The sequence below is a fragment of the Zosterops lateralis genome, assembly GCF_965231275.1.
Source record: "Zosterops lateralis genome assembly, chromosome: 32".
Lineage (NCBI taxonomy): Eukaryota > Metazoa > Chordata > Aves > Passeriformes > Zosteropidae > Zosterops > Zosterops lateralis.
In genome coordinates this window covers 345,321-487,236 of record NC_139792.1, presented here as the reverse complement: position 1 = coordinate 487,236, position 141,916 = coordinate 345,321, and the positions used below count along the sequence as shown (strand labels likewise).

General features: G+C 34.3%; 6 protein-coding genes and 2 long non-coding RNA genes across 11 annotated transcripts; 2 read left to right on the top strand and 6 right to left on the bottom strand.

The window, feature by feature from the left end:
• Positions 1-10,466: 10,466 nt before the first annotated feature.
• Positions 10,467-18,011, bottom strand: HOXC4 (homeobox C4; the record flags this gene model as incomplete). Its single annotated transcript, XM_083880972.1, has 3 exons — positions 17,397-18,011; positions 15,113-15,449; positions 10,467-10,891 (listed from the first exon to the last, which is right to left on the bottom strand). Exons 1-3 carry the CDS (start codon positions 17,910-17,912, stop codon positions 10,467-10,469), a joined length of 1,278 nt encoding a protein of 425 aa, XP_083737098.1. The 5' UTR covers positions 17,913-18,011.
• Positions 18,012-24,373: 6,362 nt separating this feature from the next.
• On the bottom strand, positions 24,374-26,820 carry LOC310921085. Its single transcript, XR_014592084.1, has 2 exons — positions 25,923-26,820; positions 24,374-25,891 (listed from the first exon to the last, which is right to left on the bottom strand). It is a non-coding gene; the product is annotated as an uncharacterized lncRNA (long non-coding RNA).
• An 11,092-nt stretch (positions 26,821-37,912) lies between these two features.
• Positions 37,913-67,615, bottom strand: HOXC6 (homeobox C6). 2 transcript variants are annotated; one of them, XM_083881134.1, is made up of 3 exons: positions 67,567-67,615; positions 47,839-49,471; positions 37,913-41,842 (listed from the first exon to the last, which is right to left on the bottom strand). In XM_083881134.1, exons 2-3 carry the CDS (start codon positions 48,239-48,241, stop codon positions 41,493-41,495), a joined length of 753 nt encoding a protein of 250 aa, XP_083737260.1. In that variant the 5' UTR covers positions 48,242-49,471; positions 67,567-67,615; the 3' UTR covers positions 37,913-41,492. The 2 variants fall into 2 exon arrangements, with proteins under 2 accessions (XP_083737260.1, XP_083737259.1); XM_083881133.1 differs by lacking the exon at positions 67,567-67,615 and having other exon boundaries at positions 47,839-50,657.
• LOC310921037 (uncharacterized protein) lies at positions 51,033-103,973 on the top strand. Of its 2 annotated transcripts, XM_083881128.1 has the most exons (3): positions 51,033-59,196; positions 59,380-61,344; positions 103,560-103,973. In XM_083881128.1, exons 2-3 carry the CDS (start codon positions 60,494-60,496, stop codon positions 103,732-103,734), a joined length of 1,026 nt encoding a protein of 341 aa, XP_083737254.1. In that variant the 5' UTR covers positions 51,033-59,196; positions 59,380-60,493; the 3' UTR covers positions 103,735-103,973. The 2 variants fall into 2 exon arrangements, with proteins under 2 accessions (XP_083737254.1, XP_083737253.1); XM_083881127.1 differs by having other exon boundaries at positions 51,033-61,344.
• HOXC8 (homeobox C8) lies at positions 76,487-89,427 on the bottom strand. The gene is made up of 2 exons (XM_083881132.1): positions 88,469-89,427; positions 76,487-80,335 (listed from the first exon to the last, which is right to left on the bottom strand). Exons 1-2 carry the CDS (start codon positions 88,941-88,943, stop codon positions 80,037-80,039), a joined length of 774 nt encoding a protein of 257 aa, XP_083737258.1. The 5' UTR covers positions 88,944-89,427; the 3' UTR covers positions 76,487-80,036.
• A 140-nt stretch (positions 103,974-104,113) lies between the features above and the next one.
• HOXC9 (homeobox C9) lies at positions 104,114-110,418 on the bottom strand. The gene is made up of 2 exons (XM_083881131.1): positions 109,755-110,418; positions 104,114-105,215 (listed from the first exon to the last, which is right to left on the bottom strand). Exons 1-2 carry the CDS (start codon positions 110,293-110,295, stop codon positions 104,971-104,973), a joined length of 786 nt encoding a protein of 261 aa, XP_083737257.1. The 5' UTR covers positions 110,296-110,418; the 3' UTR covers positions 104,114-104,970.
• A 4,123-nt stretch (positions 110,419-114,541) lies between these two features.
• On the top strand, positions 114,542-124,240 carry LOC310921036. The gene is made up of 2 exons (XR_014592077.1): positions 114,542-116,418; positions 121,301-124,240. It is a non-coding gene; the product is annotated as an uncharacterized lncRNA (long non-coding RNA).
• Positions 124,241-128,197: 3,957 nt separating this feature from the next.
• Positions 128,198-139,892, bottom strand: HOXC10 (homeobox C10). Of its 2 annotated transcripts, none has more exons than XM_083880937.1 (2): positions 137,948-139,892; positions 128,198-130,652 (listed from the first exon to the last, which is right to left on the bottom strand). In XM_083880937.1, exons 1-2 carry the CDS (start codon positions 138,702-138,704, stop codon positions 130,357-130,359), a joined length of 1,053 nt encoding a protein of 350 aa, XP_083737063.1. In that variant the 5' UTR covers positions 138,705-139,892; the 3' UTR covers positions 128,198-130,356. The 2 variants fall into 2 exon arrangements, 1 of the variants encoding a protein (XP_083737063.1); XR_014592058.1 differs by lacking the exon at positions 128,198-130,652 and adding an exon at positions 131,521-131,566 and having other exon boundaries at positions 137,948-138,049.
• Between the last annotated feature and the right edge of the window lie 2,024 nt (positions 139,893-141,916).

The following is a 141,916-nucleotide window of genomic DNA, read 5'->3' as shown; positions in this document are numbered from 1 at the left end:
GGGATGAAGGGGTTTGGGGGTTTTTTGGGGCTGGAAAAGGAGGGTCAGGGAAGGGAGGGGCTGTGAGGAGGATGAGGAGGGTGAGGAAGGTGAGGAGGATGAGGAGGGAATTGATCCCTTTTGGGGTGAAATTAGGGCGTTTCACCCCCAGGGAGGGTTTGGGGGTGAAAAAGGGGGTCAGGGAAGGGACGAGGAGGAGGAGGATGATGAGGATGGGATGAAGATGAGGAGGATGAGGAAGATGAGGATGAGGAAGATGAGGATGAGGAGGATCCGGCGGGGGAGGAAGGACGGACGGGAACCGATGGCGGCCGGTGACGGATCCTCGGGAGCGGCACCGAACCGGGACCCAAACGGGACACACGGACACGGACAGAGGGACAGAGGGACAGAGAAAAATGGGGACGGGGACAGGGACAGACAGACACGTCCATGGGGACAGGGACAGACGGACAGAAGGACAGAAGGACAAGGACAGACAGACAGACACGGACAGACGGACAGGGACAGACGGACAGAGGGATAGAAGGACAGACGGACATCTCCATGGGGACAGACGGACACGGACAGGGACAGACAGGCAAGGACAGGGACAGACAGGCAAGGACAGGGACAGACGGACAGACGGACAGAGGGACAAGGACAGGGAGACAGACGGACAAACGGACAGAGGGACAGAGACGGGAACATGGACAGACGGACAGACGGACAGAGGGACAGAAGGACAAGGACAGGGACAGACAGACACGTCCATAGGGACAGACGGACACGGACACGGACAGACGGACAGGGACATACAGACACGTCCATGGGGACAAGGACAGACGGACAGACGGACAGAGGGACAGAAGGACGCGGACAGGGACAGACAGACACGTCCATGGGGACAAGGACAGACGGACAGACGGACAGAGGGACAGACAGGCACCTCCATGTAAATATTTTTCTCTCAAATCTCTCTTTTCTGTTTCTGGATTCTCTGTTTTATTCCTCACTGTGCGTCATGAATGATATTTTTATTATAAATCCTAAATTATTTATTGTATTAATGGTGTTGAATGATGGGTTATTTATCGGAGATTGTTTTCTGGTTGAGCCCTCATTAAACGGGATTGATTCGCTATTAATTTATTCCCTATTAATTAATAAGGTTATTTTATTACATAAAAAGGTTATGAAATATTTGAGAGTAAAGATTGTTAAATATTGTTTAATTGAGTGTTTTTATTATATATACAATATATATTATATTATATTATATATTATATATTATATATTATATATTATGTGTTATATATTTTTATATTATATATATTAAAATTATATATTGTATGTTATATAATATTTATTTTATACATTATATTATATGTATAATATATAATATTATATTATATATTATATAAAATGTATTCTATAAAATACATATATTTATATAGTATATATTATGTGTTATATGTTTATTATATTATATATATTAAAATTGTATATGGTATGTTATATATTATATATTATATATTATATATTATACATTATATATTATGGATTATTTATTATATATTATACATTATCTATTCTCTATTATCTATTATTATATATCTTGTATTAAATAGTATTTTAATAAATATTATTATAGAATAAATATTATAAATATTTAAATGTTATTATAGATTATAACTACAGATATATTATTATTTATTATGAATGTATATAATTATATTTATTAATATATGTTAAATATAATATATAATATAAAATATACATAATATATAAAATATATAAAAATATTTTTAATATATAAATATATAAAATATATTTTTAATATATAAATATATATAAATATATATTTATATATTAAAAATATATAAATATATATAAATATATATAAAATATAAATATTATAAAAATAATAAAATATTATTTTCTCACACCCCCCTTCTATTAAACATTATTTATCAGCTATTAATTGATAATTTCTGTAATTCCGTGGCCTCCGGTACTGATGGTTCTTCTCTTTATTCATCGCCCTTTATTAATTTATTATTATTTATTCATTAATCATCTCCTGCTTTTAGCATTGAGTCATGAGAAATAATAGTATTAATATTTAATAATATTTTATTAATTTTTTTCCAGCCCTTAATTGTAAAATCTTTATTATTTAGCCCCTTTTATTGGGTTTGCATTTCCCATTTTATTATTATTTTTATTATTATTCCTGTTTTATTATTATTTAATTTTTGCTGCTGCTCTCGTTGGTTACTTGGTATTTATTATTATTATTATTATTATTATTATTATTATTATTGAGAATTTCCTCGTTCTTGTGGTAATAATAATAATTGTGGTGATCAATATTATTGGAAATTTTCTTATTATCAATATTAATGTTGTTGTTCTTATCCTTGTTTTGTTATTAAATTTTAATAATTATTATATTGTATTATTATATTATTTATTATATTATTACATTGTATTATTATATTATATTATTCTATTGTATTATTATATTATTCTATTGCTTTTATTTCTAATTTATAATTAATTTTTATTATTATTTTATTTTTTTAATATTATTTTATCATTATTTTATGTCGCCATTATTAATTATTAATTTTAATTTTTTCCATTTATTTCCTCTAAAATTTCCTTATTAAAACTTCCCACGATTCCTTTTATTGTTATTAATTATTATTTTTTAATTTTATTAATCTTTTTTATTTCATTATATTTATTAATATAATAAAATATATTAAATATATTTTATATATTTATATTTAATTAATATTAATAAAATAAATAAGATAAATTAATTTAAATTAAAATTTAATTTAATTAAAATTTACTTTTATTTATTTATGTAATTATTTTTATTAATAATAAGGATTATTATTTTATTTTAATTTTTACTAATACTTCTATTATTTTAATATTATTATTATTATTAAGAGAACGAGGCCAATAAATCCCGAATTTATTTTTATTTTATTATTTTTATTTATTTATTACCCATTTGGGGACGGATCAGGGAATTCCCGGGACAATAAATTAAATAAAATAAATCAAAGGCCTCGTTGAACTCTGGACTTTTAATTCCAATTAAAAACAATCCCTGGGAGGAGGAGGAGGGAAAAATGGGGGGAAAAAAGTGAAAATGGGAAAAAAAAATCTGGAATAATGAAGGGAAAAATGTGGGGAAAGGGAGGAAAAAATGGGGGGAAAGGGAGAAAAAAATGGGGGAAAAAACCTAAAAATAAATTTAAAAAAAAATTAAAATGAGGGGAAAAAATATAGAAAAAAAAAACCAGTAAAAAATGGAGAAAAAAGACCCAAAAATGGAGGGGGAAAAGCACCAAAAATGGAGAAAATAACAGTAAAAACAGATTTTTAAAGCCACTCTAAAATGGAGAAAACACATTGAAATAAATGGGAGAAAATCACCCAAAAATGGGTCAAAAAAAGGTCAAAAGGTGGAGAGAAAAAACACAAAAAATGGACAAAAAAGGCTCAGAATGGAGGCAAAAAAACACCAAAAAATGGGTTAAAATGTCAAGGGATGGAGGAAAAATAACCCAAAAAATTGATAAAATAAACTGAAAAAATGGACAAAATCGACCAAAAAATGGGCAGAAACCACCAGAAAATGGACAAAACCACTCCCAAATTGGGTAAAAACCAGCAAAAAATGGGAAATAAAACCCTAAAAAAATTGGAAAAAACCCCCAAAACCCCTCAAAAAACTGCACAGAAAACAACCAAAATCAGCTCAAAAAAACACCCCAAAAATCACAAAAAAACACCAAAAATTACCAAAAAAACAGCAAAAAATGGACAAAAAAACCACCCAAAAATGAACAAAAAAAACCACAAAAAATGGACAAAAAACCACCAAAAAATTACCAAAAAAACACCAAAAAATGGACGAAAAAAATTAATTTTTAGGGTGGTTCAAAAGTTCTGCTTCAGAGTGGTTTTTTTTCAAATTTTTTCCTGTTTTTTCCCCATTTTTCCCCAATTTTCCTGCCTTTTGGGCATCTCTGGGAGCGGAATTTCAGGAGTTCCCATCCCAGCCCTGGGAACACAAAGAATTCCCGGATTTTTATTGCCCTTCAAAGGGTTTCAGGGAGATAAAAAAGGCCCCAAAATGACCCAAAATCGAGGAAGGGGAGGAGAAAAAAAACTTCCTGAGGATCCTCAAAGCAAAGGGGAGATAAAAGGGGAGAGAAAATCCTCTGATCTTTGGGGTTTATGGGGCAATAACGGGGAAACGGGAAATTCCCCAAATTCCCGGCCCTGGGAATGGGCCCAGAGCCCCTGGAGGGGATCCATGGGATCAATGGGATCAATGGGATCAATGGGAATGGGATCAATGGGAATGGGAATGGGAATGGGAATGGAGAATGGGGAATGGGATCAATGGGAATGGGGAATGGGAATGGGAATGGGATCAATGGGAATGGGAATGGGAATGGGAATGGAGAATGGGGAATGGGATCAATGGGAATGGGGAATGGGAATGGGAATGGGGAATGGGGAATGGGATCAATGGGAATGGGAATGGGAATGGGATCAATGGGATCCATGGGATCAATGGGAATGGGGAATGGGATCAATGGGAATGGGGAATGGGGAATGGGGAATGGGGAATGGGAATGGGGAATGGGAATGGGGAATGGGGAATGGAATGGGGATGGAAATGGGAATGGGGAATGGGGAATGGGAATGGGGAATGGGGAATGGGAAATGGGAATGGGGATGGAAATGGGAATGGGGAATGGGGAGTGGGATCAATGGCATCAATGGGAATGGGGGATGGGATCAATGGGATGGGGATGAGGCACCTCTGATGTCCCAGGACAGAATTTCCATCCCCGAATCCATCCCTGGATCCTTCCCTGGGTATTTCTGTCCATTCTTGGATCCGTCCCTGAACCCCTCCCCAAATTCATCCCTGGATTTGCTGTTCCATCCCTGGATCCCTCTGTCCATCCCGATCCATCCCTGGATCCATCACAGGATCTGATCCAGGATCTGCTCTTCCACCCCTTGATCCACCTCGAAATTCATCCCTGGATCCCTGAGTTCATCCCTGGACCCGTCCCTGGATCCTTCCCTGGATCTTTCCATCCGCTCTTGGATCCCTCCCTGGATCTGTCCCTGAGCTCATCCCTGGATCTGTTCTTCCACCCCTTGATCCACCTCGAAATTCACCCCTGGATCCCTGACCCCACCCCTGGATCCTTCCCTGGGTCTGTCCCAGGATATTTCCATCCACTCTTGAACCTGTCCCTGGATCCGTCCCTGAATCCCTCCCCAAATCCATCCCTGGATCCCTCTGTCCAATCTAATCCATCCCTGGATCCCTCTGTCCAATCTGATCCATCCCTGGATCCCTCCCTGGGTCTGTCCCGGGATATTTCCGTCCACTCTTGGATCTGTCCCTGGATCCATCCCTGAATCCCTCCCCAAATCCATCCCTGGATCCCTCTGTCCAATCTAATCCATCCCTGGATCCCTCTGTCCAATCTGACCCATCCCTGGATCCCTCCCTGGGTCTGTCCCTGGGTTTGTCCCTGGGTCCATCCCTGGATCTGCTCTTCTACCCCTCGATCCATCTTGAAATTTGACCCTGGGTCCCTCCTTGGGTCCATTGCTGGGTCTGTCCCTGGGTTTACCCAAGTCCATCCCTGAGTTCACCCCTGGATCCTTCCATCCCCTCTTGGGTCCATCCCTGTCCTGGCTCCCTCCCTGGATCCGTCCCTGAGTCCATCCCTGGATCTGCTCTTCCACCCCTTGATCCACCTCGAAATTCATCCCTGGATCCCTGACCGCACCCCTGGATCCTTCGCTGGATCTGTCCCTTCATCCTGGATCTGTCCTTGGGTCTGTCCCCCCATCCCTCAGTCCATCACTGGATTTGCCCCTGAGCCCATCCCTGGATCCCTCTGGGATGAGCCCATCCTGGATCTGTCCCGTCATCCTGGATCCCTCCTTGGATCCATCCCTGGATCCCTCTGTCCATCCCTGGATCTGTCCCTGAGTCTGTCCCTGAGCCCGTCCCTGGATTTGCTCTTCCACTCCTTCATCCACCTCGAAATTCATCCCTGAATCCCTCCCTGGATCCCTGGATCCGTCCCTGGATCTGTCCCTGGACCTGTCCCTGGATCTGTTCCTGAGTCCTGAGTCCCTGGATCTGCTCTTCCACTCCCTTGATCCACCTCGAAATGCATCCCTGGATCCCTGAATCCATCCTGGATCCCTGAGTTCATCCCTGAATCCATCCCTGGATTCTTCCCTGGATCCCTCTGTCCTGGACGGATCCACCCCTGGATCTGTTCCCCCCTCCTGGATCCCTCCGGGGATCATTTCCCACCTCCCCTGAACCCCTGTCCCCCTTCCCTCCTTCCCTTTTCCCTTTCCCCTTTTCCCTTTTCCCTTTTCCCTTTCCCCTTTTCCCTTTCCCCTTTTCCCTTTTCCCTTTTCCCTTTTCCCTTTTCCCTTTCCCTTTCCCTTTTCCCAATTTCCCCTTTCCCCTTTCCCCTTTTCCCAATTTCCCCTTTTCCCTTCCCCTTTTCCCTCTGGATTAAAATCCCAATCCCCTCCCAAACCTCCCTCATTTCACATTTTAAACCTCCCCATAAATCCCCAATTCCGCTTATTTTTTTTCCCTTTAAAACAACCCCAAAAAAAACCCACAACCACTTGAATTATTTTTAATTTTTCCCACCTTTTTTATCCCCTGGCGTCGGATCCCTGGGGAATCCCCAACTCCGGCCGTTGGTTTTTCTCCTTTTTCTCCTTTTTCTCCTCATTTTGGCCCCTCAAAGGCACAAAGAGCTGCCCCCAAACCCCCCCCGAGCCATTTTTTTTCCTTTTTTCCATCCAAATCCCAAAAACCCCCCAAAGGTCCCCGGGGGGACTCGGGGCCGTGTCGGGGTCGGGGGTCGCGGGGTCAGCGACACAAAACCTGCCCCGGCCCCGACCCTGAACAGCCAAATTGCCTTTTTTTCATCCTTTTTTCACCCTTTTTTCACCTTTTTTTCACCCTTTTTTCACCTCTTTTTCACCTTTTTTTCCACCCTTTTTTCACCCTTTTTATTCACCTTTTATTCACCCTTTTTTCACCTTTTTTCACCTTTTTTCACCCTTTTTCCACCCTTTTTTCACCTTTTTTTCACCTCTTTTTCACCCTTTTTTCACCTCTTTTTCACCTTTTTCACTTCTTTTTTCACCCTTTTTTCACCTTTTTTTCACATTTTTTCTACCTTTTTCCACCCTTTTTTTCACCCCTTTTCCACCTTTTATTTCACATTTTATTCACTTTTTCTCACATTTTTTTCACCTTCTTTTTACCTTTTTTCACCGGTTTTTCACCTTAGTTTTAACCGTTTTTTCACCTTTTTTTCAAGGTTTTTTCAGGTTTTTTTTTCACCTTTTTTTCACCTTTTATTCACCTTTTTTTTACCTTTTTTTCCCAGTTCTTTTCATCTTTTTTTCGCCCTTTTCCCACCTTCTTTTCACTCTTTTTTCACCTTTTATTCACCTTCAGAAAAGGTCAAAAATCAGCAGGAGGGGAAATAATGCCAATTAATAATAATAATTATAATAATAATTATAATTATAATTATGATGATTTAAAACCCTCCAGAGGAGCCAAATCCGGGGAATTTTCCACCGGGGCTGGAAAAGGATCCAAAAAAAATCCCCAAAATCTTTTTTTTTTTTTCCCAAAAAAAATTTTAACCCCTGAAATTCCAAATTTTTTTTCATAGTTTTAACCCCTAAAATCCTAAATTTCTTTTTTTTTTCAATATTTTAACCCCTGAAATCCCCAAAATTCATTTTTTTCCCTCATATTTCAACCCCTAAACCCCCAAAATTCCCATTTTTTAAATATTTTAACCTCTAAAATCCAAAAATTCCCATTTTTTCAATATTTTCACCCCCCAAAATCCCCTAAAATCCACTTTTTTTCCCACCAAATTTTCCCCCAATATTTCAAAGCCATTAAAAAAAAAAATCCGAATTTTTGAGACCAATTTTAATCTTTAAAACAACTCAGGGGGGGAATAATTAATCCTTATTATTATTAATATTAATAATTAATAATTAATATTAATAATTATTAATTTTAGGGATTTTTTAGGGTTTTTTGGGGGGGATTTTCAAATAAAAACACCAGAGACAAATAAAAAATAAACCAAATTCACACATTTTTTGGTTTTTATTTATTGACCACTGGGACCGTCACAGAAACGCACTAAAAACTCCTTTATTTTTATTTTATTAATAATAATAATAATTATTATTTTATTGCCACTTTACAACGAGCAGGAGGAAAAGAGGAAGAGAAAAAAAAATTTAAATTATTTTGGTTTTTTATTTTTGGCACAAAAAAACCCCTCCCCAAACCCCCCCCAGGAGTGACTTTTTGGGGGAAAAATTTGAATTTTCGCCCTTTTTTTTTCGCTCCTTTTTGGGGTTTTATTTTTTTATTCTTTTCCCCAAAAATCGCGATTTTTTCGGGCTTTTTTTTTCCCCCCTTTTTGGCCGAAATTTGTGCGTTTGGAAAAGGGGGAAAAATCGCGATAATTTGAATTTTTTTTTAATTTATTTTTGTGTTTTTTGCCCTCCCCGGTTCAACCCAAACCCCCCCCCCAATTTCCCACCCCCCAAAATAAATAAAAATAAATTAAAATAAATATAAAAGAAATAAAAATAAATAATAAAACCCCGGGAATGGGGTGAAAAACCCGTTTTTTGGAAAGTTTTTTTTTGTTTCTTTTCTTCTTCAAGAGCGGCTCATGCAGCGAAAAATGGGGGATTAATTAAATAATATTAATAATTATTAATTAATAATTAATGGGAACGGGGACGGGTTTTAAAGGGGGTGAGTTTGGGGATGGATAAATAATAATTATGATTAAAAAATAATAATTAAAATATTAAAATAATGGGAATAATCGGGAGGGTTTGAAAAGAGTTTGGACACGCAATTATAATAATTATTAAAATAATATTATTAGTCATGAAATAATAAAATAATAATGGAATAATAATATTAAAATTTACAATTAAAAAAAATAAAAATAAAAATAAGGAAGATTTTAAAGTTTTGACTCGCACAGGGGAATTAATAAAACTATATTGTTATTAAAAATAATAAAATAATTAATAATAGAATAATAATAATAATAATAATAATAATAATAATGGGGAGGATTTAAAAATTTTGACCCTCACAGGGGCATTAACAAAATATTATTATTATTATTAAAATAAAAATAATTTTAAAATAATAAAAATAATAAACATAAATAAAATAAATAATAAAATGATAAAATAATAATAATAATTTAAAAATAACAGGGAAAATTCTAAAAAGAGGCGGATTTTTGACACCCGCCGGAGGTTCAATAAAATAATAATATCAATAATATTAATAATAATAATAATAAAAAAAAAAAACCCAACAACAAAGGGAAATTTCCTCTCACCCCACGACAAAAAACTCCTAAAAAAACCGAAGAAAAAACCCCAAAATTCAGATTTTTTTTATCTTTAAATCTCCAAACGGATTTTTGGGGTGGGAAATTCCAATTTTTCCTTCAAAACCGGGCGGGAAAATCTCAGAAAACCCGAATTTTTGCCATAACCCTTGCAGAAAAATCCGAATTTTTGTGCTAACTAAGTCAGAAAAATCCTATTTTTTTTCCATAACTCGGCCAGAAAAATCCGATTTTCACAGACCTCCCTCACTCCCATTACAACCCGGTCACAAACCCAAATTTGGGGCATTTTTTCCTCTCTCCCGTTATAACCTGGTGAGAAAAATCCGAATTTTCACCATAACCGGGTCAGAAAAACCCAATTTCTCACAGACCTCCCTCTCTCCCATTTACAACCCGGTCACAAATTCAGATTTCCTGTTACATCCTGGTCAGAAAAATCTGATTTTTGCCATAACGGGGTCAGAAAAACCCGATTTTTTGCCATAACGGGGCCAAAACCTCAGAATTTCCATCCCAACCCTTGCAGAAACTCAGATTTCTGCCCCACCCCGGCCACAAACCCAAATTTGGGACATTTTTTCTTCTCTCCCATTATAACCCGGTCAGAAATTCAGATTTCCCATCCCAACCCAGCCAGAAAATCCGAATTTTTGTCCCAACCCGGCCAGAAAACCCGATTTTTTACCATAACAGGGCCAGAAAAATCCGAATTTTCACCATAACAGGGCCAGAAAAATCTGAATTTTCACCATAACAGGGCCAGAAAAATCCGAATTTTTGTCCCAACCCGGCCAGAAAAATCCGATTTTTTACTATAACAGGGCCAGAAAAACCCGAATTTCTGTCCCAACCAAGTCTGAAAAATCCGATTTTTTTGTCCCAACCCTTCCAGACACCCAGATTTCTGCCCCACCCGGTGCCAACCCCAAAATTTAGGATTATTTTTATTTTCCCCCGCTATAAGCGGGTGATGTCCTCGGGCCGGGGCGGCTCCGGGGGGGGATCCGGGCCCTGACCCTGGGCCTGGGCCTGGGCCGGAATCGAACCCGCGGCCTGAGCCGAACCCGGGCCCTGAGCCTGACCCGGTACCGCGGCCTGACCCTGACCCAGGCCCTGAACGGGCCCCGGGGCCTGGCCCTGAGCCGGGGCCGGGCGGGTTTTGGTGTTGGGCAGCCGATGATCCTTTTTCCATTTCATTCTCCTGTTCTGGAACCAGATCTTGATCTGGCGCTCGCTGAGGCTCAGGGAATGCGCGATCTCGATGCGGCGCCGCCGGGTCAGGTACCGGTTAAAGTGGAATTCCTTCTCCAGCTCCAGCACCTGCTGGCGGGTGTAGGCCGTGCGGGAGCGCTTCGGCTCCGAGCCGGGAAACGCCGCGTTTACTGCGGGAAATAGGGGGGAAATAGGGGGAAAATAAGGGGGAAATAGGGGGGAAAAAGGGGGGGAAAGGGGGGAAAAAAGGGGGAAAAATGGGGGAGAAAAGGGGGGAAAAGGGGGGGGGGAAATAAGGGGGAAGAAAGGGGGAAAAATGGGGGAGAAAAGGGGGAGGAAAGGGGAAAAAAGGGGGGAAAATGGGGGGAAAAAAGGGGGGAAAATGGGGGGGAAAAAGGGGGGAAAATGGGGGGAAAAAAGGGAGAAAAGGGGGGAGAAAAAAGCAGGGGAAAGGGGGGGGAAGGGGGAAAAAGGGGGGAGAAAAGAGGGAAAAAGGGGAAATAAGGGGGAAGAAAGAGGGAAAATGGGGGAGAAAAGGGGGAGAAAAGGGGGAGGAAAGGGGAGAAAAAGGGGGAGAAAAGAGGGAAAAAGGTGGAGAAAATAGCAGGGGGAAAGGGGGGGGAAGGAGGAAAAAAGGAGGGAAAGGAGGAAAAAGGGGGAAGAAAAGGGGAAAAAAGGGGAGAAAAGGAAAAGAAAAAGGGGAAAAAGGAGGAGAAAGGGGGAGAAAAGAGGGGAAAAGGGGGGAAATAAGGGAGGGAAATGGGGGGAAAGAGGGGGAAATAAGGGGGAGAAAAAAGGGGAAAAAAAAGGGGGGGAAAGAGGAAAAAAGGGGAAAAATGGGGAAAAGGGAAAAAAGGGGGAAAGGGGAAAAAATAAGGGGAAGAAAGGGGGGGAAAAGGGGGAGAAAGGAAAATAAAATGGGGGAGAAAAGGAGAAAAAAGGGGAGGAAAGGGGGAATAAAATGAGGGAGAAAAGGGGAAAAAGGGGGGAATAAAAGGGGGAAAATGGGGGAGTAAAAGGGGAAAAAAAGGGGGATAAAAGGGAAAAAAGGGGGAAAAAAAGGGGGGAAAAGGGAGAGAAAAGGGGGAGAGAAAGGAGGAGAAGGGGAAAAATAAAGGGGAAAAAAAGGGGAATAAAAAGAGAAATAAAGGGGGGGAAATAAGGGGAAAATAAGGAGGGGAAGGGGAAAAGGGGGAGAGAAATGGAGAAAAAGGGAAAAAAAGAGTAAAAAGTCAGGACACCAGAAATCAAATTTAAACAAAAATAAATCAGGTTTATATTTTTAAAAATCCAGTGGAAATTCAGGTTATTTGGGGAAAGAAATGCAAAAGAAATTCGGGTTAACAGAAAAATAACAGGAAAAAAAAATATAAAAAGAGGTTTAGGGGAAAGAAAGAAGAGAAAAAAGAGTCAAATTAATAGAAAATAAAATAGGGGAAAAACCAGTTCAGGTAACAGGAAAAAAAAAGGTGGAAAAATGAGGGAAATGTGAATAAAAATAGGAAAAAAATTAAAAATAAAAAGGGTAACAGGGGAATAAATCTGGGAAAAAACGAGGTTAAGAGGGAAAAATATAGAAAAAATAAATGAGGTTAAAAGGGGAAAAAATAGGAAAAGAAATGAGGTTAAACATGGGCAAAAATGCAAAAAATTCAAGTAAAGAGAGAAAAAAAGGGGAAAAAATCAGGTTAAGACCAAAAAAAAACCGAAAAAAAAATCAGGTTAATGGAAAAAATGTGGGAAAATAAATAAATTTATTAATAAATGAAGTAAACAGGGAAAAAAAATTTAAAAATGGAAATAACAGGAAAAAATCACAGTAAAAATCAAATAAAGAGAAAAAAGCGGCAGAGAATTAAATTAATGAAAATAAAGGTCGAGAAAAGTCAAATAAGCAAAAAGAAATCAAATAAAGGGAAAAAAATTAAAAATACAGAAAAATAATCAAGTGAAGAGAGAAAAACACACCGAGGGAAGAAAAAAAAAGTGAAAAAAAATCCAAGAAAATATAAAATAAACAAAAAAGAGGAAAAGAAAAAAAAGTCAAGAAAACTTCCCTGGGGGGGAAAAAATAAAGGAAGGAAACAAAAAAATAAATCAAACACACATAAAAAAAATTAAATAAATAAAGGAATGAAAGGAGGAGAAGAAGAAAACTCAACATACCAAAAAAAGCGGAAAAAATTAAATTAAATTTTAAAAAATATAAAGGAATGAAAGGAGCAGGAGAAGAAAACTCAAAGGAAGAAAAATAAAAATAAAATAAAATAAAATAAAATAAAATAAAGAAGGGAAAGGAAAGAGATGGAGAAGAAAAGTGAACGGACACAACAAAGCAGAAAATATTAAATTAAATAAAAAATAAAAAATAAAAAATAAAATAAAAAATAAAAAATAAAAAAAGGAAAGAAAGGAGATGAAGAAGAAAACGCAATGGCCAAAAAAAAAAAAAGTTGAAAAATATGAATTTAAAAATAAATAAATACTAAAAATAAATAAATAAATAAGTGAAGGAAAGGAGCCGAAGAAAACTAAAATTAAAATACCTAAAATAAATAAGATAAAAATAATAAATAAAGGAAGGGGAAGGAGATGAAGATGAAAAACTCTACGACCCCAAAACCCAGAAAAAATAAATTTTAAAAATATATAAATAAAGGAAGGAAAAGGAGATGGAAAAAAAACTTCACGGCAAAAAAAAAGGGGAAATATTAAAAAAAAAATAAGGAAAGGAGATGGAGAAGAAAACTCTACGACCCAAAAACTCGGGAAAAAAAATTAAATTAAAAATATATAAATAAAGGAAGGAAAAGGAGACAGAAAACGAAACTCCGCGACCAAAAATAAACCGGGGGAAAAAAAAGAAAAAAACCACCAAATTAAAAATAAAATTTAAAAACCAACCAAAATCCAGCAGGAAAAACCAACTCGGACATGACAAAAAACCGGCGGAGAAATAAAAACCACCCAAAATAAACAATTAAATAAAAAAACCCCAAATAAACCCCAAAATGAAACGACCCAAAACAAAAAATAAAAAAACCAAATAATCCCCAAAATCACCTCAAAAAAAAAAAAAAAAAAATTAAAACAACCAAAAAACCAACCAAGAAATGAAATGACCTAAAACAAACAATTAAATAAAAAACCCAAATAAACCCCAAAATGAAATTACCCAAAACAAATAATAAAAAACCCAACTAACCCCAAAATCACCTCAAAAATAAAATAAAATAAAATAAAACAAAACCCAGCAGGAAAAACCAACTCGGACCAGACAAAACCCGACCTAGAAACGAAACGACCCAAAACAAAAAATTAAATAAAAAACCCCAAATAAACCCCAAAACAAAACGACCCAAACCAAATTATTAAAAAATCCAAATAACCCCAAAAAAATAAATAAAATAAAATAAAATAAACCAAAACCCAGCAGGAAAAACCAACTCGGACACACCAAAAAACAGCTGAGGAATAAAAAACACCCAAAACAAAGAATTAAATAAAAAAACTCAAATAAACCCCAAAATAAAACCACCCAAAACAAATAATAAAAAACCCAAATAACCCCAAAATCACCTCAAAAAAATAATATAATAAAATAAAATAAAATAAAATAAAACAAAACCCAGCAGGAAAAACCAACTCGGACACAACTCAAACCAGCTGAGAAATAAAAAACCACCCAAAACAAACAATAAAAAAAACTCAAATAACCCTAAAACAAAACGACCCAAAACAAAAAATAAAAAACCCCAACTAACCCCAAAATCACCTCAAAAAATGATAAAATAAAATAAAACAAAACCCGGCAGGAAAAACCAACTGGGACACAACTCAAACATCTGAGGAATAAAAACCACCCAAAACAAACAATTAAAAAATCCAAATAACCCCAAAATCACCTCAAAAAAAATAAAATAAATAAAATAAAACAAAACCCAGCAAGAAAAACCAACTCGGACAGAACTCAAACCAGCTGAGAAATAAAAACCACCCAAACCAAACAATAAAAACCCCAAAAAAGCCCCAAAACAAATAATAAAAAACCCCAAATAACCCCAAAATCACCTAAAAAAATAAATAAAATAAAATAAAACAAAACCCAGCAGGAAAAACCAACTCGGACACAACAAAAACCAGCTGAGAAATAAAAAAACCACCCAAAACAAACAATTAAAAAACCCAAATAACCCTTAAATCACCTTAAAAAAAAAATAAAAATCCCAGGCCAGGGTTTCCCCGGCCGTAAAATAAAATAATAATAAAAAAAAAGTGAATTATTGCTGAGGAATCCCAGAACATCCACAGGCTCCGGCTGGAGAGAGAGAGAGAGAAGAATAATAATAATAAAAAAAAAGAGCAATAAAATTGATGGGGGGTGTAATTACCCGCCGGAGCCGTAAATCCCCGCGATTGTTGCTCGGGCAGGAAGGGAAAAAAAAAAAATAAAATAAATAAAATAAAATTGGAGTTCCCGGCGAGACGGAGCCCAGAGAGAGGACGGGGGTGGACCCGGAAAAATGGGATTTTATAGTGGGGATGGGGGAAAAAAGTGAGGGGAAATGGGGGAAAAAAGGGGAAATAAAGTGAATTTTTAATCAGGGATGGGGGGAAAAAAGTGAGGGGAAATGGGGGAAAAAAGGGGAAATAAATTGAATTTTTAATCAGGGATGGGGGGAAAAGGGTGAGGGGAAATGGGGGAGAAATTGGAAATAAAGTGAATTTTTAATCAGGGATGGGGTGAAATGGGTGAGGAGAAATAGGGGGAAAAAAGGGGAAATAAAGTGGATTTTTAATCAGGGATGGGGTGAAATGGGTGAGGAGAAATAGGGGGAAAAAAGGGGAAATAAAGTGGATTTTTAATCAGGGATGGGGGAAAAGGGTGAGGGGAAATAAGGGAGAAATTGGAAATAAAGTGGATTTTTAACAGGGAGAGGATGGAGAGGATGAGGAGGGAAAAGAGGGAGAGAGGTGGAAATAAATTGAATTTTTAATCAGGGATGGGGTGAAAAGGGTGAGGGGAAATAGGGGAGAAATTGGAAATAAAGTGGATTTTTTACTAGAGAATGGGGTGAAAAGAGTGAGGGGAAAAGAGGGAGAAAGGGGGAAATAAAGTGAATTTTTAGAAGAGAAGAGAGTGAGGATGGTGAGGGAAAAGAGGGAAAAAGGAGAAAATAAAGTGGATTTTTTAGCAGGGATGGGGTGAGGGGAAAGAGTTAAGAAGGAGGGAAAAAAGTGAATTTTTAACAGTGAGGACAGTGAGGGGAAAGAGGCACAAAGGTGGAAATAAAGTGAATTTTTAGGAAAGAAGAAAGTGAGGATGGTGAGGGGAAAAGAGGGAGAAACATGGAAATAAAGTGAATTTTTAGAAGAGAAGAGAGTGGAAATGGTGAGGGGAAAAGAGGCAAGAAGATGAAAATAAAGTGAATTTTTTAACAGTGAGGATGAAGAGGGGAAAGAGGCACAAAGGTGGAAATAAAGTGAATTTTCAGCAGAGAAAACAGTGGAAATGCTGAGGGGAAACAGCCACAGAGAGGAAAATAAAGTGAATTTTTATCGGGGGCAGAGCGAGGATGAGGAGGGGAAAGGACAGAGGAGGAGGAGAAATAAAGTTATTTTTTAACAGAGAAAAGAGCGGAAATGGGAAGTGAAGAAGAGGCAAAAATAAAGTGAATTTCAGCAGAGAAAAGAGTGAGGGGAATCGGGCACAGAGGGGAAAATAAAGTGAATTTTTGGCAGAGAAAAGAGTGAGAAAAAGGAGGCAAAGAGGGGAAAATAAAGTGAATTTCAGCAGAGAAAAGAGTGAGGGGAATCAGGCTCAGAGGAGGAGGAGGAGGAGGGGAAATAAAGTGAATTTTTAACTGGGAGAGAACAGAGAGAGGAGGAGGAGGAGGGAAAAGAAACTCTGAGGGGGAAAAAAATAAAGTTAATTTTTACCAGAGGACAGAGAGAGGACGGGGAGGGGAATTGGGCAAAGAGGAGGAGAAAATAAAGTTATTTTTAAACAGAGAAAAGAGTGGAGGTGGAGAGGGAAAAGAGGCTCAGAGGAGGGGAAAATAAAGTGATTTTTAGCAGAGAACAGAGGGAAAAATGGGGGAAATGAGGCACAGAGGTGAAAATAAAGTGAATTTTTACCGGAGTGAGGATGGGGCAGGAAAAGAGACACAGAGACCAAAAATAAAGTTAATTTTTTACCAGAGAAGAGAGTGAAGATGGGGCAGGAAATCAGGCACAGAGGAAGCAGAAATAAAGTGAATTTTTAGCAGAGAAGAGAGAAAAAAATGAGGGGAATCAGGTACAGAGGCGAAAATAAAGTTATTTTTCAACAGAGAAGAGAGTGAGGATGGTGAGGGAAAAGAGGCTCAGAAGAGGCAAAAATAAAGTGAATTTTTACCAGAGAACAGAGTGAGGACAGTGCAGGAAATCAGACGCAGAGAAAGCAGAAATAAAGTGAATTTTTACAGGAGAACAAAGTGAAAAATGTGGAGAAATCAGGCAGAGAGGCGAAAATAAAGTTATTTTCCAACAGAAACACCAAGAACCGAGCGAGGATGACGACACGGGAGGCGGTAAAAACAAACTTTTCTCTTTAACTTTTTTTTTCCCCAAATTTTCCCCCTAATAATTTTTAATATTTTTTTTTTAAATTTTAAATATTAATTAATTTTTTTTTAATTCAATCCTACCGGTGCTGACGTGTATTTTTTTCATCCAGGGGTAAACCACGGGCGCCTTGAGCTCCTGGCGGCTCTCGCAGGTCGCCGTCTCCACCTCGCAGAGCCGCGGCTTCTCCGCCAGGTGCTGCCTCCCTCCTCCTCCTCCTCCTCCTCTTCCTCCTCCACCATCATCATCCTCATCCTCATCATCATCTCCTCTTCCTGCTGGTCCCCCCTGGAGCCCCCCGCAGCCGAAGGGGCGCTCGGGGAAGGCGCTGCGGGGCGGTGGGAACAGCTCCTGGTGCTGATGTTGGTGCTGTTGGTGCTGTTGGTGTTGGTGATGAGGATGGTGAGGATGATGATGGTGATGAGGATGATGATGATGCTGCTGCTGTTGGAATCCCGTCTCCCTCGCCCGCCCGTAGAACTCGGGGCTGTGCTCGGGGATGTAATTACCCTGCGAATATTCCTCGCATGGAGGGAACTTGGGATCGATGTAGCTCGAGTCCATCAAATAAGAGCTCATGATCATTAATTTCTGGAGCGGAAAAATAATTTTTCTCGCGCCTTGGCGTTTTTCTGCTCCATAAAGTCCCTCCTACCCCCCGTCGGCGGCCGCCCCCCGCTAAAGTTTGGGCCGCCATGTGATGAGCGCGGCCAATCGGCGCCGCTCGGCGAGGCCCGGATCAGGAACCCCAAAGACACGCTGGGTTAACCCAAAAATGGGGGAAAATGGGAGGGGGGACTGTGGGAGGGATGGGGACCCGGATTGGGGTGAGGAAGAGTAGAAAAAATCACCCAGATTGAGATGGGAGGGCTTGGGCCAATGATAACGGAGCGAAAATCCCATAAAATTCACAAAATTGGGGTGGGAGAGCAAAGGGTTAACCCAGGCCGTGGAGGAGGGAGTGAAAATCCCATAAAATTCACCCAAATCCTGATGGGAGAGCAAGGGGTTAACCCAGGCCGTGGATAACGGAGGGAAAATCCCATAAAATTCACAAAATTGGGGTGGGAGAGCAAGGGGTTAACTCAGGCCATGGATAATGGAGTGAGAATTCCATAAAATTCACCCAAATCCTGATGGGGAACAGTGGGACATGGATTTGGGGTCAAGGGAGAACTCGGGACACAGATAAGGGAGTAAAAATCCCATAAAATTCACCCAAACTGAGATGGGGAACAGTGGGAGGCAGATTTGGGGTGAGGGCAGAGGTGGAGCCCCGGATCAGGAACCCCAAAGACACGCTGCCTGCACCCAGAAATGGGGGGAAATGGGAGGGGGGGGCTGTGGGAGGGACGGGGACCCGGATTGGGGTGAGGGAGAGCGGAAAAAATCATCCAGATTGAGATGGGAGGGATGGGAGGGCAAAGGGTTAACCCAGGCCGTGGAGGAGGGAGCAAAAATCCCACTAAATTCACCCAGATTGGGATGGGAGGGATGGGAGGGCAAGTGGATGACCCAGGTCATGGATAATGGAGTGAAAATCCCATAAAATTCACCCAAATTCTGATGGGAGAGCAAGGGGTTAACCCAGGCCGTGGAGGAGGGAGTGAGAGTTCCATGTAATTCACCCAAACTGAGATGGAGAACAGTGGGAGGGGGATTTGGGGTGAGGGGTCAGCCCAAAACATGGATAAGGGAGTAAAAATACCATAAAATCCACCCAAATTGAGATGGGAAGGGAAGGGGTTAACCCAAGCCATGGATAAAACAGCAAAAATCCCATAAAATTCACCTAAACCCTGATGGGGAACAGTGAGAGGGGGATTTGGGGTCAGGGACCAGCCCAGGCTGGAGATAAAAGACCAAAAGTGTCGTAAAATTCACCCAAATTGGGATGGAGAAAAGCAGAGGGTGATGGGATAACCCAAACTGTGGATAAGGGACCAAAAGTGTCGTAAAATTCACCCAGATTGGGATGGGGAACAGTGGGAGGGGGATTTGGGGTCAGGGGCCAGTCCAGGCCATGGATAAGAGAGAAAAAATTCCAGAATTTCCACATTGAGATGGGGAGGAGTGGGAGAGCAAAGGGTTAACCCAGGCCATGGATAAAGAAGCAAAAATCCCATAAAATTCACCCAAATCCTGATGGGGAACAGTGGGAGGGGGATTTGGGGTGAGGGGAGGGCTCAGGCCTTGGATAAAGGAGGAAAAATCCCATAAAATTCACCCAAATTGGGATGGGAGCGATGGGAGGGTGATGGGATAACGCAGGCCGTGGATAAAAGAGGAAGAATCCCATAAAATTCCCCCAAAATGAGATGGGAAAGATGGGAGGGGACTTTGGGGTGAGGGGATTTATTTATTTGGGGTGAGAGGATTTATTTATTTGGGGTGAGGGGATTTATTTATTTGGGGTGGAAGAGCCTTGGGGGCTGGGACACCATGGGGGATCCCTTTGGGGGGCTGTGGGTGGATTTGGGGTGATTTGGGACAGTTTGGGATGGTTTGGGGTAAGTTTTGAGTGGTTTGGGGTGGATTCGGGGTTTGGGGTGGTTTGGGGTGAGTTTGGGGTGGTTTTGTGTGGGTTTGGATGGTTTTGGGGATGGTTTGGGATGGATTTAGGGTGATTTGGGGTGGTTTGGGGGGCTGTGGGTGGGTTTGGGGTGATTTAGGATGGTTTGGGGTGGATTTGTGTGGGTTTGGATGGTTTGGGGATGGTTTTGGGTGGATTTAGGGTGATTTGGGGTGCTGTGGGTGGTTATGGGGTGGATTTGGGGTGATTTGGGGCAGTTTGGGGTGGATTTGGGATGGTTTGGGGTGAGTTTGGGATGGTGGGTGAATTCAGGGTGGATTGGGGTGCTGTGGGTGGTTTGGGATGAGTTTGGGGTGGATTTCTGATGCTCTTCTGAGGTTTGGGGTGAGCTTGGGGCAGTTTGGGATGAGTTTGGGGTGAATTTGGGATGGCTTGGGGTGAGTTTGAGGCGAGTTTCAAGTAGTTTGGGATGGATTCGGGGTAGTTTGGGATGGATTCGGGGTGGTTTGGGGCGAGTTTGGGGTGGTTTTGTGTGGGTTTGGATGGTTTGGGGTAAGTTTGGGGTGAGTTTTGAGTGGTTTGGGATGGATTTGGGGTTTATTTGGGATGGATTTGGGATGCTTTGGGGTGGGTTTGGGGTATTTGGGGTCCATTTACAGCAGATTTGGGATGGTTTGGGTGAACTTTGGGTGCACTTATGAATTTTAGGTCAACTTTTGCCTATTTTTGGGTCATTTGAGGACATTTTAGGGCAATTTGGGGCTATTTTTGGGTCACTTGGGTCTATTTTTGGGTCATTTGGGGCCATTTTTGGGTCATTTTGGGCCATTTTGGGGCACTTTTGGTCATTTTGGGACCTTTTTAGGACCACCCCCCACCCCACTGACCTCAACTCCGAGGTCACGACCCCAAAAAAAAAACCCCAAAAACTCTTTTCCCCAAAAAACTCCAATTTTCCACCATTTTCCACCCAAAAATTCCAAACCCCCTTGGAACTAAAACTATTTTTTTTGAAGAAAAAGTGAAATTTTTAGGGGTTTTTTGGGTGGTTTTTAGGGGTGTTTTTTAGTTGGTTTTTTTCCCCCAAACCCCTGGAACTAAAATATTTTTTTTTTTTTAGGAAAAAGTGATTTTTTTAGGAATTTTTGGGGGTGGTTTTTTTTTTTTCAAACCCCTGTAACTAAAACAATTTTTTTTTGAGGAAAAAGTGAATTTTTTAGGGGTTTTTGGGGTGTTTTTTTGGGGTTATTTTTTCCCAACCGCCCTGAAACTAAAACTTTATTATTTTTTTGAGGAAAAAGCAATTTTTTTAGGATTTTTTGAGGATTTTTTTCCCCAAACCCCCCGTAACTAAACCAATTTTTTTTTGAGAAAAAAACCAAATTTTTTAGGATTTTTTTAGCATTATTTTAATTTTTTTTTTTCCTTTTTTTCCACCCCCGGAAACAATTATCCAGCGAAAGCCTCTCCTGGCCCGGCGGCGTTTTCCCCATATTTTATGGGCTTAACAATAAAAGTGACACATAAAGTTAAACTGTTTATGTTTTATTTATTAGCCCTAAACGTGGCTGGAGGACTTTGGGGCCGCTTTTATGGGGCCGTAAAAAGTCATAAATCACCCCCGGGAAAAGCTCCTTTTGTGCTTCTCCCGCCTCCAGTTCCTATGGAAATAAAAAATAATAAATTAAAATTAAAATAGGAATTTTTTTTAATTTTATTCAGATTTTTTTCCAGATTTTTTTTAAATTTTTTCAGATTTTTTTTTTGTCGTCGTTCGTGGATTTTTTTATTTTTTTAATTAAAATTAAATCAGGATTTTATTGAGATTTTTCTCGCCTTTTTTTTTTTTTTTTTTTCCTCCTCGTTATTTAGATTTATTTCTGATTTATTTTATTTTTTATTAACCAGGCGGGCAGGGATTATTAATTGGGGAGAGACGCAATTAAATAAAATAAATCAAAAGGGAAAAAAAAGAGGGAAATTCCCAAGGATTTTCCCTCCCCAAGGGAAGAATTTGGGGACAAAAATTTGGGGCTGGAGGGATCAAACCCCAAATGTGGATTTGGGGATTTTTTCCTGAATTTGGGATATTTTTTCCACTTGAATTTGGGGATTTTTCTGTGAATTTGGGGCTTTTCTTCCCCTGGATTTGGGATTTATTTTCCACCTGAATTTGGGGATTTTTTTCCCCCTGATTTAAGGAATTTTTTCCCTGGATTTGGGATTTTTTCCTGGTGGATTTGGGAAATTTTTCTCCTGAATTTGGGGATTTTTACCCCCCTGAATTTGAGGATTTTTCCACTTGAATTTGGGGTTTTTTCCACCTGAATTTGGGTTTTTCTCCCCCTGAATTTGGGGATTTTTCCACCTGAATTTGGGTTTTTCTCCCCCTGAATTTGGGGATTTTTCCACCTGAATTTGGAGATTTTTTTCTCCTGAATTTGGGGATTTTTACCCCCCTGAATTTGGGGATTTTTCCACTTGAATTTGAGGTTTTTTCCACCTGGATTTGGGGATATTTTCCCCCTGAATTTGGGGTTTTTCCCCGCCCTGGATTTGGAGAATTTTCTGTGAATTTGGGGCTTTTTTCCCATCTGAATTTAGGGATTTTTCCCCTCTGGATTTGGGGATTTTTCCATGGATTTCAGGATTTTTTTTCCCCTGAATTTGGGATTTTTCTCCCTTGGATTTGGGATTTTCCCTCCTGGATTTGGGGATTTTTCCACCCCTAAATTTGGGATTTTCCCCTCCATTATTTAGAGTTTTCCCCTTGGATTTGGGGCCTTTTTTTTCTCTGAATTTTGGATTTCCCCTCCTGAATTTGGGGCCTTTTTTTTCCCTCTGAATTTGGATTTTTTTCCCACTGAATCTGGATTTTTTCCCACTGAATTTGGATTTTTTCCCCCTGGATTTGGGGATATTTTTTGCCTGAATTTGGGGATTTTTTTGTTTGTTTTATTATAATTATTTTGGTGTGGATTCTCCCAGATCATCTCAAACCCCCAAAACTCCAAATCCCAAAATCCCGGACAAGGATTGGGGGAAAATCCTGGAGATTTTTGGGATCCAAATACAGACAGGGAGGAGAAAAAAAAAATTTAAAATAATAATAAAAAATTTAATTTAAATCCTCCCAACTCCCCAAAAAACCGGATTTTCACCCCAATAAATTTATTTTTTTATAAATCCCACAAACCCCATAAATAAATCTCAATAACCAAACAAACACCCAGAAATAAATTCCCATAAATAAATAAATAAATATCCAGAACTAAACAAATATTCATAAATAAATATCCAGAAATAAAGAAATAAATATTTTTCCCCTTTTTTCTTAATTTTTCCTCCTTTTTATCCCTTTTAATCCCATTTTTCCCTCCCCAACCCCCCTCAGTTCACAAACCCCCCCAAATTCGCCCCTTTTCTCCCCAAAACCCCCAAAAAAGGGGAAAAAAAAATCAAATTTTCCCCAAAGGATCCGAATTTCCCGGGATAAAAAAGGGGTAAAAAAATCAATTTATCCCAAGGATCGGAATTTCCCGGGATTTGGGGGTGGGGAGGGTTTTTTTGAGGACAAAGCGAATTTTTTGTTGTTTTTTTGGTCCCAGGATTGGCTTTGTCCGGCGGGTTCGTTCCCAGCGTGACCCGAAAATGACCCGCAAAGGGAAATTCCAGAAAAAATGGATTTTCAATCCAAACCCGAGGCGCCCGCGGACAGGAGTGAAAGGAGAAAAATTAAAATAAAATAAAATAAAATATAACATAAAATAAAACAAAAAATAAAATAAAAAATAAAATAAAATAAAACCAAATAAAAATAAAATAAAATATAAAATATAAAATATAAAATATAAAATATAAAATATAAAATAATACAACAAAATAGAATAAAATAAAATAAAACCAAATAAATAAAAAAATAAATAAATAAAATAAAATAAAATAAAATAAAATAAAATAAAATAAAATAAAATGCAACAAAATAAAATACAACAAAATAAAATAAAATAAAGTAAAACAAAATAAAATAAAACAAAAAACACACCCCAAAACAAAATAAAATAAAACAAAACAAAATAAAATAAAATAAAATAAAATAAATTACAATAAAAATAAAAATAAAATAAAAATGAAAATAATCCTTGGGATCATTTCCCAGCGTTTATCCCGCCCCAAAAAAGCAAAAAAATAAAAAATAAATTGAATTTTGAAGGGTTTTTTAAGCCCTTGGGGTGTCCCCACCTCGGGCAGTGACGAGTCATTAATTTCATTTATTTTCCTTTTTTTAAGGCTTTTTTTTGCCGAAATTTCCTCCTTTTTTTTGTCCTTTTTTCCCATTTTTTAAATAATTTTTCCCATTTTTTGTCCCCTTTTTTTTGATCCCTTCCCCCCTTTTTAAATCCATTTTTGTCCCTTTTTTCCCCATTTTTTGTCCCTTTTTCTTGTCCTTTTTCCCCTTTTTTATCCCTTTTCCCCCTTCCCACTTTTTATTTCCTTTTCCCCTTTTTTCTCCATTTTTCCCTCAATTTTTTGTTCTTTTCCCTTTTTTTTTTTTTTTGTCTTTTTTTCTCCATTTTTTGCCCTTTTTTTTCCTTTTTTTCTCCATTTTTCCTCTCCTGCCCCAGCCCCGGTTCCCATCGATTTCCCAACCCAAAAATGCAAATTTTTTAATCGATTTTTTCCCTTTTTTTTCTTTCTTTCCTCCCCCCTCTCCCTGTCAGGGAAATGAATCGCCCCAAATTCTGATTTTTTAAATTTATTTTCATTTTTAACCCAACAAAATCGCCCCGAAATTACCCAAATTTCTCCTTTTTTTAGAAAAATTCTTCTCGTTGAAGCTGAAAAAATAAATCTGAAATAATAAAAAAAATATCTGAGGAGCGACTGATAAAAAATCACTAAAAAAAAGACTAAAAACTCACTAAAAACCACTAAAAAGTCACTAAAAACCCACTAAAACCACCCAAAAATTCCCAATAAAACCCACTAAAAACACCCACAAAAAACCTCACAAAAACCCACTAAAAACCCACAAAAAAACCCCAAAAATCCCCCCCCAAAACCCCAAAAAATCTCACAAAAAAACCACAAAAAAACCCACTAAAAACTCACATAAATCCCAATAAAACCCACTAAAACCCCCCAAAAATCCCACTAAAAACCCACTAAAAAACCCACAAAAAAATCACTAAAATTACCTAAAAAATCCAAATAAAACCCACTAAAACCCCCCAAAAATCCCAATAAAAACCCCCAAAAATCCCATTAAAAACCCACTAAAAAACCCACCAAAAAATCACTAAAACCCCCCAAAAAATCCCAATAAAACCCACTAAAATCACCCCAAAAATCCCAATAAAACCCCAAAAAATCCCTTTCCACCCCAACCCCTTTTCCCTCCTCCCCCTCATTATTTTCCCTTTTTTTTCTCCCTTTTTTCCTTTTCCAGGGATTGAAAAATGAGAAAAAAAAGCGAATTTTTCTCTGCGGGAGCGACGAGCTGACCCCGAATTCACCTCCCGTTATTGATGGGAAATTCCCCTCCCGGCGGCCCCAAAACTCCACAAAAAACACCCAAAAAAATAAAATTAAATCATCATTTTCATCAATTTAAAATTTTTAATTTTTTCCCATTTTTTTTCCTTTTTTTCCCCATTTTTTTCCTTTTTTCCCCATTTTTTTTCTTTTTTTTTTTTTTAGGATTTTTTTGTGATTTTTTGGGGGTTTTTTGAGGTGAAAAAAATGAGAATAAATTGATTTTTTTTTTGGTGTTTTGTGTGAAGGGTCAAGCTCGGGGCGGGGAGGGGAGGGGGGTTTGAATTTTGATTATTTTTGGTGTTTCTTGGGGTTTTTTTCGCTGTTTTTTCTTTTCTTCCCCCATTTCTTTATTCTTTTATATATTAGAAAAAAAATCTTATTTTTTCTCACTCTTTATTTTGATTTTTTTTCCTCTTATTTTTCTTTTTTTTTCCTTTATTTTTCCTTCTTTTTTCTCCCTCTCCTTTCACCCCCATTTTGACCTTTTTTTCACCTTTTTTTTCCCATTTTGACCTTTTTTTCACCTTTTTTTGCCCCATTTTTGACCTTTATCCCCTTTAAAAAACCCTTTTAAAACCCTTTAAAATCCCTAAAAAAACCACTTTAAAATCCCTTTAAAAACCTTCTAAAAATCCTTTAAAAACCCTTTTAAAACCCCTTTAAAATCCCTTTAAAAAAACCTTAAAAACCCCTAATAACCCCTTTAAAAACCCTTTAAAATCCCTAAAAAAACCCTTTTAAAATCCCTTAAAAATCCCAAAAAACCCTTTTAAAAGCCCATTAAAAACCCCCAAAAAAATCACTTTAAAAACCCTTAAAAATCTCCTAAAAATCCTTTTTAAACCCTTTAAAAACGCTTAAAAAAAACCCTTAAAACCCCCTTTTAAATCCCCTAAAAAAACCTTTTAAAACCCCTTTAAAAACCCTTAAAAATCCCTAAAAAAAATCCTTTTAAAAACCCCTTAAAAATCTCTTAAAACCCCCTTTAAAATCCCTTAAAAACGCTTTAAAATCCCTAAAAAATCCCTTTAAAATCCCTAAAAAATCCCTTTAAAAATCCCTAAAAACCCCTTTAAAAATAAAAAAAAAAACCCTAAAAAACCCATTTTAAACCCATTTTTTAACCCCCAAGGATTTTGTGAGGAACCAAAGCCCCCCCCGCTAATTAACTCCTAATTAATTAGCGGCTAATAATACTAATAATAATCATTAATAATCATTAATAAGGCGGGAAGCCTCGTCAGGGGGGAGGAAATTCAGGATTTCAGGGGCAGGAAAAGCTCCTTTTCTCAAGGGTAATTTGGCTTTTATTTATATTTTCTATTTATTTTTATTTATTTTTATTTTTATTTTTCCCCCCTCTCTCTCTTTCCGCTCGGTTTAATCTCCGCCAGAATAATAATAATAAATAATATAATAATAATATAAATAAAATGTTCCCAAAGAGGATCCTGGGGGCGAATCCATAAAAAAATCCTTTTAATAAAAAAATTCTTTTTATTTTTATTTTCTGGGTTATTTTTGCTCGGGGCTTTTCCAGCAGAGGAGGAGAAGAGGAAAAAAAAAAGGCAAAAAATTGAATTTTTGGGGGTTTAAATGGGTTTTTTTGGGGAATTTTGGGGGGTTTTAATGGGGTTTTTGGGGGGATTTGGGTTTTTTGGGGGGAGATTTTGGGGGTTTTTTGGGGGGAAATTTGGATTTTTCCAGGTTTTCCGGGTTTTTTTGGGGTCATTGTGGATTCCAGAGGCAATGGGGCAAAAAATGGGGAAAAGGGAGGAAAAACAGGGGGGAAAGTGGATAAAATTAGGCGAAAATGGGGAAAAAAAAGAAGGAAAAGTGGGGTGGGAATGAGAAAAAAATAAAAGGGAAAAAATGGGGGAAAGGGCAAAATAACGAGGGGAAAATAAGGGAGGGAAAAGGGTAAAAATGGGGCGAAAATGGGGAAAAAAGGGGGGGAAAATCAATAAATACTGATATTATCCCTATAAAATCTGTATTTGCCCATATAAATTCCATATTTCTCCATATAAATCCCCAATTAACCTCCCAGAGACCCCCTAGAGACCCCCCAGAGACCCCAAAAACCGCACAGGGACCCCAAAACACACAGAAATTACCCCAAAAACCAGCCGGGGACCCCCCAAAAAATCCACACAGAGACCCCCAGGGCTCACAGAGACCCCAAAACCACAACGAGACCCCAAAACCACCCAATGGGACCCCAAAAACCCACCCAGGGACCCCCCAAAAGACACAGAGACCCCCAAACCACCCAATGGGACCCCCCAGGACTCACAGGGAGACCCCAAAACTCACAGAGACCCCCCAAAAAAACCCTCAGCCCCCACCAGGATTCAGAGAGACCCCAAAAATCAGACAAGGGACCCCAAAAACCCGCCCAGAGACCCCCAAAAAACTACAGAGAGACCCCAAAAACCACCCCCAGAGCCCCCAGGACTGACAGAGAGACCCCAAAACCCACAAAGAGACCCCAAAAACCCACCCAGGGACTCCCAAAAAAACTACAGAGAGACCCCAAAAACCACCCCCAGAGCCCCCCCAGGACTCACAGAGACCCCAAAAGTTCCCAGGGACCCCCAAAAACCCACCCAGAGCCCCCCCAAAAACCACACTGGGACCACTTTGGGACCCCCCAGAGCATATTTGGGACCCCCAGAGACCCCCCAGAACTTACAGAGACCCCAAAAATCCATCCAGAGACCCCAAAAATACCCAGGGACCCCCCCCACAGAGCACAGAGAGACCCCCAAAAAAATGCACCCAGAGACCCCAAAACCACCCAGGGACCCCTGGGGAACCCCCAGGAACACAAAAAGAGACCCCAAAACTCACAGAGACCCCCCCAGAACCACCCAGAGACCCCAAAAAACTCACAGACTCCCCCCCCCAGGACTCCCAAAGGGACCCCAAAACAGCCAGCTACCCCAAAACCACCCAGGGACCCCCAAAAAACTCAAGAGAGACCCCCAAAAAACACCCCCCAGAGCCCCCCCAGGACTCACAGAGACCCCAAAACACCCAGAGCTCCCCCAGGACTCCCAAAGGGACCCCAAAAAAGCCACAGAGAGACCCCCCAGAATTCACAAAGACCCCCAAAAGTTCCCAGGGACCACCCCCAGAGCACAAAGAGACCCCAAAAACATCCAGGGACCCCCCGGGGCATCCCCAGAGCCCCCTCAGAACTCACAGAGAGACCCCAAAAACACCCAGGGACCCCCAAAACCCACATAGAGACCCCAAAATACCCCCCAGAGCCCCCCCAGAGCAAAAAAGAGACCCCAAAAAACCACCCAGAGACCCCAAAAACACCCAGGGGACCCCAAAATACCCCACAGAGACCCCCAAAACCCCATAGGGACCCCCAAAAAACTACATAGAGACCCCAAAATACCCCACAGAGACCCCAAAAACACCCAGGGACCCCCTTCCCAAAAACTCACAGAGACCCCAGATCCCCCCAAAAATAAAGGGGGATTAAAAAAGGAGAAAAAATAGGGAAAAAATGGGAAAAGCTGGAAGAAAAGTGAGAAAAAAAGTGAGAAAAAATGGGGGGAAATGAGGGGGGGGAAGGGAAAAAATGTTGGTAGAAAAGTGATGGAAAAAGGGAATAAAAGGGAGAAATATTGGAAGAAAAGTGAGAAAAAGGTGGGAAAAAATGGGAATAAAAGGGAAAAAAGCTGGAAGAAATGTCAGAAAAAAGTGAGGAAAAATGGGAAAATGGGGGAAAATGGGGGAAAAAGGAGGAAAGGGAATAAAAGGGAAAAAAAGCTGGAAGAAAAGTGAGAAAAAAGTGGGAAAAAATGAGAAAAATGGGGAAAATAATGGAAAAAATGTCAGAAAAAAAGTGGGGAAAAACTGGGAAAAATGGGAAAAAATCGGGAAAAAAAGGAAAAGTTGGGAAAAATGGAAAAAAAAGGAGAAAAAAACTCACAGGCAGCAGCTCCGGGCTCTCTCTGCTCCCACCCGGCCCCGGCCCGGATTTAAATGGGAATTTCTGGGGGAATTTATGGACTTTGGGGTCAGGAGGGTCCTGATCCCATAAAATTCCCTTTGACGCCTCCGAGACAATAAAAACCTGCCCAGACACACAAAAAAACATGAAAAAATAAGATAAAAGAGGATTTTTTGGGGAAAAAAGAGGATTTTTTTGGGATTTTTCCAATGAAATTTGGTGTTTTAATTGTTGGAGTGAATTGGGAATAAAAAATCAAAGGGGATTAAAGGAGGAGGAGAAAAGGGCAGGAAATTGGGGCCTCTTTTTGTCAAAAGGAAAATCTCGTAAAGTTTTATTGGGGTTTTTATTGGGGTTGGTGGGAAAAGGCCCGGAGGGGACACGTGGGGAAAAAGGGGAAAAAACTGGGGAAAAATGGGAAAAAATTGGGGAAAATGTGGAATAAAATGGGGGGGAAATGGGGAAAAACTGGAAAAAATGGGGAAAGAAAAGGGGAGAAAAAATGGGGCAAAAATGGGAGAAAATGTGGAAAAAATGGGGGGAAAAAATAAGGTGAAATGGGGAAAAAATTGGGAAAAAATGGGGAAAAAATGGGGACAAAAATGGCGGGGGAAAGGGGAAAATAATGCGGGAGAAATGGGGAAAATTTTAGAGAAAAAAGGGGAGGGGAAACCTGGAAAAATGGGAAGAATTTGGGAAAAATTTGGGGAAAAAATGGGGAAAAAATGGGGGGAAAATGGGGGGGAAAATATGAAAAAAATGTGAGGGAATCAGGAAAAAAATAGGGAGAAAAATGGGAAAAATTTGGGAAAAAATGTGGAAAAAATGTGAAAAATGGGCTTGGCCTTTATGCAAATCCCAAACTGGGATTGGGGAGGCCCCAAATGGGATTTGGGATATCAGGGATGGAAAATCCCCAAAATTCTCCCTCCCACCCCAAAAACGAGGCCCAGAGAGGGAAAAAAATCTCAATTTTCCCCCAAATTAACTCAAAATTCCACCTGGGAAACGCAGCCGGTTCCTCACCCCATAAAAATCCATTTTTTCCACCATTTTTTCCAATTTTTCACCATTTTCCATCTGATTTTTTTAACATTTTCTGTCCATTTTTAATATTTTTCACCCTTTTCACCATTTTTTCACCATTTTTCACCATTTTTCCACCATTTTTTCACAATTTTCCCACCATTTCCACCTTTTTTTTTTACAATTTCCCACCATTTCCACCATTTTTCCACTTTTTTCAACTTTTTTTTCCACCGTTTTCCACCGTTTTCCAACGTTTTCACCATTCCCACCATTTTCTACCATTTTTCACCATTTTCCACCATTTTTCACCATTTTCCCACTTTTTTCAACCTTTTTTTCACAATTTTTCGCCGTTTCCCAACGTTTTCTCCATTCCCACCATTTTCCCACTTATTTCAACATTTTTTACCATTTTCCATCATTTTTCCACCATTTTTTCACCATTTCTCCACTTTTTTCCACCTTTTTTTAAACCATTTTCCAACATTTTCCAACCTTTTCACCGTTCTCACAACTTTCCACCTTTTTTCACCTTTTTTCCACCATTTCCCACCATTTCTACCAGTTTTTTTCACCATTTTCACCGTTCCCGCCATTTCCCAAAATTTCCCGCCATTTTCCACAATTTCCCGCCATTTCCCAAAATTTCCCGCCATTTTCCACAATTTCCCGCCATTTTTCAAATTTTTTTTTCCACTTTTTTCAACCTTTTTTTCACCATTTTTCATCATTTTCCACCTTTTTATCATCATTTTACACCCCCTTTTCACCTTTTTTCACCTTTTTTCACCATTTCCACTCTTTTTTTCAGGATTTTTTCCCAATTATTTTGGGTTTTGAGGAGTTTCTTTCTCAATATTTTGATTTTTCGATGTTTTTTTCCCCAAATATTTTTATTTTGAGGCTTTTTTCCCTCAATATTTTTATTTTTTGAGGTGGTTTTTCCCCCAATATTTTGATTTTTTTCCCCCCCAATAGAAATAAATACAGAAAATAGAGAAATAAATAAAAATCATTTTGTTTATAATAAAAAAATAAAGCGACTATGGAAAAAAAATTGGAAAACGATGAATAAAAATAAAAAAAATGTATCTGAAAGAGGAAAAAAGCAAAGGACAAAGCAACAAAAAAATGTAAATTATTAAAAAAATATAAAAGAAATCAGATTTAAATTAATTTTTATTTTTTTTTTAATCTTAAAACGAGGCGGTTCCGAAGAGAAAACGGCGCTGAAATAAAAGGAAATAAAGCAAACAGATTTAAATTGATTTTTATTGGTATTTTTTTAAAAAATAAAGTTACAAAAGTCGAGATTTTTACAGAATTTTATTTTGTTTTTCATCCCCCAAATTCAAACTCCCCCCGAAGATCAAAGAAACGCAAATGAGACCCGAGAATTCCACTTTTTCCATGGGAAAAATCCAAAAAAAATTCCCATTTTTCGTAGAAAAAACAGGGGAAAAATCTCTTTTTCCCTGGGAAAAAAAATTCCCAGTTTTCATGGGAAAAATCAGAAAAAAATTCCCATTTTCCAGGGGAAAAAATCAGGAAAAAAAAATCCCATTTTCCATAGAAAAAACAGGGGAAAAAAATCTCATTTTCCTTGGAGAAAAATCTCGAAAAAACCTTTTTTCCCTGGGAAAAACAGGCAAAAAATCCCATTTTCCGTGAAAAAAAAAATCCTATTTTTAATCCAATATCCCCCTTTTCCTCCTTATTTCCCTCCCCCAAAAAATCCCCCCAAAAATCCCATTTTCCTGGGAAAAATCAGAGGAAAAATAAATCCCATTTTCTATGGAAAAATCCTATTTTCCCTGGGAAAAAAATCCCATTTTCCATCGAAAAAATAATAATTTAAAAAATCCCATTTTCCCTGGGAAAAACCAGGAAAAAAACTCCCATTTTCAATGGAAAAAATCCCCCCCAAAAAATCCCTTTTTCCCTGGGAAAAATCAGGGAAAAAAATCCCATTTTCCCTGTTAAAAAACAGAGGAAAAAAATCCCATTTTTCCACGGGAAAAATCAGAAAAAAAAATTTTCCATTTTCTTTGGGAAGAAAACTGGGAAAAAATCCCCCCCAAAATCCCATTTTCCCTGGGAAAAAACCCAGAAAAAAAAAAATCCCATTTTCCCTATGAAAAAATCCCAAAAAAAATCCCATTTTCCCTGGGAAAAATCAGGGAAAAAAATCCCATTTTCCCTGTGAAAAACCAGGAAAAAATTCCCATTTTTCTTGGAAAAAACCCCCATTTTCCATGGGAAAATCCCCCAAAAAAATCCCATTTTCCATGGAAAAAAACAGAAAAAAATCCCATTTTCCATGTGAAAAAATCCCATTTTTAACCCAAATTCCCCCCCCTAAAAAAAAAATCCCCGCCATTATTTTAATTTTAATTTTTAATTTTAATTTAATTCTCCATTTTTCGTTGTTTTTAACCCGGAATTCCCTTTTTAAAAGGAGATAAAAAAAGGGAATTTGGCTGATTTTGTGGCCGGGAGTTTTTAGGGCGCCATAAATTGGGATTTTTACAATCCCGGAGCTTTTTCCCGACGCTTTGACGAGCCTTTGATGCTCCCCCGGAAAAATCAGAATTTACAACCTCCCAGGGGATTTATTTGGGTTTTTTTATTTATTTTATTTTATTTTTATTTTTGGTGTTTCCCATTTTATTTTTTTATTGTTGGTTTTTATGGCTGGTCGTGTTGGGTCTGGGGAAAGGGGGGAGGAAAAATGGGAATAAAAAGGGAGAAAAAAGGGGAATAAAAGGGGGAAAAAAACGGGAAAAAAGAGGAATAAAAGGAGGAAAAAGGGGGGGAATAAAATGGGGGAAAGAGAGAAAAAAGGGGAATAAAAGGGGGAAAAAAAGGAGAGAAAAAAGGGGAAAAGGGGGGGGGAAGGAGGAATAAAAGGGGGAAAAAAGGGGAAAAAAGGAGAATAAAAGGGGGAGAAAAAGGAGAAAAAAGGGGAATAAAAGAGGGATAAAAGGGGGATAAAAGGGGGAAAAAAGGAGAAAAAAGGGGAAAAATTGGGGGGAGGAAAGGGGAAATAAATGAGGGGGAAAAAGGGGAATGAAAGGGGAGAAAAAGGGAAATAAAGGGGGAATAAAATGAGGGGGAAAGGAGAAAAAAGGGGAGAAAAAAGGGGGGAAAAGGAGAAAAAAAGGGGAATAAAAGGGGGGGAAAGGGGGGGAAATGGGAGAATAAAAGGGGGGAATAAAAGGGGGGAAGGGAAATAAAAAGGGGAACAAAAGGAGAAAAAAGGGGGAATAAAAGGGAAAAAAAGGAGAAAAAAAGGGGGGGAAAGGGGGAAAAAATGGGGAAAAAAGGGAGTAAAAGGGGGAATAAAAGGGAGGGAAAAAGGAGAATAAAAGGGGGAAAAAAGAGGAAAAAAAAGGGGGAAAGGGGGAATAAAAAGGGGAATTAAAAAGGAGAATAAAAGGGGAAAAAAAGGGAGGGGAAAGGGAGGAAAAAAGGGGAAATGAGAGAATAAAAAGGGGGAAAAGGGAGGAAAAATGAGAATAAAATGGGGAAAAGGAGGAAAAAAAGGGGGAGATAAAGGGAATTAAAGGGGAATAAATGAGGGAAAGAAATGGGGGGAAAATGGGGAAAAAATAGGGAAAATGCGGAGAAAATTCGGGGGAAAATGGGAGAAAAACGGGGTTTTTTTTAAGAAAGGGGAAGAGTTGGGGGAAAAGGGAAAAAATGGAGAAAAAAGGGAAAAAAGGGGAATAAAGGGAGGGAAAATGTGGGAAAAAAAGGGGGAATAAAGGGGAAATTAAGGAGGAAAAGGGAGAAAAAAGGGAAGAAAAATGGAGAAAAAAGGGAGGAAAAATGGGAATTACAGAGACAGAGGGGAAAGGAGAAGAAATGAGGGAAAAATCCGAGAAAATGGGGGAAAAAATCGTAAAAAATTCCAAAAAACCCCGAAAAATCGCGCTAAAAACAAGAAAAACCCGTGAAAAAACACGAGAAAAATGGGGGGAAAGGGAAAAAAAAGGAAAAAATAATTTTTTTATCTCCCAGAGGATAAAAAAAATTATTTTTAATTTTTTTTTACCATGTTTGAGGTGCTGTTTGCTGATCCCGGGGGGGAAATCCGGAGCTGCGGCTGCGGCGAATCCCAAAAAAAATTGAATTTTTTGGGGTTTTTCCTGCCCGGGGCAGCCCCGGGAGGAGCCGCAGGAAAAAAAGGAGGAGAAAAAAAGGAGGAGAAAAAAAAAAAAAAAAAGGAGGAGGAATCGCCTCCCCCAAAGAAATTCCTGGATTTTTAAAAGGAAAAAAAAAATGGGATTTTTGGGGGGAAAAAAAAGGGGGGGGAGGGTCCGGGGGGGGAGGGGGGGAGGAAAAATATTTTAAAATTTTATAATTTAAATTAAAAATTAAATTAAAAAAGAGGGAGGGGGAAAGGGGATTTTTCTTCGGGTTTAAATCTCTGATTTTTCCTTTATTTAATCTCTTTTTTTTCTTCTTTTTAAGGTCTTTTTTTCTTTCTTTTTAGGTCTTTTTTTCCTTCTTTTTAATTTCGTTTTTTTTCCTTCTTTTTTAGCTCCTTTTTCTCCTTTTTAAGCTCCTTTTTCCTTTTTTTTTTCAAGCTCCTTTTTGCTTCTTTTTACTCTTTTTTTCTTCTTCTTTTTAGCTCCTTTTTCCTTATTTTAATCTCCTTTTTTTCCTTCTTTTTTAGTCCTTTTTTCTTTCTTTTTAATCTCCTTTTTCCTTCTTTTAAATCTTTATTTTCCCTTTTTTTCAGCTCCTTTTTCCTTCATTTTCAGCTCCTTTTACCTATTTTTAATCTTTTTTTTTTTCTTATTTTTCAGCTCCTTTTTCCTCTTTTCTCTCTCCTTTATCTCCTTTTTCCTCCTTTTAAATTCCCTTTTTTTTCCTATTTTTAGCTCCTTTTTAATCTCCTTTTTCCTCTTTTTGTCTCCTTTTCTCTTCTTTTTTTAATCTCTTTTTTCCTTCTCTTTTTAATCCCCTTTTTTTCCTTATTTTTAATTTCTTTTTTCCTCTTTTTTATCTCCCTTTTCCCCCCTTTTTTCCTCCCCTTTTATTCCTTTTTTAATTTTCCTTTTTTTCCTCCTTTATTTTCCTTTTTTTTCTTCTTTATTTCCCATTTTTTCCTCTTTTTTTTCTCTCATTATTTTTATTTTTTCCCTTTTTTTATTTTTCCCAAACCCTCTGTAACCCTTGACCGATTCCTGACCTTTTTCCCTGGAGGAAATTAAATATTTTTAAAATAAAATTCGCTTTTTTCTTTTAAAAAAAACCTTTAAAAAGCTAAAAAAACTTAAAAATTAAATATATTAATTTTAAAAATTAAAAATAAAAAGAGAAAGATATGAAGGAAGATCCAACAAAAATTTTCCACGATTTTTTTGATGCCAAAAATTGAGATTTTTATATTTTTTTCTATATTTTTCTCTTTTTTTTTTTTTTTTTTTTTTTTTGGGCCTTTTTTATATTTTTTTTAATTTATTTTATTATTTTAAAGGTTTTTTTGTCTCTTTTTCTGCGGGACGAGGCGGCAGCGGCCCCTAGTGCTGGTTCCACTCATTTTTTCCTTTTATTTTAAATTATTTTTGGATTTTTTCAAAGTTATTTCTTCATTTTTTAATTATTTAAAAAATCATTTTTAAATTTTAATTTTTTTTCTTATTTTCTACAATTATTTCCTAATTTTTTAAAATTATTTATTGACATTTTAAAGTTATTTTTTGATTTTTTAAAGTTATTTCTGGATTTTCTAAAATTATTTTTTGTTTTTTTTTTTTTTTTAAAGTTATTTTTTGATTTTTTAAAATTATTTCTTAATTTCTGAACTTTTTTATTGTTTTTTTGGGGGGTTGGGGGGCTTTTTGGTATTTTTTAAAATTTTTTTCTTGATTTTTAAATATTATTTCTTGATTTTTTAATTAAAATAATTATTTCGAATTATTGGGGTTTGTTCCAAGGGGATTTTTCTTGCCTGGGGGAATAATTTAAATAAAAATCAGGGGTTTTTCCCTTTTTTTCCTTTTTTTTATTCCTTTTTTTTCCTTTTTTTTATTCCTTTTTTTTCCTTTTTTTTCCTTTTTTTTCCCCTTTTTTCCCCTTTTTTTTTTACTCTAAAACAAAAAAACACCCAAAAAAACCCACAAAAAAAATTAAAAATAAATTAATTAAATTTATTTTATTTAAATTATTTAAATTATTTATTTAAATTTTCCCTTCCTACAACTTTATTTTTATTTCTTTTTAATTTATTTTTTTCTCCGCCTTTCTTTGGGGTTTTTTTTGGGTTATTTTTTTCCTTTTTTATTTTATTTTTTCACCTTTTTTCCTACAATTTATTTCCTACAAAGGAGCGCCAGGAAGGGAGAAAAAAAAAGGGAAAAAAATCAGAATTTCCAGGGATTTTCTGGCCTCAATTTCTGATTTTTTTGGGAGTTTTATTCAGGTTTTTTGGGGGGTTTTATTCACGTTTTTTGAGGGGTTTATTCTGGTTTTGGGGGGTTTTTATTCTGTTTTTTGGGGGGGTTTTATCCATTTTTTTGGGGGGGTTTTATCCACATTTTTTGGGATTTTTTTCCCCCGGTTTTTGGGGTTTTTTTATCTCAGTTTTGGGTTTTTTTAATCCCATTTTGGGGGGTTTATCCTGTTTTTTGGGGAGTTTTATCCCGGATTTTTGGGGGGTTTTTATCTCGATTTTTGGGGGGTTTTATCTCAGTTTTTGGGGGGTTTTATCCCAATTTTTGGGTTTTTTTCGTTTTTTGGGGGGGATTTTTTGAGGTTTTGGGGGGGGTTCTATCCTGGATTTTTTGGAGATTTTTATCCCAATTTTGGGGGTTTTTTTTCCCTTTTTTTTTTATTTTTATCCCAATTTTAAGGGGTTTTTATCCCGTTTTTGGGAGGGTTTTACCCCCTTTTTTTCTTGGGTTTTATCCCAGTTTTGGGGGGATTTTTGGGGTTTTGGGGGGATTTTATCCCATTTTTTAAAGTTTTATCCCAGTTTTTTGGGGTTTTTTAATCCCAATTTTTGGGGGGATTTTTTGGGTGAGTTTTATCCCGATTTGGGGGGATTTTATCCCAGTTTTTTGGGTTTTTTTGGGGGGTTTTGGGTGTTTTTTTCCCTTTTTTTGGTTTTTTTTTTGGGGGAGGAATTCAGGATTTTCCCCTCCCTCTTTCCAGCTTTTCCTTCCCGGAGTTTTTTGGGATTTTTTTTCCTCTTTTTCTTCAGTTTTTTTATTGATTTTTTAAACACAAATTCCAGTCCGGACACGAGCAAAGGATCAAAAGGGGGGGAAAATCCTTTTTTTAGGATTAATTTCCCTTTTTTTGGTGATTATTTCCTATTTTTTGACCATTATTTCCCTTTTTTTACAATTATTTCCCATTTTTTTACTCTTATTTCCCATTTTTTACAATTATTTCCCAAATTTTAAGGATTATTTTCCTTTTTTGGTGATTATTTCCCAATTTTTTACAATTATTTCCTATTTTTTACTATTTTTTCCCAATTTTTAAGGATTATTTCCCTTTCTTTTGTGATTTTTTACGATTATTTCCCCCTTTTTACGATTATTTCTCTTTTTATTGCGCCAATTTCCGGTTTTTTTACGACCGTTCCCGTTTCTCAACGAGAATTTCCTTTTTAAAACCCACAATTGCCTTTTTTTTATGATCGTTTCCTCTTTTTTGTGCCTTTTTTTTTGTTTTCTTTGAGTCATTTCGGTGCCAAATCCTTTTCCTTTAAAATATTTAAATAAATCCTGCAGGGCCCCTTTTTTTTATTTGTATTTATTTCTATTTATTTCTATTTATTTCTATTTATTTGTACTTATTTTTATTTATTTCTATTTATTTCTATTTAATTTTTATGTATATTTATTTATATTTATTTCCAATTATTTCCAATTATTTTCTTTTTCTTTTCTTTTAATTTATTTTTTAATTTTCATTTATTTTTGTTAATTTATTTTCATTTATTTTTATTTATTTCTGTTTATTTTTGTTTATTTTTCTATTTTATTTATTTTTGATTTTTTTAATTTTATTTATTTATTTATTTTTTAATTTATTATTGATTATTTATTTATTTATTTTTAATTTATTATTTATTTGTTATTTATTTATTATTATTTATTTATTTGTAATTATTATTTATTATTTATTTTGTTTGTTTTTCCCCCAGGAATTTCTCATTCCTTGACCCTCCCTTTGAATTCCCAGAAAAAAAATCTCCCAAATATAAAAAATATTATTAAAATTCAGCTTTTTTAATCAATTTTTTTCCCTTTTTTGGTGTTAAATCAACAATTTCCCATCTCTAAAAGGATGAGGTTTTGCATTAAAAATGATAAAATTTATTAAAAATTATAAAAAATGATAAAAAGTGAGTAAAAAGTTATTTTAAAATTATTTTTAAATGATAAAAAATTATAAAAAATAACAATTTTTCCCTTTTTTTCTCCTTTTTTCCCCCTTTTTTTCCCCTCCCACTTTATTTTTTCCCTTTTTTTTTTGGGAAGGCGCAGGAAAGACGAGACCAGACAAAGGAAAAACAGGATTTTTTAGGGGAAAAAAACCACAAAATGAAATAAAATAAAACAAAACAAAATAAAATAAAATAAAATTAAATTAAAATAAAATAAAACAAAACAAAATAAAATAAAATAAAATAAAATAAAATAAAATAAAATAAAAATAAAACAAAATAAAATAATAAAAGTAAAATAAAATAAAATAAAATATAACATAAAATAAAATAAATAAAAATAACATAAAATAAAATAAAATAACATAAAATAAAATAAAATATTTTTCCACTGAACTCAGAGGCCGCCGGGGGCAAATTTCAAAAAAATAATTTTCGGATTTTATTTGGTTCATTTTTTAAATAATCGACAAGAAAAGTCCTCGAGGACTCGGGGGGGACTTTGTACAGCACGAGGGAAACACGAAATTTTATTTTTTTTCTTCAATTTCATTGATTTTCTTTCACTTTTTTTAAATTTTTTTATTATTATTTTATTTAATTTTTTTCTCTCTTTTTTTTTTCTACCTCTAGGAATTCCATTCACTTTTTTTTTTTCTTTTATTTTTTTCTCATTTTATTTATTTTTTTCTCCTTTTTTTTTCTTTTTTCTCCTTTTTTTCCTCCTTTTTTTCTCCCTCTTTTTCCACCTTTTTTTTCTCCTTTTTTTCATCTTTTTTTCTCCTTTTTTTAACTTTTTTTTCCACCTTTTTTTTCTCCTTTTTTTCACCTTTTTTTTTTTTCACCTTTTTTTTTCCTCGATTTTTTTTTCTCCTTTTTTTTCTCTCTTTTTTTTTCTCCCTTTTTTTTTTTCCTCTTTTTTTTTTCACCTTTATTTTTTTCCCCTTTTTTTTTCCACCTTTTTTTTCCTCCTTTTTTTTTTCCTCTCTTTATTTTTTTCCCCTTTTTTTTTTCTCCTTTTTTTTCACCTTTTTTTTCTCCTTTTTTTCACCTTTTTTTTTTTCACCTTTTTTTTTCCTCGATTTTTTTTTCCTTTTATTTTTTCTCCTTTTTTTTTCTCCTTTTTTTTTTCTCTTTTTTTTTCTCCCTTTTTTTTCACCTTTTTTTCTCTCTCTTTTTTTTCACCTTTTTTTCACCTTTTTTTTAAATTCAATTTTTATTTATTATTTATTATTTTTTTTACCATTACAGCGCTAAACCATAAATATAAATACAATAAACCCACAAACACAGAGGGAAAAATCTCGACACAGAAAAAACCAAAAAACCGTCACAGTTTTTGTGGCTCGCGGGAAATGAGGAGGAAAAAAACCCGAATTTTGGGGCAGAAAAAAACCGCTTTTTTTGGGAAATTCCCACCGAAAAATTCCGATTTTTTTCTCACCGGGTGGAGGAAAAATCAGTGAAATTTTTGGGCGAATTTTGCCCAATTTTGCCCCAAATTTTTCCCCATTTTTGGGGGGGATTTGAGGATTTCTGGCGTTAATTTCTCCTCCTCAATTAATTCCTCCTCGTTAATTAATTATTTCATGAGTTCATTCATTTCCCACTTTTCGCTTTTCCACCTTTTATTTCTCCACAGTTTTTTTTTTTTCATTTATTTGTCCTTTTTTTATTAATATTTGTCCATTTTTTGTGTCCATTTTTTTGTCCATTTTTGTGTCCATTTTTTTCACTTCTTCCTTTTTTCATTTGTCCTTTTTTTTATTATTTATTTGTCCATTTTTTTTTCCATTTCTCTGGGGATTTTTCATTTCCCCACTTCTTCATTTCTCCAGTTTTTTCATTCGTCCATTTTTTCATTCGTCCATTTTTTCATTTGTCCATTTTTTCATTTGTCCATTTTTTTCCATTTTTCCACTTTTTCCACTTCTCCTTTTTTTACATATAATTTCTCCACTTCTTCCAGTCCTTTTTTTTAATATTTTCTCCATTTTTTAAACGATTTTCTCTTTTTTTTTCAGTTTTTCTCCATTTTTTCCATTTCTCCTTCTCCCATTTTTCCTCCCTTTCACCCTCCCCTCCAACACCATTATTTTCCCCTCCCATATATATAGATATATTTAAAAAATCCTTTTTTAATTCTTTTTTTTTTCTCCAGCCATAAATACCAGGGGAAAAAAATAAAATTAAAAAAAAAAAGGGGGGCGGGGGGGGGGATGAGGAATAAAATAAAATAAAATGGAATGAGGAATAAAATAAAATAAGATAAAATAAAATTAAATTAAAATAAAATAAAATAAAATAAAATAAAATAAAATAAAATAAAATGGGGATAGGATAGGATAGGATAGGATAGGATAGAATAGAATAGAATAGAATAGAATAGAATAGAATAGAATAGAATAGAATAGATGGGGAATAGATTAAAATAAATGGGGAATAGAATAAAAATTAAAGTAAAATAAAATAGAATAAAATAAAATAAATGGGGAACAGAACAGAATAAAAATAAAATAAAATAGGAATAAAATACAATAAAAAATAAAATAAAATAAAATAAAATAAAATAAAATAAAAATAAAATAAAAATTCAGGGAAGGAAAATAAAGGAAAAAAAAGAAAAAAAAAAGTAAAAAAAATTAAAAATAGACTAAATATTGGCAGCTGGAGCCGGAGCTGTCAGTCCTTCTTCTCATCCTCGGGCTCGTCCCGTTTCTCGTCCTTGGCCAAAGAGTCGGCGGGTCCCGCCCCTCCCCCCCCTCCCCCTCCCCCTCCCCCTCCGCCCGCCCCTCCCCCCGCCCCTCCCCCGCCCAGGCTGGAGCTGAGATTTGTCTCCTTTTTCCATTTCATCCTCCTGTTCTGGAACCAGATCTTGATCTGGCGCTCGGTGAGGCAAAGCGCGTTGGCGATTTCGATCCGCCTCCGCCGGGTCAGGTACCGGTTAAAGTGGAATTCCTTCTCCAGCTCCAGGGTCTGGTACCGGGAATAGATCTGCCGGCCCCGCCGCCGGTCTGCGCCATAACCCACCCCTGGGGGGGAAAAATATAAATATAAATACAGAAATAAATACAGAAATTATAGATCTGCCGGCCCCGGCGGCGGTCCGCCCCATAGCCAACACCTGGGGGGAGAAAATATAAATATAAATACAGAAATTATAGATCTGCCGGCCCCGGCGGCGGTCTGCCCCATAGCCTACCCCTGGGGGGGAAAAATATAAATATAAATACAGAAATTATAGATCTGCCGGCCCCGGCGGCGGTCTGCCCCATAGCCCACCCCTGGGGATAGAGAAAATACAGATAAATATACAGATAAATACAGATAAACACAGAAATTATAGATCTGCCGGCCCCGCCGCCGGTCCGCCCCATAGCCCACCCCTGAGACAGGGAAAATACACAAATAAATATAAATAAATACAGAAATTATAGATCTGCCGGCCCCGCCGCCGGTCTGCGCCATAGCCAACACCTGAGACAGAAATAAATATAGATAAATATACAGATAAATACAGATAAATACAGAAATTATAGATCTGCCGGCCCCGGCGGCGGTCCGCCCCATAGCCCACACCTGAGACAGGGAAAAATACAGAAATAAATACAAATAAATACAAATAAACACAAATAAACACAAGGAAAATAGAGAAATGATCATTTCCCCAGTAAACCCTATGGTCCGCGCCACAGCCCACCCCTGGGGGACAGAAAAATGCAAATAAATACAAAGAAAATATAGAAATTATATTAAAAAAATTTTAAAAAATTCCTCCCTAGTTAGAAAAAAAAAAGAAAAAAAAAAGATAGAAGAGACAAACGGGCTGTTAAAAATAAAAAAAAAAAAAAAAAAGACAAAGACAAAACATAAATTAAAAAAAATATTCGCCCCTAGTCAGGAAATAAATAAATAAAGGAGGGGAGACAAAAGGGGCTGTAAAAAAAAAAAAAAGAAATAAAGACAAAGACAAAATATAAATTAAATTTAAAAAAAAAAATTCGCCCCAGGCAGGGTAAAAAAAAAAAAAAAAGGCGAGACAAAATGGGCTTAAAAAAAACAAGACTAAATATAAATTTTTAAAAAAATTCCCTAGTTAGAAGAAAAAAATAATAATCCAGAACAAGACAAAACATAAATTAAAAAATAAAAAAAATCCCCTCAGCCAAAAAAAGAAAAAAATCACAAATAAAAACCACAAAAAAAAAAAAAAAAAAAAGGCGGCGAGACAAAACGGGCTTTAAAAAAAGAAATAAAGACAAAGACAAAACATAAATTTTAAAAAAAAAAAATCCCCCCTAGTCGGGAAATAAATAATTAAATAAAAGAGGCGAGACAAAACGGGCTGTAAAAGAAAAAAAAAAAACAGAACAAGACAAAACAAAACATAAATTTAAAAAAAAGAGAGAGAGAAAAGGAGGCGAGACAAAACGGGCTTTTTGAAAAAGAGAAAAAAAAAAACAAGACAAAGACAAAACATAAATTTAAAATAAAAAAAAAAAAAAAAAAGAAAATCCCCCCAGTCAGGAAATAAATAAATAAATAAATAAATAAAGCAATAAAGGAGGCGAGACAAAATGGGCTGTAAAAAAAAAAAAGGGGAACAAGACAAAACAAAACATAAATTAAAAAAAAAAAAAAAGAGACAGAAAAAAAAAAAAAAAAAGAGAGAGAGGAAAAAAAAGAGAAAAAAAAAAAAAGGAGGCGAGACAAAACGGGCTTAAAAAAAAAAAAGGAACAAAACATAAATTTAAAAAAAAAAGGGAGAAAAGTCTTCCCAGTGAGAAAAAAAAAAAAAAAAAAAAAAAAAAAAGAAGAAGCCGAGATAAAAAGAGCTTAAAAAACAAAATACAAAACAAAACACACAAAACAAAAATGAAATAAAAAAAAATTAAAAGGGGGAAAAAAAATCCCCACAGTCAGGAAAAAAAACCAGCAAAAAAAAATCCACCAAAAACCACTTAAAACCCACAAAAAAACTACAAAAAAACCCACAAAAACCTCCCCAAGCGGCGCCTCGTCCTCCCCCTGCCGGGGTCGGTGTCAGGGAGAAAATAAATAAATCAAAAATCAAAATTCCAACGTTTCTTTTCCACCAGAGGGGGGAAAGGGGGGAGGGGGGAGCTCAGAGCGCTCAGAATTCAATTTAAAAGGGAATTTAAAGGGTTTGGAATTAAATTTAAAAGGTTTAGGGTTAAATTTAAAAGTTTTGGGGTTAAATTTAAAAGTTTTAGGGTTAAATTTAAAGGTTTTAGGGTTAAAATTTAAGGAGTTTAGGCCGGGTTTGGGTGGATTTTCTGGGGTTTTAACCAGAAAACTTTCTGGTTTAATTTTATGGGGTTTTAAAGGGGTTTTTTAAGGGTTTTTTGATGGATTTTGAGGGGTTTTGGTTGGATTTTATGGGGGTTTTGTTGGTTTGTTTTTATGGGGTTTTAGGCCGGGTTTTGGTTAAATTTTCTGGGGTTTCTGTTGGATTTTATGGGTTTTTTGTTGGATTTTCTGGGGTTTTAAACTGAGTTTTGAGAGGTTTTTGTTGGATTTTAAGGGGTTTGGGGTGGATTTTATGGGGTTTTTATTGGATTTTTATGGGTTTTTTATTGGATTTTATGGGGGTTTTGTTGGATTTTCTGAGGTTTTAGGGCGGGTTTTGAAGAGTTTGGCGTTGATTTTATGGGGTTTTTTTTATATTTTCTGGGGGTTTGTTGGATTTTCTGGGGTTCTGGTTGGATTTAGGGGGTTTTGTTGGATTTTTTGGGGTTTTAGGGCAAGTTTTGGGGTTTTATTCCGAATTTTCTGGGGTTTTAGCCCAGGGTTTTCAGGCCAGACCTGGCACAAAATAAGGCCAGGGGGGTTTGGGGAGATAAATCAGATTTTATTGAGTTTTAGGCCAGATTTGAGAGGGTTTAACCCAAATTTTATGGGGTTTTTGGGCGGGTTTTATGAGGGTTTTTTGGCAAGATTTTATGGGGTTTTATCCCAGATTTTATGAAGTTTTTGGCTGGATTTTATGGGGTTTTTAAACCCAGATTTCATGGGGGGTTTAGGCCAGATTTTGCAGTTTTGGCCCAGATTTTTTTGGCTTTTATCTCAGATTTTGAAGGGGTTTAGCCCAGATTATTTTTGGGGTTTAGCCCAGGTTTTTGAGGGGTTTTAGCCCAGATTTTTTGGGATTTTAGCCCAGTTTTGTCCCGGATTTTGAGGCTTTTTAGCCCAGATTTTGGGGAGTTTTAGCCCAGGTTTTGTGGGGAGTTTTAGCCCAGATTTGGGGGAGTTTTATCCTGGATTTGGGGTATTTTTAGCCCAGGTTTTGAGGCTTTTTAGCCCAGATTTTGGGCAGTTTTAGCCCAGATTTTTTTTGAATTTTATCCCAGATTTTTGTGAGTTTTAGCCCAGATTTTTTGGGGGATTTTAACTCAGATTTTGAGCAGTTTTATCCCAGATTTCCCCTGAATTCCCTGGATTTGCCACAACCCAGACACAGCGAGGAAGGCGCATCTTCCCCTGGGCCCAAACCCTTAAAAAAAACCCAAAAAAAACCCAAAACCCCCCAAAAAAACCCCAAAAAATCCCAATTTCACCAACCCCCTTCTGGCATTTCCCCTCCTCTCCAAACCCTGAGGAGGCAAAACCGGCCGAGCTCTTTTTTTATTTTCCCTTTTTTATTTTCCCTTTTTTTTTTCCTTTTTTTATTTTCCCTTTTTTCCCCTTTTTTTTCCCCCTTTTTTTTCCCCTGTTTTATTTTCCCTTTTTTTTCCCCTGTTTTATTTCCCCTTTTTTTTCCCTGTTTTTATTTTCCCTGTTTTCATTTTCCTTTTTTTTCCCCCTTTTTTTTTTCCCTTTTTTATTTCCCCTTTTTTTATTTTCCCTTTTTTATTTTATTTCCCTTTTTTATTTTCACTTTTTTTTTTCCCCTGTTTTTATTTTCCCTTTTTATTTTCCCCTGTTTTTATTTCCCTTGTTTTATTCCCCCAGTTTAATGGGATTTTACGAGCGCTCGTATTTCACCGCCGGGAGCCGAAAGCTTTTAATTAGGAGCGACTTTAACAAGGCGAGAGGCCCAATCATAAAAAAATAAAATAAAATAAAATAAAATCCAGGAGAAGGAGGAGGAGGGAGGGAAGGAGCCCGAAATTATTGTTTTTATGGCCCCATAAAACCCGGGAGCGCCGGGGGAAAGGGGAGGGAAAAGCTCGTAAAATTTAAGGAGGAAAAAAAAAAAAAAAGGAAACACACACGGTGAAAAAATCCTCGGAAAAAACCCAAATAAATCAAATAAAAAAGGCAAAAAACCCAAATAAAAAAGGCAAAAAAAAAAAAACCACCAAATTAAAAAAACCCAAAAAAACAATTAAAAACTCAAACTCCCCCCAAAAAAATAACCAAAATAACACAAATAAAAAAACCACAAAATAATCAGAGAGTTTTTGTTTAATTTATTTTCCTTCCCCAAAAAAATAACCCCCCCAAAAAAACCCGCCAAAAATGAGGGAGATTATTTAATTCATTTCCCTGACGAAAAAACCTAATTAAAAAAATAAAAAAAAATATAAAAATAAATAAACAGCTCACCACAAAGAAACTATTAAAAAACCATTTAAAAAGCCCGTCAAAAATAGAAAAAAAAAATATAAATAAACAACTTACCACAAAGAAAAAGGATATTAACAAAACCAACTTTAAAAATCCCAACAAAAGTATTAAAAAATCTATTAAAATATGAAAACATATGGACATATAAAAATCATGTAAAAATATAAATAAAAATACGTAGAAATGTATAAATATATAGAAAATATGGAAAATATATAGAAAAATATTATAATATGTAGAAAATGTATAGAAAATATATAAAAATACATAAAATATATAGAAATATATAGAAAATATGTAGAAAATACGGAAAATACGTAGAAAATAAGGAAAATATATAGAAAAATATTATAATATCTAGAAAATACATAGAAATACATAAAATATATAGAAATATATAGAAAATATGTAGGAAAATATAAAAATGCATAGAAAATACATAGAAATATAGAAAATATATAGAAAAAATATAAGAAATATATAGAAACACATATTTAAAAATAAAAAATATATGTAAACACACAAAAACACATTTAAAAAGAAAATACATATATAGACACATAAAAACACATTTAAAAATATAACATAGATATGTAAACATATAAAAGCACATTTAAAGAGATAAAAATTATATATAAACACATAAAAACTCATTTAAAAATATAAAAAAATATATAAACGCATAAAAATAAATTTAAAAATATAAAATATACATAAAAATACGTTAAAAATATAAAAAATATATAAAAATACATTTAAAAATAAAAAAAACATAAAAACACATAAAAACACATTTTAAAATATAATATATATATATGAAAAATACGTTAAAAATATAAGAAATATATAAATACATTTAAAAATATAAAATATCTATATAAACACATAAAAACACATTTAAAAATATAAAATACCTATATAAACACATAAAAACACTTTAAAAATATAAAATACCTATATAAACACACAAAAACCCATTTAAAAATATTTTTAAAAAGTATAAACACATAAAACCCCATTTTAAAATATAAAATATATATAAAAATACATTTAAAAATTAAAAAAATATAGAAACACACAAAAACACATTTTAAACTATAATATATATATTAAAAAAAACGTTAAAAAATATAAAAAAATATATTAAAAAATACATTTAAAAATCAAAAAATATATATAAACACACAAAAACCCCTTAAAAATATTTTTTTAAAAAAAACGTATAAACGCATAAAAACGCATTTAAAAACATAAAATATCGATATAAACACATTAAAAACGCATTTAAAAATATAAAATATCGATATAAACACATCAAAGCGCATTTAAAAATATAAAATATCGATATAAACACATTAAAAATAAATTTTAAAAAACCCACATTAAATATATATATATATATATAAAAAAAATAATAAAAATAAGAAGCGGCACTCACCGCTGTGCGAGTTCATCCTCTGCATCCAGGGGTAGATCTGGATCCCCGCTTTGTGCTCGGGCGCGGCCGGGGCGCGGCTCTGCTCGCTGGGGAACTCCTGGGTGATGGACCCCCCTGCGGCCCCCGGCCCCGCGCTCTGGCGGCAGCTGCTCAGCCCCTCCTTGTCGGGGTAGAAGGAGGCCGGGTACTCGTAGGGCGGGCGGGCCTGGCCGAAGAGCACGGCGCCCTCCTGGGCCGGGTAGAAGGGCGCGGAGTAGAGGCGGTTCTGCACCGCGGGGCCGTAGCCCGAGAAGGGCCGAACCGCCTCGTACGAGCCCGAGTTCAGCCCCACGTTGGGCAGAACCTCCTGGCCCGGCCCGCCCAGGTGGCACGGCAGGGATGCGTTCGTGAAGTACGAGTTCATTCTTTTTTATTATTGTTATTCTGATTTTATGTCCTTTTTTTGGGATTTTTTTGGGATTTTTTTCTGATTTTTTTCTGATTTTTTTTCTGATTTTTTTTCTGATTTTTTTCTGATTTTTTTTCTGATTTTTTTTCTGATTTTTTTCTGATTTTTTTTTTCTCCGGATTTTTTTTTTTTTTTTCTGAATTTTTTTTTTTTTTCCGGTGGGGTTTTTTTTGTTTTGTTTTGTTTTTGGTTTTTTGTGGTTTTTTGTTGGGTTTTTTTTCTTCTCCTTCTTTCTTCTTTTTTTTTTTTTTTTTTTTTTTTTTTTTTTTTGGAGGATTTTTAAAAGGATTCTTCAAGGATTTTTCTCCGTATTTTTTTCCTTAATTGTTAGGATTTTTTCCCGACTTTTTTCCTTAGTTTTTAGGATTTTTCCCGGATATTTTTCTTTAATTTTTAGGATTTTTACCGGATTTTTTTCCTTAATTGTTAGGACTTTTCCCGGACTTTTTTCCTTAGTCTTTAGGATTTTTTTACCGGATTTTTTTCCTTAATTTTTAGGATTTTTTCAGGATTTTTAAAGGATTTTTTCCGGATTTTTTAAAGGATTTTTAAAGGATATTTCAGGGATTTTTCCGGGGTTTTTTCCGATTTTTTTTCTGATTTTTCCGGATTTTTTTCTGGTTTTTCCTTATTTTTCCTTATTTTTTTCTTCTTTTCCTTCCTTATTTTCCTCTTATATTTCCCTTATTTTTCCTTGTTTTCCTCTTATATTTCCTTCTTTTTCTTCCTTATTTTTTCCTCTTGTATTTCCCTTATTTTTTCTTCTCTTTTCCTTATTTTTCCTTCTTTTTCTTCCTTATTTTTCCCTTATTTTTTCTTCTCCTTTTCCTTTTTCTTTCCTTATATTTCCCTTATTTTTTCTGGATTTTTTCTTCTCTTTTCTTTATTTTTCCTCTTGTATTTCCCTTCTTTTTTCCTTATTTTTTGTTCTTTTTTCCTTATTTTCCTCTTATGTTTCCCTTATTTTTGTTCTGTTTCTTTTTCTTCTTTTTCCTTATTTTTCCTTATTTTTCTTCTTCTTTTCTTCTTCTTTTTCTTCTTATTTTTTCCTTAATTTTCCCTTACTTTTCCCCGCAACTTTTTCTTCTTCTTTTCGTAGTTTTCTTGTAATTTTTCACGATTTTTCTTGAATTTTTGGGGTAGTTTTTAGGGTGTTTTCTGATGATTTATGAGTTTTTTCCTCTTCTGGAATTTTTATTATTATTATAATAATTTCCTGGCTTTTCTCTCTTTTTCCCTCTATTTCCTCATTTATTTTCCCTCTATTTCCTCATTATTCCCTCATCAATTTCCTCATCTCCATCCTCATCTCTTTCCTCATTTATTTCCTCATTTATTATTTCCCAAACTATTTTTTGATCCGTTTCCTCATCTGTTTCCTCCCCTCTTTATTTCCTCATTTGTTTTCTGCTTTTCCCCTCTGTGTGACCCCTCCACTTCTTCCCCTCGATTTTCCCTGTTTTTTCCTCTATTTTTCCTTCAATTTCCTCTATTTTTCTCTTAAAAATTCCCTTAATTTTTCCTCTATTTCCTCTATTTTTCTCCTCAATTTTTCCTCTATTTCTTCTATTTTCCCCTCAATTTTTCCCTTTATTTCTCCTCTATTTCCTCTATTTTTCCTCTATTTTTCCCTCTATTTTTCTCTATTTTTCCCCTCTCTATTCCCCTTCTCTCTCTTTCCCTTCCACTTCTTTTTTCTATTATTTTTCCCCCTCTATTTCTCCCTCTCTCTATTTCCCCCTCCTCCAATATCTCAATTTTCCCCCTTCCCCTCAATATTTTCAATTTCCCCCCTCTCCAATAACCACTAATAAAAAAAATCAAATTACAACCCTATTCCCCCCCCCAAAAAAAAACCCCAAAAAATCCAAATAAAATCAGAATAAAATCCAAATAAAATCAGAATAAAATCCAAATAAAATCCAAATAAAATCAGAATAAAATCAGAATAAAATCAGAATAAAATCAGAATAAAATCAGAATAAAATCCAAATAAAATCCAAATAAAATCCAAATAAAATTAAAAAAATCACCTTTCTTTGCTCTTATTTTTTTTCCTGTCTCTGTCTCCTCTTTTCCCTGTGTATATTTATATTTTCCTGTCCGGCCGCGGTGTCCGAGGCGGGTTTTGTGTGTTTCGGTGGGATTGGGGTAGAGGATTGTTATAGGGAAGGCTCCGCTCCAGGACGGACAGAGCGACACCATCAGCTGACCCGGGGGGAGCCAATGGCGAGCGCCGCTTCCCCACCAAAAAAATTCATTTTCTGCGGCTTTTTTTTTACACCAGGAGTCCCCCCTTGGAGTTGGGAAGGGAAAAGGGATGGGGAGTTCATGGCAGTTAAAAAAAATATATATATGGATATGTTTATATATATATCCCCTCTACCCCCTGTCCTCAGCACGCAAAAAAATAAAATTAAATTTAAATTAAAAAGTTAAAAGTGAAGTGGGGATGGGGAATTAATCTGATTTTATATATATATATATATTTTATTATTATTATTATTTTTAATACATATATCCCCCCCTCTCTGTCCTCAGCACAGAAAATAATAAAATTAAATTTAAATTTAAAAAGTTAAAAGTGAAGTGGGGATGGGGAGTTAATCTGATTTAAAATAATAATAGTAATAATAATAATCAATAAATATATATAGATATATATTTTTATATATCCCCCCCTCTCTGTCCTCAGCACACACAAAAAAATAAAATTTAATTTAAATTAAAAAGTTAAAAGTGAGTGGGGATGGGGAGTTAATCTGATTTAAAATATTATTACTATTAATAATAATAATAATAAAAAAATATATTTATTTATAGATATCCCCCCTCCTTCTCTGTGCTCAGCACACAAAACAATTAAATTAAAATTAAAAAGTTAAAATTGAAGTGGGGATGGGGAGTAAGTCAGGTAAAAAAAATTAATAAAATAAATAAATATATTTTTATATATTTATATAAATTTATATCCCCTCTCTGTGTCCTCAACCTCGACCTCATAATAAATAAAAAAATTAAATTAAAAAATTAAAAGTAAAGTGGGGATGGGAAGTAAGTCAAGTAAAAAAATATAATAAAATAAATATATATATATTTATATATATTTCCCACCACCCCCCTCTCTCTGTCCTCACCACACCAAAAATAAAATTAAATTAAAATTTTTAAAAAAATTAAAATTAAATTTAATTCCCAGCCCTGGTTGCTCCTGGGGGGGAAAAGGGGGGAGACAAAATCCTAAAAAAAAAAATAATCCGAATTTTTGTGAACTTTTCCCCATTTCCCCCTTTCCCTCCTCCCCTTTGGCTTCGCGCCACCTTTTTCCTCCTTGATTTTTATTTTTATTTTGATTTTTTCCTCCTTTTCCTTCTTCTTTTTAACCGCCATTTTTTTCCTCTCTTTTATTCCACTTATTTTATATTTTATTTTTAACCAGAAATTTAAATATTTCCGAATTTCTCCGCCTTTAAATTATCTCCCAATAAATGAAATAAAAAATCCAAAGCCGGAGCTCCCAATTCCCAGCAATAAATCTCGGCGCGTCCACAGAATATTTAAGTCATAAATTATCCCCTTTTTTTTTGTTTTCTTTTCTTTTCTTTAAACCTTTTTATTTTTTCTTTTTAATTTATTTTTATTTTTTTATTTTAAAAAAATTATAATTTTTTGTGAATATTTAAAGCGTTTTAAACCCGATTGAGGATTTAAAAATAAATAAAATAATTTGATTTTTAAAGGAAAAAATAAATAAAAATAAAGGAGGAGGCGGGATAAACATGGCGACTCCTTAACGCGGCACAAGGAGATTAAAACTCCTTAAAAAACGCAAAAATTTGGGGGAAAAAATCAAATTTTCCAGATAAAAATCCCCCCAAATCCTTCGCTGGGAAATTGGGATTTTTTTCTCCATTTTTGGGTCATTTTTCCTCCAATTTTGGGGTTTTTTTTGAGGTTCCCAAACGACAAAAAGAGGGAAAAAAAAAAAGATTTAAATCAAATTATTTATAAATAAAAAGGATTTTTGGGCCCGGGAGGAAATTCCGAGTTTTAATAAATAATAAACTTTTTCCCAAAGTTTTTATTTTATTCGGGAATTTTTCAGGGAGGAGGAAAAACCCTCAACTTTTACTTTGTTTTTTCCCTTTAAAAAATCCCTTAAATAAAATAAAATAAAATAAAATAAAATAAAATAAAATAAAATAAAACAAAATAAAATAAAATAAAATAAACCCCAAAATTCCGCTTTTACCTGAATAATTTTATTTTTTTCAGCATCTTCGGAGCTCCGAAAAAATAAAAAAAAATCCGATTATTGAAAGGGGAAAACTCGGCTCTTCCTCCTCGGTGCTTTTGTTGTAAAATCTCTTTTTTTTCTGCTTTTTTTTGTTTAAAAAACTCCCAATTTACGGCGAGGGGGGAGGAGGATTTGTGGATTTGTTGTTTCCGCTGGAGCCAAAAAAAAAAAATCTGATTTTTTTTTATTTTTCCTTAATTATTTAAGGAAAAAAAATCTGATTTTTTATCATTTTTTTCCAATTATTTTGTTAAAAAAAATCCGATTTTAATATTTTTTTTCTTGATAAATTAAAACTCGTATTTTTTTTTAATTATTTTTATTTTTTTAAAGAGAAGAAGGAGGAGGAAATATTTGTCCCCCTTCGGGCACCGGATGCCAAAGGATTTTTATGTTCTTTTTCCTCTGGGCAAACAAAGCAAACTCATCAATGGGCGCAATAAAACCATAAACTGGGAAAAAAAACCCTTAAAACCTAAAAAAAACCCTTAAAAACCCCCTTAAAACCTTTAAAAAAATCCTAAAAATCCCCCCTAAAACTTAAAAAAAAAAATAAATTAAAAAGCACCAAAAACACCCCAAAAATATCATCAAAAATTCAGATTTTTTACCCCCCAAAAAAAGGATTTTTCCACCTTGGGGGAGAATTTTTTAACTTTTTTTTCCTCCAAAAATTCTCTTTTTTTTCTCCTTCTCGTTGTTAAAAATAATAATTTTAAAAATCGCCCAAAAGTTTTTGGGGGAGAAAGAAAAAAATAATGAAAAAAATCGGATTTTTTGGGAGGATTTTGATGCTTTTTTTGTTTATTTTTCCCCTTCCCAAAAAAGGGGATTTTTTTGGTGAAAAATCCCCAAAATTTGGGATTTTTTTTGGGATTTTTAAAATATCCCAAAGGTCGGGAAAGGTTTTGAGGGAGGAATTTATTATTAAAAAATCTGATTTTTTATTGGGGCCAAAACTTTGGGGAAACTTTTCATTTTTTCAGACGCTCCTTTTCCCTTTAATTTGAATTTTTCCGGTGTTTTTTTCCTCCTTTTTTTTTCCTGAATCTCCTTCATTTATTAATTTCTTTTTTATTGATTTTATTTTTCCCTTTTGCCTTTTTATTTTTGCTTTTTTTCTCTCTTTTTTCCCCATTTTTCCCACTTTTATTTCTCTTTTTTTCCACTTTTCTTTCTCTTTTTTTTCCATTTTTATTCCTCTTTTTTTCCGCTTTTATTCTTCTTTTTTCCCCCATTTTTCCGCTTTTTATTTTGCTTTTTTCGCTCCTTTTTGCCCTTTTAAAAAATCCCTTTTATTTTTGTTATTAATTATTAATTATTTATATTCTTATTTTTATTTGTATTTCTATTTTATTTTTAATATTATTTTTAATTTTTGTTTTTATTTTTATTTTGGAATTTTTTTCCTCTTTATTTTTGATTTTTTCCCTATTTTTGACTTTGTTTTTAACCCATTTTTATTTTTATTTTTATTTTTATTCCAATTTTTATTTTTATTCCAATTTTTATTCCAACTTTTATCCTAATTTTATTCTAATTTTTCTATTTATTTTGGGATTTTTTTTTTCTCTTTTATTTTATTTTTAAATTTTTTTTTTCCAGGAAGGGAAAATAAAACCAGAGACCTCGAGGAAGTTTTTTTTTTATTCCCTTTAATTGTTTTACGACCCAGAAAGTGCCGCCATAAAATCCAAATAAAACCCAAAAAACCCAAAAAACACAAAAAACACAAACCTGGGGCCGCTTTGGGGCTGAAAAACCCCAAAAAAATAAAGATAAAAAATAAAAAAATAATTAAAAATTAAAATATGGATTAAAAAAGCACAAAAAACCCCATTAAAAATAAAGAAAAAGAAGAAAAAAATTAAATAAAAATTAAAATGTGGATTAAAAATCATGAAAAAACCTTAAAAAATAAAGAAAAAGAAGGAAAAAAATTAATTTAAAAATTAAAATGCGGATTTAAAAAAAGCAAAAAAAAAAAAAAGAAAATAAAAGGAGGAATATTTTAATTAAAAAATAAATAGAGGAATTTTAATTAAATGATAAAAGGGGAAAAATAAAGAAAAAGAGGGAAAATTTAATTAAAAATAAAATATGGATAAAAAAAATCACAAAAAACCCCATAAAAAAATAAAGGAAAAAAGGGAATTTTTAATTAAATAATAAATGGGAGGGAATTTAATTAAATTATAAATGGGGAGAAATAAAGAAAAAGAGGGAAAATTAAATTAAAAATTAAAATGCGGATTTAAAAAAGCACCAAAAAAAAAATTTAAAAATAAAGGAAAAAATGGGAAAATTAAATTAAAAATAAAAGGCGGATTAAAAAAACGATTAAAAAATAAAGAAAAAAAGGGAAAAATTAATTTAAAAATAAATACAGGAAATTTAATTAAATAATAAACAAGGAAAAATGAATAAAAAGAAGAAAATTTAAATAAAAAATAAAATACAAATTAAAAAATCACTGAAATCCTCCAAAAACCCGAATTTTAAATCGGATTTTTTGATTTTTTTTTTCTAAAAGCGGATTTTTTTTTTTAGGGAACTTTTCACCCCCATTAAAACCAATTTTATTTTGATTTATTTTTAATTTTTGAGGTGAAAATTCCGATTTTGGGGCTGCAAATAATTAAAAGGAAAAACAAGAGCAGATGTTGGGTTGGAAAAAAACGCCGCTTTTGTTCCCAAAAAAAAATCAAAATAAAACCCAAAAAAATTAAAAATAAAAAATATTTCCCCTTTCCCACCTTTATATTAATTTTTTTAGTAAAAAAATCTGATTTTTTTTTGGTTAAAAAGGGCGGAAAAATGAAATAAAAAGGAGAAAAAAATGAAAATAAATTGAATTTTCACTCGGCGCTTTAATTGGGGTTGATGAGGTGATTTAAGAGGAGAAATTAAATAAAATCAGGTTTTAAAATAAAAATAAAATTAAAATTTGGGGATTTAAAAACCCCAAAAATCCGCCGGAATTGGGAGGAAAATCCCGGCCCCAAATGGCCCCAAAAAAATCCCATTTTTTAAAATTATTTTTGGGGTTTTTAAAGTTATTTTTTGGGATTTTCTCATTTTATTTCTGTCAACTAAAAATGGGGAGTTTTTCCTTTAAAAATCAGATTTTTCAGGAGGATTTTGGGGTGAAAAAAGTGGAAAAAAAGTGAATTTTGGGGGGTTTTTTTGGGAGGAGATTTTGGTCTTTAAAACCTTAAATTTATCCCAAATTTTCCCTTTTATTTTTTATTTTTCCTTCTTTTTTTCCCTTTTTATTTATTTTTAATTTTTTTCTCCTCTTTTTATTTTTATTTTTCTTAATTTTTTCTTTATTTTGAGCCTTTAATTTATAATTTATTGATTTTTTCCCCTTTTCCTGCAGAAAAATTTCAGTTTTATTTAATTTTTTAGGCTGAAAATCCTTTTTTTTTATTTTTAATTTTTATTATTATTAATAAAAGGTTTGGGTAAATCTTCAGGAATTAACGGGGGGAAATAAATCAATTTTTGGTCAAAAATTTGGATTTTTTGGAAAAAATTTAAAATTTTATTCCTGGGGAAAATCTGGCCTTGGTTGGGCCAATACAAATCTCATTTTTTACCCCAAAAATTAAATTATTTCATTAAAAAAAACCATTTTTCCCACCAAAATTCTCATTTATTCCCCTCCCGCCGCTTTAATTTTATTTATTTTGAATTTCCAGCCCCTTTGAGGAGAAAAAATTGAATTTTTGGGGCATTTTCTTGTTGATTTTTCCAATTTTTTCCCCATTTTTTGATTTTATTTCATTTTTCCGCGCGGATTTTGATAAAAGTTTTGGGACTTTTGGCTGAAAAATGGATTTTTTATTATAATTATAAATATTGGGTGGAAAAAAAGGAAAAAAGTCGGGGTTTTTTTATTGTTTAAATCCCTCAGAGGGTGGAAAAATTATCAAAAAATTGGAAAAAAAGGTGGAAAAATGAGAAAATAAAAATAATAAAAATAACTAAAAAGGAAAATTTGGTAATTGGAAAAATAAATCCAGGAGAGAGAGAAAAAAATACCGAATTTTCTTGGTTTTATCCAGAATTTTGTTGTTTTTATCCCGAATTTTGTTGGTTTTATCCCGAGGCTCCAAAGGGATTTTTTTAGGGAATTAAATGGAATTTTTTGGGATTTTTTTAATGGTTTTTAATTGATGAATTTTCCCTTTAATTGGGGCCAGAGGGGGAAATTATTTATTTCCTGATTTATTTATTTCCTGATTTATTTTATTTTATTCTTTTATTTTATTTTAATTCATTTTATTTTATTTTATTCTATTTTATTTTATTTTAATTTTATTTTTATTTTATTTTATTTTATTTTATTTTATTTTATTTTATTTTATTTTATTTTTTGGCTCCTGCTCGGAGAAAAGGCAGAGAAGGGAAAGGAGAAAAATAAAATATAAAATATTTAAAAATTCAAATTTAAAATGAGAAAATAATAATAATAAAATAAAATATTTAAAGTAATAATAGTAATAATAATAGTAATAATAATAGCAATAATAATAGTAATAATAAAATAAAATAAAATAAAATAATAATAATAATAATAATAATAATAATAATAATATTCTCCCCCAAATAATTCAAAGTTTAAAACCAAAAAAACCCCAATTTTTTTCATTTAATTCAATTTTTTCAAGGACAGCCTCTTAAAAATCAAATTAATTGAATTTCTTGATTAAAAAACATCAAAAAAAGAGGAAAAATAATGAAGAAAATTGGGATTTTCGGGGTAAAAATGGGCGGATTTGGGGTTTGTTTATAAGGGACGGGGAAGGTCAAATTTGGGGTAAATTTGGGGTTTTTTGGTTCATTTTTCTCCGGGAAAATCCCGATTTTTGGGCTCGGAGGGAAAAGGGAAGAATTTCCGAGGAAATAAATTCATTTTGGCTGCTGGGAAATCATTTATTTTAAAATAAATGAGTTTTTTGGGGGAAAATATTCCCGAAAATTCCCCCAAAAATGAGAATTTTTTCCCGTTTTCCCAAAGGAGCCGCTGAGGGGAAAGAATTAAAAATCTGCCCTAAAATTGAGGCTTTGGGGGGAATTTTAGGGGTGAAAAATCGACGTTATTAAAAAAAAATCAGGTTTATTTTTATTATTTTTATTGGTTTTATTGTTTAATTTATTGTTATTGTTATTTCTATTTATTATTTATTTTCCTAATATTATTATTATTATTTTATTTTTATTCTTTTTTATTTTATTTTTATTTTTATTTCTATTTTTATTCTTATTTTTATTTCTATTTTATCTTTATTTCTATTTTTATTCTTATTCTTATTTCTTTTTTATTTTTATTTTTATTTTAATTATTTTTATTTCTATTTTTTCTTTCTATTTTTATTCCTATTTCTATTTTTATTATTATTATTATTTCTATTTTTTTCTTACCTTTATATTTATTTTTATTAATTTTATTTTATATTTTTGTTTTCTTATTTTTATTTCTTATTCTTATTTCTTTTTATTTTTATTTTAATTATTTTTCTTTCTATTTTTTCTTTCTATTTTCAATCTTATTTTTTAATCTTATTTTTATTTTTTTTTCTATTTTTATTCCTATTTTTATTTATATTTTTATTAATTTTATTTTCTATTTTTATTTCCTTTCCCCTTAAACCAGGAGCCAAAATAATCCCCGGAAATGAAATAACAACAACAATCCCCATAAAAACCCATAAAAACCCATAAAACCCCCTTTAATTCCCTTTTATTTCCATTTTTATGACCATTATTTATATTTCCCTGAAAACCCGCATTGGGGGCGGATTTCTCCATTTCCAGCCCTTTAAATCCACCAGAAAAATCAAATTTATTTCAATTATTTTTTATATTTTTAACTGAAAACTCCAAATCCGCGTCTGTTCTTCATCAATTCCAGATTTTCTCCCTTTTCCTGCCTCGGGGGGATTTAAAAAGTCGTAAAAATAATAAAAAAAAGGGATAAAAAAATCAAAAATCCGCAAAAAAGGGAAAGTGAAGAGTTTTTAACGAGTTTGGGAAATTCGGGATGAGGAGAAAAAGGTTAAAGGGAGAAAAATTGGGGCGAAAATTGAATTTTTGGGGGTTTTTTTTTAGGTGGAAATTTGGAGAAATTGGGGGTTTATGGTCTCGCTTTAAAATGTAAAAAATACTTTTATTTTTTTTAATTTTTAGAAGAATAAAAAGGGGGAAAAAAGGGGAAAAAAAGGGAAAAAAAGGGGAAAAAATTGAAATTTGGGGCCCAAAGGTGGCGCGTTTCCGTCACTGGGGGGCGCTGCTCAAACCCCTCAAACAACAAAATAAACCCAAAAAAATCCCAAATTTTCACCTCCCGCAGAAGAAAAATTCGGGATAAACTCGGATCTCTCCTTTTCCCTTCCAAGAGGGAAATAATTCCATTTATTGAGGATTTTTAAGGGGATTTTAAGGGTTTTTTTGGGTTTTAAATGGATTTTTTTTGGTTTTTTTAAAGGTTTTTTTTCCTCTTTTTGTCTCTCCCTTCCCGGCTTCTCCCAGCGAGGGGAAAAATGGAAATAATTCAATTTATTTCTGATTTTAAGGGATTTTTAAGGGTTTTTAAGGGGTTTTTGGGGTTTTTTTTTAAAGCTTTTTTTTTGGGGGGGTTTAAAGGATTTTTTTCCTCTTTTCGTCTCTCTCATCTCGGTTTCCCCCAGAGAGGGGAAAAATGGAAATAATTCAATTTATTTATGATTTTTGAGGGGTTTTTAGGGGGTTTTTAGGGGTTTTTTAAGGGGTTTTTAAGGGGTTTTTGGAGGGTTTTTTGGGATTTTTTGGGGGTTTTTAAAGGATTTTTTTTCCTCTTTTCGTCTCTCCCATCTCGGTTTCCCCCAGCGAGGGGAAAATGGAAATAACTCAATTTATTTATGGTTTTTAAGCGGTTTTTAGGGGTTTTTTTGGGTTTTTAAATTGAATTTTTTCCCTATTTTCAGCTCTCTAATCCCGGCTTTCCCCTGGCGAGGGGGAAAATGGAAATAATTCTATTTTTTACTGGTTTTTAAAGCGTTTTTTAAGCTTTTTAATGGGATTTTTAAGGTTTTTTTTTCCTCTTTTCGTCTCTTCAATCCCGGCTTCGCATCAGTGAGGGGGAAAATGGAAATAATTCAATTTATTGCTGATTTTAAGGGGTTTTAAAAGCGTTTTTTAAGGGTTTTTTGTGGGTTTTTATTTGGTTTTTTTTTTCCCTCTCTCCGTCTCTCCCATCCCGAAAAAAAAAACCATAAATAATTCAATTTATTCCTGATTTTAAGGGGGTTTTTAAAATTTTTTTGGCATTTTTTGGGTTGTGTTTTTGTTCTTTTTTTTCTCTCTCTCCGTCTTTCCCATCCCGGAAAAAAAAAATAGAAATAATTCAATTTATTACTGATTTTAAGTTATTTTTAAGCTGTTTTTTAGCATATTTTACGGGTTTTTTTTCTCTCTCCATCTCTCCCATTCCAGTATTGGGAAAAAAATTAGAAATAATTCAATTTATTGCTGGGGTTTTTTTGGTTTTTAAAGCGGTTTTTAGCACATTTTAGGGTTTGTGGGGTTTTTTTTCTCTCCATCTCCACCATCCAAGCGCTGGGAAAAAAAAATTAGAAATAATTCAATTTATTGCTGATTTTAAATGATTTTTAAGCGGATTTTTTGTGGTTTTTTAGTGTTTTTTTAGTTATTTTTTTTGTCCTTCTCCCCCACCTCTTTTATTTTATTTTGGGTCAGTTTTTTGTATTTTTTCCCCCATTTTTTTGTTGTTTTCTCTTTGTCTGGGCCCGGCGGGGGGCGGCGCTTCCCGCGGGGCCTCAAAGGGGAAATTGGGATTTTACAGCCCCGGGCGCGGCCCAGACGCCGCAATTTGGGGCCAAAATTCACCTTTTTTCTCCTTTTTTATGGTGTTTGTGTCTGGCCCGGCCGCCCGGACCCTCCCCCAGCAAGGCCAGAACTTTCCTGCTTTTTTTCCGCTTTTTTCCTCTTTTTTTCTGCATTTTTTCTGCTTTTTTTCCTCTTTTTTCTGCCTTTTTTCCCACTTTTTTCGCCTTTTTTTCTGCTTTTTTTCCCTCTTTTTTTTCTGCCTTTTTTCCACTTTTTTCGCCTTTTTTTCTGCTTTTTTTCCCACCTTTTTTCCTGTTTTTTTTTCTGCTTTTTTCTGCTTTGTTTCCTCTTTTTTTCTGCTTTTTTCCACTTTTTTCCTCTTTTTTCCGCTTTTTCCCTCTTTTTTTTTTTTTTCAGCATTTTCCCCACTTTTTTCCTTTTATTTCCACTTTTTTTCCCCTTTTTTTCAACTTTTTTTCAACTTTTTTTTCAACTTTTTTTTCCAACTTTTTTTTTTTGCCTTTTATTTCTATTTTTTTCCCTTTTTTTCCCCAATTTTTTCCCATTTTTTTCCAACTTTTTTCTCATTTTTTCAGCATTTTTCCCAAATTTTCCACCCTTCTTTTTCACCATTTTCCCTTTTTTATTTTCTCTTTTTTCCCTTTTTATTTTCACTTTTTTCCCTTTTTATTTTCATTTTTCCCCCTTTTCTTTCCACTTTTTCCCCCTTTTTCCCACCTTTTCCCCACTTTTTCCCTCACTTTTCCCACCTTTTCCCACTTTTCTCCTTTTTTCACCTTTTCCCCCCTTTTTTTCCTTTTATTTCCACTTTTTCCCATTTTTTCAACTTTTTTCCCCTTTTTTCCAAGATTTTTCCCTTTTTTCCAACTTTTTTTCCAACTTTTTTCCCATTTTCCACCTTTTTTTTGTCTTTTTTTCCCCTTATTTTTCACTTATTTTTCCCCTTTTCCCTCATTTTTCCCCTTTTTTCTCCCTTTTCCCCATATTTTTCCCATATTTTCCCTCTTTCTCCCCATTTTTTGGGTGATTTTCTCCCTTTTCCCCCCAAATTTCCCACCCCGCCCTCAATATTTTGAATTTCACACCAATTTAACCCCCGACCACTAAAAAACTCCATTTTTCCACCTTTTTTTCCCCATTTTTCTGATATTTTCCTGCACAATCAGAGCTGGAGGTGCCACAAAACCTCCCACAAAAATTCCAATATTGGTTAAAACCCCTCCCCAAACCCATTTTCTCTTCTCTGATGATTTTTAATTCAAATTTTTCCCCCTTTTGGTCAATTTTTGCAGCTCCTTTTTCCTTTATTTCCTCCCCCCTCCCCCAAATTCAGACCTGGAGGGTAAAAAAAGCCCAAAAAAATCAAATTTTAACCCAAATAAACCCACGAGTCTCCAAGAAAATCCCATTTTTCACTGAAATCACCTCAAAAAAATTCAAAATATTCAAAATATTTCCTCCCCCGCCTCTTTCTAAGAATCTTTTGTGGTTTTGTGGCTTTTTTGGGGGTTTTTTTCCAGGTTTTTGTGGTTTTTTTGGGATCATTCGACGCCTCTTCGTTGGGATTTGGGATAAGTCGGATTTATTTTATTTATATTTTATTTATTTTATTTATTTTATTTCTTTTACTTTATTTTACTTTATTTTGTTTTATTTTATATTTTATATTTTATGTTTTATATTTTATGTTTTATTTTATTTTGTTTTGTTTTATTTTATATTTTGTATTCTTTATTTTATTTTATTTTATTAATTTGTTTTATTTAGTTTTATTTTTTATTTTTTATTTTATATTTTATTATTTTATTTTACTTCATTTTATTTTATTTTCACATTTATTTTCACATTTTATTTTATTTTCACATTTTAATCTTTATTTTCCCTTTAAATCTTTATTTTCCATGGAGTTTTCCTATTTAAATCTTTATTTTTCCAGTGACTTTTCTTATTTAAATCTTAATTTTCTATTTAATTTTCTCATTTAAATCTTTATTTCCAGTTGATTTCTCTGGTTCAATCTTTATTTTGGCCTCAATTGGCTCCTTTCAATGTTTATTTTCTGTTTAAATTTGCATTTCCTGTTTAATTCTCTTCTTTAAATATTTATTTTACTATTGAAGTCTCTGGTGGACTTTCCTCGTTAAATCTTTATTTTCTATTTAATTTCCCTCGTTAAATCTTTATTTTCCATTGGATTTTTCCCTTTAAATCTTTATTTTCTATTTATTTTTTATGTATTTCTTTAAATCTTTATTTTCTATTTAATTTTCCTCCTTAAATCTTTATTTTTCCATCAGATTTTCTTATTTAAACCTTTTATTTCCCATTTAATTTTCTTTCTATTTAATTTTCCTCATTTAACATATTTCTTCTATTTAATTTTCCTAAATTTAATTTTTTTCCTATTTAATTTTCTCATTTAATAATCTTTTCCTATTTAATTTCCCTCATTTTAACTTTTTCCTATTTAATTTTCTCATTAAATATATTTTTTCCTATTTAATTTTCTAATTTAATTTTTTAAATTTAATTTTCCTCATTTTAACTTCTTCCCATTTAATTTTCCCATCTAATTTTTTTCCCATTTAATTTTCTCATTAAATAATATTTTTCTATTTAATTTTCTCATTATTTTTTTCTATTTAATTTTCTCCCTATTTTCTATTTAATTTTTTCCATTAAATTTTTTTTCTATTTAATTTTCTCTCTTTTTTCTCTTTAATTTTCCCATTAAATAATTTTTTTTCTATTTAATTTTCTCATTTCTCCCTTTATTTCCTTTCCCCTCCCTTTATTTCACCGAGTTCATTCCAAACCCTAAAAAAAACCCCCAAAACCCTTTAAAAACTCCAAATAAATCTAAATAACCGCAGGATTTCCTGGGATTTTGTCAATAATTCCCAATAAATCCCCATTAGGGCAAATTAATTCCTTCTGCTTTTCACCGGGATTAAACAACACCAAAAAAAAAAGGAGAAAAAAGAGAAAAAAAAAGGCAGGAAAAACCCAATTTCCAGGGACATAAATCACCCCCTTGATCCTTCCCCGACCCACTCAAAATGTCCCAGAAAAACACAAAAAAAAGGCCAAAAAATCAGATTTTTTTGGGGTTTTATTCGGATTTTTTTGGGGGTTTTATTCGGATTTTTTTAGGTTTTTTTAGGAATTCCTTCCTGGAGAAATGAGGGAAAGAATAAAGCGAATTTTGGGTGAGAAAAGAGTAAAAAAAAATCAAATTAAAGCCCCCGGGAGCTCCAATTTCTGGTTCCAATAAACGCTCCATAAAATTCCCTTTTACGGCTCCGGCGGCCACAAAAAAAAAGGGGCGAAAATGGGAATTTTTTTGACTCTTTTTTTTGGCTTTTTTGGCTTTTTTGGGGGTATTTTTTGCGCTTTTTTTGGGGCTTTATTTTCCTTTGCGATTCGAGGTGAAGTTTTGGGTTTATTTGGAGTTTTGGGGGGAATTAAATTAAAATTAAATTGAAATAAAATGGGGGGGGGGGGAAAAAGGGGGAAAAAGGAGAAAAAAGGGAATAAAAAGGGGAAAAAGGGGAAAAAAGGAGGGAAAAAGGGGAAAAAAATGCAAAAAATAAGGGAGTGGAAGAGGGAAAAAAAGCGAATAAAAGGGAGAAAAATAAAGGGAATTAAAGGGAGAAAATAAGGGGAATAAAACGAGAAAAAAAGGGGAATAAAATGGGGGAAAAGGGAATTAAAGGGAGGATAAAAAGGAAATAAAAGGGAATAAAATAAGGGAATGAAAGAGGGGAAAATGTGAATTAAAAGGGGGAAATAAAGGGAATAAAAGGGAAAAATAAAGGGAATAAAGGGGGGAAAAAAAAGGGAATAAAAGGGGGAAATAAATGGAATAAAAGGGGGAAAAAATGATGAAAAAGGGAATTAAAGGGGGGGATAAAAAGGGGAATAAAAGGGAAAAAATTAGAGATTAAAAGGGGAATAAAAGTGGGTGAAAAAAAGAGAATAAAAGGAAATAAAAAGGAGAAAAAAAGGGAAATAAAAAGGCGGCGGTGCCGAGTTGGGCCCCAATATTTCCCCTCCCCCAAGGCCCGAGGATTTCCCAAAAAAATCCGATTTTTTTTGGCGGAATTTCCACTTTTATTTATTGACTTTCCACCCCCCACCCTCCCCCTTCCCCCTCATTATTTATTATTATTTAATTTTTATTTTATTTTTCTAAACGGCGGCGCCAAGATTTGGGTTTTTTGTGTCCTCCCAACCCCCACCCCAAAATTCCAGGAATATTTTTAATTCCCGAGGCCTTTTTTTTATTTTTTCCACAAGAAAATCACCCCAAATCACCCCAAATCACCCAAAATCACCCAAAATTACACAAAAATTACCCAAAATTACCCAAAATTCACAACGACAACAATAAAACCAACAACAACAACAATCCACAAAAGCGGCGAGGCAGAAATGAAATAAAATCACCAAAAATCTACTTTTTTTCCCCCCAAAATTCTCTTTTTCCAGCCACAAATCCCCCCAAAAATTCAGAATAAATCCCCAAAATCGACAAAACCAACAACAACAAAAATCTCATAAAAAGCGACGAGGCAGAAATTCAATTTAAAACCACAAAATCTACTTTTTTTCCCACCAAAATCCACTTTTTCCTCCCAAAAATCCCATTTTTCCAGCCACAAATCCCCCCCAAAATTGAGAATAAACCCCCAAAATCCACAAAACCAAACAACAACAAATCCCAAACAAGCGACGAGGCAGAAATTAAATAAAAATCACCAAAATTTACTTTTTTTTCCCCAAAATTCCTCTTTTTTTTCCCCCAAATTCCCCCAAAAATTTGGAAAAAAATCTCCAAAATCTCCTCCAGTTCCCTCCCCAACCGGGGCTTTTTAATAATATTTTTAAATTCTTTTTTTTTTAATTATTAAAAGGAGAATAAATCAAATTATTGTGGTGGGAAAAGGGGGAAAAGGGACCCCCAGGTTGGGGATTTTTTGTGGATTTTGGGGGGATTTTTTGTGGGTTTGGGTTTTTTTTTTCAGATTTTTTTGAGGTTTTTGTGGAATATTTATGGAATTTTTGGGGGTTATTTTAATATTTTTCGTGGATTTTTGGGGTTTTTGTGGATTGTTTTGGATTTTGGAGGTTTTTGGGGGGGAGTTTTGTGGATTTTTGTGGATTTGGGGGGATTTTTTCAGTATTTTTGGGGGTTTTTGTGGATTTTTTTGGGGTTTTTTGTGGATTTTTGGGTTTTTTCTGTGTTTCCGGGCGAGGGAGGGCCCGGGGGAGGGTCTGGGGAGGGTCGGGGGATAAAAAGGGAACAACAACTGACACAGGGCAGGGGAAGGGCGGGGAAATAAATAAAATAAAATAAAATAAAATAAAATAAAATAAAATAAAATAAAATAAAATATAAAATATAATATAAATAACATAAAATAAAATAATATAAAAATAAAATATAATATAAATAACATAAAATAAAATAATATAAAAATAAAATAAAATATATTAAATATAAGATAAAATAAAATATAAAATAATATAATATATAATATAAGATATAATATCATATTATATTTTATATATATAATAAATATAAAATAAAAGTAAAATCAAAATAAATAAAAAATAAAATCAAAATAAATAAAAAATTAAAAGATAGGAATTTTTTAAAATTCAAAACCGAATAAAAATAAGTCACTAAAAGCAAATAAAGAGAAGGAAAAAATAAAATAGTAATTAAGATTTTAAAAAATAGGGATAAAGTGGGGGAATAGCAATAGAAGTAAAATATATAAATTAATAGATAAAATTAATATATAGAATTTAATATCTAGAAAATAATATATAGACATTAATATCTATAAATTGATATAGAGAAGTAAATATATAGAAATAAATATATAGAAATAAATATATAGAAATAAATATATAGAAATAAATATATAGAAATAAATATATAGAAATAAATATATAGAAATAAATATATAGAAATAAATATATAGAAATAAATATATAGAAATAAATCTACAGAAAATAATACACACAAATTAAAATGGAACTAAAACGAGAAATAAAAACCAGGAATAAAAATAGAAATTAAATGCAGAAATTAATATAGAAAAAGAAAATAGGGATTACAATAAAAATATAAAATAGGGATATAAATAGAAATACAAACAGAAATAGAAATAAAAATAAAAGAAATAACAATAAAAAATACAGGAATAAAATAAAATGAAATAAAATAAAATAAAATAAATGAATTTAAAAGGGAAGGGGAGGGGCCCGTAAAATCCTTCAGGGAAATCTCGGGATTTTTTCCGGATTTAATTCCAAAAAAAACCCCAAAAATCCCAAAAAATTCCCTTTGGGGGCGGATTTGACCCCAAAATAAAAACCCCAAAAATCCCAGAAAAGGCCAAAAGGCGCCTTTGGGGCCCAAAGGGTTCATTATTAATGAGCTGCGGCCCAACATTAATTACATTAATTACATTAATTACATTAATTACATTAATTACATTAATTAATTAACCCTTCACAGGCCGGGATGGGATTGAGACTTTGGGGGGGGAGGAGGAAAAATCCTGGAAAATCCAAATAAATGGGAAAAAAAAAGGGGAAAATTTGGGGAAAATGGGATTTAACAACAATTAACAGCCGCTCATTAATTAATAAATTAATGAAGTCATTAATTAGGGTTCTGCTCCCTCCGCGCATGCGCCGCCCCCGCCCAAATTTATTTATTTATTTCACATTATTTTTCTCATTTTATTCACATTTTATTCAATTTATTCCCATTATTCCCATTATGCACATTATTCCCATTTCCCCCATCACTTAAATCCCATTTTTAATTTAAATTTAAATTATTTTTTTCTCTTTTTTTCACATCAACAAAACACGAGAAAGAGGAAAAAAAAAAACCACAAAAAAACACCCAAAAAAATCAAATTATTTTTATTATTTTTCGTGCTAAAACCCGCGGATTTTTTTTTTAATTATTATTTAATTTTTTGTTAATATATATATAATTTTTTATTTATTTTTTTTTCCTCTTTCTCCCCGCCCGCCGCATCATCGTCACCGTCAGCGTTTCCCCATCATTAAATTCCCTTTGAGCCAATAAGGAAACACTCACCGACTCTTCCCTTTTTTCTCTTTTTCTCTTTTATTTTCATTGTTTTTTTTCCCGGATTTTCCTCCAGCGCCGCTCAGCCAAAAAAAAAAAAAAAAAAATTCACAAAAAAAACCGCAAAAAAATCCGCCGGAAAATTCAAAATATAAAGAGAAAAATAGGAAGAATCGCAGTAAAAAATTGGATTTTTTTCGGGGTTTTTTAGGGTGAAAAATCGGACTTTTTTTGGAGGAAAAATGGGATTTTTTAGGAGAAAAAAGGGGTTTTTTAGAGGGGAAATAGGGGGGTTTAGGGAGGAAAAAGGGGGATTTTAGGGAGGAAAAAAAAGGGTTTTAGGAGGGGAAAAATGGGATTTTTTAGGGAGGAAAAAAGGGAATTTTTAGGGGGGGAAAAGGAGTTTTTTAGGTGGAAAAAAGAGATTTTTTAGGGTGGAAAAAGGACATTTTTTAGGTGGAAAAACCCAAGGTTTTTAGGGTGGAAAAAAGGAGGGTTTTAGGAGGAAAAAATGAGACTTTTAGGGGGGAAAAATAGGATTTTTAGGCGAAAAAAGATGATTTTTTGGGGGGTAAAAAAAAGGATTTTTTAGTCGAAAAAAAGCGATTTTTGGGTTAAAAAAAAGGGATTTTTTGGGTAAAAAAAGAGGGACTTTTTGGGTAAAAAAAGAGGGATTTTTTTAGGAGAAAAAAGAGATTTTTTTGGGAAAAAAAAAGGCATTTTTGGGGTTAAAAAATGGATTTTTGAGGGGAAAAAAAAAAAGGGATTATTTATTTTGAGAGCCGCGCGCGGAGGAAGCGCTGAGCGCGTTCGGCCCCGCGGGAGGGGCGGGGGGAGGGGCGGGGGGGGTGGGGGAGGGGCAGGAGGGGGGTGGGGGAGGGGCGGGGGGTGGGGGAGGGGCAGGGGGGGTGGGGGAGGGGCGGCCCCGCAGTAAAAAGTCAATTAAAGGCAAAATGGCCCAAAGAATCCACAACCGGAATTCCAACCCCAGAAAATCCAAAAAGGGGCCGCGATTGGGGGGGAAAAATAACAGGAAAAAAATAATTTAAAATATTCGGAATTAAAATGGGATTAGTTTGGAAAGTAAAGGGAAAAAATGGGATTATTTGGGGAAAAAGTTTTAATTGTTTATAGGAAAAAATATTGTTATTTATAGAAAAAAATCGAATTATTTATAGGAAAAATATATAATTATTTATGGAAAAAATATATAGTTATTTCTAGAAAATATCAAATTATTTCTGGGAAAAAATCTAATTAATTATAGGAAAAAATCGAATTATTTATGGGAAAAAAATCTAATTATTTATAGGAAAAAAAATCAAAATATTTATTTTAAAAAATCGAATTATATATAGGAAAAAATCTAAGTGTTTATTGAAAAAACATAATTATTTCTAGGAAAAAAATAATTATTTCTAAAAAAAATTAATTATTTACAGGAAAAAAAATCTAATTATTTATAGGAAAAAATCTAATTATTTATAGAAAAAATCTAATTACTTCTAGAAAGAAAAAAATCCAACTATTTCCTTTAAAAATCCAATTATCCTTTTTTTAAAAACTCAATTATTCCTTTTAAAAAACCCAATTATTGCTTTTTAAAAAACCCCAATTATTCCTTTTAAAAAAAAATCCAATTATTATTATTATTATTATTACAAAACCCCCATTAAACCCCCCTCCAAAAAAAAAAAAAATCCCAAAAAACCCCCCAAAAAATCCCTAAAAAATCCTTAAAAAATCCCTAAAAAAATCCCTAAAAAATCCCTAAAAAATCCCTAAAAAATCCCTAAAAAATCCTTAAAAAATCCTTAAAAAATCCTTAAAAAATCCCTAAGAAATCCTTTAAAAATCCTTTAAAAATCCCTAAAAATCCTTAAAAAATCCCTAAAAAATCCCTAAAAAATCAAAAAAACCCCCCCCAAAAAATCCTTTAAAAAATCCCTAAAAAATCCTTTAAAAATCCTTTAAAAATCCTTAAAAAAATCCCTAAAAAAAATCTAAAAAATCCCTAAAAAATCCTTTAAAAGAAACCCTAAAACATCCCTAAAAAAACCCTAAAAAATCCCTAAAAAATCCCTAAAAAATCCTTAAAAAATCCTTAAAAAATTCCAAAAAAATCCTTAAAAAATCCTAAAAAAATCCTTAAAAAAATCCCTAAAAAATCCTTAAAAAATCCTTAAAAAATCCAAAAAAAATCCCTAAAAAATCCTTAAAAAATCCTTTAAAAATCCAAAAAAAATCCCAAAAAAATCCCGAAAAAAATCCTAATAAAATAAACTCAAATCCAATATATTTATTTTGATTTTGGTGTGCTCCCGGTCAGGCGGCAGCACGAGAAGTGCACGAGGCGCGGGCGGAGGCGCAATAAAAAGTTCACGTTCATGGCTGGAATCCACATGACTTTCCCGTGGCCAATCCAACTTGGGATCGAGTCGTAAACTTTTATTGCTCCGCTGTAAATTTCCCCGCAAACAACCCGGGATGTCGCGGGGCCGCTTTTTATTCTTCTTTTTTTTTTTTTTTAGTCTCTTTTGTGACGAGCGCAAAAAGCTGCTCCGGCTTTGTCGCCATGTTTGTCCTCAGAGCTTGATTTTATTCCCTTTTTTTTCTTATTTTTTTCTTTTTTTTTTCCTTTTTTTTCTTTTTTTTTTCTTATTTTTTTCCCCATTCCCCCCCCCTCTTTTTTTTCCCCTTCCCCCCCTTTTTTCCCCTTTTTTCCCCATTTTTTCCCCATTTTTCTCCCCCTTTTTCCCCTCTTTCCCCCCCTTTTTCCCCCTTTTTTTTCCCTTTTTTTCCCATTTTCCCCCCTTTTTTCCCTTTTTTCCCCATTTTTTCCTTATTTTTCCCCTTTTTCCCCCTTTTCCCCCCCTTTTTTCCCCCTTTTTTCCCCCTTTTTTCCCCCCTTTTTTCCCCATTTTTCCCTTTTTTTCCCCAATTTTTTCCCTATTTTTTTTCCTATTTTTTCTTAATTTTTTCCTATTTTTATATTTTTTTTAATTGCTTTCTTTTTTCAGCCCGCGGCGCTGGTGGGATGTTTGAGGGTTAATTTTAATTAATTTATTTTTGTTGTTGTGGTGGGAGTTAATTGGGGGAAAGGGGGGGGGATAGAAGGGGAAAAAGGGGAAAAAAGGGAGAAAAAAGAGAGAAAAAAGATGAAAAAAAAGGGAGGGAAAGGAGGAAAAAAGGGAAGAAAAAAGGAGAAAAAAGGGGAGAAAAAAGAGGGAAAAAAGGGAGGAAAAAAGGGGGAAAAGGAGGAAAAAAGGGAGAAATGCAGCGCCGGTGGGGAAAATAAATCGGTGAAATGATGATTGAAAAAGGTTTGGACTCGGTGGGAAAAATGATTAAAATGAGGGGGGAAATGGGAAAAAATGGGGGGGGAAATGTGGAAAAAATAGGGGGGGAAATGGGGATAAAATGAGGAAAAAATGGGGGAAAATGAGGAAAAAAATGGGGGAAAATGAGGAAAAAATGGGAGGGAAATGGGACAAAAATGAAGGGAAAATGGGGGAAAAATGGGGATAAAATGAGGAAAAAATCGGGGAGAAAATGGGAAAAAATGATGAAAAAATGGGGGGAAAATGAGAAAAAAATGATGAAAAAATGGGGGGAAAAAAGGGAATTTTGTCCCCCCGCGTTTCCCTCCCCGCCCTGGGCGTGTCTCCTCCGCCAATTCCAAAATTCCGATTTTTCACCCCCCAAATCCTCCTTTTCCACCTGGAGAAACCCAAATTCCCCCCAAAAAAATTCGATTTTTTTTCCCCCCTCCGGCCGCGTTTTCCCCTAATTTTCATAATTTTCCCTCGCTGGGATTCGCCTCCCTAAAAAAAAAAATAAATCCAATTTTTATATTTATTTTTCCCCTTTTTTTTGTTCCCCAGGCGGGGATTTTGATTTAATTTTTTTAGTATTATTTGGAATTTTTTAAATATTATTTTAATTATTTTTGTGGGTTTTTTATGGGCTGTTTTTAACTGAATTTAATTTATTTTTTCCCATATCCGGGGGCTGTTAAAGAGCTGGAAAATCCGGATTTGGGAGGAGAAAATGAGATTTTTTTGGTCGTGTCGGGGCCTGTTCGGAGCCTCCGGAAAACCCCAGAACCGCCTTTTCCTGCCCCAAAACCTCCTAAAAAAACCACCAAAAAATACCCAAAAATCAGTTTAAAATCCCTCAAAAATCTCACCCCATTAAATCATCAACAACTGTAAAAAAACCACAAAAAATTCAAATTATTCTCTTTATATTTAACCCATGAACCGCCTTTTCCTGCCCCAAATCCTCTGAAAAACCACCAAAAATGCCAAAAAAAATCAGTTTTAAATCCCTCAAAAATCTCAGCCCATTAAACCACCAACAGCTGGAAAAAAAAACACAAAAAAATTCAAATTATTCTCTTTATATTTAACCCAGAACTGCCTTTTTACCTCCCAAAAATCCATTTAAAACCTCCCAAAAATCCTCCTAAAAATCTATTTAATATCCTCCAAAAATCCTCCTCAAATTTACTTAAAATCCCCAAAAAAACCCTCCTAAAAATACATTTAAAACCCCCCAAAAATCCTCCTAAAACCACCAAAATCCTCCTAAAAACCACCTAAAAAACCCCAAAAATCCCTTTAAAACCCCCAAAAATCCTCCTCAATCTCAGCCCATGAAACCACCAATAATCAACATCCAGTTATAGAAAAACCAAAAAAAAAATTAAATTATTCTCTTTATATTTAACCCAGAGGCGCCTTTTTCCCTCCCCAAAATCCTCCTAAAACCCCCCAAAAATCCACCTAAAATCCACCTAAAAAACCACAAAAAATCAATTTAAATCCCCCAAAAATCCTCCTCAAATCCACCTAAAAACCCAAAAAAATCCACCTAAAATCCCCTTTAAAACACCAAAAAAATCCATTTAAATCCCCCCAAAATCCTCCTCAATGTCCCCCCGTTAAAGCAGCAACAATCAAGACTCAGCTGGAAAAAAAAACACCAAAAAATTCAAATTATTCCCATTTTTCATCCCAGAACCGCCTCTCTTTTTATTATGTTTTTCCATCCCATGTCATTAATTTCATTTTAATTAATAAAACAACTCCCTGAGCGTTGACTGGGGGAGTGGAAGTTTTTTTAATTATTATTATTATTATTTTATTTTGTTTTGTTTTGTTTTATTGTATTTTGTTTTGTTTTGTTTATTTCGGTTTGTTTTGTTTTGTTTTGTTTTATTTTGTTTTATTTTATTTTTGTTTTGTTTTATTTTATTTTGTTTTATTTTATTTTATTTTTATTTTGTTTTAATTTTATTTTGTTTTATTTTTATTTATTTATTTTACTTTACTTTACTTTACATTTTTTTTATTTTTTTATTTGACTTTATTTTACTTTATATTATTTTTATTTTTTTATTTTACTTTCTTTTCTTTTCTTTTTATTTTATTTTATTTTATTTTATTTTATTTTTATTTTTATTTTATTCTATTTTATTTTACTTTATTTTATTTTAATTTAATTTTATTTATTTTGGTTTGGTTTGATTTTATTTTATTTTATTTTATTTTTATTTTATTTTATTTTATTTTATTTTATTCTAATTTTATTTTATTTTATTCTGCTTTATTTTTTTTTATTTTATTTTATTCTATTTTATTTTACTTTATTTATTTTATTTCCTTTCTTTCCCCCGCTGTTTCTCGGCACAAAGGCCGGGCCGGCCCCGGATGGAGGAAATTCCCTTTTCTCCCTTTACAAACCAATAAATTTTATTAGCGGTAATTAACGGGAAAAGGGATTTCCCGGCACAAAGGAGCCTCCGCCAGAAGAAATTCCGAAATGGCCAAAAAAACCTGAAAAAAACATTAAAAAACCACAAAAATACAGAAAAAAAAAGGGATTTTTTTGGTGTTAAAAATCACCCCGGGAGAGAATCCGACAGTTCCCGCTTTGCTCAGCAGCGGCTCCTGAAATTAACGGCGGAATTCAGTGCGGCTGAGAGAAAATAAATAAAATAAAATAAAATAAAATAAAATAAAATAAAATAAAATAAAATAAAATAAAATAAAATAAAAATAGAATAGAATAGAATAAAGTAAAATAAAATAAAGTAAAATAGGATGAAATAAAATAAAACAGAATAAAATAAAATAAAGTAAAATGAAATAAAATAGAAATAAAATAGAATAGAATAGAATAAAGTGAAATAAAATAAAGTAAAATAGGATAAAATAAAATAAAACAAAATAAAATAAAATAAAATAAAATAAAATAAAAATAAAATAAATAAAATAAAATAACATAAAACAAAACAGAACAAAATAAAACAAAATATAATATAATACAATACAATATAATATAATAAATATAAATATAAATATAAATATAAATATAAATATAAATATAAATATAAATATAAATATAGGCGAGTTTTTAAAAGGCCAGTCCCAAACTCAGAGTTAAACAGAATAAAAAAGCTCTTTTTAATATTAAAAAATTATCATTTTTATTTCTAAATCCACCTCTCCATCTAAATAAAATTAAAAAAATATAAATATATAATTATAATTATATATATATATATATAAAAATACTAATTTACCGCCCCAGAAATTCCTTCTCTCCACATTCCAAGAGCCAGAATTAAAAAAATAAAAATAAAATAAAGGAATTTTTCCCTCCTGGCGCCAGCGGGGATTGGAAATTAAAGGCGGAACCAGCGCTCGGCAAAAAGCAGAAAAAAAACCATAATAAAATTAAAAAAACCCAATAAAATCAAGTAAAATAAACTATAAAATAAACTATAAAATCAAGGAAACTATAAAATAAACGATAAAAGCAAAGGGAAATTTGATGGCGCCATAAAAAGCCGCCAAAGGGTCGATTTTTCTCTTTCCAGGCGCGTTTTTAATTCCGATTTAATTCAGATTTAATTTGGGTAATTCCGGTGATGGAGAAAAAAAAAATAAAAAAAAGAGGAAAATTTCCCTGGAATTAAATCCTCCCCTCCATTAAAAAGCGAGAGAAAAAATAATAAAAAAAAAATTAAAATATCTCTTTATTTTCTTGGAGAAGCGAGAAGTGGATGTGGAAAGAAATAAACTTTTTTTTTTTTTTTTTTTTTGTCATCTTTTCCCTTTAAAATAAAATAAAAATAAAAATAAAATATATCTAAAATAAAAAGGCGAGCGGTAATTTCCCGTTATTTTAAACATAAATGTCAGAGAGGGATGAAAAATTTGATTTTTTTTTTTTTTTAGGGAGGGATTTAAAAATGATCGATGGGAAGGTGGAAAAAAATCGGATTTTTTTTTTATTTTATGATGATTATTTTAAACAGTTTTGTGCCTTTCTCCTCCAAGCCCCACAAAGATAATTTTTAATTTATTTTTATATTTTTTTAAGAGATAAAAAGGGAAAATGTTGATTTTTTTTCCCGATTTTTGGGGGTTTCTAAAGACTGAACTCGGATCCCTCAAAGGACAAAAAGCTCTTGGGTGGAAAAACTGAATAAATATTAAAATAATCTGATTTTTTAGCACAAATTGAGGTTTTCACCTTCACCTTCCCCTCCTGCCCAGAACAGGAAAATAATTCTCATTTTTTTGGTATTTTTGGGGAAAGGATTTAGAGGGAAAACCCCAAAATTTGGGGATTTTGGGCAATTCCTGTCCCTGGAAATTCTCATTTTTGGGTTTTTTTTCCCCCTTTTCCCAGAGCCAAAAATGGGGCTGGAAAAGCCTCAAAATTCCAGCCCCGAATTTCTCCTTTTCCCCTTTTCTTCCCCCAATTTTTCCTCTTTTTTTCCCCATTTCCCCCCATTTTTCCCCATTTTCCTCCTTATTTTCCCTCCTTTTTTCCCCCATTTTTCCCTTTTTTCCCCCCATTTTTTCCCCATTTTTCCCCCTATTTTTTTTCTTTTTTCTCCCATTTTTCCCCATTTTTTCCCCATTTTCCCCCATTATTTTCTTAATTTTCCCCCTTTTTTCCTTCCCCTTTTCCCCAGAAATTCCGAATTTTTAATCCCTTCGGGTATCAGAGAAATTCTCTCCATTTTTAATTTAAAAATCATTAAAAAGGGGGAAAATAAAGAAAGGGGAGAAAATGAGAGAAATTCGGTTTGAAAGGCGGATTTTTGGGGGAATTTTGGGGAATATTTGGGATTTTTTTTCCTTCTCTTTGGAAAGGAGGGGAGGACTTGGAGAAATAAAATAAATAAATGGGAATTAAATAAAAGGGAATAAAATAAAAGGGAATAAAATAAAAAATCTCCTTTAAAAATGGGATGAAGGGGAAAGGAATGAAATAAAAATATAAAGGTGGGGATTAATATTAATAATAATATTATTTTTAATAATTATATTAATAAAGCGCTTTCCCTGCTGTCCATGGGGGAATAAAGGAGGATTTAAAAAAATTAAAATAATGAAAAAAAAGGATTTTTTTTTTTTTTTTCCCACCGGGAAAAAGGAAAAGAACAAAGAACCAAGGAGTGACAAAAATAATAATTAATAAAATAATAATTAAAGTCATCCATGAAAAAGCCGCGTCCGCATCGCTTTATTATTATTATTAATAATAATAATAATAATTTATTTATTAAGAGGCGTTTTCCCCCCGAGAGCGGGTCCAGACCCAAAATCGCCGCAATTCCACCCAAAATTCTTCCCCTGGACGATTTTTTTCCCCAAAAAAACCCCCCCAAAATCCCGAATTTTCACCAAAAATTCCCAATTTTCCCTCAAAAAAATCCCCTTTTTTCCAGCCTTTCCCAGAGGCGACAAAAAAAACTCCAAAACGCCAAAAAATCTTTTAATATTTTGGTTTTTATTGGGATTTTTTCCCTCGCAGGTCCCGACGGATAATTACCAGCGAATTTAATTAATTAATTTTAATTTTAATTTTAATTTCTGCTCCTCTCCCAGGGGGATCCTCTGGGAAAAAAACAAATTTTGGGGATTTTTGGGGGTTTTTCCCCAAAAAAAGGTGAATTTTTTGGGTAATTTGGAAACAGAGACACAACGCGCTGGTTTTCAATATTTTTATTATTTAATTTTAATTATTTATTATTCTTATTGTTGGGGTTTAGGTCACAAATCCACGTTGGCCGGAAGTGGCTTCAATTTTTATTTATTTTTATTATTTTTCCGCGGTTTTTCTTCTTTTTTCTTCTTTTTTCTTCATTTTTTCTTCTTTCCTTCTTTTTCCTTCTTTTCTTTTATCTTCTTTTTCTTCTTTTTTTCCTCTTTTTTTCTTATTTTTTCCTCTTTTTTTTCTTATTTTTTCCTCTTTTTTTCTTATTTTTTTCCTTTTTTTCCCCTTTTTTCCCCATTTTAAGTCAATTTTTTCCCCTCCAAAGGCGAAAGACGCAAAAACCACTGGACTGACCATTTTTCTGTTGTTTTTTCCTCATTATTTTTATTATCATTTCTTAAATTATCATCATCATTTTTGTACAGAAAACAAACGACGAGTTTTATTTTTTGGGAATTTTCTTTTTTTTTTTTTTTTAGCTTTTTTTTTCTCACCATTTTTATTTATTTTTTTTCCCATTTTTATCCATTTTTTTTATTTTTTTTTCCTTTATTTCCCGAGCATGAACAGATAAAAGTCAAGACAAATAGATAATAATAATAATAATAATAATAATAATAATAATAATCTACATTCAGTGCAATTGATTCCTACGCTACTTTTATTTTTTTTAATATCATCAGCACAATAAAATAATACAAATACTGTGCGTCCTCAACTAGGCAGTTTCAGTTGTTGGGAATTTTTATTTTTTTTTTAATTATTTTCTATATTTTTAAAATTTTTATTTAATTTTTTTTTTAATCATTATTTCCATCATTATCCAAGAAAAAAAAAAAAATCCAAATAAAGCAGCAACAACCGACGATAAAACCGCATTACAAAGACTCCCAAAGCAAGACTCCTCCTATAGGTAGTGATATACAAGGGAATTATTAATTATTATTAATTATTATTAATTAATTATTATTAATTAATAATATTATTTTTTTGGCTACTTAGTAGCTTTGCATCAGGGGCAGCTCGTTCTCCCTTTTTTTTTTTATTTTCTCTCATTTGTTGATTTTTTTAAATTAAAAATTAATTTAAAACACCCCAAAAAATTGAAAAATTCCGGAGGGAAAATTTGGGATGTGAAAAGGCCCCTCCCCAGGATTGGCTTTAATTGGCTCATTAATTTAATTATTGCAGGTTTTGGGGGGTTTTTTTCCCCTTTTTTTTAGGTAGTGACAGGAAGAACTTGGAGTGATCCAGGAAAAAGGAAAAAAAAGGTGGAAAAAGGGGAAAAAAAGGGGAAAAAAGGGAAAAAAAGAGGAAAAAAAGGGGAAAAAAAGGGGAAAATGTGGAAAAAAACATGAAAAAAGTGGGGAAACTGAGGAAACAATGAAAAAATAATAGGAAAATACTGGAAAAACAGGGAAATAATATGGAAAAACATGGAAATACAGAGGAAAATATGGAAATACACAGAAAAAAAAGGAAATATAGAGAAAAACATGGGAAAAATATGGGAAAAAATGGAATAAACCAGGGGAAAAACAAAGGCCCAGGAATTCCCAAAAATTCCTTTAAAAAAAATGGAAAATTCCAGGGAAAATCCAGGAAAATCCTCCTGGGGTGGGTCGGGATAATTAAATCTTAAAAATCAAAATATTTTCCCTAAAATTAACCCGAAATAAAAGAGGGATAAAGTCAAAAGTGTGGAAATAAACTCGATTTTGGGAATTTTTATTTTTAATCCTGATTTTTTCCCCTTTTTTTTTGGTGCATTTATAGAAATGAATTTGTTTTTTAAAAAAATGAATAAAAAAGACACAAAAAAAGAGAATTTTTTTGCTCCTAAATCCCAATTTTGGGACATTTCCCTTGGTTTGGAATGAGACTCTTTATCCAAATAATTTCATTTTTTAATTTATATTTTTCCTCATTTGTGGAACCAAAAAATAAATAAATGGGGGGGAAAAAAAAATCAAGAATAAGGGAAATTTTCCTTGACAATGAATAAAATAATTCCCAAAATCGGATTTCCATTTTTAATCTCCTTTTTTCCCCGCAATTATGAAATTTTATGGGAAAAAAAAAGGGGGGAGAAAAATGATAAAAAAAGAAGAAAAAAAGGGAGAAAAAGGAGGGGAAAAAAGGGGAAAAAGATTTAAAATGGGGAAAAGGTGATTAAATAAAAAGGAAAATTATAAAAAAGGAGGGGAAGGAATAAAAAAATGGATTTTAAAAAGGGGGGAGGAGAACAAAGGGGAAAAAATATAAAAAAGGGATAAAAAGGTGGGAAATTATTAAAACAGGGGGAAAATATAAAAATAATGGGGGAGAAGTACAAAAATATGAGGAAATTATTATAAAAATTGGAGAGAAAAGGAGGGAAAAAAGAAAGGGAGAAAATGGGGGAAAAATTAGGAAAAAATGAAAGAAAAAAAGGAGAAAAAAAGGGAAAAAATTAAAATTAATGCGGAAAAAAAGTTTTTAAAAGGGAAAAAAACCCTTTAAAAAATCAGGAATGAGGAAAACTCTCCCCGGCAATAAAAAAATCACCAAAAAAACCCAAAATCAAAAGTCCCAAGTGTTTTCCAGGTAGTTCCAGGAGGCCGGAGCTGCTCCAGCCCAAACTCCATAAAAGCAAATGACCCTCGTAAAAACATCCCCTAAAAATTTATTTTCTGCCATAAAATAAAACCTCGAAAAAAAAAAGAAGAAAAAAAAAAAGGAAAAAAAAAAGGCCGCTCTTGAAACCGAGACTTTTTTCCCCTTTTTTTCTTGTTTTTAATTTTATTTTTAAGGAAAAAAATTAAAATGAAATCCGCTCTTGAAGCCGCGGTTTGGGTTTTTTTTTTTTTCTTTTTTCTTTTTTCTTTTTTTTTTTTTTTTTTAAACAAAAAAAAAAGAAAAAAAAGCCCATTTTGAAGCCGCGGTTTGGTTTCTTTATTATTATTTTATTTATTTATTTATAAGGGGGAAAAAAAACCCGCCCTTGAAGTCGCGTTTTTTCTTTTTTTTTTTTCCTTTTTTTTCTATATTTTTAGGATAAAAAAAAAGAAGAAAAAAAATCCGGTCTTGAAGCCACGGGTTTTTTCTCTCTTTTTTTTTTTCTCTTTTTATTTTATTTATTTGGAAAAAAAAGCGAAAAAAATCCGAGGGTTTTTTTCTCTCTCTTTTTTTTTTTTTTTTTTTTTCTCTTTTTAATTTATTTATTTGGGAAAAAAAAAAAAAAAAAAAAAAAAAAAAAAAAAAAAAAAAAAAAAAAGAGAGAAAAAAATCCGCTCTTGAAACCTCGTGGTTTTTCTTCTTTTTTTCTGTTTTTAATTTTTAACCAAAATAAAATAAAAATAAAAAAAAATTTACAAAAAAAGGGGGGGGGAGAGAAAAAATTAATTTTTAACCGATTTTTTTAAATTACTTAAATTATTTTTTTTTCCTAATTTTTTTTTTTTTATTTTTTTTAATTCTCAGTCCTTGCTCTCCTCCTTGTCCTCCTCCTCCTTCTCCTCGTCGTCATTTCCCTCCTCGTCGTTTTTCTCCTCGTCCCTGGCGCTTCCCCCGGGCAGTTTGTCCTTGTTGTTCTCCTTTTTCCATTTCATCCTCCTGTTCTGGAACCAGATCTTCACCTGGCGCTCGCTGAGCCCCAGCGCGTGCGACACCTCGATGCGCCGCTTGCGGGTCAGGTAAGGGTTAAACAGGAACTCCTTCTCCAGCTCCAGCGTCTGGTACCGGCTGTACGTCTGCCGCCCGCTGCGCCGCCCCGGGGCTGCGGATAAAGAGAAATTATATTTAAAAAGGGAAAAAAAAATTTAAAAATATACTGGGAAAATTTTATATATATATATGTATGTATATGTATATATGTGTGTATATATATATATATGTAACCCATTAAAATAGAAATTAGCGCCTGCCCAGGGCTGAAATTAGGGAAAATAAAATAGAAATAAGGTTAAAAAAGGGAAAAAAAAATTAAAAATATACCTGGGAAAAATAAAAAAAATTATATATATATATATGTGTGTGTGTGTGTGTGTGTGTGGTACCGGCTGTACGTCTGGCGGCCGCTGCGCCGGCCCGGGGCTGGGAATAAAATAGAAATTATGTTTAAAAAGGGGAAAAAAATAAATAAAATATACCTGGGAGATATATATATATATGTATATGTATATGTATATGTATATATGTGTGTGTGTGTATATCTATAAACCCCATTAAAATAGAAATTAGCGCCTGCCCAGGGGCTGAAATAAAGGGGAAAATAAAATAGAAAATATGTTTAAATAAAGGAAAAAAATTAATAAAATATACCTGGGAAAAATAAAAATTATATATATATGTGTGTGTGTGTGTGCGGTACCGGCTGTACGTCTGGCGGCCACTGCGCCGGCCCGGGGCTGGAGAAAGGGGGAATAGGTTAAAAAAGGGAAAAAAATAAATTTAATATTCTAGGAAAAATTTTACATATATATATATGTAAATATGTGTATATGTGTGTGTGTGTATATATATATATGTATATGTATATATGTGTCTATATATATATATATATATATCCCATTAAAATAGATATCCCGACGGCCCGGGGCTGGGATGGGGGAAATAAAATAGAAAATAGGTTAAAAAAGGGAAAAAAATTAATAAAATATACCTGGAAACATTTTTTAAAAATTTATATATATATATGTGTATATATATATATGTATATGTGTGTGTGTGTGTGTGTGTATATCTATAAACCCCATTAAAATAGAAATTAGCGCCTGCCCGGGGCTGAAATTAGGGGGAAATAAAGGAGAAAATAGGTTAAAAAGGAGGAAAAAAATTTAAAAATATACCTGGGAAAATAGATTAGTTAAAAAAAATTTATATATATATATATTAAAAAACAGAAAAATAGAAATAATAATAATATTAATAATATAAACAAACAAAAAAAAGTAAATAGAAATTCAATAATATAAACCCAGTAATATAGAAATAATAATAAGAGAAGTAAACAAAAAACCCAGAAAAATAGAAATTAAAAAAATATAAACCCAGTAAAATAGAAATAGTTATAATAATAAACCAGAAAAATAGAAATAATAATAATAATAGTAGGAATAATAATAATATAAAAATAAAAAAACAGAAAAATAGAAATAAACAAACAAAGAAAAATAGAAAGAAAGAAAGAAACACAAAAAACACCCCAGAAAAATAGAAATAAATAAATAAATAAATCCCAGAAAAAACAGAAATAAACCAACAAAAAACCTTGAAAAATAGAAATAAACAACATAAAAAGCAGTTTAAAGTCACCAAAATTGTTTTTTAAAAAAGCACCATAAAAAAGCCAATAAGAACCACCAAAAATTCCCCCCAGAAATAAAAATAATAATAAAAAAGCGCCTCCAAAAGGCAAAAGGAACCCGCTAAAAACCCCCTCCCGATGGTAAAAAAATCCCCAAATTACCCCAAAATCCCATAAAATAACCCCAAAATAAACCCGCTAAAAACCCGCCCCCGAAATTAAAAAACCTCCTGTTAAAAATCCCATTTTAAAACCCCCGAAAATTAAAAAATCACCTTGAAAACCCAATAAAGCCGCTAAAAAAACGCCCAAAAATTTAAAAAAAGCCGCTAAAAAGCCCCAAAAATCACAGAAATCACCCTCAAAAGCCAAAAGGAACCACTAAAAACCCGATAATAATAATAATAATAAAAATACAAAAAAAAAAAAAAAAATTGAAAACACCCCAAAAACCCCAAACAAAAAACCGCCAGAAAAACCCAAACCCCAAAACAAAAAAAAAAAACAACACCCCCCAAAACCCTCAAAAAAACCCCCAAAATAACCCAAAAAACCAAAATAAACCCCCAAAACTCCAAATAAAACATTAAATTTCTCCCCCCGTTGTTTTCCCCCGCCTACATTCGGTCATTGCTGTAAAAAAAACCCGAAAATTCCAATTTTTTCCGCTATTTTTTCAATTTTTGGCCTTTTCTCGCCTCTTTTTTTGCCCCTTTTTCACTCCAAATTTCCCTTTTTTTCCGGCCCCTCTTCAGTCCATTCTCAGCCCCTTTTTTTCCCATTTTTTAAACAATTTTTCCCCTTTTTTTGCCCTTTTTTCACTCCTTTCTTACCTGTTCCTTTTATCCCTTTTCACCTTTCCTTTCAACCCCTTTTTACCCATTTTTTACCATTTTTTGCCCCTTTTTTACCATTTTTACCCCTTTCCTCGCCCCTTTTTTACCATTTTATGACCAATTTTTTCCATTTTTTGCCCCTTTTCTCACCCTCCTTTTCACCCTTTCCTCTTTTTTCCCCATTTTTTACCCCTTTACTCCCATTTTTAACCCATTTTTCCTCCAATTTCCTCCTTTTTTTTCCATTTTTGCCCCTTTTCCCCCATTTCCCCCCATTTTTTCCCATTTTTTTCATTTTTTCCCCTTTTTTGCCCATTTTTGCCCATTTTTTGTCTATTTTTTTCCCATTTTTTGCCCATTTTCTCCCTTTTCCAGCCCAAACCAGCCGCGGTTCGTTTCCAGCTCAGCACAAAGACTTTTCCCCAAGGGGGGAAACCCCAGATCGGAATTATCCCAAAAAAATCCGAATTTTCCCCAGAAAAAGGAAAATTTTCCGGGCAGGGAACCCTCGGCAGCCTCTCTGCTCTTAATTATTTTAATTTATTTTTATTGAATTTTATTTAATTTCCTTTCTTTCCATTTCTTTCATTCACTCTCTCCCCTTTTCTCCTTTTTTCCTTCTTTTTTCCTCTCATTTTTAACATTTTTTCTCTCGTTTTCCTCATTTTTTTCTCTCCTTTTTCTCATTTTTTCTCTCTTTTTTTCTCCTTTTCCTCTTTCTTTCCTCCTTTTCCCCTTTTCTTCCCCCTTTTTCCACCTTTTTTTCCCCTTTTCTTCCCCCTTTTTTCCCATTTTTTCCCTCATTTTCCCTCTTTCCTCCCCTTTTTTCTCTCCTTTCCTTTCCATTTTTCCCTTTTTTTTCCCTTTTTTTCCTCTTTTTTTCCCCCTTTTTCCCCTCTTTATTTCCCCTTTTCCCTCTCCCAAAACTCCAAATAAAAATCTCATTTTTTTCCCAAAAATGCACCTCAAATCTCACACAAAGGGGGGGCCTGGGGAGCTCCTTTTTTTTGCCCAAATTCCTCCAAAATCTGGGATTTTTTCTCCTCAAAAAAACCCCAAAACTCCAAATTTTTTTCCTCGGAATTTTTTCAGGAAAAAAATAAAAAATAAATTAAAAAAAAAAAAAATAAAAAACAACTCAGGAAAAACATCAGAAACAAAGAGAAAAAGGGGGAAAAAATAAAGAAAAAAATCCAAATAAAGGAGTAAAAAACACAAACCCGCTCGGAGGCCGCGGCCCCGGAGTTTCCTCTGCTTTTAATGAGAAAATCAATTTATTTTGGGGGAAAAAAAAGGGCAAATCCGGCCGGAGGCGCCGCCGGGTCAAAGCTCCGGGAAATAAATAATCGAGATTTTCCTGCGGGGCCGAGGCCGCAAATCCGCTCCGAGTTTGGGCTTTTTTACTCTTTTTTTTGGTTATTTTTGCCTTTGGATTTTTCTCTTTTTTGTGTTTTTTTAGGGGTTTTTTGGGGATTTTTTGGGGGGGTTTTTTGGGGATTTTTGGGGGGTTTTTTTGAGGGTTTTTTTGGGGGGTTGGGGGTTTTTTTGGGTTTTTTTTTTTTTTTTAATTTATAATTCCTCTTTTATTTTTATTTTTTTCCTCTTTTTTTTGGGTTATTTTTGCCTTTGAATTTTTCTCTTTTTTGTTGTTTTTTTTAGGTGTTTTTTTAAATTTTTTGGGGATTTTTTTGGGTTGTTTTGGGGGGGTTTTTTTGGTGATTTTTTTGGTGGCTTTTTTGAGGGTTTTTTTGCCAGAGGTTTGAGGAATTAAATCCATCCAAAGGGGGGGAAGGACTCGGATCTCACCCAAAAAATAAATTCCCCTCAGATGGTTTGAATTATCAACAACCTCGAGTTGAAATTTGAATTATTTCCTTTCCCTTTCCCACTTGGTTTCTTTCCAGGATTATTTTGAATTTCCCACTCTTTTTTTTTTTTTTAAATTATTTTTTTCTTTGTGGGTTTATTTTTAATCTCAAATTCGCAGCCCCAGGCTGAGGGTTTTTATCGCTTTGTTAATTTATTTTATTATTATTATTTTTTTAATCTTTTTGTCCCTCCCTGCTGCAACTTCTCCCCTGGAGGCGTGAAAAAAAAATTACTGAAAAAAAAAATAATAATTATTTAAAAAATAAAAAACCAAACCGGAGGCGTGAAAAAATAATATTAATTTTAAAATACTAAGTATTAAAAAAAAATAAACCGGAGGCGTGAAAAAAGGATTTTAATTTAAAATATTAATTATTTTTAAAAATAAACCAGAGGCCTGAAAAATAATATTAATTTAAAATAATTATTATTTTTAAAAAATAAACCGGAGGCGTAAAAAAAAAAATTAAATAAAAATTTAATTATTTTTAAAAATATAAACCAGAGGCCTGAAAAATAATATTAATTAAAAATATTAATTATTTGAAAAAATATAAACCAGAGGCGTGAAAAAAATTTTAAAAAATAATAATTTTTAAAATAAATAAATAAATCTCAGGAATTCCTCTCCAGCTGCGTCTCCCAGCGGTTAAAAAAAAATAAATAAAAAATTAAAAAAAAAGAGATTTTTGACATTTTAAAGTGGCGCTGCTCTTATCAAGATGCAAAAAAAAAACAACCCCGAGGGAGCCGTTTCTTATCGCAAAAACCCTCCGGGCAGAGCCGGAAAAAATAACCCTAAAAACCAAATAAAAATATAAAAAACAACCCCAAGTTTTATTTTTAAGGCCGTTTCTGCCTTTTTTTATTATTTTTTTATTGTTTTGGTTTAAAAAAATTCAAATATTGGAGAGAAAACTGGGGGGGGGTCGGACTGAGCTTGTTGGGTTTTTTTATCAAAATAAACCTGTTTAGGGGGGATTTGGGGCTAAAAACTCGGAATTTTGAGGTAAAATGCCGGAATTTTGGGCTAAAAAGTCTGAATTTTGGGTTAAAGGGTCGGAATTTTGGGGTGAAAGTGGGAATTTTGGGGTAAAAGTGGGAATTTTGGGCTGAAAGGTGGGAATTCCAACATCTCCCAGCACAAACAGCCGCACTCCGGACACCAAGAGCCACAAATCACCAAAACAACCCAAACAGCCCCAAAACAGCCCAAACAGCCCCAAAACAGCCCAAACAGCCCCATAAAGAACCCAAACAACCCCAAAACAACCCAAACAACCCAAAAAACGACCCAGAAAACGCCAAAACAACCCAAATCCAACCCAAACAACCAGAAAAACCTCCAAACCCTCCTCTTCTTTTCTTCTCCTTTTTTCCTCCTCTCCTCTCTCATATTTTCCCCTTCATTTTCCCCTTTTATTTCTTCTTTTTTCCTTTTTTTTAAATCTTTTTTCCCTATTTTTCCTCTTTTTCCTCATTTTCTCCTCTTTTTCTCGGTTTTCTCCCTTTTTTCCCCATTTTTTTCGCCATTTTTCCCCTCTTTTCCCCCATTTTTCCTCCTTTTCTTCTCTTTTTCTCTGTTTTTTTTCCCTTTTTTCACATTTTTTTCGCTATTTTTTCCCAGTTTTTCCTCCTCTCTCCTCTCCGCTCCCTCCGCCGCCTCTCGCGGCGCTCAAACGACCCAAACAACCCCAAAAACCCCAAACAAACCCCCAAAAAAACCCAAAAAACCCCCCAAAACCCCAAACAAACCCCAAAAAACCCAAAAACCCCCCCAGAAACCCCCCAAACCAACCCCAAAAACCAAAAAAAACCCCAAAAAACCCCAAACCGACCCCGAGCCGCCCCAAAATCCCAAACCCAACTGGAGCCCGGCACCAAAACCGACCCAAAGGAGCCCAAAAACCGACCCCAAAACCAACAAAAAGGACCCAAAGAGCCCCAAAAGAGCCCAAAGTGACCCAAAACCGGCCCCAAACCCGAGGAAAAGGATCCAAACTGACCCAAAAACGAGCCCTGAACTCAATGAACCCCAAAACAGCCCAAAACCGACCCCAAATACAACAAAAATTACCCCAAATACAACAAAAATTACCCCAAACCCAACAAAAATGACCCCAAATACAACAAAAATTACCCCAAACCCAACAAAAATTACCCCAAATACAACAAAAATGACCCAAAGGGCCCCAAAACCGATTCTGACCCAACAAAAATCCCAAATGTGACCCAAAAGGCCCCAAAACCGGCCCGGCCCCACAAAGGACCCCAAAACAACGAGAGGGAATAAAAGGACAAATAAAAACCCAGAACAAACAAATAAAATAATAAAAAATAAACCAAAATACACCCCCCCCCAAAAAAAAAAATCCTAAAAATTTAAAACCTGCTCAGAAAACACCCAAAGAACCGCCTAAAAAACCCCAAAAAACCCAAAAAAATCTCCCCCCAAGAAAACCCCAAAGAGCCACCTAAAGACCACCTGAACCCCCCCAAAAAACACAGAAAAAACAGCCATAAAAACACCCCAAAAACCAAAGAAACTCCCCCAAAAAAACCCTAAAAAATCCCAAAAAAGCCACCCAAAAATCCCGGGAAAATGTCACTAAAGAACCACCTAAAAACCGCCTAAACCGCCCCCAAAAAAACACAAAAAATCTCCAAACTAAACCCCTCAAAACCACCCAAAAAATCCCCCCAAAAAACCCGATAAAAAAACACGTAAAAGTCCCCCAAAAATCCTAAAAAATCCCCCAAAAATCAAAAAAATTCCACCAGAAAATGCTAAAAAAACACTTTTAAAATCTCCCAAAAAATACTAAAAAAAATAGTTTAAAAATCCAAAAAAATCCTCCAAAAAATTCCCCCCAAAATACTTAGAAAATCCCTTTTAACATCCAAGAAATACCAAAAAAAATCCTTTAAAAATCCCTCCAAATATCCCCAAAAAATCCCCAAAAATCTCCAAAAAATCCTTTTAAAAATCCCCCTCGAAAACACTAAAAAAACTCCTTTTAAAATCCCCAAAAATACTAAAAAAAAATCCTTTAAAAATGCCCAAAATAATCCCCAAAAAATCCTCAAAAAATCCCAAGAAATACTAAAAAAACCCTTTTAAATCCCCAAAAACCCTTTAAAAACCCCCAAAAAACCCTTTAAAAATCCAAAAAATATCCCAAAAAATCCCAATTAACCCCCTAAACCTCCCCCAACCCTCCCTCCAACCCTGCCCCTTTATCCCCCCAAAAAAATCCTTACAAAACCGCCTAAAAACCCTTTAAAACCCCCAAAAACCCCAAAAAAATCCCAAAAAAATCCCAATTAAACCTCCAACCCTTCCCACACCCCCTGACCCTTTATCCTTCCAAAAAATCCTTTAAAAACCCCCTAAAAACCCTTAAAAAACCCCAAAAAATCCTTTAAAAACCCCCAAAAACCCTTTAAAAATAAAAAAAAAAAAATCCCAAAAAATCCCAATTAACCCCCTAAACCTCCCTCCAACCCTAACCCTTTATCCCCCAAAAAAATCATCTAAAAACTCCTAAAAAAACCCTTTAAAAACCCCCAAAAACCCCAAAAAAATCCCAAAAAAATCCCAATTAAACCTCCAACCCTCCCCACACCCCCTGACCCTTTATCCCCCTAAGAAATCCTTAAAAACAACCCTAAAAACCCTTTAAAAACCCTTAAAAACCCCCAAAAAACTCCAAAAAAATCCCCAAAAAACCCTTTAAAAATCCAAAAAATCCCCCCCAAAAAAAAAAAAAAAAAAAAAAAAAAAAAAAAAAAAAAAAAAAAATTCCCGAAAAAATACAAAAAAAATCCAAAAAAATCCCCAGCACCCCCCACTCCTCCCCACACCCCTGCCCCTTTATTTTCCCCGTGCGTCTCTCACCGTGCGGCCTCATCCAGGGGAACATGAGGCTGGGGGACGCGCTCTGCCCGAGGTGCCCATCGGCGGCTCCCGCGGCTGCTCCTGGCCCGGCTCCCGCCGCCCCCGCCGCTCCCCCAGCCCCGACCTTACACTCGGCGTAGGGCCCCGCGGGCGCGTCCTGCTGCGCCCCCGCGTAGAGCGCCTGGCGGGGCAGCGCCTCGTAGCCGTAGAACTTGTCCCCGTGGCAGGCCAGCGCGCAGGGCGCGTTCTGCTGGTACCCCGCGGAGGCCGGGCCCGGGTGGAAGAACTCCTGCACGTGGTGCGAGGGGTGCTGGAAGCCCGGAGCGGCCCCCGCCGCCGCCCCCGGCCCGTAGAGAACCGCGTGGCTCCGGCCCACGCTCTGCGGGAAGCGACAGTCGTAGTAAGTCGGTTCCAGGGGCGACTCGCCCGCGCCTTTGTACTTGGAGAAGAGCGGGTTCACGAAGTACGAGCTCATGACCCTCGCGCATGCAATGCGGGCGGGCGTGGGGAGGAATAGGGGGAAATAAGGGGGGAAATATAGGGGGAGATAGGGGGAAAATAGGGGGAAATAGGGGAAAAAATAGGGGAGAAATGGGAAAAAAATTAGGGTAAAATAAGGGGAAAAATAGGGGGGAAAATAGGGGAAAAAATAGGGAAAAAAGGGGGAATAAAAGGGAAAAAATAGGGGAATAAAAGGGGAAAAATAGGGGAATAAAAGGGAAAAAATAGGGAAAAATAAGGGGGAAAATAGGGGGAAATAGGGGGGAAATAGGGAGGAAAATAGAGGGAAAATAGGGGAAAAAAGGAGGGGAAGAAAGGGAAAAAATAGAGGGGGGAAATGGGAAAAAATAGGAGGAGAATAGGGGAAATATAGGGGGAAAATAGAGGAATTAAAGAGGAAATATAGGGATAAAAAGAGGAAAAATAGGAGGAGAATAGGGGGAAAATAGGGGGGAAAAAGGAGGGAAAAAAGGAAAAAAGTAGGGGGAAAATCCAGGAAAAATAGGGGAATAAAAGGGAAAAATAGAGGGGAAAAGGGGGAAAAAGGGGGAAAAAAGGAAGAAAAAAAGAGCGTTTTTTGCTGTTTTTTAAAATTTCTTTTCCCCTGAAAAACGGGGGTAAAAATATATTTTAAAAAAATGTGTACATAGCGAAAAATATAAAAAATATATATATAAAGTGAAAAGAGACGGGAGAAATCAATTTAAAAATGTGTATGTAGTGAAAAGAGAGGGGGAAAATTAATTTTATATATATTTTTTTAAAAAATGGAAAGAGAGAGGGAAAAATCCCGCGAAAAATGGGCGGTAAAAAGTAGAGGGAAAAATTTAAAATATTTTGGGGAAAAAAAAAAATACCGGGGAGGGAGGGAAATAAAAAATTTTGGGGAAAATTAAAATTATGGGAGGAAAATATTAAAAATTTATTTGGGAAATTGGAACTATGAGAAGGAAAATTGGAAATGTAGGAAGGGAAAGAAGGGCGGGAATTTAAAAGTGTAGGAGGGAAAATATTTTAAAAAGAGGAGGGAAAAGGAGGAAAATAAAGGGGGGAAAATTTAAAATATGGGAAAGGGGAAAAATATAGAGAGGAAAAAGGGAGGGGAATTTAAAAGTGGAGGGAAGGGGGTAAAAAATTAAAATAAAGGGGAAAAATGTGGGTTTAAAGGGGAAAAATTAAAAAGGAAAAAATAAGGAGGAAAAGGTGAAAATAGGGGAGAAAAAAGGGGGGAAGGCGGCGGGGAAAGGGTTAAAAGTGACAGCGGAAAAGCGACTTTGGGGGAAAAAATTCGGAGCTTTGGAGGTGGAAAAAAAGGAAAATAATTTAAAAAAAAATCCGGGTCGGTTGGGAGGAAAAATGAGCAAAGTCTGGTTTGGTTCTGCGGGGAAAAAAAAAATATAAATGATAATAATAATATTAATAGTGAAATTGCGGTTTGGTGCTGGAAAATGAGAATAATTCCCAAGTCCGGTCGGTGCAGGAGCGGCGGCGCTTTGGGCTCGATGAAAAGGTGCAAAAAAAAGGAGCTTTTTTGGTTCTGGGAGGAAAAAAACGCGGCGCTCGCTCGGAGTTAAAGAAAAAAAAAAAAAAGAGAAAAAATTTCCGGTGTGATGGAGAGAAAAAAAAAAAAAAAAAAAAATGAGGGTTTGAGGCTTAGAAAGGTTTGATGCTCAAAAAAAAAAATTAAAAAAAATATTTAATCCTGGATTTAAAAAAAAATAATAATAATAACAGCAACACCTTTACCTTGAAAGAAAAACGCTCTTTAATTCTATTTAAAAAAAAAATAAAAAAGGGGGTTGATTCACGGAGAAGAGCAAAAAAAATCCGGTTTATTTTTTCAAAAAAAATTATTAAAAAATTTAAAAAAAAAGCAAAGCGAGGTCCGTGTCCCTCTGAAGTCCTGCGCTCCTTTTTTTTATTATTATTATTATTATTTTGGTTGTTGTTGTTGTTGGTTGTAAATTTTTTTTTTAAGTGTCTCTCTATTTTTTTTTTTTCTCTTTTTAAATAATGATAATTTTTTTTTCTTTTTTTTTTTTGTTGTTGTTGTTGTTGGGTGGCTGCTGTTGTCTGGACGCTGCTTTTGGTTGTTATTGTTGTTTTTATTGTATAATAATAATCTAATATTATTGTTATTATTTGCTCAGAGCGGCTCCATGGCGGCTCGTGCTCGGAGAGTCCTCAGTGAGCGCGGGGAGCTCCTTCCCCTCCCTTTTCCCTTCCCTTTTCCCTCCCTCCTTTTCTGTCTCCCCTTCCCTCCCTTTTCCCCCTCCCTCCCTCCCCTCCCTCCCTCCCTCTGGAGCTTCTCCTTCCTTCCCTCCGGCCCCGCGGGCGGATTCCTCAAAATCTCAAAATCCCGCCGCTCTGCCTCAAATTTTATTTATTTTTTATTTTTTTTTTCTCTCCTCTCCTTGTTTTTTTTTTTTTTTCTCTTTTTTTTAAAAAAAAATTCCTTTTTTTTTCTTTCTTCCTTTTTTTTTTTTCCCTCCTCTTTTCCCTCCTCTTCTTTCCTTCCCTTTTTTTTCCCCTCTCTATTTTTTTTTCTCTTTTTCCCTCTTTCCCCCCTCTTATTCCCCCCCTCTTAGTCCCCTTCTTACCCTTCCTTTTCTTCTTTTATTTCCCCACTTTTTTTCTTTTATTTTCCTCACTTTTTTATTTTATTTTCTCCTTCCTTTTCTTCTTTTATTTCCTCACTTTTTTCTTTTATTTTTCCTCTTCATTTTCTTCTATTTCCCCCACTTTTTTCTTGTATTTGCCCTCTTTTTATTTTATTTTCCCATTCTTTTTCCCTTCTCTCCCCCTCTTTTTCCCCTTTTCCCCCTTTTTCCCCTTTTTTCCCCGTTTTTCCCCTTTTTCCCTTATTTTTTTCTCCTTTTTCCCCCTTTTCCCCCATTTCCCCCTTTTTTCCCCTCCTTATCCCCTTCTTTTCTGCTTTTCCCCCCTTTTCCCCGTTTTTCCCCCATTTTTCCCTCTTTTCTTTTCCCCCATTTTCCCCTCCTTTTCCCCTCCTTTTCTCTAATTTCTCCCTTTTTCCCTCTTTCTCCTCTTTCCCCCAATTAATTCCTCCCCTCTCTCCTCTCCCCTCCCTCTCCCAGCGCCCAAACGGCCCCAAAATTCACATTTTTACACCAAATTTACTGGGAAAAAACACCAAAAACGGGCGATTTTCCCTCCCCTGATCAAGCCCCGGGTGGGGTGAGGGGAAGGGGCTCCTGGAGACCCCAAACAACCCCAAATAAACCAAAATAATCCCAAATAACCCCAAAATATCCCCAAATATCCCCAAATATCCCCAAATATCCCCAAATAACCCCAAATTCCTCCCCCAGGTGACCCCAGGTGACCCCAGCAGGTCCCTGAACCCCCAAAATCCCAATTTTATTATTTTTATCCTTATTTTTGTTGTTATTTTTGTTGTTGTTTTCATTTTTGGGGGGGGTCCCACCTGCTGACCCCAAAATTCCTCTTTTTTCCCTGATTTTGGGGGCTTTTTTCCCCATTTTTTGCCTTTTTCCCCCCATTTTTTCCCCTTTTCCCCCCATTTTTCCTTATTTTCCCCTTTTTTCCCCACTTTTCTCCCTATTTTTCCCATTTTCTCCCCCTTTCTCCCATTTTCCCATTTATTTTTTCCTTTTCCCCCCTATTTCCCACCTTATTTTCCCTTTTTTCTCCCCATTCCTCTTTTATTTTATTTCCCTATTTTTCCTTTTATTTCCTCCTTCCTCCTTTTCCTCCTTCCCTTTTTTCCCATTTTTCCCCCAAATCTCCCATTTCACCCTTTTCTCCCTCATTATTCCACATTTTTTTCCTTTTATTCCCCATTTTCCCTCATTTTTTCCCATTTTCCCTCAATTTTTTCCCATTTTCCCCTTTTTTCACCCCATTTTTACCGCAGCAAAACCCAAAATCCACCAAACAAAAGCCCCATCCCATAAAAAAACCCCAAAAATCCCAAAATCCGGGTGAGAAAACCCCAAGAATTTTATAATTTTTCCCCCCTGAGAATCGGCGGCTCCTCCTTGTCCTGGGGAGCGAATAAAGGCAAAAAAAAAATCCCTTTTATTTTAATTTAATTTCCATTTTATTTCATTTATTCCCATTTTTCCCCTCCCTTGTCCATCCAACCGAGCCCTGGGAAACCCTCTGCAATTCCGAGGGGATAAAAGCCAATATTTGGAATATTTTGGTTAAAAAATTCCCATTTTTGAGTCAAACTCCGGCGGCTCTTTGTGAGCGCTGCAAAAAAAAAACCACAAAAAAACCTCCCCGGACCCTTTTTTCCCTTTTTCAACCCAAATTTTCCCATTTTTCCCCTTTTTTGCCCCCAAAATCTCATTTTTCCCCATTTTTTCCCCTTTTCAACCCATTTCTGAGCCCTGGGGCCTCTTTATTTTTAATTTATTTTTAATTTATTTTGATTTTTTGGCCTTTTGGCCACTTGGTGCGGACGGAACTGGTTAAAAAAAACCACCAAAATCGCCTCAAAACTTCAATTTTAGTTCCATTTTTTCAGTTTTTTTCCAGGTTTAGTGAGAGAAAAACATTTTCCAAAAGGGTTTTTTAATTTTTTTTTGCTTTGGAGACGCCAAAAAAACCCCAAAAAATTCCATCCCCCCAAACCTCAACCAGAGACACAAAAAACTTAAAAATAATCCAAATAATTCCAAATTATTTTAGGGAAATTTAAGGTTAAAGATTTAAACGTTTAATTCACTTTTCCACAATCACCACTGACTATAAAAAATAATAAAAAACACTAAAAAAAAAAGAGATTTTAACCCTAAAAATTCACCTTTTTTATTATTTTTGCTCTTTTTTTGGACCTCAATATGGTCAAAAATATTTTTAAAAAAAATATTAAAATTTTAAATTTTTTTATTATTATTTTTAAGCGACCCCCAGCCCACCTTGAGCAGATTTTCCCCTTTTTTATTTTATTTATTTTTTATTTATTTCCCCTGGAGAAGACCGAGAGGGGAGGGAGGTTTGGCCAAACAATGAACTCATTTTCACCCTCCAAAAATTCACTTTTTTTTCCCCCTTTTTAAACACCCCAAACGCCTTTTTCCTCCTCAAACCCTCAAATTTTATTTGATTTATTTTATTTTTTATCATTCCCCCTTTTAAAACCCAAATTCCGCCTTTTATAACCCAAATTCCTCCTTTTTACCCCCCAAAAAATAGAAATAAAGGCGATTCCCAATGACAGAATTTCCCCTCCTTTAATCAATAATTTCTATTTTTAAACCTCCAGAGGGGAGGAAAATAAAATGGAATTTTCAGGGGATTTTTTGGGGATTTTTAAGGGAGGATTTCCTTCAAAATTAAAAAAAAAATCTCATTTTTTTGGGATTTTGATGTGGGGAAGGGGGTGAATCAAAATATTTCCGGGAATGAGAAAAAAAGCGAATTTTTGGTTGATTTTTTTTTTTGAGTTTATTTCTTTTATTTTAATGGATTTTGGGAGGGAGATGCTCTTTGTCTGGGTGAGGGTTTTTTGGGGGTTTATAATTTTGATTTAAATGTAAATTTTTTGGTTTATTATTTTTATTTTAAATGGAATTTTTAGGGGGGGGGGATGTTCTTTGTCTTGTTGGTTTTTTGGGGTTGATTATTTTGATTTTAATGGATGTTTTTGCTTTATTATTTTGATTTAAATTGAATTTTTTGCTTTATTATTTTGATTTAAATGGAATTTTTTGGGGGGTGCTGCTCTTTGTCTTGGTGAGGATTTATTTGGGTTGATTATTTTGATTTTCATGAAATTTTTTTGAGTTTATTATTCTGATTTTAATGGATTTTTTTTGGTTTATTATCTTGATTTTATTGGATTTTTTTGGGGGGTGCTGCTCTTTGTCTCGTTGAGTTTATTATTTTCATTTAAATGGATTTTTTTCCTTTACTATTTTGATTTTAATGTATTTTTTGGATTTATAATTTTGATTTAAATGGATTTTTTGAGGTGCGCTGCTCTTTGTCTGGGTGGGGATTGGTCTGGGTTGATTATTTTAACTTAAATGGAATTTTTCTTTCTTATTTTGATTTAAAATGCTTTTCCTTTCTTTATAATTTTGATTTTAATGTATTTCTTGATTTATTTTTTAATATATTTTTGGGGTGTGCTGCTCTTTATCTGGATGAATTTCTATTTGCGTTTATTATTTTAATTTAAATTGATTTTTTTCTTTCTTATTTTCATTTTAAATGCTTTTTTTCCTTTATAATTTTGATTTTAATGTATATTTTGTATATTATTTTGATTTAAATGTAATTTTTGGGGAGGATTCTCTTTGTCTCGTTGGGATTTTTTTTTTAGGGGGAGAAATTTCTGGCATTTTGATTTTTTTTCTGTCCCTCCTCCTCCTCCCTTTTGGCCTGACCTTCACTGGGAAATGTCATTTTCTGCTTCCCCAACCCCGAGAGCGCCGGGGACGTGAGAGGCCTCAATAAACAGGGAAAAAAAAAAAAAAAATCAGCGCCTCCAGCGCTAAAAATGAGAAAATTTTATATTTTTTAATTTATTTTTATTTATTTTGACTGGGAGATTTTAATGGGGGTGAAGGAGAGAAGGGGAAAATAATAATAAAAATATTTTAAAATTGAAATTAGTTGATTTTAAGAATTAAAATCCATTTATTTTACATTTTAAAAATGAAATAATTTTTAAATATATATATATAATATATAAAATATAGTAAAATGTACATATAAATGAATAAAAAATACCTATAAATATATAGAAAAAATACCTATAAATATATAGAAAAAATATAGAAATATCTAACAGAAAATATATTAAATATATATATATAAACCACACATAAAAACTATTAAAAACCTATTAAAAATAAAGTTAAAAATTACTAAAATTCTTTAAAACGCGGCGTTTTTGGGGGGTGTTTTTGGAGGTGGGGAGGGTCCCCAGAGCGAACCCTGGGCCGACAGCGCCACCTCGCGGCCGCGCCCGCGCAGCGCCGCCCAATTTTTGGGGGGTCCCGGGGGGTCCCGGGGGGGTTTTGGGACCCCCGGGAATTTCGCTTTAAATCCCATTTTTTAAAAATATTTTTCGGGCTTTTTAAAATATTTTTATCTCCTCGTTTCGCGCTTTTTTCCCGTTTATTTTTCTCTTTTTTCTCCTCATTTTCCTCCCATTTCTCATTTTTCTCCCCCATTTCTCTTTTTTTTCCCCCATTTCTTCTTTTTCTTCCATTTCTCCTTTTCCCCCTGATTTTCCTTTTTGTCTTTATTTCTCTTTTACTCCCCATTTCTCCTTTTTCCCTCTTTTTCCTCCTATTTTTCCCTTTTCCCTCATTTTTCTTTCTATTCCTCCTTTTCCTCCCATTCCTCCTTTTCTCTTATTTTCCCCTTTTTTCTCCTCATTTCCCCTTTACTATTTTTTCTCCCTTTTTCTCCTTTTCCCCTCCAATCCCCTTTTCTCCCCGAGTCCAATTTTCCCCTTTTTTCCCCCTTTTCGTCCCCATTTTCCCCCGTTCCTTCCCGCCCGTTTTACCCTCGACTTTGGCTCCGAAATTCCCTTTTCTTTCCCCTTTTCCCCCTTCCCCCCATTTTCTTCCCCTTTTCTTTACCTTTTACTCCCTTTTTTCTTCTTTTATTCACCTTTTTCTCCCTTTTCTTCCCCCATTTTTTTATCCCTTTTTGTCCTTTTTTCCCTCCCGCGTGTTCCCCTTTCTTCCCTTTTCTCCCTTTTCCCCCCTTTTTTCACACTTTTCTTTCCTCTTTTCTCACTTTTTCTCCCTTTTCCCCCCTTTTCTTTGCCTTTTCCCCCCTTTATTCCCCTTTTTTTTTCCTTTTTTTTTCCCTTTCCCCTCCTTTTCTTCCCTTTTTCCCCTTCTCTTTCCTCTTTTTCCTCCCCTTTCACTCAGTTTTCTTTCCCTATTTTCACTCTTTTATTTCCCTTTTCCTCCCCCTTTTTCTCCTTTTATACCCCATTTTATCTCCCATTTCCCCCCATTTTTCCCCTCTTTTTTCATTTCCTCTCCTTTTCTTCCCTTTTTTCCCTTTTATTTCCCTTTTTCTCCCCCTTTATCCCCCATTTCTCCCCCATTTTTCCCGAATTTTCTCCCCTTTCCCCCAACATTTTTCCCCCTCTTTAATTTTTCCCCCTCTTTAATTTCCCCCCCTTCTCTTTCCCTTTCTCTTCCCCTTTCATCCAGTTTTATTTCCCCGTTTTCACTCTTTTATTTCCCTTTTTCTCCCCCTTTTTCCCCCCTAATTTTCTCCCCTTCCCCCTCCCATTTTCTCTCTCTTTTCTTCCCTTTTTCCTCCCCTTTTATCCAGTTTTATTTCCTTTTTTCTCCCCCTTTACCCCCATTTTTTCCCCCTTTATCCCCCTAATTTTCTCTTAATTTTCTCCCCTATTTCCTCCCATTTTTTCTCCCTTTCCACCCCACTTTTTCCCTAATTTCTCCCCTCATTTTCCCCCATTTTCCCACCCGTTTCTCCCCCTTTTTCCCCCTGATTTTCTCCCTTTTATCTCCCATTTTCCCCCATTTTATCCCCCATTCTCCCTCATATTTTTTTCCTAATTTTCTCTCTTTTCCCCCAATTTTCCCCTAATTTTTCCCCCTATTTTCCCCCCTCTCTCCCGTTGTCCGCCGGCGGTTTTTTGATCCAATTTTCTTTCCCTTTCTCTTTCCCTTTCCCCTCTTTTTTCTCCATTTTCTTCCCCATTTTCTCCGCCCTTTTATCCTCCTTTACCCCCATTTTCTCCCCTAATTTTCTCCCCTTTTCCCTCCCATTTTCTCCCACTTTTCTTCCCTTTTTCCTCCCCTTTTATCCAGTTTTATTTCCTTTTTTCTCTCCTTTTTTTCCCCTTTTATCCCCCATTTCCCCCTCATTTTTTTCTCCCATTTTCCCCCATTCTCCCCCATATTTTCCCCCTAATTTTCCCTATATTTTCCCTTTTATTTTCCCTTATTTTTCCCCTATATTTCCCCCTCTTTCCCCTATTTTTCCCCCCATTCTCCCCCATATTTTCCCCCTAATTTTCCCTATATTTTCCCTTTTATTTTCCCTTATTTTTCCCCTATTTTTCCCCCTCTTTCCCCTATTTTTCCCCCCTGTGTCTCCCCTTCCCGCCGGGTTATTTTCCGTCCCGCCGCCCGTCCCGGCGCGGCCCCGCCGGGCACAAAAGAAAAGAAAAGAAAAGAAAAAAGAAAAGAAAAAAGAAAAGAAAAGGTTTGTTTGCTCAGGGGCCCCGCGGGGGCTGCGCCGTCTGGGCCGCGCTTTGTCCTCCCGGCCCCGGGGCCCTAAAAACTCCCAAATCCGCCCCAAAGGCCGTTTTTTCACCGCCGGAAACGCCAAAAACCGCCCCGGGTTGGGGGTTTGGGGGCTTTGGGGGGGTTTGGGGGGGTTGGGTTTGTTTGGGGGGAGAGGGACAAAGGGAGGGGAAAATAAGGGGAAAAATGGGAGAAAATGAGAGAAAATGAGGGAAAATAAAGGGAAAATAAGGAGAAAATAAAGGGAAAATAAAGGGAAAATAAGGAGAAAATAAAGGGAAAATAAGGAGAAAATAAAGGGAAAATAAGGAGAAAATAAATGGAAAATAAAGGGAAAATAAAGGGAAAATAACGAGAAAAGATAAGAGAAAATAAGGAAAGATAAAAGATAAAATAAGGGTAAGATAAGAGAAAAGATAAGATAAAAAAGGAAAGATAAAAGATAAGATAAAATAAGGATAAGATAAGAGAAAGTGAGAGAAGATAAGGAAAAATAAGAGAAAATAAATAAGAGAAAGTGAGAGAGGATAAGGAGAAAAATCAGAGAAAATAAATAAGAGAAAATAGGAGAAATTAAATAAGAGAAAATAAGAGAAAGTAAGGAAAAATAAGGTAAGACAGAACAAGAAAAAATAAGGTAAAATAAGGTCAAATACAATAAAATAAGAGAAAATATAAGAAAAAATAAGATAAAATAAGGACAGAAAAGGTAAAATAAGGAAAAATAAGGAAAAATAAGAAAAAAATAAGATGAAATAAGGAAAAAGAAGATAAAATAAGGAAAAAAACAAGATAAAATAAGGAAAAACAAGATAAAATAAGGAAAAACAAGATAAAATAAGGAAAAATAAGGTAAAACCAGGGAAAATGGGATAAAATAAGGAAAAATAGAATAAAATAAGGAAAAGTAAAATAAAATGAAATAATATGAAATAATGGAATGAGATAATGGAGTGAAATTAAATGACACAGGAATAAAAATATAAATGAAATGAAATATAAAGTAAATTAATCTACAAAGCAAAATAAAACCCAATAAAAAAGTTAAAACAGCATCAAATAAAAAGTAAAATGACACAGAATGAAAAGTGACATAAAATAACATAACACAACATGCCATAACATAATATAAAAATTAAAATAAAAATTAAAATTAAAATAAAATAAACTCTCCGAGCCACCCCCAAAGCCACACCGAGAAACGCTTTGTATTTTTAGGGTATTTTTGGCGGAAAAAAAAAACCCTGAAATCACAACCTAAAGCCACCCAAAAAAAATATATATAAAAGCTTCATATTTTTAATTATTTCGTGAAAAACTAAAACTCCTGAACAGCCCAAAACCAATTCTCAAAAAAAAAAATTATTTTTTTAGTGAAAATCTTTGTATTTATCACAATTTTGCACAGAAAAAACTTCAACCCCAAATCCACCCCCCAAAAAACTCGATATTTATCATTTTTTCTGGTGAAAAATCTTTGTATTTATCACAATTTTGTGCAGAAAATGACTCCGGTACACCCCAAACCCGCCAAAAAACTCGATATTTATCCTTTTTATAAATTAAAATCTTTATATTTATCACATTTTGTGCCGAAAAAAAACTTCAACCCCATAACCACCTAAAAAAACCCTCGATATTTATAATTTTTTTTGTGAAAAACTAAAAAACGATTTGAATTTTTAATTTTTCCTCCCATTTTTCCCCACTTTCCTCCTCCTTCTACTCCAAAAAAAATTTAAAATAATAATAAAATCTCACCTTGAATTTTAGGGCAGAAAATTGGGATTTTATTGGTATTTTTTCTGTGTGTTTTTCTCCCTCCCCGGGGGATTTTTTGGGGGAAAATCGCGACATTTGGGGCCATTTGGGGACATTTTTGGGAGGCGGCGGCGACACAAAGGCGGATCCTGAGGAGGCTCCACACAAGCGCCAGATGTCGGGGAAAAAAAAAAGGGGAAAAAATAAAATTTAAATTAAAATTATACCCCAAATCGACGCTTTTTGACGCCAAAATTCCCGGCCGGGCTGATAAAGGTTTAATTTTGGATTTATTGTTGTTATTTGTGATGGGTTGGGTTTGATTTTTGGGGGTTGTTTAGGGAGATTTTTTGGGTTATTTATGGGGCTTTTGGGGGGTTGGTTTAGGGGTTTTTTTGGGGTTTGTTTACGGGTTTTTAGGGGTTTCTTTATGGGGAGTTTTGGGTTGGTTTATGGGGGTTTTGGGGTTCATTTATGGGGTTTTTTTGGGTCTGTTTAGAGGTTTTTTGGGGTTGGTTTGTGGGTTTTTTTGGGTTGGTTTATGAGGGTTTCTTGGGCTTAGTTTATGGATATTTTGGGGTTGGTTTAGGGGGGTTTTGGGGTCGGTTTAGGGAGGGTTTTTTGGGTCAGTTTAGAGGTTTTTTGGGTCGGTTTATGGGATTTTTTTAGGGTTTGTTTATGGGGTTTTTTTTGGGGTCGGTTTATGGCGGGTTTTGGGGTTGGTTTAGGGGGTTTTGGGGTTGGTTTAGGGGGTTTTGGGGTCGGTTTATGTGGTTTTTTGGGTTTTTTTTAAGGATCAGAAATCCAAAGGTCTCCGGGGGGTCATTGGGGGATTTGGGGACACGGGGGGGGGGCGGGGGCACCGCGGGACGTGCCCGGGACCCGACAGAGCCCCCCAAAAATGGGGAAAAACGGGGAAAAACGGGGAAAAAAAGGAAAATAAAAATCCCCGAGAGCGGCGAGGGGAGGACAAAGAGACCCTAAAACTGCCCCGGGGGGGGACAGAGGGGACAGGAGGGGATGGGGACAGGAATGGGGACAGGGATAGAGGGGACAGGGATTGGGGACAAAGATGAGGGGGATGGAATCGGGACAAGGATGGGGACAGGAATGGGGACAGGGATAGAGGGGACAGGGATGGGGACAGAGGAAATGGGGACAGAAATGGGGACAGGGATGAGGCAAAAGGAGGGAAATGGGGACAAAGAGGGGGACAAAGATGGGAAGGGGGGACAGAGGAAATGGGGACAGGGATGGGACAAGGAGGGGACAGGGATGGGGACAGGGACAGGGACAGAGTAAACGGGGACAGGGATGGGGACAGAGCTGAGCATGGGGAGAGGGAAATGGGGATAAATATGGGGACAGGGATGGGGACACAGATGGGGACAGAAATGAGGACAGGGATGGGGACAGGGACACAGATGGGGACAGGGACGGGGACAGAGGAAACGGACACAGATCGAACATTAAAGGCGATTTAAGATTTACAATCAGTTGATTTAATAACATGTGAATCCTTTAAAAAGGGGGGGAGACGGATGGGGACAGGGGAAGGGGACACAGGAGGAGGGGACAGGGATGGGGACAGGGACAGACCTGGGGAGGGGACGGGGAAATGGGGACAATAAACAGGGACAGGGGAAAAAGGGATGGGGGAAATGGGGACAGGGATGGGGAAAGGGGGACAAAAGAAATGGGGACAGGGAAAATAAATGGGGAAGGGGAAAATAAATAGGGACAGGGGAAATTGGGATGGGGGAAATAGGAACTGGGAAATGGGGACAGAGATGGGGAAAGGGGGACAAAAGAAATGGGGACGGGGACAATAAATGGGGAGGGGGACAATAAACAGGCACAGGGGAAATAGGAACTGGGAAATGGGGACAAAGATGGGGACAGGGACAGAACTGGGGACAAGGGCCGGGGGTTGGGGACAGGACAAGGCCCCGGGGCCGCCCCGGCTCGTTCATTTCATGAGTTTAAACCGGGCAGGGAGGGGTTAATTCTTTATTCCGGGCCATGATCACCCCAGCAATAATCCCAATAGTTTATATTAAAAATTCGCCTTTCTGTTAAAAGGATTTCCCCCAAAAATCCTGTTTTATTTTATTTTATTTTATATTTAATTTCACTTTATTTTATTTTATATTTTATTTCATTTTACTTTATTTTATTTTATTTTATTTTATTTTTATTTTCATTGTATTATTTTATTTATTTATTTATTTATTTTAACGGCCGTAAATCTTCCCCTAAAAAAAAAAAATATAAATCTTTTCCACCGGGAGCTTTAAAGACTTTTTTTTTTCCCTGTTCTTTTTTGCACAAAAACGGGCTCGTAAAAAAGAAAAAAAAAAATAAAATAAAGGATTTTGGTGACAAAAAGCGACAAAAATCAGGCGGAGGACGGAACAACAACAAAAAAAATTAAAATAATAATTAAAAATAAATATTTTAAAAAAACCCCAATCTCAGAAGGAGAGAAATCAATATTTAAGAGCCACATTTTAGCGGGAAATAATCCAATAATCGCCCCCAGATTTTATTTTTATTTTATTTTTGGGGGATTTGGGGGGTGGGAAAAGCGGGACGGGGGCGCTGAACCGTCAACCCGGTGAATTAAAGAAAAAACACCTCGAAAATTGGATTTTTTTACCATTAAATATTTTTATCTCTTGGGGTTTTTTTTTCCTCCCTCGAAGGGAAAACGAACCTGAATTTTCCTCCCTTTGGGGGTTTAATTTTTTCTCAATTTTTGGGTTTTTTTAAAAATAATTTTCCCCTCCCAAAACACACACAAAAAAATTAAAATAAATAAAATAAAAAGGAGAAAATAGAAATGGGGATTTTTTTTGTCTTTTTCCCCCAAAATTTTCCATTTTTCCATCACTTTTCCCCCTCCCCCTCCCCTCCCTCCTCTCCCTTCATATTTAATTCGATTTTTTTAATTAATTCCATTTTTTAATTATATTTTCTGCTCATTCTCAGCACTCCGAGTTCCCCCATTCATCCTCAGCTTTTTTTTTTTTCCCCTTTTATATTTTTTTTTCCTCCTTTTTCTCTCGCCCGGGGCCATAAATTAACGCGATTAATTATCTCAATTGGGATCGATGGGAAATCTGTTACCTCAGCACTTTTTAGTGCATTATTTTATTTTTTTTTTAATAGAAAGGAAGGAAAAAAAAAATAAATTAAAATTAAAATCCTCTGGGGGATGTTCTGAAGCTGCTTTTAAATTAATAAAAAAAAAAAAAAGACACCTTGAAAAATGTTTTTTTTTTTCAATTTTTTGCATTTTTTGTTGGTTTTTTTTTTTTTTTTCTTTTCGGGTGTTTTTTTTTATGTAATTTTCTTTTTTTTTTTTTATATAAGGAATATTTACAGAGAGCTGCTCTACAACAGGCGAACAGAACAAATCATTACAGAACGGGGCCGAGACGAGAATAAAATACACAAAAAAATCGGAAAATAAAATCAAAATTCGGTACAGCAGAAAAATAAAAAAACGTTCAACACCGCGACAGAAAAATCGAGAAATTCCAACCCCTCCAGTCCTTTTTTCCCCCCTTTTTTCCCTTTTTTTTTGTCTTTTTTCCGCCCTTTCCCCCCTTTTTTCTCCTTTTTTTCTTCCCTTTTTTCACCATTTTTCCCTTTTTTTTTTCTTTTTTTTATAATTTTATACAAAACATTCACTCGCCAAACCCCCCCCCCCCCAAAAAAAAATTAAAATTCAGGACCAAAAATGAAAATAAAAATTAAAAAAAATACAAAACGATCAATCCGAGTTTTAATTTAGGCAATAAAATATACTTATCATCATCATCATAATAATAATTAAAAAGAAAAAAAATAAAAGAACGCACAAAAAAATAATAATAATAAAAAATAATATTTAAAAAATTAAAATTCAAGTAATTCTCGCGCCGCTTTTGCCGAGGCGGAAGAAAAGGAAGAGAAAAAAAAACCCCAAAAAACCCCCCCCGGGGGCATCTTTATTTTAATTTTTTTTTTTTCCTCATTTTAGAAAATCTCGAGCCCCCAAACCTGACCCTGCAAACCCTCCCCCCGCACATTCAAAATCAGAAAATTCCCCTTTTTTTACCATTATTATTATCAATTATTCCCCCTTTTTTTCCTGTTTTTTCACCGCTTTTTTTAAAATTATTTTTAATCCACCCTCTGCCAAACTTGCATTAAATCAGAAACTTTTTCCCCCCTTCTTTTAATCATTATTATTAATAATTATTCCCATTTTTTACTCTTTTTTTTTGCATTATTTTTAATCCACCCTCCGCCAAACTTTTATTTATTCGCTCCTTTTTTTTTTTAATATTTTTAATTAACCCTCCGCCAAATTTCTATTCAATCACAAAATTTCCCCCCTTTTTTTTAATCATTATCATTAATAATTATTCCCAATTTTTTCCACTATTTTTTATTATTTTTAATCCACCCTCCGCCAAACTTATTTTTAATCCCTCCTTTTTTTAAAATTATTATTATTATTTTTAATCCACCCTTTGCCAAATTTATATTTAATCCCTCCTTTTTATTTTCAATTCTTATTTTTAATCCACCCTTTGCCAAATCCATATTTATTCCCTCATTTTATTTTTATTATTATTATTATTAATCCACCCTCTGCCAAACTTATTTATTCCCTCTTTTTTTAAAAATTATTATTTTCAATCCACCCTCTGCCAAATTTATATTTATCCCTTTTTTAAAAAAAAATTCTTATTTTTAATCCACTTCCCGCCAAATTTATATTCATTCCCTCTTTTTAAAAATTATTATTATTATTAATCCACCCTCTGCCAAATTTATATTCATCCCCTCTTTTTTTTAAAAAAAATTTATTATTTTCAATCCACCCTCCGCCAAACTTTTTTTTTTAATTTTTATTTTAATTTTTTAAATTATTATTCCTATTATCCCTACTAATACCACTAATAATAATAATTAATAATTCTGATTGGGGTGGGGGGGTGGGTGCTATTGCTGCTCCTTATCGCTTTTCTCTTTATTCATTTTCTTCATTTTCATTCTCCTGTTCTGGAACCAGATTTTGACCTGGCGCTCGGTGAGGTTGAGCCCTCGGGCCACTTCGTACCTGCGGTCGCGGGTCAGGTACATGTTGAACAAAAACTCCTTCTCCAGCTCCAGGGTTTGGTATTTGGTGTACGGGCAGCGCTTCTTGCGCGTGGAGCGCGCGTGGATCCAGTTCGCCACCGGGTTGCCTGAGAAAAAACATTTATATATATATATTTGTATGTTTATCGGAATTTTTAAAATAATTTTCTTAATTTTTAAAAGTATTTTGGGGTTTTTTTTAGTTGTTTTTCAAATTTTTTTCGATTTTTAAAATATATTTTTAATGTACTTCAGTGGTTTTCAGAATAATTCCAATATTTTTCCAATATATTTCAATGCATTTCCAATATTTTTCAATTTTTTTCAATGTATTTCCAATATTTTTCCAATGTATTTCCAATGTTTTTCCAATATTTTGCGATGTTTTTCCAATATTTTTCAAATTTTTTCAATGTATTTCCAATATATTTCCAAAATATTTCCAATGTATTGCCAATGCATCTCAATATATTTCCAAAATTTTTCAAATACATTTCCAATGTATTTCCAATGTATTTCCACATATTTCCAATATTTTTCAATATATTTCCAATATATTCCAATATTTCCAATGTATTTCCAATATTTCTCAATTTTTTTCAATATATTTCCAATGTATTTCCAATATATTTCTAATGTATTTCCAATGTATTTCCAATAATTTTCAATATATTTCCAATGTATCTCCAAAGTATTTCCAATATATTTCCAGTATTTTTTTCAATGTTTTAAATTATATTTCCAATGTATTTCAATATATTTCCAGTATTTCCAATGGATTTCCAATACTTTTCAATATTTCCCAATATATTTCCCAATATATTTCCAATGGATTTCCAATGGATTTCCATATTTTCAATATTTTCCAAATGTATCTCCAATGTATTTCCACTATTTTTCAATGTTTTTCAATATATTTTCCAATAATTTCTCAATATATTTCTCAATGTTTTCTCACTATATTTTCCTATATTTTTTCAATATAATCCAAATTTTTTTCAATATATTTTCCATACATTTTCAATGTTTTTTCCGATATATTTCCAGTGTTTTTTCCCAATACTTCCCCAATATTTTCCCAATATCCTTCAATATTTTCCCACTATATTTTTAACATCTTTTAACATCTTTAAATTCAGATGGGGGGGAAAGAAAACTCCACGTTCAACCTACAAAATCCTCCTTTTTTTCCCCAAAAATAAATGAAATTTCCCCTCCCTCCTTAATTAACCTTTAATTAGCCCCTCGCCCCCAAATATTTTAATTGACTTCAGCAAAAGGGGATTTTAATTGTTTATTTTGGAAAAGGGGAGTCACTTCCTTGGTCTATTTTTTGTTCCCTTTTCTCAGGTTTTAAAATAATAATAAAAATCCCAACAACTTTCCCTAAAAATAATAATAATTTAAATAATAATAATAATAATAATAATAATAATAATAATAATAATAATAACTAGAAAATTATAATAATAATTTAAATAATAATAATTAAAATAATAATTTTAAATCATAGCAATTTAAAATATTATTTTAAATGTAAAAATAATAATATTAATAATAATAATAATTAAAAATAAATTGAAAATAAATTAAAAAATTATAAAGTGATACGCCAGGTTTAAAACAATGATAATAATAATAATAATAATAATAATAATAATAATAATAACAATAATCCACAGGTCTGTTCCTGGTTGTAATCGAGGAACTCGCTCGTAAAAAAGTCCAATTTCCCACCGTTTTTCACAGGCCCATAAAATCTTTATTTATTTTTTTATTTTACAACCTCAGCTCGCCCAGGAGCTCAACCCGGACCTGCCAAAAACCGCCTGGGGGAGGTTTGACTTTTATTCTTTTTATTCATTTTATATTTTAAATAAAATCCACAGGAACACGCCAAAAATAATCCGATTTTTTGGTGGTTTTTTTCTAAATATAAAGGGATTTTTACACCTTTAAAGCGGCCGCAGCTTTGGGGATTTTTTGGGTGTTTTGGGGGTTTTTTGGGGGGAAATTTTGGCAACTTGGAGGGGAGTTTTTTTGGGGGTTTTTAACCTAAAATAATGATTTTTTTATCCCAAGGGCGGCCCCGGCCCCGCTTGGGAAAGTGCAGAGCCGCGAGCGGCGGTGGCGGCTCCAAAATCCCCAAAAATATCCCCAAAATATCCCCAAAATATCCCCAAATTAACCCCAAAATATCCCCAAAATTCCCAAAAAATATCCCCAAATTAACCCCAAAATATCCCCAAAATTCCCAAAAAAATCCCCAAATAATCCCCAAAATTGACACCAAAATGTCCCAAAATTATCCCAAAATCGACCCAAAACTCGGCCCCGAAGGGATTTTGGGGCCATTTCGGGCGATTTTCGCTCTCCCGGGAAAATTTCGGGTTTTTCTTCATTCCCGGGTTGGAATTTTGGGATTTTTGGGGGCTTTTTTTGGGCTTTTTTGAGGTTTTTTGGGTTTATTTGAGGTTTTTTGGGGTTTATTTTATTTTTAAAGTTCCCCTTCCCCTCCTGGTTTGGGCGCTCGTCTCTTTCTGCCCCAAAAATCCCAAAATTCCCAATTTTTTTCCTCATTTCTGCCCTTAATCCACCTTTCCCCTCATTCCCACGTGGAGAAAAATTTTAATTTAATTTTTTTTTTCCCTCTTTAGGGAGGGAACAATTGGGGATAATTCAGGAATAACCCGCGCCCGCCGGGGATTTTTTTATCATTTTATTTTTAAATAGATTTTTCCAGGAGATAAAAAGGCGCCTTTTCCTTCACCCCGAGTTGTTCCCGCCCTAAAAATAAAAATAAAAATCTGGGAAAGGGCCCAAAATCCGCCCCCGCAGCGGGGCCTCTGCCCTGTTCCTGGAAAGTGGGAAAATTCTCATTTTTTTCCAGGTTTTTCCCTCTATTCTTCCCTTAGAATTATTTATTATTATTATTATTATTATTATTATTATTATTATTATTTCTCTTCACTGGGTGGGGGAAACCCCCTGATTGGGATAAAAATAATTATAATTTAGGGAAAAAAAATAAATGGGAAGGGGGATCAAAGCAGAGCCCCCACCCTGAGTGGAATAAAAATTTAAAAATAATATTAAAATAAAAATAAATAAATTTTTAAAAAAGGGAGGAAAAAAAAAAAGGGGAATAAAAGGGGGGGTTTAAAAAAAATTAAATAATAATAATAAAATAAGGCTAAAGGGCCCGGAACAAAGTGGAATGGTGGGAAATAAACACCAAAAAAAATCCCAGAAAGTGCCTGAGGAATAATAGAAAATGCCCCACGACCGTCAAAAAACAAACAAACAAATCCCCCCCCCTCAAAAAAAAAAAAAAAATAAAACCCACAAAAAAAGCAAAAAAAACTCAAATAAAACTCCTCAAAAACCTACAAAAAAAAACCTCAAAAAGACCCCAAAAAAAAACCCCAAAAAAGGAACCAAATAAACCCCCCAATACCCCTAAAAAAACCCAAACAAAACCACTCCAAAAAATCCCTAAACCCCTCCTAAAAAAAAACCCTCAAAAAATAATATTTAAAAAAAAAATCAAAAAAAAAAAAAAAAAAAAAAATCCAAAGAACCCAAATAAAAAAATTAAAAAAAAAAAAAAACCTGAATTTTTTTTTCTTTTTTCCCGCAGCTCTGCGTTCCCCGGGCTCTCCCCCTGTCCCTGTCCCTGCGATAATCGGATTTTATTGAGCGGCAGCGGCTCCTCGGGCTGAGCCTTTTCCCGCCGGGTCGTAAAAACAAACCCCAAACAAACCCGGGAATGGCCGAGCACGGCCAGGAAAGAGAAAAAAAGGACACAGAGACACAGACTGAGAGAAGAATAAAAAAAATAGGAAAAAATAGGAAACAAACAGGAAAAAAAAACAGGGGGAAAAAAGGGGAAAAGAACAGGAGAACAGGAAAAAAAAAAAACAGGAAAAAAAGACAGGAAAAAAAAAAAACACAGGAGAAAAACAGGAAAAAATAGGAACAAAAAAACCAGGGAAAAATAAAAAAAAATTAAAAAAATTTAAAAAATAAAATTAAAAAAAAAAAAAAAAAAACCCAGGAAAAAAACAGGGGAAAAATAGGGGGGAAAAAAAACAGGGAAAAAAACCAGGAAAAAATACAGAAAAAAAAAACAGGAATAAGAAGCAGGGAAAAAAAACAGGAATAAAATAGGAAATAAAAAACAAAAATAGGAAAGAAAGAGGGAAAAAAAAAAAAAAAAAAAAAAAAAAAAAAAAACCAGGGGAAAAAAAACCAGGAGAGAACCAGGAAATAAACAGGGAATAAAATAGGAATAAAAGAGGAGAAAAACAGGGATAAAACAGGGGAAAAAAACCAGGAAAAAATAGGGGGGAAAAAGGAGAAAAACAGGAAAAAAAATAGGGAAAAACCCAGATAAAAAAAAAAAAAAAAAAAAAAAAAAAAAAAAAAAAAAAAAAAAAAGCAGGAAAAAAACAGAGAAAAAAAACCCAGGAAAAAAAAAACAGGAATAAACCAGGAAAAAACATTAATAAAACCAAGGAAAAAAATACAGAAAAAAACCCAGAAAAAAACCAGAAAAACTAAGAAAAAAAATCAGGAAAAAAAAAAAAACAACCCAGAAAAATCATTAAAAAAGCAGAAAAAGCAGATAAAAACGCAGCACTTACTGGGGTCCAGGTGGAGCTTGTCCTCTTTGTGTTTCCCGGCGGCGGGGTCGGGGTCCGGCGGGCCGGGGGGGGGGTACAGCACCTCGGGGTACCCGCGCTCTGCTCCGGCACCGACCCCGGCAGCGACCCCGACCCCTCCTCCGGCCCCCCCGGGGGGCTCCGCGCGGCCCCGCGCCCCGAACGCGTCCGCCTTGAGGCCGAAGTGCCGCGCTCCGAAGGCGGGGAAAGGCACGGCGGCTCCGGGCAGCGGCTCCAGCCAGGTCCGCACGTACCTGGGCGGCTCCGCGGGCTGCGGGCCGTACGCGGGGTGCGCATGGGGGTGCGGATGATGAGGATGGGGATAGCCCACCGAGGGGCCGCCCCCCGGCCAGCCCGGCCCGAACACGGCGCCCTTGGGGGCGAAGCTGCACGAGGGGAAGTCGGAGCAGTCGGGGAGCAGCGCGGGGGCGCGGGGGGCGCTGGGGAAGCGCAGCTCCTCCTGCTCGGGGCCCAGCAGAGACTCCACGTAGTAGTTGGTGGCGATGGGGCCCGAGGCCGACATCCTCTCCCGGCTTTGGGGGCCCCTCCTCCGCCTTCATGTGCGGGGGGATTTTTATCCCGCGCGCCGCCGGCCGGGAGGTTTTATAGGTTTTATCTCCATCTCTCCCCCCCTCGCGCCGCCGCCGCCGCAGAGGCTCCCAGAAAAAAAAAAAAAAAAAAAAAAAAAAGGAGGGGGGGATTAAAAGAGAAAAAAAAAAAAAAAAAAAATAGAACAATCAGAGGCAGGTAATTATATTTTTTTTTTTTGCTGTGGGATTTTTTTTTTTTTTTGTGGTCCCGCCCCCTTTTTTTTTTTATTATTTTTTTATTTATTTTATTTGTGGTTCGGTTCCCCCTCCCCAAAAGGGGGGGAAAAAGGGAGGGATTGGCCCGGGGGGTTCACGTGGGGGGTTTGCCCCAAATTCCGCCCGGGAGTGATGGGAAACACACATTTGGATTTTTTAAATCGGATTTTTTCATCCTGTTCGTCTCCTATTTTTCCTTTTTTTTCCCCCCTCTTTTTTTACTCCTGTTCTCGCTTATTTTCCCTTTTTTTCCCCCCTCTTTTTTATTTTTTCCTTCTTTTTTTTCCCTCCCTCTCTTTTTATTTTTCTCTATTTTTTCGCTCTTTTTCTTACTTTTTTTTCCTCTCTTTTTCTCCCCTCTCTTTCTTTTTTCCCCTCTTTTTTCCCCTCTTTTTTTTCCCTCTCCTTTATTTATATATTTTTCTATTTATTTTCTTAATTTATTTTTAATTATTATTTTAAATTATTACTTTTAATTATTACTTTCAATTTGTTTTTTTAAATTTAGTTTATAATATATTTTTATTTATTTCTATTTAATTTTTATTTAATTTTTTATTTAATTTTTTATTTATTTTTTTTATTTACCTTTTAACCTATTTTTTTTAATTTTTCATTTCCCTACATTTAATTTTTAATTCCTTATTTAAATTTAATTTTTTTTAAAATTTAATTTTTATTCTTATTTTAATTTTAAACAACGCCATCCCCTCTTCTTCCCTATTAAAAAAAAAAAATTAAAAATAAAATAAATAAAAGGGCTGGAAAGGGGGGCGGGGATGGGGAGAAGGAGGAGAAAAAGGAGGAGAAAAAGGAGAAGAAGAAGAAGGAGGAGAAAAAGCAGAAAAAGGAGGGGCAGGGAGGGAGGGAGGGGGAACAGGGACAGTCCTGTCCCCGAGGCCGCCGAGGAGGAGGAAAGTGCAAAGCCGGAATTATTGGGGAATTATTGGCGAATTATTGGGGAATTATTGGCGAATTATTGGGGATTTATTGGGGAAATATTAGGGAATTATTAGGGATTTATTGGGGATTTATTGGGGATTTATTGGGGAATTATTGGGGATTTATTGGGGAATTAATTTGCCCCACGAACCGATTTCTCTCCTCTACTTTTTCTATTAAAAAAAATAAATTAAAAAATCTGAATTTTTGGTGGGAATTTTTTTCTCCTCCCGCGGAGAGAGGAAAAAGGAGAGAAAAAAAAAAAAGGTAAAAAAAAAAAAAGCGTCTTTTGTGATTTTGCAGCGCCGAGCGCGGCCAGAGGGAAAAAAAATCAAATTATTCATCAATTCCCACCACTTAAATTAAAAAAAAATATATTTTTAAAAAATTAGGAAGGAGGAAAAAAATAATATTAAAAAATATAATAATTCCCTTCTTTCAGCTTAAAAAAATTAAATTGAAAAGGGTTTGAGAAGGGGAAAAGTGGAACTGGAGTTTTCCCGTTTGGGGCCGCGAGGAGCCGCCGATGGTTTTTATGTCCTTCAATAAAATTTTTACGAGGATCCTTTGATTGTTCATAAACGTGTCTTCATTCCAATAAATAAAATAAAATAAAATAAAATAAAATAAAACCAGAAGCGGAGGAAACGGAGCTCGGGGAGGGGGAAACAGCGATGAAAAGCTGATTTTTATTTGGATTTTTTTTGCCTTTTTTTAAATTTTTTTTTTTTTTTTTTTTGGAGACGCCGAAACTTTTCGCTTTTTTTTTTTATTTTTTAATTTTTTTAATTATTTTTTTTTTTTGCACCAGAAGGAGCCGAGGAAGAATTTGGGAGCCGCGTTTTGGTTTTTTATTTTTAGGGGAATAAAATCTGCTTTTTTTTTTTTGGTAAAGGAAAGACAGGTAGGTGAGGAAATCCCGCCCAGAGAAATCGCCGGAAAAAAAAAATAAAATAAAATTAAATATATTTTTAAAAAATATTATCTCTCAGTAGTTTATTTTATTTTATTTTATTTTACTTTATTTTATTTTATTTTACTTTATTTTATTTTATTTTATTTTATTTTATTTTATTTTTATTTTATTTTATTTTAGACAAAAAGGGAGGGGGGAAAGTGGATTTTCTGTTTTGTTTTTTTTTTTTCTTAGGAAAATCTCGGGGGGTTTTCTAAAACTGGGAGGGAAATGGGGGAAATTCTGGGGAGGAAAAAGGGAAAATTTGGGGAGAAAAAGGGAAAATTGGGGAAGAAAAGGGAAAACTGGGGAAGAAAAGGGGAATTTTGGGGAGAAAAAGCGAATTTTGAGGAGAAAAAAGGGAATTTGAGGGAGGGAAAGGGGAATTTTGGGGGGAAAAAAAGGGAATTTTTGGGGAGGAAAAGGAAAAATCGCGGCCGTTTTGCCCAAAGTCCCCGCGCCCCCAAAATCCGCCCATTTTCACCCATTTTTTCCCCATTTGAGGAAAAATCCAGGGAAGGATCGAGGGGAAAAAAAAAGAGCCCAAAACGAGCGGAACCGGCAGGAAAATCCCCCCAAAATCAACCCAAAAATCTCCCAAAATTCACCCAAAATTCCCCCAAATTCCCCCCAAAAATAAAAGGGAAAATCAGGATTTTTTGGCCAAATTTTGGATTTTTTTCCCCATAAAAACCAGCCCTGGTTTGGATTTTTTTCCCATTTTTCCCTCGCTGATTTTTCTTAAAAATAAAAAGGGAAAATGTTTTTTTGGGGGATTTGTCCTCGGCCTTTTCTCAGCCACATTTCACCCTTTGATGGGGGGAAGGTTAAAAAAATAAAAATAAAAATAAAAATAAAAATAAAAATAAAAATAAAAATAAAACTTAAAAAATTTTAAAAATAAATAAAATAAATACAAATAAGAATAAAATAAAAACCAAAAATCACAAATAAAATAAGAACAAAAGTAAAAATAAAAACAGAAATAAAAATAAAAATTTTAAACATGTAAAAAATATAAAAAAAATAAAATCAAAGAATAAAAATGAAAAATAAACATAAAAATAAAAATAAAACCAAAAATAGAAATAATGAAAATTAAAGATAAAAACAAAAATAAAAATATTTAATAAACCCCAAAAATTATCCTCCTTATCCTCTCATTTATCCCCATTCCCCAAACCCTTCCTTGGTCGAGTAGAGCGATAAAAAATTGAATTTTTTTTAAATTTTCCCCATTTTTAAGGCAATTTTTGATGACAAATCCTCCCAAAACCCAGAAAAAAACCAAGAAAAAAAAGGAAAAGAAAGAAGAATGGACGGGACCAACTCAGGGCAACTCAGGGAGGATTTTTTTAAAGGAAAAAATAATAAAAAATCAGAAATTAAGGCGGAAAAAGCCTCGGGGAGAGGAATTTCCGAGGCAAGGTCACGGCACGAGCCGCCCACACACAAAAGGAAAAATTCCTCCGGGAAAAACACCCAAAAAAACCCCAAAAAACCCTAAAAAAACCCTAAAAAAAACCCCAAAAAATCAGATTTATCCGCCGGAAAATGGGATTTTTTTAAAGGGATTCGCCCCAAAGGGAATTTCACTCGGGAAATCGATTTTGGGACTGGAAATTGAAATTTTGGGGTTAAAAATTAGAATTTTTGGGGTTAAAATGAATATTTTGGGGTTTAAAAGGGGAGGTTTGGGTTAAAAAGGGGGATTTTTGGGTTAAAAATGAAAATTTGGGGTCAAAAAGGGGGATTTTGGGGGATAAAATGGAAATTTCGGGGCTGAAAATGAAACTTTTGGGGTTAAAAAGGGGGATTTTTGGGTTAAAAATGAAATTTTTGGGGTTGAAAAGGAGCATTTTGGGGTTAAAATGAAAATTTTGGGGTTAAAAATGGGGATTAAAAATGAAAATATTGGGGTTAGAATGAAACTTGAATTTTTGGGGGTTAAAAATGGGGATTTTGGGGTTAAAAAGGGGGATCTTGACGTTGAAAATCGGGATTTTTGGGTTAAAACGAGGATTTTGAGGTTAAAAATGAAGATTTGGGGGTTGAAAACTGAGGGTTTGGGGATAAAAATTGGAGTTTTGGGGGGGAAAAATTGAGTTTTGGGGTTAAAATCTGCGGTTTGGGGGTAAAAATGGGGGTTTGGGGTTAAAAAATGGGATTTTTGGGGTAAAAATTTGAGATTTTGGGGTAAAAAACGGGGATTTTGGGGTAAAATCCCGGTTTGGGGTTAAAGCTCGACCGGAGCCCAGAAAATTCCCATTTTTCACCCAAGAAATGTCCCCGTAAAAATCCCTGTAAAATCCCAATAAAATCCTGCGGGGCCCCATAAAATCCCCTATAAAATCCCAATAAAATCCAAATAAAAATCCCAATAAACGCCAGATAAAAATCCCAATAAAATCCAAATAAAACCCCAGTAAAATCCATATAAAATCCTAATAAAATTCATATAAAATCTCAATAAAATCCAAATAAAATCCCAATAAAATCCAAATAAAATCCCAATAAACTCCAGATAAAAATCCCAATAAAATCTCAATAAACTCCATATAAAATCCATATAAAAATCCCAATAAAATAAAAAAATCGGGTTTTTTTTTTCCCTAAAAGGGACGAATTTTTAAAGGGGAAAAAAAATCCCCCAGAGGGAACAGTGAGAGCTCCAAGAATATTTTCCCGGTTGGAATTTCGACTCCGGGAATGATTTTTTTGGGGGAAATTCCTTTGGATTTGAGGCTTTTTTCCCTCTGGAGAAAATAATTAAAAGGGAAAAAAAATATAAAAATAAAAATAGAAAATTCCAGGAGCTCAGACCGAAGGGTTTAGGGAGATTTATTATTATAAAATAAATAAAAATATATATAAAATAATAATAATAAATAATAATAAAAATAAAAATAAGCGGGGAGGAAACGCTGCCTTTGTTCCAGCCCCGTTTTTGCCGCATTTTTGCTGCTCAAATCTTGTTTTTCTCCCTCAAAAAATAAAAAATATTTTCCCCTTTTCTCTTCCAAATCTGCCCAGAAATTCCCCCGGATCAGAAAAAACGGGGAGAAAATAAAAATAATCCAAATAAAATAGAAGTTAAGAATAAAAATAAAATAAAATTTAAAATAAAAGGGAAGGAAAAAGGGGCAGGAGAGGGAGGATAAAAAAAATAAAATTAATTTTATTTTTATGGCCGGGCTGGAGCCGCTTTTGGGGGGATTTATTTGCTATTTTTAGTTATTTTTATGCTTTAAAATTAATTATATTTATTTTTATTTTACGGGAAGCGTCGGCTGGGGGTAAAAACAGCGATTTTGGGGCAAAATTTGGGATTTTTCCCTTTTTTCCCTCACACCCTCAATGGGGTCCCCAAAACCCCCAAAAATCCCCCAAAAATTCCCAAAAAAATCCCAAAAAATTCCCAAAAAAATCCCCAAAAATCCCCAAAAATCCCAATTTCCCGTGGCGGGTTCAATCCCCACAGTCAAGGTCGGGTTTTCCCCAAAATCCGAATTTTTGGGGGTTTTTTGTCTCTTTTCCCCCCGGGACCCCCCGGGGGCGCCTTTTCCCCCCCGAATCTCGAATTAAATTCCCTTTTTTTTTTTTTTTTCTGCCTTTTCTTTGTCCTTTTCCGTCCCTTCCTTTGCTCCGGCCCAACTTCTCGCTCCTTCCTTTTGTTCCTCTTTTTCCTTCACGAATAACCCCAAAAAAACCCCAAATTTAATATTTTTTCCCTCATTTTTTTGTTTTTTTTTTTTTCTGCGATTGAAGAAATTCCGAATGAGGGAAAAAAAAATAATTTGAATTTCGGGATTTTTTATTTTCCTTTCTGGTTTGGAGAACAAACAGAGGAAAAAAAAATTCAATTTATTCCAAGGAAAAATAATAAAAAACGACCCAGGGATGGGAATTTCCAGCTGGAAACGGACGCGGAAACGACACCGAGGTACCGAAAATTCACATTATTTTGATTTTTATTTGGTTTGTTTTTCCACTCGGGAAAATTATTATTTTATATATATATTTATATTTATTTTTAATTTATTTTTTATTTATTTTTTACCTGCTCGGCGTCTTTTTTTTAATTTATATTTATTTTTATTTATAAAATAATTTTTTTTTACTTTACTTTAATTTATAATAATAATATTACTTTATTTTTTATTTATAAAATAAATATAATTTTTTTTACTTGACTTTAATTTCTAATAATAACCCCGCATTTTTTATTTATAAAATAAATATAATTTTATTTATTTTTTTGCCTTTTTTTCCCTGCCCTGTCCCTCCCCCGGATTTCCCGCGGGCGCGCAATAAATTCCGAGCCGCAATTAAAGCTCCGGGACCATTTTCTGCCTCTTTTTTAGTCTCTTTTTTTTTTGTTTTTTCAACCCAAAATCAGCCAAAATTTTCGTGTCTGGTCCCGTTGAGGTTTTTTTTTTTTCCCCTCAAGATTAAAATGCGCAAAGAGGCGGAAAATCCGCGTTTTGTTTTTTTTTTTCTCTCTGTTCTTATTTCAAGGTTGGTTTGATTATTTATTTAAGTGTATTATTTTAATTAATTTTTTTCTTTTTTTTTTTCTGGTTATTTTAGATTTTTTTTTTTTTTTTTTTCATTTTTTTCCTCTTTTTTTCGCCTTTTTTTTTTTTTTTTTTTGGGGGGGTGCGATGCGCGCGGCGGGTCAGGAGAAAAGGAAAGGGGGGAAATAAAATAAAAATATAATTACAGAACCCTCAAAATCCAAAAAGAAACTTCTTTTAAAAAACCCAAAAATACCCAACAAATAGAAAAGAAAAATCTCAGAAAAAAACCCCAAAAATTAACAAAAAAAACCACAAAAAATCAGAAAAAAAATCGCAAAAAAAAAAAAAAGTCACCAAAAAATCGCAAAAAATCAGAAAAATATCAGGAAAAAATCAGGGGAAAAAATCAGAAAAGAAAATCAGAAAAAAAATCTCAAACATCACAAAATATCGCAAAAAATGGCAAAAAAAAAATCACAAAAAAACCACAAAAAATCAGAAAAAAAATCAGAAAAAAACCCCAAAATCCCAAAAAGAATCAGGGGGAAAAAAAAATCCCCCAAAAAATCTCAAAAATAATCACAAAAAATCATTTAAAAATCCTCAAAAAAAAAATCACAAAAAGAATCTGGAATAAAAATCCCCAAAAAAATCCCAAAAAATAAAAATAATAATAATAAATAAAAAAAATTTAAAAAAATAAAAAATAAAAAATAAAAAAAAATAAAATAAAATAAAATAAAATAAAATAAAATAAAATAAAAATAAAAATTAAAAAAAAAAAAAAAAAACAAAAAAAAAAACAGAAAAAAAATCGCACAAAAATCCTAAAAAAAAGCAGAAAAAAAACCCCCCTAAAATCCCTAAAAGAATCGGGCGAAAAAAAAAATCCCCTAAAAAAATCTCACAAAAATAATCTGGAATAAAAATCCCCCAAAAAATAAAAAATAAAAAAAAAAAAAAAAAAAAAAAAAAAAAAAAAAAAATTAAAAAAAAGGAAAAAAATCGCACAAAAAAATCCTAAAAAAACCCCCAAATAAAAATTAAATAAAAGAAATAAAATTACAAAGCCATCCCCGAATGAATGAGGCGGGTTTGGAACAAGCCCGGGCCGGGCCGGGCTCCAGCAGCGCCCGGAGAAACAAGAATTTTGATTTTTTCCGCCCCTTTCCCGGGGCCGCGTTAATTCCTTTACGAGCCGGGGCCAGACGGGCCGGAATTGGGAATTGCCGCGCGGTGTCTGCGCTTTGTCTGTTTGGGTGCGACAGGAGACTAAACAAGCTCCGGAATAACCCCGGACAGACACACAACAGCCCAAAAAACCCTCAAAACAACCCAAAAAAATCCTCAAAACAACCCAAAAAAATCCTCGAAATAACTGGAAAAAAATCCTCAAAAAAATCCTCAAAACAACCCAAAAAAATTCCTCGAAATAACCCAAAAAAAATCCTCAAAAAAATCCTCAAAAAAATCCTCAAAACAACCCAAAAAAATCCTCGAAATAACCCCAAAAAAATCCTCAAAAAAAAATCCTCAAAACAACCCGAAAAAATCCTCGAAATAACCCCAAAAAAATCCTCAAAAAAATCCTCAAAACAACCCAAAAAAATCCTCGAAATAACTAAAAAAATCCTCAAAAAATCCTCAAAACAATTTTAAAAAAATCCCCAAAACAGCTCAAAAAAAATCCTCAAAATAACTGAGAAAAAATCTCCAAACAACTCAAAAAAATCCTCAAAACAAGTAAAAAAATTCCTCAAAACAACTAAAAAAAATCCTCAAAATAACTGAAAAAAATTCCTCAAATAAGAAAAAAAAAAAAATCCCCAAAATAACTAAAAAAAATTCCTCAAAATAACTGAAAAAAAAATCCTCAAAACAACTCAAAAAAATACCCCAAACAACTCAAAAAAAAAAAAAACCCAAACAATTTAAAAAAAAATCCTCACAATAACCCCAAAAAAATCCCCCAAACAACTCAAAAAAAAAATCTCCGAACAACGCAAAAAAATCCTCAAAATAACTGAAAAAAATCCTCAAAACAACTCAAAAAAATCCCTCAAACAACTCAAGAAAAAAAAAAAAAGAGCAAATAAAAATATAACAAAAAAAGCCCTCCCTAAAGCAACCCCCAGACAGGCCAAAAAAAAGCTAAAAAAACCCAAAATAACAAAAAAAAAAAGCCAAAAAAAACCCACAAAAAACAAGCAAAAGCAACAAAAAATCCTCTCCCTAAAACAACCCCCAAAACAACCCAATCCCCAAAAAAACCGCAAAAAACCAACCCCAAAACAACTAAAAAACAACCCAATTAAAAAAAAAAACCTCTAAACATCCCCCCCCAAAAAACCCAAAAAAACCCCCAAACCAACCTCAAAAAAAACCCTCCCAAAACAACCTAAAAAAACCCTCAATAAGATAAAATAAAATAAAATAAAATAAAATAAAATAAAATAAAATAAAATAAAATAAAATAAAATAAAATAAAATAAAATAAAATAAAATAAAATAACCACCCCCCAAACAACCCAAAAAACCTCCCAAAATAATTTTAAAAAAAGCCCCCAAACATCACAAAAACAACCCCCAAAAACCCCAAAATAACCCAGAAACCCCTCCAAAAAAAACCCCAAAACAACTTCCCAAAAACCCCTAAAACAAACCAAAAATATCCCCCCAATTCAACCCCAAAAAAACCAAAAAAAACCCCCAAAAAATCCCCCAAAATACCCAAAAAGAGTTTCCGGCCTGCGCCCACCCCACCACTTTCCCCACTAAAAAAAATAATAAAAAAATCTATTTTTTTTTTAGAATTTCCCACCTAAAATGAGTTTTTTAAAGGTATTTTTCCACCAGAGGATTTGGGGATTTTTTTAAGAGTGATTTTCCCATCCAGGATGGATTTTTTGGGGTTTTTTTGGGGAATTTTTCCACCTGAGATTTTTTTTTTAGGGATTTCTCACCCAGGATGGGTTTCAAATATGAATTTTTCACCCAGGATGTTTTTTTTTAATTAATTTCCAACCAGGATTTTTTTTTTTTTTTTTTTTGTATTTATCCCACCCAATATTTAATTATTATTATTATTTTCCTTATTCAAATTAATTTTCCCACCCAGGATGGGATTTTTTAAATTAATTTCCCGCCCGAGATGATTTTTCTTATTAAGAATTTCCCACCCAAGTTATTTTTGGGGTCATTTTTAGGATTTTCCACCCTGAATTTCCCCCGTCCCAGTTCGGTACCTTTTTCCCCCAATTCTTGGAATTTTCCAGCCTCTTTTCCAAGTTTTTTTCCTCTTTTTTTCCACCTTTTTCCAGCCCCTTTTCCAGCCTTTTTTCCATCTTTTTTTCCGCCTTTTCCCCCTTTTTTTTCCCACCTTTTTCCAACTTTTTTCCAATTTTTTCCACATTTTTCCACCTCCTTTCCCAACTTCTTTCCCTTCTTTTTTTTTCCACCTTTTCCCAGCTTTTTTCCCCCTTTTTTCCCCCCAAAAAACCTCCAAAGGGATTTTTTTTCCCCCCAAATTCCCCCCAAGAAAATCCAGGATCAAATCAACGAAAACGGCGCCAAAATCGAAGCCAAAACTCCCCCAAAAATCCCCAAATTCCCCCAAAATCCCCCCAAATTCCCCAAAATTCCCCCGGCGATTTTTCTGGATATTTTTTCCATATTTTGGGATTCTTTGAGTCGGTTTTTAGAGTTTTTTTTCTTGATTTATTTATTTTTAAAGAGAAAAATCCCTGAAATTATTTTGGGATTTCCACCTGCCGGGAGCGCAGCTTTTACCAGGAAAAAAAAAAAAAAAAAAAAAAAAACCAAAAAACAAAAAACAAAAAACAATACAATAAAATAAAATAAAAAATAAAATATAATAAAAAATAAAATAAAACATAAAATAAAAATAAAATAAAATAAAATAAAATAAAATAAAATAAAATTAGAGTTTTCACCCCCCGAAAGAAGCGGAATTCTAAAGGCGGAGAACGGAGCCAAATAAATAAATAAAAATATAAATAAATAAAATAAAATTAAACCCGCTGAGAGCAACTGGCTGCTTTTCCACATAAAAATCCAAATAAAAATCCCTCGGAGCCCGAAATCCCTTTTCCCGCCGCTCTTTAATTCCATCATTAAAAACCAGTGGGGGAGATTTTAAACCTTTTTTTATTAAAATTTATTTATTTTTTAATGGCGTTTCTTGGGGAGGGTCGCTGATCACATTTTAAATTTTAAATATTTTTATTTATTATTATTATTATTATTATTATTTAATTTTCTCTCTTTTTTTTTCTCTCTCTCCAGGGGTGACCAGGAAAATAAAAAAATCAATCTTAATATCCAGAAAATAAAAAAAAAAATTGTTTTTTTTCTGCCTCGCGCTGTGGGGAAGGAGGAAAATAAAAGAAATAAAAATAAAAATACAAAACCAGGGGAGGGGGGAGAGAAAAAGCGGATTTTTCATCCCGGAAATGGAAATAAAACCTTGAAATCATTGAATTATCGCAGCGTTAATAGCAAATAATTGATCAAATAATTGATCAAATAATTGATCAAATAATCACAGCTCGACCTACCGGGAATAAAATCTTTAAATGTTCATTTAAACAGCGTCGGCCTCGTTTATTTTCTTCTTTATTTTCTTCTTTTTTTCCTGTTTTTTTCTTCTTTTTTTTCTCCTTTTTTCCTCTTTTTTTCTCCTTTTTTCCTTCTTTTTTTTGGTCTTTTTTTCCTCTTCTTTTACCCATTTTAGCGACTCTTAAATTCATTTTTTTGCACCTTTTAAGTCACTTTTAAATCCATTTTTTGCACCTTTTTACCGACTCTTAAATTCATTTTTTGCCCCCCTTTTAACCACTTATAAATTCATTTTTTTACACCTTTTAACCCACAATTAAATTCATTTTTCCGCCCAACAGGATGATAAAAACAGCAAAAATCAACATTTCACTCATTTTTTCCAACCGAGCATTTTTACCACCAAAACAAAGAGTCAAAAGCAGAAAATTCAAACAATAAAATCGATTTTTGGGGAAGAAAATCGCGATTTTGGGCAACTCGAGAGCAAATCCTGAAACACCAACAGGACCCCCAATTTGGGGGGGATAAAAGTGGAATAAATCAATATAAACACCAAGTTAATCAATATATAAACACCCGAATAAATCAATATATCAACACCCAAATAAATAAATATTAATATTAACACCGGAATAAACAAATATTAACACCGGAATAAATAAATAAATATCAACACCAGAATAAATCCGACCTCCAAAATAAATAAAAATAAACGACGAAATAAATAAAAATAAAGACCAAAAAACCAAAATATATAAAAAATAAAAACCAAAATACATTCTACAAATCACCAAAATAAATAAAAATTAACACCGAAATAAATTTTTAAAAAACACCAAAATTAATAAAAATTAACAGCAAAATAAATAAAAATAAACACCAAAAACAACCCCACCGAAATAAATAAAAACAAGCACCAAAATAAATTTTAAAACCCACCAAAATAAATAGAAATAATCACTGAAATAAATAAAAATTAACACCAAAATAAAATTTAAAAACCACCAAAATAAATAAACCCAAACACCAAAATAAAAATCTCAATTCCAGCAGCACAAACCGACCTGGAACAACCAAAACAACACCAAAAAAACCCCAAAAATTCCAAATTTTGGGGCCAATTCCAACCTCAGCCCGACCCGGCAAAATCCGGGATTTTTGGGAAAACAAAACTCACAAAATCCACCAAAAACCAACAGGAAACGACCCCAAAATACCCAAAAAAATCAATTTTTCCATCCAAAATTCACCTCGATCTCTCTAATTCTTTTTTTTTCTCCCCCCGCGATTTTTGTTTTATTTCATTCAAGATTTTCTCATTTTTTCCTCATTTTTTTTCCATTTTTCAAACGCATTTTTTGGGCAAAACTTTCCCAACTTTCCCAGAGCGTTTTAAGAGGTAAAAAAAAAGGTTTAAAAAATCAGATTTTTTTTCCCCCCTCTCTGCTTTTCTCTTGTTTCCTCCAGCCCCAAATCCCTGATTTTGATATTTTTTATTATTTTTCTTTTTATTTAAATATTTTTGCTCAATTATTTTTATTTAACTATTTTTATTTAATTATTTTTATATTTATTTTATTTTATTTTATTTTTATTTATTTATTTTTATTTATTTTTTTCCCCCCTGTTTATAATTCCAGAGGAATTTCCCATCCCAAGCTCCAGGAAATCCAGATTAAAATCCTGGATTTTTTTTATAAAATAAAAGAAATATTTTAAATTTAACCCCAGGCTGGAGGTTCCAGCAGCAGGAGGAGTTTAAACCCACCCAAAATTCCCTAAAAATCTGATTTTTTTTCCTTTTTTTTCACCTCTTTGAAACGCTCTGAGCTTTTATTTTCTTATTTTCTTTATTTTCTTTTCACCAGCACAACTTTCCCTCCAAAAAAAATCCCCCAAATCGCCTTCCAGGCTCAAAAATAATTGAAATTTTAAATAATTTAAGAATTAAAAGCCGCCACGGGGAGGGGGGTGATTTTAAATTATTATTTTTATTATTAATAATAATAATTTCCCTTTTTTTTGTCTCATTTTTTAAAGGCCTCATCCCAGCAACAAAATGAGGAGGGGAAAAAAAAGGGGGGAAAAATCAAATAAAATGGGGAAAAAAAATGAAATTATAATGGGCCAAAAGTGGGATAAAAATGGGGGCAAAAATGGAGAAAAAAATGGAATAAAAAAGGGTAAAAATGGAGGGAAAATGGGCCAAAAATGGGAGAAAAATGGGGCAAAAATCAAAGAAAAATGGGCAAAAATGGAGGGAAAATGGGGGGAAAAAGGGACAAAAAGTGGAAGAAAAATGGAGGGAAAATGGGGGAAAAAATCAAAGGAAAAAAGGGGAAAAATGGGAGGAAAATGGGCAAAAATGGGGCAAAAATCAAAGGAAAAATGGCAAAAATGAAAGAAAAAAGGTGAAAATGGAAGAAAAAAAGGGCAAAAATGGGAGGAAAATGGGGAAAAAATCAAAGGAAAAAAAGGGAAAAAAATGGGAGGAAAAATAGGGCAAAATGGGCGGAAAAGGGCAAAAAATGGAAGGAAAAAGGGCAAAAATGGGAGGAAAATGGGGGAAAAAAATCAAAGGAAAAAAGGGAAAAAATGGGAGGAAAAATGGGGGGAAATGGAAGAAAAATGGGCAAAAAATGGAAGGAAAAAGGACAAAAATGAGAGGAAAAAATAGGTAAAAAATGGAATTAAAATGCCAAACCCCCCCGGGATTGCCAGGACAGGTTTGGACAGGGCCCCCCATCAGGACGGGCCATTTCGGGGCCGATTAATTCATATATTTTCCATGAAATTCTCTCTATTTTGTGATTATTGTGATCATTCCCAGGGCGCCCGGCGGAGCTGCGGGTGCGGCCCTTTGATGTGATTAAACTGACGTGATTAAGGCAGTTTCTTGTTGCCGAGTCCGAAATTGTCCATCCCAACAACATGAAACTACCTAAACCACGGACCAGCCGCGCCGGCGGCACCCGCGCCACGGGGGGAAAATAGGGGGGAAAATACAGGGGAAAATAGGGGGAAATATAGGAGAAAATGGGGGAAATATAGGGGGAATATAGGGGAAATATAGGGGAAATATAGGGGGAAAATAGGGGGGAAATAAAAGGGAAAATAGGAGAGAAATAAAGGGGAAGATAGGGGAGAAATAAAGGGGAAAATAAAGGGGAAAATAAAGGGGAAAATATCGGGGGAAATAGGGGGGAAATGGGGGGGAAATAGGGGGGAATGGGGGAAAATAAAGGGGAAAATAGGGGGAAATAAAGGGGGAAATAAAAAGGGAAAATAGGGGGGAAATGGGGGGAAATAGGGGGAAAATAAAGGGGAAAATGGGGGGGAAATGGGGGAAATAAAGGGGAAAATAAAGGGGAAAATAGGGGGGGAATAAAGGGGGAATAGGGGGAAAATGGGGGGGAAATGGGGGGGAAATGGGGGGGAAATAAAGGGGAAAATAGGGGGGAATAAAGGGGAAATATAGGGGAAAATATGGGGGAAATAGGGGGAAATAAAGGGAGGAAATGGGGAAAATAAAGGGGAATAAAGGGGAAAATAAAGGGGAAATAAAGGGGGAAAAGGGGGGAAAATAGGGGGGAATAGAGGGGAAAATAGGGGGAAAATAGGGGGAAACTAAAGGGGAAAATAAAGGGGAAAGTAGGGGGAAAATGGGGGAAGTAAAGGGGAAATAAAGGGGAAATAGGGAAATAACGGGAAATGGGGAAAGGCAATGGAGGAAACTCGAGAAAAGGAGAGGAGGAAGAGGAAGAGGAAGAGGAAGGAAGGGAAAGAGAGATGGGGAGGAAGGGGAGAGAGGGAGGATAAATAAAATAAGATAAAGTAAAGTAAAATAAAATAAAATAAAATAACGTGAAATAAATAAAATAAAATAAAATAAAATAAAATAAAATAAAATAAAATAAAATAAAATAAAAATGAAATGAAATGAAATGAAATAAAATAAAAATAAAATAAAAATAAAGTGAAATAAAAATAATGAAATTAAATGAAATAAAAATAAAAATAAAAAAAAAAAATATTTTAAAACTCCAAAATAAAATACTAAAAATAAAACAAAAAATAAAATAGAATAAAGGAGGAAAATAAAAAAAAAAATACGATGTAAAATAAAATACTAAAAATAAAATAAGATAAAATAAGATAAGATAAAATAAAATAAAATAAAATAAAATAAGAAAAAATAAAATAAAATACTATATAATAAAATAAAATAAAATGGAGAAATAAAAAAAAAATAAAGAGAAAAAGCAGAAAATCCTCCCCTTTGTTGCTGTTTTTTTTCCCCAAATTCTCAACTCAGGAACTATTTTTGGGGGGTGGGAAAACCACGGGAAATCCCCTTTAAAAAACCCAAATCTTCCCCCCCGAGGCGGCGTTTTCCCCTCGGTCAATGGGGATTTTCTGGCTCCGCGCCCGGCGCGGGGAGGTTTTTATGGGAGGAAAAATCGCCTGGAAAAATCTCAATTCTCGCTCCTTTTTTTGCCAAAAAAACCCCCAAAACCCCGCGAGTTTCCGGGCCCAAAACCGCGCGGATCGAACCCGAAAATAAACCGGAATAAAGGAAAAATAGAGATAAAAATAGAGATAAAATAGAGATAAAAATAGAGATAAAAATAGAGATAAAAATAGAGATAAAAATGGAAATAAAATCCGAGCCGAGAGCGGCGAAATCCGACCCCTCCGAGCGCCGATTCCTGCGGGATTCACCCCAAATTCCCCATAAAATCGCGATATAAGTCGCGATATAAATCCCGATTTATTCCCGATATTCCCACGGTCCCCCAGCTCGGGTTGGGGGAGAAAAGGAGATTTTTGGGGTGGAAAAAATGGGGATAAACCCGCGGAAATCGGCGCTGCCGCAGCGCGGAAATAAAATAATAATTATAAAACCACCAAAACCGCAAAATGACAACAACAGAGCGCGGGGGGAAAACCCCGACTAATAACAATTAGAATTATTAGAATAAATAAATAAATAAATATATATATAAATACCGAGAAATAATAATTATATATATATATATATATATAAATCCTGAGAAATTATATATATATATATATATATATATATATATATATATATGAAAAAATACTGGAGAAATATATATATATATATAAAATATATATATATAATATATATAAAATACCGGAGAAATATATATATATATAATACCGGAGGAAAAAATATATATATTTAATACTGGAGGAAAAAAAAAAATATATATATATATATATAAAACCGGAGAAATATATATATATATAAAATACCAGAGAAAAAAATATATATATAATACTGGAGAAATATATATATATATATATATATATATATATATATATATATATATATAAAAAATACTGGAGAAATATATATATATATAAAACCAGAGAGAAAAAAATATATATATAAAATACCGTAGAAATATATATATATATATATATACATATAATTATTACCAATAGAAATCCACACAGAAGAAAACTAAAATTAAAAACTCTCATTTCTTACCTTGCGGCCGCTCATCCCCCATTCAATAAATAAAAATCCCGAATATTTTCACTTTTCTCTCCATTTCATCTCCTTTTTTTAACCGCTGTAATCCCATAACCGAGGGCCAATCTCCGGATAAAAAAATGTAAAAAATCAGAGAAAAATGGGAATTATCCTGGGAGGGAGTTGCGCGGGCGCGGAGGCGGCGCGGACTGAGGCGCGTCTCCCTCCCGGCACCTTTTAAACGCATCTTCTCCTCTCTCTCCTTTTTTTTTTTTTTTTTTTTTTTTTTTTACTGCTGCGGCACATTTATATTTGCAGATCATAAAATCCACCTCCGAGAGCCGGGAGGGAGAGAGAGGAGAAACCTCCTGCCAGCGCTGCTTTATGACCTTGACTTATTGTGGTCACCTGCAAAAGGGGCTTTAAATCACCACCAAAAAATAAAAAAATAAAATAATAAAATAAAAAATCCAAAATTTTCCACCTTTCTCTCTCTCTCCTAGTGCTGTGGAATATTTAAAAATAAATGTATTTATATATTAAATAAGAGTTAAATAATAAGAAAACCTCTCAGTTTTCTGTGTTGGTGCAGGGGGGGATAATTAAAAAATAAATATATAATAAGATTTAAATAATAAAAAAAATCCTCGCAGTCCTGTGTGTTAGTGAGAGAAATATTTAAAAAATATATATGTTTTTATATATTAAATAAGAGTTAAATAATAAAAAAACCCTCGTAGTTTTCTGTCTTGGTGCAGGGGGATAATTAAAAAATAAATATATAATGAGATTTAAATAATAAAAAAAATTCCCTCTCAGTTCATGTGATGGTGCAAAAAATATTTTAAAAATAAATATATTTTTATATATTAAATAAGAGTTAAATAATAAGAAAACCTCTCAGTTTTCTGTGTTGGTGCAGGGGGATAATTAAAAAATAAATATATAATAAGATTTAAATAATAAAAAAAACTCCCTCGTAGTTCATGTGATGGTGCAGGGGATATTTAAAAAATAAATATATTTTATATATTCAATAAGAGTTAAATAAGATTTAAATAATGAAACAAAACCTCGTAGTTCCATGTGTTGGTGAGGGGGGTATTTAAAAAATAAATGTATTTTTATATATTAAATAAGGCTTAAATCTATGTATTAAATAAGATTTCAATCTCAAATAAGATTTAAATAATAATTAAAAAAATCCCCCTCTCGCAGTCCTGGGTGTTGTTGTGGGGGATATTTTAAAAATAAATATATTTTTCTATATAAAATAAAGCTCGTTTGGAAAAAAATGAGACTTGAGGAAGGAAAAAAATCTCCAAAAATAATAAAAAACCCCCCCCAAAAAAATAAAAAAATCCCCCAAAAATAATAATAATAAAAAAAATCCCCCAAAAAATGTTATTTCTAGAGAGGGAAAAAAAAGGTGGGGATGAAGCGGGTCCTTCACCCCCCCCAACGCACCCAATAAAATAAATAATTTCTATTTTTTTTACCAAAAAAAGGGATTTTTTCACACTTTCAGGCACCCACTCGTCCAGGGTTGGATGAAATTTATTATTTCTGCTCTGGAGATACATGCACAGGAAACACGTACAGGATGGACTCAAATCCCACCACAAATTCAATTTTTTATTCTTATTTTCCCCCCTTTTTTATATATTTTTATTTCCTCCATCACCAAATCACTCCTGGATTTTTTAATTATATTTTTCCCCTTTTTTTACCCCACCTCCCCCATATTTTTCCCTTTTTTTAAGCCTTAAATATTTAAATTTTATCCCTTTTTTTTTAATTTCCCCACTGCAATTTGAATTTACAAACACTGAGATAAAATCTGTATTTTTCTTATTTTTTTTAACTTTTTTTTCCTTTTTTTTGGTCTTTTTTTTTCACGCTGTTTTTATTATACAATAACCAGGCTACTCTAGGGATTTATTTATAGGGGGAAAAATTAAAATAAAATAAAAAAACAAACGTCGGGATTTATTTATTCCCTTTCTAAACATTGAAATAAAAATAAAAAGCCACACCTGGAGGGGGGAAAAAAGGGAAAAAAAGTCCTTTTTTTGGGGGCTGCGGGGAAATAATTTAAATATTTTATAAAGTGATTTTTGGGGTGTTTTTTCTGCACAAAAACCACTCGAGGTCCTTTTGGGGTTTGGGATTTTTTTGGGTTTTTTGGGTTTTATTTTTTTGCGGGGGAGGGTTGGGGGAACCGAGCGGAGAAAATAATGAGGGGAAAAATTAAAATAAAATAAAAATAATAAAATAATGGAGATAAAATGGTGAGAAATTAAAGGCTGGGAGGGGAAGGATAAGATAAAATAAAATAAAATAAAATAAAATAAAATAAAATGGAAAATGGTAGAAATGAAATTATAAAAAAATTAAAATAATAGAAATAAAATGATAAGGAAATAATAAAAGCAAAATAACAGCAAGAAAAAAAACGAATGAAAAAATAAACTAATAAAAAGAACGAAAAAATAAAAATAATTTAAAATATCGGGGAAAAAAGAATAAAAATAAAATAAAAAAATAAAAAATAAAAGAAAAATAATACAAATAGATAAATTATTGAAATAAAAGGAAAAATAATCAAAATAAAGGAAAATAACAGAGATAAAAGGAAAAATAAAGGAATAATAATAAATAAATGAAGAATGATAAAAATCAAAGGGAAAATAATAAAAATAAAAGAAGAATGATAAAAATAACGGGAAAATAATAAAAATAAAATAAGAATGATTAGAATTGAAGGGAAAATAAAGGGGGAAAAATGAAAGAAAAAAATAAGGAAAGTAAAGGAAAAAATAACAAAAATAAAGGAAAAATAATAAAAATAAAGGAAAAAAATAATGAAAATAATGAAAAAAAACTTAACAAAAATAAAGAAAAACCGATAAACATAAAAGAAAAATTTAACAAAAATAAAAGGCAAAAAAAACCACAATAAAAATATAATAAAAAATCAACAAAAAATAAAGAAAATCCAATAAAAATAAAATAAAATAAAATAAAATAAAATAAAAACAAAAAGGGGAAAAAATAGAAAAATAAAATAAAATAAAATAAAAAAGGGGAAAATAATAGAAATATAAAATAAAATAAAATAAAATAAAATAAAATAAAATAAAATAAAAACAAAAAGGGGGAAAATAATAAAAATTAAAACAATAAAAAAAAAATTAAAAAAATAAAAACAAGGGGAAAAAAAATCGCTGCGGTTCCCCAGGCCTTGTGAACCCCCGAACCCCTTTTATTTGTCTCAGCTGAATCCAAACCCCGCGCTGAGCTCCCGGATGCGGCTCTCGCGGTTCATCTTCTTGAGCTTCATGCGCCGGTTCTGGAACCAGATCTTGACCTGGCGGTCGCTGAGGGCGATGCTGCGGCTGATCTCCAGGCGGCGCTCGCGGGTCAGGTACATGTTGAACAGGAACTCCTTCTCCAGCTCCAGGGTTTGGTGTTTGGTGTAGGGGCTGCGCTTCTTGCGCCCGCTGCGCGCCCGCAGCCACGCGCCCCCCGCGCTGCGCGCATCCTCCGCGGCCTCAGGATCCGCCTCGTCTGGCAGAGAACAACGCGGGGGGCTCAGGCGGGGCCCAGAACGGGGGGTTTGGGGTTAAAAATGGGCTTTTTTGGCAGGAAAATGGGGTTAAAGTGGGATTTTTTATGTACAGAATAGGGTTAAAAATCGATTTCTTAGGGTCGGATATCGGGGTGAAATGGGGTTTTTATTGGGGCCAAGTAAAGGGTTTTTTCGGGTCGGAAATAGGGTTAAAAATGGATTTTTTTAGGGTCGGAAATCAGGCTAAAAATGGGATTTTTTAGGGTCGGAAGGAGGGGTGAAATAAGGCTTTTTTTCGGGTTTGAAATCAGGGTAACAGGAGGGTTTTTTCCGGGTTTAAATCGGGTTAAATGAGATTTTTTTGGGGGGTCAGAAATGGGGGTGTGAGGGCTGCGCTTCTTGCGCCCCCCGCGCATCCTCCGCGCATCCTCCGGGGACAATGCGCGGCTCAGGCGGGGCCCAGAACGGGGGGTTTACGGCGTTTAAAGGGGATTTTTTGGCAAGAAAATGGGTTTTTTGGGGTCGGAAATAGGGGCAAAAATGGGATTTTTAGGTACAGAAATAGGGTTAGGAATGGGTTTCTTAGGCTCGAAAATAGGGGGGATTGAGGGTCGGAAATGGGGCTAAAAAAATAGTGGTTTCCAGTACGGAAATAGAGTTAAAAATGGTTTGTTTTCGGGTAGGAAATGGGGCTAAAAGTCGGGTTTGGAGGCAGGAATATAGAGTTAAAAATAGGGTTTCTTAGGCTCGAAAATAGGGGAGATTTAGGGTCGGAAATTAGGTTAAAAATGGGGGTTTTTTCGGGTCGGAATTTGGGGTGAAATGAGTTTTTTTCCCGGTGGGAAATGGGGGTGTAGGGGCTGCGCTTCTTGCGCCCCCCGCGCATCCTCCGCGGGGTCCGGATCCGCCTCCTCTGCCGGGGATAACGCGGGGGGCTCAGGCGGGGCCCAGAACGGGGGGTTTCGGGGGGTTTGGAGTGAAAAAATGAGGTTTTTTGGCAGGAAAATGGGTTTTTTGGGGTCGGAAATAGGGTTAAAATGGGATTTTTTAGGTACAGAATAGGGTTAAAAATATTTTTTTTTTCGGCAGGGAATAAGGTTAAAAATGAGATTTTTATGTACTGAAATAGGGTTAAAAATGTGGAGGTTTACGGCACGGAAATAGAGGTTTCTTAGCGTAGGAAATAAGGGTCAAATAAGGGTTTTTTTTCGGCAGGGAAATGGGGTTAAAATGGGTTTTTTAGGGTCGGAAATTGGGGTTAAAAATGGGTTTTTTAGGCAGGGAATAGGGTTTAAAATTGGGGTTTTTTAGGGTCGGAAATCGGGGTTAAAAATGGGTTTCTTTGGCTCGAGAAGAGGTGCTTTTTAGGGTCGGGAATAGGGGTGAAATGTGGAGTTTTTCAAGGTCGGAAATAGGATTAAAATGGAAGGGTTTAGGTACAGAATAGGGTTAAGAATGGGGTTTCTTAGGCTCGAAAATAGGGGAGATTTAGGGTCGGAAATCAGGTTAAAAATGGTTTTCTTTAGGGTCGGAAATTGGGGTGAAATAAAGGGGTTTTCGGGTGGGAAATAGGGGTTAAAATAGGGTTTTTTCGGGTCGGAAATTGGGGTGAAATGAGTCTTTTTTCTGGTCGGAAATGAGGTTAAAAATGAGGCCTTTCTAGGTACGAATATAGGGTTAAAAATGGGGGTTTTAGGTACAGAAATAGGGTTAAATATGGGTTTGTAAGGCTCGAAAATAGGGGGGATTTAGGGTCGGAAATCAGGGTTAAAACCGGGTTTTTTCGGGTGCGAAATAGGGTTATAAATGGGTTTTCTCAGAGTCGGAAATAGGGGTGAAATATGGGGGGGTTTAGGGTCGGAAATAGGGTTAAAAATTGGGGTCTTTTTGGCAAGGAATAGGGTTTAAAAAGGGTTTTTTTAGGCTCGAAAATAGGGGGGTTTAGGGTCGGAAATAGGGATTAAAAATGTGGGTTTTTCGGGTAGGGAATAGGGTTAAAATGGGGTTTTTTAGGGTCGGAAATTGGGGTGAAATGGGGTTCTTTCGAGTCAGAAATTGGGGTGAAATGAGGATTTTTTCGGGTTTGAAATGGGGTTAAATAAGAATTTTTTTCGGCTCCAAAATTGGGGGGTTAAAAAAGGCGGATTTCGGGTCTGAAATGGGGTTAAAATAAAGATTTTTTTCGGCTCAAATATCGGGTTAAAAAAAAGGGATTTTTATGCACAAAAATCGGCGTTAAATGAGGTTTTTATCGGGTCGCAAATAAGGTGAAAATAAAGGATTTTTCGGGTCAAAAATTGGGTTAAAATAAAGAGTTTTTCCAGGTCTAAAATCGGAATAAATAAAGGAATTTTCGCCTCGGAAATGGGGGTTAAATGAGACTTTTCGGGTCAAAAATCGGGTTAAAATAAAGATTTTTTTCATCTTGGAAATGAAGGTTAAATGAAGTTTCTTTCGCCTCGGAAATGGGGTTAAAATAAAGGATTTTAGGCACAAAAATGGGGTTAAAAACAGGATTTTTAGGCCCAGAAATGGAGTTAAAATAAAGGATGTTTCTGGTCGGAAATCCGGTTAAATAAAGTGAATTTTGGGGTTGAAATAAAGGTTTATTTCCCAAGGAAATCCGGGTGAAAAAAGGGATTTTTTTCTGGTCGAAAATGGGGATTTAATTAAGTTTTTTTCGCCTCGGAAATGGGGGTTAAATCCGGGTTTATTCGGGTCGGAAATGGGGTTCAAATAAAGGTTTATTCGCCACGGAAATCGGGTTAAATCCGGATTTTTCGGCACTAAAATGGGGTTTTTTGGCTCAAAAATTGGGTTAAAATAAAGGTTTTCTGGGTCTAAAATAGGGGTTTTATCCTGCACGAAAATCGGGTTAAAATAATGGGGATTTTCACCATAAATTTGGTTTAAATAAAGGATTTTGGGGCCTGAAATTCAGGTTTAAATGAAGGTTTTCTAAGTGTGAAATTCAGGTTTAAATAAAGGTTTGTTCAGCCCAAAATTAGGGTTCAAATACAGGATTTTTCGGCCTGAAATTCGGGTTTAAATTGAGGTTTTGGGGTCTGAAATTCAGGTTTGAATGAAGGATTTTCCGGCCTCAAAATCAGGTTTAAATGAAGATTTTTGGGCCCCAAATTCAGGTTTAAATACAGGAGTTTTAGGTCTGAAATTCAGGTTTAAATAAAGGATTTTCCAGCCCCAAAATTCAGGTTTAAAGGTTTTTTGGGCTGAAATTCGGGTTTAAATTGAGGTTTATTTGACCTGAAATTCAGGTTTTAATGAAGGTTTTTTCTGCCCCAAAGTCGAGTTTAAATAAAGGTTTTTTCAGTCTGAAATTCAGGTTTAAATGAAGATTTTTAGGCCTCAAATTCAGGTTTAAATTGAGGTTTTTCCGGCCCCAAATTCAGGTTTAAAGGAAGGTTTTTTTGGGCTGAAATTCAGGTTTAAATAAAGGATTTTCTGGCCCCAAATTCAGGTTTAAATGAAGGATTTTCTGGCCCCAAAATCGAGTTTAAATGAAGATTTTTCGGCCCAAAATTCGGGTTTAAATACCGGATTTTTGGGCTCCAAATTCAGGTTTAAATGGAGGATTTTGGGTCTGAAATTCAGGTTTAAGTGAAGTTTATTTGGGGTTTAAGGAGAGGTTTGGAGAGAGAAATTTGGGGTTTGGGGAAAACAACCCAATGGGGAGGAAGGAAATCCCAGTTTTGGGAGGGAAATGGTTTTTGGGGACGAAATAATCGAGTTTGGGGACAGAAAATTGGGGTTCTGGGGACAGAAAACTGAGGTAAATCAGGGTTTGGGGAGAGAAATGGGGATTTTGGAGAAAATAATCGAGTTTGGAGGAGATAAATCAGGATTTTGGGGAGAAAAATCGGGATTTGAGGAGAGAAATGGGGATTTTTTTGGGGAAAAATCGAGTTTAGAGGAAACAAATCAAGGTTTGGGGACATAAATTGGGGTTTGGAGGAGAAAAATGGGGATTTTTGGGACATAAATTGGGATTTTTGGGACATAAATTGGGGTTTGGGGCTGGAAATTGGGGGTTTTAGGAGGTAAAATTGGGATTTTATTAACGGCGATAATTAATCCTCCCCCCAGGGTCAGGGAGGGATTTTGGGGTTTGTCCCCAAAAAAATCCCAAATTCTTTTCTGGGGCGGTTTTTGGGGATTTTTTTGAATGAAATATATTGATTTTTCAGCTTTTTCCTGCAGGGTTGGCCCGGCTGGGTAAAAATTGGGGGAAATTCGGGGGATTTGGGGGAAATTGGGGGAAATTTGGGGGAAATTCGGGAGAATTTTGTGGAAACTTGGGGTAATTTGGGGAAAATTCAGGGGAATTTTGGGGGAATTTGGAGAATTTTGGGAAAATTTGGGGGAATTGGGGGAAATTCGAGGGAATTTGGGGAAATTTGCGAGATTTTTGGGGGAAATTTTGGGGGAAATTGGGGGATTTTTGGGGAAATTCGGGGAATTTTGGGGAGGGGAAAATTCGAAGAAAAATCGGAGCAAAATCCTCCCCCAAATTGGGGAAAATCCCCTAAAAATTCCAGAAACCCAAACCTGGGGAACCCCCCGCCCCAAAACGCGGAAATTCCACCAGAAAATTCAAATTTTAATTAAAAAAAAATCCACCAAACAACCAAAATTCCGCCTCGGGAGAAACTCAAAAGGGTTTTCAGCACCAAAATTCGCCCGAATTTGCCCCAAAATGGCCCAAAATCGCCTCAAAAATGAGAATTTCACCGACAATGACCCAAAAAACCCCAAGAAAACTCCAGAATCGCCTCAAATCCAACACGCGACCGACCCAAACCCTTTATTTTTGTTATTATTATTATTATTATTATTATTATTATTATTATTATTATTATCCTTTCCCTTCTTTCCGCCCATGGGGCAAATCCAGCCCCAAAATAACTTTTTATTTTATTATTTTTAAATTTATTTTTGGGTTTTTTTCCCACCAAAACCTTTCCCGGCCTCGAATTTTGGGGAGTTTTCATAACCTTGACTTTGATTTTTATTTTTCTCTTTGTTTTGGTTTCTTTTATTGCGTTTTTTATTTCCTTTTCTGTGTTTTTTTTGTTTTTGTTTTTGTTTTTTTTTTTTTTGTTTTGTTTTTTTTTCTCATTTTGGGTGCCCTGAGATAAAATAATTTCCCCATCCAAGCCAGAAATGGGAATTATTTATCAAAATAAAGTAAAATTAAAAGAAAAAAAGTGAATTTTTGTGCTTTGTTCCCCCCAAGGCCGATTTGGGAGGGTTTTGTTGGAGATTTTTTATTTTTTAGGGGCTGAATTTGGGGATATTTTAAATCCCCACAGGCGGGCAGAGCCAGAAATTGGGATTTTTTATTGATTTTATTGATTTTATTGATTTCATTTTGTGTATTTCCCCAAAAAAAAAATTTCCGCTGGTTGAGAGGCCCCGGGTTGGGATAAAAATGGGAATAAATTCCGAATATTCGGATTTTTTTCAGCCTCTCCGGCGGCTTCTGGTGAGAATAAAAATAAATCCCCAAAGCCGAAACATCTGCGCGCCACAAACTGAAACAGATTTTTTTGGTTTTCGCCTCTTCAAATGAGGCTTCGCTTGGCCGGGAATAAAACGAATTAAATTAAAAAAATAAAAGAGTTCAATCGGAAAAAAATAAAATAAAAAATGGGGGGTTTTTTCCATGTCCTGGAGGTTTTTTTGCAGCTCTGGAAAAAATCTGAAATTCCCTCCTGGAGCTGCTTTTTTATTTTAATTATTTTTATTTTTAAATTATTTTTATTATTTTTTATTATTTTTTATTATTTATATTATTTTTAGTATTTTTAGTATTTTTAGTATTTTTAGTATTTTTAGTATTTTTAGTATTTTATTATTGTTATTATTGTTAATATTGTTAATATTGTTATTATTTTTATTATTTTTATTTTTTTAGTATTTTTAGTATTTTTAGTATTTTTATTTTTTTATTTTTAATTTTTAAATTATTTCTTAATTTTATAATTTATTTTTATTTTTATTTTTTTGAACCCCAGCCAAGGCCAGAGGAAACCAATTCTCTCCTCCCGCGCGCGGAAATGAAGAATTTCCCTTTGAATAATAATTAAAAAAAGGCGAAAAAGGGGGTTCAAAAACCCCAATAAATCCCAATAAATCCAAATAAATCCCAATAAACCCCAATAAATCCCAATAAACCCTCCCCGAGTCCAGAATCCCCTGAAATTTCCGCGGTTCCGAAGCAAAACAAAGAAAAATCCGATTTTTTTCAGCCTTTTTGTGGCGCCCAAAGCGGATTTTTCCCTCCGCGCTCCCTTTTCTCCCCTCCAATATCAACATCCAGAAATAAAGAGATTTTTAACAGCAAAATTGGAGATTTTTGAGGAATTTTGGGTTTTTTTGGGTGTTTTTTGGGTGTTTTTTTTTGAGTTTTTTTCCCCCCCCATATATAAAAATATAAATATATTTTTAATGCCATAATTTGATATTTTGAGGAATTATTTTATGGGTTTTTTTCCCCAACATTTATATAAATATCCACATACATAAAAATATATTTTTTTAAATATCAGGATTTGACCTTTTGAATTTTGTTTGGGGTTTTTTGGTTGTTTTTTTTTTTATTTTAAACACCAGGATTTGACCTTTTTGAGGGATTTATTTGGGGTTTTGTTTCCCCTCACATATAAAAATATATATTTTAAATACTCTCATATTAATAAATACCCCCATATATAAATATATATATATTTAAACACCATAATTTGAGATTTTTGAGGATTTTTTGGTGTTTTTTTCCCCCACATATATAAATATATAAATTTTAAACCCCACGATTTGACATTTTGAGGATTTTTTTGTCTTTCTCATTAATAAAATAATATTATTTCTATTCTTATTCTTCTTATTATTATTATTAAATATTATTAAAACCACCCCAATTCCAGATTTAGAATATTTTTTGATTTTTTTTCCCCCCAAAAAAATCCCCAAAATTTTAACCCCAAAATGCCGGAACGGGGGAGGAGTTATTATTATTATTATTATTATTATTATTATTATTATTATTATTATTGAAATATTGTTTTTTTATAACTATTGGAGGTTTAGAAGGATTTTTTTAAAGTTTTTTCCCCCAAAATCACAAAAAAAACCCCAAATTTTAACCCCAAAATTGCCGGAACGGGGGGAGGAAAATATTCCTCAATATCCCTCCACAAATCCCATTTACCACCCTCAAAAACCACCCAAAAATCACCAAAAAAATCACTAAAAAAATTCAATTTTTTTCTCCTACCTTTTGCCTCGGAGTCGGAATTGTCGCTGCCGCTCCTTTGGGTGTTTTTCCCTCTTTGTTTTTCCGCCTCCCCCGCGTTGATTTTGCTTTTTTCCCTTTTGATTTCCGCTCCTTGTTGTTTTTCCTGCTCCTTTTGCTGATTTTGCTGCTTTTCCTCCTCATTTTTCCCCCCAAAACCCCCCGAAAATTGGGGTGAGACCCCCTCCCCTTCCCCCCCGTCCCCCCCTTCGCTCCTCCCGTGAAAAACCCCAGAAAAATCCACATTTTCGGGGCTTTTTTCCAGCGCCGGGAAAGGGAAAAAACCCCCCGGGGGCTCCTGGGGGGGGAAAAGCGAAACTTGGGGGGGAATTTTGGGGTTTTTTGGGGGCCCGAAAATGCAGCAGCCGCTTTCCTCCTTCACCGCGGGGAACGAGCAGCTCGACAGGGAAAGATTTTCTTCATTTGGAGGCAAAATTCGTTGATTTTGGTGCAAATTTCGTTGATTTTGATGCGGATTTTGCTGATTTTGATGCAGATTTTGCTGATTTTGCAGGTTTTGGAGCCTCAAAGCGCCCTTAGGGTCGGCCCAGGGCTGGATTTGCGGGAGGAAAGGAGGGAAGGGCGGCCCCAGCGGGGCCTGGGGGGCTTTGGGGAGGGTCCCGAGGGTCGCACAGCCCCGGGACGAGCCCCCGAAATCCCCGAACCCCCCCGGGCCCGGCGGGAAATCCTCGGGCCGGGCCAGCGGCTCCAGCAGGAACTCGCCGTCGGGACATGACATTTTCTCCCGGAGCCTCGGCGAAAAGGAATAATCCCCCGGCCGGGGGCTGACATCTTCCCCTGCTCTTTTTTTTTTTTGGGTGTAGGAAGAGGGGGGGAAGGAGGGGAGAAAGGAAAAAAAAAGCGGCGAGGAAAAGAGGAGGAGAAAAAATAAAAAAAATTTAAAAAAAAAAAAAAAAACCCCACACGGGGTGTAACCGCGCGCTTCCCCCCCCTCCCCTTTTTTTCCCTTTTTTTTTTTTTTCGCCCAACCCTCCCCTTTTAATTTATAATTTATTTTTAATTTTTTTTCTCCTTTTTTCCCCCGCTTTTTCCCCCCGCTTCCCACGTGATGCTCAAGCCAATGAGGATTGAAAATGGCCTTGATGATCCAGACGGGCCCCACGTCAGCGGGGTCAAGGTTTGTGTCGCCGCCGCCGCCGGCGCCACTTCTGGGCCAACAGCGCCCCCTGCCCGGCCCCGGGGGAACGGACACAACAATTCACTTCTTTGGAGGGTTTTCCCCGAGATTTTGGGGAAAAAATAGGGAAAAAAAGGGGAAAATTTAAATTTTTTAGGTCTGAGTTTGTGGCCCCACCAATGTGGCGTTTTGTTGTTGTGGAAAGGGGGGAAAATGTGGTTTTTAAGTGTTGAAATGTGGGGGAATAAAGTGTCTCTTTCTTCTGTTATTTCCTCTTTTTTTTTTCTTGTTGTTTTCTTGTTTTCTTCTTATTTTATTTTATTTTATTTTATTTTATTTTATTTTGCTTTATTTTACTTTATTTTAATTTTTATTCTATTTTGTTTTATTTTATTTTGCTTTATTTTATTTTATTTTATTTTATTTTATTTTATTTTTACTCTATTTTATTTTATTTTATTTTATTTTATTTTTTACTCTATTTTGTTTTATTTTGCTTTATTTTATTTTTTCCTGCGTTTTTTAGGGCTTTAAATAAATCCACATTATTAAATAAATATCTTTAATTTTTTAATTTTTTTCCTCCTTGCGTGGGGAGTTTTTTTGGGGAGGTTTAAATTTAATTTTTAATTTATTTTTTTGTTCTTTTTTCCCATCCGGGCAGCAGCTTCTCCTCCTTCCCTTCCCTTCCCGGGCAGGTTTTTTTAATTACCCGCCTCATTCCCCAACGTCTGGAATTTGGGGGATAAAAAGCGGCTGCGGGAGGAGGAGGGACGGGAATAAAAACAAAAATCACCCAGGGGAGAGGGGGAAAAAAAGAGATTTTTTTGGGGAAAAAGAGGATTTTTTGGGGAAAAAAAAAGGGGGGGTTGGGGGAAAAAACCCGAGGAATTTTGGAGGAGTTTGGGGGAAAAAAAGGGAGGAATTTTTTTGGGGGGAAAACCTGGGATTTGCGGGGGAAATAAAAGAATTTGGAGGGAAAAAGTGACGGGATTTGGGGGGAAAAAACAGGGGAATTTTATGGAAAAAATGGAGGAATTTGGGGGAAAAAGTGCCGGGATTTTGGGGGAAAAAATGAAGAATTTAGGAGGGAAAAAAGGAGGAATTTGGGGGGGGGAAAGCGAAGGGATTTGGGGGGAGAAAATGAGGAATTTTGGGGGAAAAACAGGGGAATTTGGGGGGAAAATAGGAGGAATTTTAGGGGGAAAAAAGGAATAATTTGAGGGGAAAAACCAGTCGGGATTTGGGGAAAAAAGGGGGAAATTGGGGGGTAAAAAAGGAGGAATTTGGGGGCAAAAAAGAAAGAATTTGGGGAAAAAAATCTCCGGGATTTGGGGAAAAAAAGGGGGGGAAATTGGGGGGAAAAAATGAAGAATTTGGGGGGAAAAAGCGACAGGATTTGGGGGAAAAGAAGGAAAATTTTTTTGGGGAAAAAGCGCCGATTTTTGGGGAACTAAAGAAGAAATTTTTGGGTAAAAAAAGAGGATTTTGGAGAGCGCCAAGAGCGGGGTTTTCTCCCTCTTTTCTCCCTCATCCAGCCCCAAATCGCGCTAAAAATAAAGATTAAAAAATTCTCTTTTTCTCCAGGATTGGGGCGGATTTTAATTGAGTTGAATTTTATTTTTGACAATTAAATTTTCCCTCCTTTTCCGGCCGCTTAAAACGGGGTAAAGTCACTTTTTAAATTTATTTTTTCTTATTTTTCTCCCCGTTTTTTTTCTTCTTTTCCTTTTTTTTTTTTTTTTTTTTTTTTCCTGGCGCGATCCCACAACTCAAAATGCGATTTTTTTTAAAAAAAATTAAATTTTCCTGCAAATATTTCAGGCCCAAAACCCGCCGGAATTTGAGTTTTTTTCCACCTTCACCTCCAGCTTTTATTTCTTTTTTCATCCCTAAAAATCCCTAATTTGGGATGGAGAATTTTAATTTATTTTTCATCGTTTTGGGGTGGAAAAAATGGGGAAAAAAAAGGGAAAATGGGTCGGGAATTTCAAGATCATTCACGGGGAGAAAGAGGCGGGTTCAGAGTCACTTTCAAGGGAAATAAAAGAAGAAAAAGGGAAAAAAAACCACCAAAAAGGAGAATAAAAGGTGGGAAAAATAGAAAGAAAATGGGGGAAAAAATTCCAAAAAATAAAAATAAAAAATATAAAGTGGAGGGGAAGAAAGAAAATAAAAAGAGAAATGGGGGGAAGGAATAAAAAAATAAATAAAATATAAACTGAAAGTGGAACTTGACCCTTTGGGGCGATTTGTGCCGGTTTTGGGTCAAAACCCCCCGGGAAATTCCGGAGCTTTTTTTCCCAAGGTTTTTTTTCCCAAAGATTTTTTTCCCCAAATCCGGGGCTGTGAAATTTCCTCCTGCGTGAAAATCAGCAAAAAAAATCCATTTTATTTATTCTTTTATTTAGGCTGTAAAAAAGCGCCGGGAAATTCCGGCGCCATTTGGTTCCCACTCAAAAAAAAAAAAACTAAAACAGGGGAAAAAAAATTCTTAAAAAATAAAATAAAAGGAAAATAAAACAAAATAAAAAGAAAAATAAAATTAAATAAAAAGTGGTGTGGTTTTTTTTTTTAGAGTGAAGATTTTCCCGGGAAATAAAAATAAATAAAATAAAATAAATAAAATAAAAATAATAACATAAATAAAATAAAAACACGAAAAAAAGAGGGAAAATAAATAAAATAAAATAAATAAGTAAACTAAAAATAAAAATAATGAAATAAAAAATATAAACACACCAAAAAAGGAAAAAATCAATAAAATAAAATAAATAAATAAAATAAAAATAAAATAAATAATAAAATAAAAA

What these genes read in the sequence shown, in the direction of transcription:
- HOXC9 (XM_083881131.1), bottom strand. Translation starts at nt 110,295, where the DNA reads ATGTCGGCCTCGGGCCCCATCGCCACCAACTACTACGTGGAGTCTCTG. An exon ending in CAAGCTCCACCTGGACCCCA is followed by an intron (nt 105,216 to 109,754) that starts GTAAGTGCTGCG and finishes GTTTTTTCTCAG; the next exon opens with GCAACCCGGTGGCGAACTGG.
- HOXC6 (XM_083881134.1), bottom strand. Translation starts at nt 48,241, where the DNA reads ATGAACTCGTACTTCACGAACGCATCCCTGCCGTGCCACCTGGGCGGG. An exon ending in GAGGATGAACTCGCACAGCG is followed by an intron (nt 41,843 to 47,838) that starts GTGAGTGCCGCT and finishes TTTCCCCCCCAG; the next exon opens with GGGTGGGTTATGGCGCAGAC.
- HOXC8 (XM_083881132.1), bottom strand. Translation starts at nt 88,943, where the DNA reads ATGAGCTCGTACTTCGTGAACCCGCTCTTCTCCAAGTACAAAGGCGCG. An exon ending in CCCCTGGATGAGGCCGCACG is followed by an intron (nt 80,336 to 88,468) that starts GTGAGAGACGCA and finishes CTTTATCCGCAG; the next exon opens with CCCCGGGGCGGCGCAGCGGG.
- LOC310921037 (XM_083881128.1), top strand. Translation starts at nt 60,494, where the DNA reads ATGGTGTTTGTGTCTGGCCCGGCCGCCCGGACCCTCCCCCAGCAAGGC. An exon ending in CCATTTTCCACCTTTTTTTT is followed by an intron (nt 61,345 to 103,559) that starts GTCTTTTTTTCC and finishes TCCCTTTTTTTT; the next exon opens with TGTCTTTTTTCCGCCCTTTC.
- HOXC10 (XM_083880937.1), bottom strand. Translation starts at nt 138,704, where the DNA reads ATGTCATGTCCCGACGGCGAGTTCCTGCTGGAGCCGCTGGCCCGGCCC. An exon ending in TTCCGACTCCGAGGCAAAAG is followed by an intron (nt 130,653 to 137,947) that starts GTAGGAGAAAAA and finishes GTTCTCTGCCAG; the next exon opens with ACGAGGCGGATCCTGAGGCC.